A 144179-nucleotide genomic window follows, 5' to 3' on the forward strand; every position below is an offset into this window, starting at 1 on the left:
AAATTACCGGTGAAAGTTGAATTAGTAATCCGCTAGGAGCGCCACCAGCGAAGCTCAGAGCGTATATGGTGATATAAATTTACAGACTAACCTGGGATGTCTCGCCCTCAGATTCAGAAAAATGTCATTACCTAAGTGTCAGAATATTTTCTTGATTCATCTATTTCTTAACCAAAGATGGCCTTTAGTACGCAGTAGTTGTTAGCATAATATAAACTAATTCTGTCAGGTCAGAAGGAAAATTTTAAATTGTATTATTTGCGAAATAATTATAGAATTATTTTATTTAGCTTCATGCCACAACAACTTCACTAGTGGCCATTGGCATGGTACAGTTAATTTCACAATCAGCTCAGAGTAATAAGCCGAAATACGTATAAGCACATAGTAGAGGCCCTGTCCTGTAATAAAATCTAAAGCATTTTTACTTTCATTTTATTTGTGTTAAATTTTGTGAGTGTAAAAGGAACTAGTTCGCTAATAGAATATTATGCAACGAGCATTTAATGATGGTAATTATGAAGCGAGTATGAGGGTTACGAAACGAGCAGTATGCGGCGAGTTTCGTATAGAGTACGAGCTTCATAATGATAATTAAATTCAAGCTGTTGTTGTTGTTTGTTTGGGTTTATATTAGGGTGGGCCGAAAAAACTAAAATTATTTTTTTCAAGTCGTAATACCGCAAAAAGTTGCGAATGTATGAAACTAAAAAGGGGTAAGAATTTAAAAAATATCGGTTTATATCTTCCGTTCGCGCATGAGCCATAAAGTTTGCCGAAATTGCTAAAAAACTGATTTTTTGCGATAATTTTTAAGAGATTAAATTTAGCGTGGATACGTTTGTAATAGCTCATTTTCTCATTCTTAATAACCATACTAACTAAATTTAACCGAGTTATTAAAATCTCTTAACATTTTCCGTTCGCGCATAAGGCATCAAAATAGCCAAAATGTGATAAAATTGCATACACGTTTAATTTTTTGTAATTAAGAGTTTAGTTGAATGAAAATAATACTCACATATACATTTTGTTGAACTTCTGTTGAGAACACTTAAAATAAACATACTTTAATCACATCATTTTCAGAACTTTAGTAGGCTATTATTTAAAAATATTGTTTGTGAATATAGAAAAAACCAAATTTTTTTACGAGATGCAAGTTTTCAATTCGAGAATATGGTCCAATGTCCACCAGTCCATTGTCCGTCCAGTCCATCTTGTATTAATTTAACACCTTTTTGCTCTTACATAGTAGAAGGTCCTTTGAACTGTGATTTCTGTGTAAAGTCCGACATTGCAGACCTTGATAGCAATGTTGTTCTTATGAAGCAGTCGCGATTCTCAGCTCCGCAAACTTTTCCAGCGGCTTCTGTTACAAGTTTTACACATCGTTCTACTGCCTGTGTATGAACAGGAAATGACTTTAATATTACATCCCAGTTAGGGGCTGAATCACTCTGAATAATTAATGTTATTTCGGGTTGTTGTTAATGTTATTTCGTCAACAGGGTTGTTGACCCTGTCATTGAGCGCAATGCTTTTTTCGCCCATCCAGAACATTTGATGTTGGCTATGACACAAGATAACAGAAAACATATAAGAGAGCTTGGACTTCGCAGAATTCTGAAAGCTAGACAGCTAGTTAAAACAAGATCTAACATTAGAATATTCAAACTGCCAAAAATAAATTTTGAATGTCGAGACTATTCAGAAATAATTCATTGGTTAGACTGTGAGTTATCTTCTCCTCCATTATTAAAAGATATAAATGATGATGAAATAACATTAATTATTCAGAGTGATTCAGCCCCTAAATGGGATGTAATATTAAAGTCATTTCCTGTTCACACCCAGGCAGTAGAACGATGTGTAAAACTTGTAACAGATGCCGCTGGAAAAGTTTGCGGAGCTGAGAATCGCGACTGCTTCATAAGAACAACATTGTTATCAAGGTCTGCAATGCCGGACTTTACACAGTAATTACAGTTCAAAGTGCCTTCTACTATGTAATAGCAAAAAGGTGTTAAAATAATACAAGTTGGACTGGACGGACAATGGACTGGTGGACATTGGACCATATTGTCGAATTGAAAACTTGCATCTCGTAAAAAAATTTGGTGTTTTCTATATTCACAAAAAATATTTTTAAATAATAGCCTACTAATGTTCCGAAAATGATGTGTTTAAAGTGTATTTATTTTAACTGTTCTCAATACAAGTTCAACTAAATGTAAATGTGAGTATTATATTCATTCAACTAAACTCTTAATTACAAAAAATTAAACGTGTATGCAATATGCAATTTTTTCACATTTTGGCTATATTGATGCCTTATGCGCGAACGGAAAATGTTAAGAGATTTTAATAACACGGTTAAATTTAGTTAGTATGATTATTAAGAATGTGAAAATGAGCTATTACAAACGTATCCACGCTAAATTTAATCTGTTAAAAATTATCGCAAAAAATCAGTTTTTTACCAATTTCGGACAAACTTTATGGCTCATGCGCGAACGGAAGATATAAACCGATATTTTTTAAATTCTTATTCCTTTTTAGTCTCATACATTCGCAACTTTTCCGCAGTATTACGACTTAAAAAAAATAATTTTAATTTTTTCGGCCCACCCTAGTTTATATGACTGCGGACACTAAATCCATTCGCCAAATGCAAGTTGTATACGCTGTGAGCTCGTACGTAGAAGGGATATTTACAAATTCGCGAACGCCAGTAGTGACAAGTCTGTAAACGATTACTGGAAATTTGACATAAATGTCAAAGTGATTAATTTAAAATTAAAATTAAAAACATTAATTATAAAAAGTATTAGTTTGTCAAAGCTGTGTTATATATTTTTACCTTAAATATACAATACGTTTTCAATACTGAATTTAAGTTTTTTTAATGTTCCGTAATATCTAATTATAAATTAATATATTAATCTTACCGCCATCTACACGATAATTGTGAAAGTATCCGAAGTAAGAAATTCATATTTTATCAATAGAACGTTAAAATGATTAGCAAAATCTTAAAAAAATCGATTATAATTTAATTACTTTTTTGCGTTGTAAATATTAAGCGATAACAATTAAATAATAAATTTAAAAATTACCAGTGAAAGTTGATTAGTAATCCGCCAGGAGCGACACCAGCGAAGCTCACAGCGTATACACTATTTTTTCTATGATCATTCACAACAAAAAATATATTTAACTTTATTAATTTTGTAACACAAAAATAAATTCAGTAGTTTGTCAGTTTGACGGTTTGTTTACATATTGAGAACTATCAAAGCCATTTGACTCGCCATTGGTCACTGCGCGTGTACCACCTTTATCGCGAATGCCATATCGCGATTCTATTGGTTAAAAATATGTACTTATCTTAATGAAAATCTGTATCATAATGAAGTTCGATATGATACAGGTAGTGACATCATAATTGATATATTATAGTATGAGAATAGAAAAAACATTGGTATCACGCTGAACGACAAGTCGTGGGTGCAATTGAATCGGTGAGTGAAAGAATAGTACATCTTCAAAACTGTCATTTTAAGAAAATTAAAAAAACCATTTAAACAAAAAAAAATCTAGTGTTTTTTTGATATTTTCATACATTGTAAAATTGTAGCTTTTGTGCTTATTTATTAAATGGCTAAATAAAATTTATTAAAACAAACCCCAGAAAAAAGATATTTTCAAAAATTAATCGTGTACATGTACTGTTCTTTCACTCAATTAAAAAAAAACACAATTCTGAAACTACATTTATTGGATTTGTTGAGAAATACTTATTAACAATGCATGGGATTCAAGGTTGTTAACCTTTGACTGTCAATCACTAAATGAATCCTGATTACAAGTGTCGCGCGACGACGTAATGCCATTGAGTGAAAGAAAAGTATAAGCAGCGAAAGAACAATATAAGCGTAAAACGCCGTCCACACTCTCGCCGAAGTCGATCGAGGTTCATCAAGTACGAGAGTGTAGACGGCCACCTTGTCTAACTTTGCCTAACTTCGTTCTACTTCCGAAATCTATCGGTCTGCCGCGTCCGTGTCAAAGGGATCTTTGTCGGTATCGCACCGCTTGAATGTGTTCCTCGCCAAGTAGAACGAGTGTGTAGAGAGGCACTTTGGACTTCGGTCAACTTTGGCGAAGTAACTTCGCCGAGAGTGTTTACACGTAAATGTTTCTTTCATTCATCTACCAAATTGCCCTGTCGATATTGAATCGCAGAGAGTTGTGTTTATACTGTTCTTTTGCCCAGTGATGCGTTAACCTATTAAACGTATTTTGGCTATCTCAGTTCGAAATGTCGTTTTTAGCGTTTATATTGTTCTTTCACTCACCGATTCAATTATAGATCCCCTTATCGACTAATTCATCGCTCTGTATTGCTTTATATTTACATCTTAACAGACATCAGAGGATAAAAATTCGAATTTTAATTCCTGCCTCTTTGACTAACTATTATTATATAGTTTTGCTAATCTTTGCTTGTTGTTGTTATCTACTATCTTTAATGGGAATTAACCACAGTTTTAGTTGAAAATACGTTTATTTTGACGATTAAATTTCCACTTCGGGAATCGTTCTCAAAATACGAAGTAATTTAGGAACGATTTCTATAAATAAAGTAATACGGTGATATAAAATAATGTTTACGATAAATGCAATAAAATATGTAATCTAATATCTAATCAGTTTTTTTTGTAAGTAAAATTTAGTTTCGAACACTCACCTTATCTTCAAATCCTTTTACCTATTTAATTTTAATAGCAAAAATTCCTGTTATCATCTTTTAAGAAAAAATCTTGAAATCTATTTACGCAAATACTTAAAAATAATATTTCAGAAATATTAAATTTTTAAGATATAGAAACGAATTCTAATATTGACAATCTGCTTAAACAACAGCAACGATTTGATCTTTTTTCAAAAAATTTTGGTGAATATGTGGTCAACGGCTTTTATGTTTATTTTGGTTTTAACACTAACTTTTGGAGTAAGTATTTCTACATTTTTAATTATAAAAACACGGGGAAAGTAACAAAAAACAGATTGTATTCGGTAAAACAAGAAGGCAAATAAAATACCCTCCGCTCACGAAAATGTACTTGTCAACATATATCTGACCAGCAGCGCGACAAGTTAAGGTCAAAAAATACCGTATGAAATGTCCAATATCCGAAATAGTGCAGTTATTGAAGCGGAAAATAGGTTTTCACCTCCGAAATTTTTTACTATGAACCGATTTACATGAGATTTTGGAATTAGGCTTATCTTACCCTTAACTTCAAAAGTGATGTTGACCTGAAATCCGTTTTTTATTTTTTAAGGAGTGCAAACAACCACTTAATGGAAAAATTGACATTGAGCCATTTTATTGCCAGAAAACGTGTTTAATAATAAAGAGTGACACTGTGAAGTGTTTTCGAATACAATAACCTCATGTTAAACTTATTTTCATCCCCTTGAAAACCGTACAACCCTTGCAAACAACCTTAAGTCGAAACAGTTTACAAAAAATTAATTTAGTATGACATAAAAAGATTTAAATATAGAATAAATGATATTTTACGTTCTTTGTCTTAATTATCCTATTGTTAACCCCTTTCAATCCTTAAAAACAACCCCTAAATAGAAAAAATTTACAAAAAATAATTTGGTTTGACAAGAAGACTTAAACATAGAGTTAATAATATTTTAGGTTCTCTATCTTAATTATTTAATTGTTAACCCCTTTTAACCCTTGAAATTAACTCCTCGATTAAAAATGGTATAAAAATTTCTTTTGGTAAACTAAAAAGGATTTAAATATCGTTCCACGTTCTGGAAAAAGCTATGCTGGAAAGTCCATATGCTCCAGCCATTTAACCCTTAAAACTACCCCTAAATTAAAACATTGAATATGTATGATTATACATTTAAAAATAGTTCAATTCATCATCATTCCCTTTGTCTTATCCCTATGCGGGGTCGGCTTCCCTAATTGCATTTCTCCACACAATTCTACCTTGGGTCATATCAATGTTAATCTCCTTTACCAACATGTCCTGCCTTATCGTCTCCCCCCAGGTCTTCTTTGCATTCGTTGTTCCTTTCTTTTTCACTGCCCAACATTCAGTTCCTTACATCATAGCCGGTCTTATGGCTGTTTTATAGAATTTTCCCTTCAGCTTCATTGGAATTTTTCTGTCACACAACACACCACTTGCTTCTTTCCACTTCATCCATCCAGCCCTAATTCTACTGCATGCATTTCCATCTATTTCTCCATTACTCTGTAATACTGATCCTAGGTACTTAAAACTATTGCTTTTCACAATCAATTCACCATCCAAAGATACCATTTTATTTGTAGTAGCTCCATCTTTAAATGAACATTCCAAATACTCTGTTTTTGTCCTAGTAAGTTTTAAACCTTTTTCCTCCAGAGCTTGTCTCCACTGTTCCAGTTTTTGTTCCAAGTCTCTTTCACTATTTCCTACTAACACGACATCATCAGCATACATTAAGCACAATGGAATGTTACCCTGTAGTTTCGCTGTTATCTGGTCCAAAACTAATGAGAATAAATACGGACTAACCACAGAGCCTTGGTGCAATCCTACCTTCACATGAAATTTATCAGTCTCTCCCACACCTGTCCTTAAACTAGTCGTTACTCCTCATACATATCCCTCACAATCTTTACATATTCACCAGGGACTCCTTTCTTATTGAGTGCCCACCACAGAATCTCTCGAGGAACTCTATCATATGCTTTCTCAAGATCAATGAATACTATATGAGCGCTTGTTTCTTTACTCCTGTATTTTTCCATCAACTGCCTTATAATGAAAATTGCATCTGTTATTGATCTACCCTGCATAAAGCCAAATTCATTCTCGGATATTTCGGTCTCTTCACGTATCCGTCTATCAATTACTCTTTCCCATATTTTCATGGTGTGGCTAAGCAGTTTTAATGCCCTGTAGTTAAAAATATTTCAATTATAGAGTAAGAAGTCACCATTTATTGAATAAAATATAAACTTACAAGTTACGTGGAAGTGTACTAGATTAAATTATTACTAGTTCTTGGACCATAACTATTTTAATTGTAAAGCTATCACAACTTATAAAAACCATATTGAAGGGAATTAAAAGAGCTACAACTTTTTTCATTATAATATGTAGTGAAAAATCTTTGCTCTTGAAACGGTGAAGGGTCAAAGGGCTCGAGAGAGACTGGTTGCCTTATCGCGCGCTCTTTAATCAATTATATCTTTGTCAATTTTTGTGTGATAGGAAAAACAAACTAAAATTTTTGTCAAAAAAAACCTATTTTTTTAGTATTAACTTTTTTACATATCTTTCATTATTTTTCAGATATTATGAAAAGAAGGTGTTTTTTTTAAATTCGAAATTTTTTTTTCTTGAAATCGTGATTTAAAAAAATATATATGTTACAAAGCAGCGAAACTGCTAGAATCCATCAAACTCTTTATATTAAAGTTGATTCTCGACGGAATACGATTAATTTTAATTTTGGCGGAAATGGCACTTATGAAATCCATTGATTAAAAAAAACCATTAGATGTTCCTTTTTTTTATTACAGCTCATTCATTTTACTTACAAAATAGTACATTTTAACAGTGCTCATTTTAAATCTTATTTTAAGCACTATAAAATTCTTTCTCATTAGCATGCATAAAATTTATTCGCTCTCCGCTAGATGGCATTGAATACATTGATTAAATTTCACACAAAATAAAAAACGGCTTTGATCTTCAATATCTCGCTTAATATTGTACTCAGAACACTCTTTAAAAAACCAGTTTGTTTATTCTTTTAGCTGCTACAATTTTGTTCAGTATAATGTTATCGTTAGAATGCATATTTTGGAGATATTTACAAAAAACTGTTGAAAATCGTGAGAAAATTCCGAATTTTCAATTGCCAATAATGTAAAAAGTATTGGGTTTTTGAAAAACTCTATACAACATTTTTTGCTTAAGATTAGCTCTTCTATCGATATCTGAGGTTATTTTAAAAAACAAAATTTCCACCACCTAAAAGGGGTGGCAACTACCGCAAGGGTGAAAACAGAGTTCTGGTCAATATCACTTTTGAAGTTAAGGGTAGGATAAGCCTAATTCCAAAATTTCATGTAAATCGGTTCATAGCAAAAAATTTCTGAGCTAAAAAGCTTCAATGACTGTACTAAAACGAATTACCTCAGGCGAGTGTCTCGCGAGAGATAGAGTCTCAGAACTTCGCACTGATACTTCAGTCGCAGTGATTTTCGACGAGAAATAACAGAAACATATTTATTTTAACAAGGCCAAATATCTTTTTCTTCGTTAACTGGCCTAGTAAATTTAATGTGCGGCCTACATCAAAGAAACATGAAACGTAAATCACGTTTCATGGAAATAAAACACTGCTAAACAAATAGACGTCCGGCCATTTATGAAACTTTCCGAAAATAAAAATGTGTTATGAGCATGAATCACACTCGTTTCATTGGTAGGCGGACTTCAAGATTTGTTTACCCGTGTTTAATTTTCATGAAACGTGTTTTACGTTTCCTGTTTCATGTTTTTCGTTTCATGTTTCGTTGGTGTGCGGCTTGCCTAATAAAACAGCTTTAATGAAAGCTATTTTATACATTCTAAAATTATTTTAAGATATTTACATAAAAAAGTTTAAGATTAAAAATATTGTAACATGAGTACTGAGTTAGAGGGTTTTGTAGATGCTGATTTGACAAATACAACATACAACATACAACATACAACAAAATAAAATAAACATAGGAACTAATAAGTTTAAGCTGCTACATGTGACACCCAAATACAGAGTGAGTCTGTAATTTGGAAACAAGTAATCAAATAATAATTGAATTTAATTATTTTAATTAAGCAAATGCTCATAATATTGCCCATTGACTATTTGAAAGTAATTCAGGGCAACATATTATGAGCATTTGTTTAATTGAAATAAATAAATTCAATTATTATTTGATTACTTCTTTTTCACAACTTTGTTATTTTTTATTATCTTGTAAATGGTAGGGAATAAAATTTTAAAATTTTTCACTTATGTATACCTTTACACACCCTATGAAAATACCTATCAAAATAGCAGTGTTGCCATTTAAGAAAATTAACGATGGCGTCATATCTCTAAATTGGGAAACCCTGAATACATTATTATTGTATGTAAAAAATGACAATATGAAATACCAATGAATGGGTCTGAGCATTTTTCAAAAAAACAATTAGTATTTGAATTATTGAATTTATTCCAAATTACAGACATAACTTTGTTATTTTTTATTATCTTGTAAATGGTAGGGAATAAAAATTTAAAATTTTTCAGTTATGTATAACTTTACACACCCTATAAAAATACCTATCAAAATGACAGTGTTGCCATTTAAGAAAATTAACGATGGCGTCATATCTCCAAATTGGGGCACCCTAAAAACATTATTATTGTATGTCAAAAATGACAATTTGAAATACTAATCGACGGGTCTGAGAATTTTTCAAAAAAACATTTAGTATTTGAATTCTTGAATTTATTCCAAATTACAGACATAACTTTGTTATTTTTTATTATCTTGTAAATGGTAGAGAATAAAAATTAGATATTTTGCAGTTATATATAACTTTACACACCCTATCAAAGTAGCTATCAAAATGATGGTGTTGCCATTTAAGAAAATCAACGATGACGTCATATCTCTAATCTGGGACACCCTGTATACATGATTATTGTATGTCAAAAAGGACAGTTTGAAATACTAATCGACGGGTCTGGGCAATTTTCAAAAAAACAATTAGTATTTGAGATATTGAATTTATTCCAAATTACAGACTCACTCTATATAGGTAAATAATATGCTTTAGTTACTTATACATCACTGTAATTTCTTAGTCAGTCATTAAGAAACTCTTCTACTGAATAATATTATGGTCTTTTAGGTAAATGCGATTTTGTCATTTTACGGAATTTGGAGAAAGATGTTGCAGATTTAAGTTGTAGAGGGAGATGGTTGTATAGTTTTTTTTGCGGAGTATAATATAGATTTATTTACTAACTCAGAGTATATGGGAATAAATAAAGCTTCAAAGGAAGCTATCTAACTAAATGAACGGCTTTTTTTTATTAGGTTTGCATAAAATATTGGATAAAATCAACAAAAAATAAGTAACAACAATATAACTTAGATTAACCAATACAACTTAAGAAGTATGGTAAATACACTTTTACGGGGTTTTCCTTTCGATATTTCTTTAACTTTGTTTTTTATTAACTCTTTATTTTTTTAGAATGACGATTTGATCGTGAATTTATCTGCTGGAAATATACGGGGACATATATTAAAAACCTATGAAGGAAATATTTACTACGCTTTCCAAGAAATTCCATATGCTGCACCACCTGTTGGAGAAAATAGGTTTCAGGTAAAGTTATCATTGACGTAAAATATTTTTGTTTATCATATATTTGTTGTGGAATTTTGCGTTTTTATTAATATGTATTGGAAATTAACACCATTGGAAACAGTTTATTTATTTTTCCTTATACAGATCCGAAATCGTTTTCAAAATGAACAATCTTATTGTTAAAGAAGTTAATTTTAACTAATAATTTAAGAGGTTTTCAACTTTGTTACCAATTCAATACCAAGTGTAACTACCAGTGAAAATACCAACTCAATAAACTTAACGGCAAAAGTTTTGCATCACCAAAAGTTATCCTTATTTTGATATTTGATTTTCTGATGAACGGATTAACGGACTCAGCTAATTTTTTTTTTTTGTTATTTTACATTGTTTTCTTTGGTATTTACATAAAATTAAAACTTATATCGTCACAGAGTGACGCCATTTCTTAAATCGCAGCCAAAGTAGAAAAATCGCTCGATCGCTCTAGCTATCGTGGAAAATCATCTTTGAAAGGGAAGACCTATGCTCAGAATTTGATACTATACCATAAATTAGATACAAAGTAATAATACATATATGTATTTCTTTCAGCTTCCCAAACCTCCTGAACCCTGGAATGGAATCCTTAATACCACTAAGAATACTAAGGTGTGTCAACAGGCTAACAAGTATAAGTTAGAAAAGACTGAGGACTGTCTATATTTAAATGTATATTCACCTGTGGTAAGTAGTAACACGGTATATAACGCTAAATATTTAAGCGGATTTTTACTTTCTATAAATTAAAAAAAAAATCGATGAAAAAATATGATGTAATTTAATATGACGAATTTCATTCGATAAAATTACGTAAAAGTACATTTAACGCGTTTCTCTCGTAATCCCATTTTTCAAAACTTGGAGACATTTTTGTACTACACCAATCTCGGTAAACCAATTTTATTTGATATTTACTTATACAGTGCGCTGGAATAAATCCCCCCCCCCCCATATTACCTTATTTATTTTTAGAACCTAAGCAAAACGCTCGGCCAGGTCGATTTTTAAAATAATCATAGTATATTATAGCATCAATGTTTCAAACTTTACGCGTTCCCTCTTCAGGTGAAAGACATAACTTTGATTTTTTTAAATGGGAAAGTACATCATGTGATACCTCATTTAACAGCTTTTGAAATGCTGGTTACAGAAATGTAAATATAATAGTTTCATGCATTTAATGTATTCATTTTTATTTATATGTCAAAAATGAATTTTTTTAAATGTCACTTATAAGTGTTAAATTTGTAAAAATTATTGTAAAAATAGATAAAACACATTAAAAAAGTAATGATAATGCTCACAAAAAAACGAAGTCCCACCAGAGAAGTCCCATAGAAAACTTTTTGCAATCATTTCTTGAATTTCTTGAAGTTTATGAGAAATTTTCGTAGGTCCGAAAAACAACATGTAATATTAACTGAATTAGTGAGAAGAGGAGCCCAAATTTCGAGACAGATGAACGAAAAAAAACTTTACTTGATTCCTTTTCGTAAATTTTAAAATTAACTAGTGTTGTTTAAGACAATCAAAATTGAACCCTCACGCACAAGTTGTACGTGCAACTTCAGTGAGGAACTGAGTTTATTATATGTATAATTTATTTGCTACGAATAAACTCCATTATTATTATTATTATTATTATTATTGAACCCTGAGAAAATTAATAAGAATTTTTGAAAAATTTAACCGCAGAATGAAAGATTACATTATTATTCTACCGAGGGCGAAAAGTCCCTAAAAACTTTTATGTTTATTTTAATACATTGCAGGGGTAAAAACGAAGAGAAAATTTAGTATGATTTTTAATTTCAAATATATCATTCAAATAAACTTTTTGTGTATTCTAAGGGACTTTCTGCCCTCGGTAATAATTTAGTCTTTCATTCTGCATTTAAATTTTTCAGAAATACATATTAGTTTTCTCAGGATTCGAAAATGATGAATGGATTTAAAAAGCATGTGACCGAAATTTTGCTCAAGTATTATACATATTCTTAGTCAGTATTTCAAAAGCTTTTAAATGAGGTGTCACATGATGTACTTCCCCATTTCAAAAAATCAGTTATCACTTTCACCTGAAGAGGGATCGCGTAAAGTTCAAAACATTGATGCTATAATATACTACGATTATTTTAAAAATCAACCTGTACGAGAGTTTTGCTTATGTGCTAAAAATAAATGAGGTAATATGGGGGGGGGGTTAACACGTATTCCAGCGCACTGTATGTATATACGACTCATAAATAAACTTCTAACAAAAAACACCTGTTTAGTACAGGGGCAAATTGACTTTGGAAAAACATTTTATAAAATCGCCTATAGAGATCATAAAAATATAAAAAATACGTTTTGAAAGGTTCCTTTTATTAGTTTTAAGATCTACGAGGCATCCCGTTGGTTCTTTGAGCATTACTTCATTTTACGATAGGTAGGTTGCTAACCTTGCCTATTAACCCTCCACATTTATCCGGGCTTGGGACCGGTTGTTATAACTACCAAGCTACTCGATGCACCCGATAGTTATCCCAGGCAGATCCGTTGTTGATTATATATTGACAAACAGAAACATCCACCACTCTCAAGTACTAGACATACGATGTTTAAGTGCAGCTAATATTGGAAACGATCACAACCTAGTACTTGGAAAAATCAGAATAGAGCTACAAAGAAACAGAACAGAAGACCCTGTTGAATGTGAGACAAGAATAAAGGTACAAAAGCTATGAGACTTGTCAACACGAGATCTATACCAGAGAAGACTGCAAAAAGTACTGAATGAAAACTACATTACACCGGATGAAGACATGGAAGAAAGTTGGAGGAAGATCAGAGATAATATCAAAATGGCAGCAACGGAAGAACTTGGAGAACGTAAGATAAGTAAACATATACCAAAGAAAAGGAGAACTCCATGGTTCTGTGAAGAAAGAGAAATAAAATGCCCAGAAAAAAAGAAAATCTACCTAGAATACCTAGAAGTCCAAAAGAACGAGAAAAACATATGAAGAATATAAAAGAGTACGAAATGAATTAAACTCAATAGTAAGAAGGAAGAAAACAGAACATTGGGAAGCATTCTCACAAGAGATGGGGTACGACTTTTATGGGATGCAAAAAGAAATGTGGAAAATGATAAGAGGTCAAAGAGCAGAGATGAAGGAATTGATAGAAGTAAAACATATTGATACAAATACATGGACAACTCACCTAAAAAACCTCTATCAAACAGCTAATCACAGAGAACTAGAAACACCAGGATTAGAATCGCATTAGAAAACAGAAATTAAAGAGGAAGATATAAATAACGCCTTAAAAAAGATGAAAAATCGAAAAGCTCCTGGGAAAGATGGAATAGCTAATGAAGTTATAAATGCGGAGGAGATGGACTTCACAAAGGACTGAATATACTTATAAGTAAAATAATAAATACAGGAAGAATTCCAGAAGAATGGAGAACCACTCAAATGATAGCGTTATTTAAGAAAGGTGATAGGGCAGACCCCAGTAACTATAGAGGGATAAATTTACTGAGCACTATACTGAAACTCACAACAAAAATACTTATGGAGAAAATAATGGCGTGTATAAATATATCGGATGAACAACAAGGATTTAGAAGTGGAAGATCATGTAACGATGCAGTTTTTGTAATAAGGTAAATAGCGGAGAAATCATTAGAATATAACAAACCAGCCTTTTTCTGTTTCATAGACCTAGAGAAAGCGTTTGATAGAATCCAATTTAAATATGTGATATGCCTACAATATGAGAAAAATTTACCACTGGACATCACAAAACTGATAGAAAACATATATGTAAGAAATAAAATAGAAATGAAAGTCAATGGAATAATAACAGAACCCATAGAAACAAACAAAGGAATCAGGCAAGGAGATTCACTAAGCCCCTCTACTGCTTAACATAATATTGGATGCAATAATAAAACAAGTGAAGAAAAAAAGAGGGTACAAAATAGGCAATAGAGAGATAAAAATACTCTGTTACGCTGATGACACCGTGTTAGTAGCAGAGTGCGAAGACGACCTACAAAGATTATTGCAACATTAACGCAAAAGAAATGAATATGAAAATATCAGCCCAAAAAACGAAAAGCTTAGTAATTGCCAAAGAACCAATAAGATGCAAATTGGAGTTAGACAATCAAATTATACAAAAGTAATGACTTTCAAATATCTGGGAATGAATCTATCAGCCGACAACAATATCGAAGAAGAGGGAAAAGACCAAATAATTAAAGCCAGTAGAACGGCCGGATGCCTAAACAACACAATTTGGAAAAACAAACACCTAAGATTGGAAACAAAGGCCCGAATATATAAGTCAGTTATTAGGCCAGTTATGACTTACACGGCCGAAACAAGACCATATACAAGCAAAACACGAAGACATCTGGAAACCAACGAAATGAAGATCTTAAGAAGGATTGCTGGAAAAGGACTACAGGATAGGGTAAGAAGTGAGGACATCAGACGCATATGTGAGGTAGACAATATAAATACCTGGGTAAAGAACAAAAAAGAAGAGTGGAATGAGCACATAAGCAGGATGTCTGAATTAAGGATAGTAAGAATAGCCAGGGACAAGTCACCGTTAGGCAGGAGAAGTATAGGACCCCCAAGGAAAAGATGGAATGACAACTTAGGGGCAGAATGAAAGGCACCGTTGAAGAAAAACAGGCAGTACCGCCTATATAAAAGAAGAAGAAGAAGAAGAAGAAGAAGATCTACGAATTGAATTCCATTGGAATTTAAAAAAATATATAGGAGGGCAGAAAAGTGTCTCCCAAATTGAAATTCATCTTTTGGAAAACGCCTTCTGCAGGTGTGAAAAATAACTAAAAATGCCAAAAAATTTTTGTATACCTGGAAACCTTGTGAAATATAATAGTTATTTCTTTAAAAATGATTTTTTTTTTCTAATTTAGAAAGTAAAAGTCCCCTTAAAGGATATTTACCATTTACCTATATTATTACGACAAAACATTTCAAATGGTGTAGTGAACTGCAATATTCTTATTTTTCGCTTACAATACACACTCGAAATTAAAAACAATTTCTTAAGTTTTTGTATTTGTTTGATTTTGGATAATCTTAATTTAAGCAATATCTGTTTATAGTCCAGGAACTGAAGCTTTTCACCTCGCAATTTTTACAGAATGGATCGATTTGCTTGAAAATTTGAGAACAAGTAGTGGATAGTCCAAGGATTAAAATCTATATGATGCTGAAAGGCGCTTTTACCATGGGGGTGGTTGCCACCCCATTCCGGAGGTGGAAATTTTTGATTATATTTTGACCGCAAAAGTTGATAAAAACGTTCATTCTAAGCAAAAAATGTTTTATACATTTTGTTGATAAAATGAATAGTTTTCGATTTATTCGCTATCGAAAGTGTTAGTTTTATATCGAAAAAATAAGTGTTTTTAAATAATATACTAATTTACGATTCACTCAATTTTTGCCGTAGAAAAAATTTTCACAAACCAATTTCTTGAGAATTAAATAACCTACAATTTCATATTGAAACATTTTTTCGTATCTCTGATGCTAATCTTTCTATTCTGAAGAAATCGACATTTTTACCAAACTACAAAAATTCGTTATTCGCTTTTAACTCCAGTTTTTTAAAAACTAATCTTTCTAAGCCAGTGAAACTTCTAAAATCTATTATTATTACATAAATAAAGAAGAAAAAATAAGGCCAATGACTAAAAACACCGCTAACTTACGTTGTTATGCTTCCAATTGGATTTCTCCTTTTTTGTTAAAAAAAATATATTGATTTTTTATTCGTAACTTTTCTATTTTTTATCTTAGAAAGTTTGGCAAAAAAGAATTTCGTAGGTTTTTATAAGGTCTATAAGCCTATTAATACTAATTCTTTTTAAAATCCTCAGTCCCAAAAAGAGGTGACTTTGAAAGGGTTGGCAAAGGTGGTTTTTGCATGTTATTACAAGTTTTAATTATCAGTAGCTCACTCAATTTTTGCTATAGTAAAATTTTTTGCAAACCAGTTTCTTGAAAATTAAATAAGCTACAATTTCATATTTAAACATTTTTTCGTATCTCTGATGCTAATCTTTCTATTCTGAAGGAAAGCCTTCTATTCTGAAGGAAAGCTTTTTCAAACTACAAAAATTCGTTATTCGCTTCTAACTCCATTTTTTTTAAAACTAAGCATTCTAAGCAGGTCAAACTTCTAGAACCTATTAATAATATAAAAATAAAGAAGACCAAATAAAGTTAATGACTAATTTTAATTAGGGTGGTGATTAGAAGGTTGCTTCGGATCACTTTTTCGCTGAAAAAAGTAGGGACTAACATTCTTTTTAATATACGTCACTTAATTTTTGAGCTAAAGACTTTGTGTTTATTTCTGGAGATATATATTTTAAAATTCTTTAAATTAGTTTGAACAAGTTATCCTCGAAAAATGCATCGTTTTCCCGTCTTTTGACTTTGAAACTATAGTATTTAGCATTTGACGAAGAAGAGCTAACATTTAATAATGTATAGATCTATTACTATTGGTCTTAAAAAAATTAAAAGAAACGGTTTAGTTTATCGTTTCAAAAGGAACATTTTTGTTAAGTGAAGTTGTTTTGATAAAACAAAACCTTTTGGAGTTATTAGCCGAAAACTTATTAACAACATTGATTTTTTCGATATAAAACCAACACTTTCGATAGCGAATGAATCGAAAACTATTAATTTTATCAAAAAAATGTATGGAGCATTTTTTGCTTAGAATTAATGTTTTTACTAACTTTTGCGGTCAAAATATAATAAAGAATTTCCACCCCCGAGATGGGGTGACAACCACCCCCATGGTAAAAGCGCCTTTCAGCATAATATAGATTTTGATCCTTGGGCTCTTAACTACTTATTCTCAAATTTTCAAGCAAATCGATCCATTCTGTAAAAATTTCGAGGTTTTGTCCTATTTTAAGCTTCATTACTTGGACTATTATTTTAGATTGTAAATAAAAACTGTTTAGGTGACGAGCAATAGGTACACCACTGACTAAAAATATGCTTTTTGAAAATAAAATTTCCAACAATTGGAACTCAGCCATCATTTAATCAATGTATAAAACAAGGGCCAAGCTGAAATTCCAACACTCGTGACATAAACCTCTTGTAATCAGCTTACAAAATCATCTAAATAGGATTTAAACTCTGACTGAAAATATTTTCGGGAAATTTCAAACTGGCTTTCATCAGAATCGATCAGCTTTTCACCGTTAAACAATTTCTAAATTTATTTTAAAGAGATATAGGGCTCAATGAGCCAAAGTAATAGTATTTTAAAACAACAGTTTGACTGAAAAATAGCAAAGGTCCGCATGCAGAATTAACTTGCTGAAATTGACTATTTGAAAGCTTTTCAAGTTTTAAGTGAACTAAAACAGATTAAAGAGCTTATATCCTAACTAAAACATAGGTCTGGCTTGCCGTCTCTGCCGATTATATTAATATTCTGTCGTAGAGAACGGATGCGGTCTTAACGTTCTTAACGTCCCTTGCGTTCTTAACGTGTTGACGATTGATGCCTGATTTATTTTACGACGTGCCGTGGAACAATAGGCGGCGCACGTCCCCGTTGTCGTTCCGTTCGGTTTTAGGTATTATAAACTAGTCAATGCTTTTCATATCACACGATTCTTCAACGTGCCCCGTAAGGCCGATGTCACATTATGCGTTTTGACTGGATGCGGTGGAAACGCATGCGTTTCCAACGCAACCGGACTGACCTGTCACACTATGCGTTTATTCTCTTGCAGTTTGTAAGCGCGTAACGATATTTCGCAAACATTTTAAAAAATAAATTATTAGCAATTTCTGTATTGGAACCGGAGGAAATCCTACGGAGGGAATGAGGGAGTTGGTGGAAATCTTACAACCTCGCATATCGAAAGAAAATATGTAGTAAATTTAGAAACTCCATAAGTACAGAGTAAAGATTAACAGTAACACTCAAGTACGTAGAAATCAGTCGATATACATCGTGTCTACTTAAGTTAGACACATTATGGGAAACCTTTTTATTATTAATTTTACGAAAAAAAGTTTGAAAAAACTATTACATATTATGAAAAGTTGTTTGAAATTTCATTTCTTAGTATGTGACCACAGTAACTCATTTTTATTTCTTTCATAGTGTTGAATATTTCTTTTTCTTTTTTCATCTTTGTTAGTGCTTCCCTGTTTGTTACGTGTTGTGTCCATGATATTTTCCACATTCTTCGATAACACTACATCATAACCTCTCAATATTCTAGTTCTAATTTTGACACACAGTTTTCCATTACATAATATGCACTGAATTAATTTTATTGAAAGCGATTTTGGCTTCTGGTCATCTCAATGCATCGTTGTATTTCAAGGCTGCGGTGCCATTGTTCATTTAGTTCACATCCCAAATAATTGTATCTGGGTACTTTCTCCTATGGTTTTTTAATTAAGTTAGATTGTTTCGTCTTCAATTTTGTTCTTACTGACAATCATGATTTTTTTGTGTTCAAAGCCATTCCATACCTCAGATAAGTATGAGCAATTCTTTCGGAATTTTCCCGGTATCTACAGTAAATTTCGGTGAATAATTCTACTAGTATTTCTATGTATGTAGTTCTCTGTTAATAAATCTTTATTGGTAAAGTTCTGTAGGTATTTCATTTCATAAAGGATTTTTCAAAACAAAAGGACTATAATCAAAATATGCAAATCAGGCTACCTTGAATACCGTGATTCATAAAAGGGTTGGAATTTTGGAATTCACTATCTTAGTAATAGCTGGGAATTATGAGGGACAATATGATAAGACAAGGGCCCCGGATGGTTATGTAAAGATTTAATACAATTTGTGATTAATTTTCATTGAAAGTTCAATACTTATTATACCTGTTTTCATAGAAAGTTTTCTGAGGATAGATATTTTTGACCTCTCGGTATTATTAATACACAAGTTTTAAGATAACAGTTTCTTCCTATCATGAGAAAAGAATACTTTTTGGTTGTAAATTAGTCTTAATTTATGTGTTTTTAATCCAATCTAATAAATAAACTGTAAAATTTCCCCCTGTTTATTATCTCAGCCGTTAATGGGTTAAGCCAACTTCTATCCAAGCTTTGCATTCTTGTCACTATATTCTTTTGCACCTTTATCCCAAAGTGTTGGCTTCTCCTGAATGAAAGTAATAAATTTATCGGTGTCGAACATTTTCACTATATTATTACTACCGCTGCCTTTAAACCGCACAGTCTGACTGCTTTCATAAGGCCGCGATGCTTGTGTTGTCGTGTCGATGCATTTCGGTCTTCTGGTCTTTGGGTGTCGCCTTAGGTAGTTGCGGCGATGTCCGGTAGATGCGGCGAGAACGCATAGTGTAACAAGCCTCATTTAAAGACGTGAGTTGTCATCATCCCATCAAACCGGAGCGTTTCCACCGCATCCGTTTCCAATGCAACCGAACCGATCTGTCACACTATGCGTTTTGACCGGATGCGGCGGAAACGCATCCGGTCAAAACGAATAATCTGACATCGGCTTTAGGCCGATGCTACATTATGCGTTTTGACCGGATGCGGTGAAAACGCATCCGTTTCCAACGCAACCAGACCGACCTGTCACACTATGCGTTTAGTCTGGTGCAGTTTGTAAGCGCATACCGATGACTCAAAACGCATCCGTTTCCAACGCAACCGGACCGATCTGTCACACTATGCGTTTTCACCGGATGCGGCGGAAACGCATCCGGTCAAAACGCATAATGTGGCATCGGCCTTAGACAGCCATGCCGTCCACATCCCGTCCCAAGGTAAATTAGTCTTAACACGGTAATACTCTCTCTGTCTTGAGCTTGACTCTCCGTATCCCTGTCTATTCTCTGATATTCCTCAATCACGATCCTTGTTTGCTACCAATTCCCTTGCGTTCTTCGATCTTACGCATCATAATTAATAGAAAAATATTGTCTACTGTTTTCCCCGCATTAAAATATTAGTCTAAAAGCTGGGAGCGGATTTTGTGCGTGATGAGTAATATGGAAAAACTACACGGGGATATGTTGAATTAGTTGTGTGCATGACTTTCGCCAACGGCCTGAAACCAGAGTGGGGGAGGAGGGTAGTTAAAAGGGGTCAAATTCGCGGATTTTATTATTTTTTTTTGTGACGCTCGTGATCGAGATAGGGCACCAAAATTTGGTAATAAGTAGGTCATGACGTAACTAAGTAAAATCTCTAGGGTCGGAACGCTGTGTGGCCGACAAAGGGGTGGGGGTAGGGGTGAATATAAAGAATATAAGGGGTTTTTTTGCGACGTTCGTGATTGAGATAGTGCACCAAAATTTGGGAATAAGTAGACCATGACATAACTAAGTAAGGTCCCAGAGCCGGAAACCAGAGTGGGGGACGAGGGTAGTTATAAGGGGTAAAATTCGCGGTTTTTATTATTTTTTTTGTGACGCTCATGATGAAGATAGTGCACCAAAATTTTGGACTAAGTAGGACATGACGTAACTAAGTAAAATCTCCAGGGGCGGACCGCTGCATGGGGACAAAGGGGTGGTAGGCAGGGGTGAGTACAAAAATATAAGGGGTTTTTCTGTCGTTCGTGATCGAGATAGTGCCCCAAAATTTGGGAATAAGTAGATCACGACATTACTAAGTAAAATCTCCAGGGGCGGATCGTTGCGTGGGGGACGAATATTGCGCTGCGCCACAAAAAGAAATAATACAAACTGCGACTTTGACCCCTTAAAACTATCCTCATCCCCAACTCTGGTTTTCGCCCCTGGAGCTTTTGCTTGGTTACGTAATGATCTACTTACTAACAAATTTTGGTTCATTATCTTGATCACGAACGTCACAAAAATTCCCTTAAAATTTTTATATTTACCCCTGCCCTCACCCCTTTGTCGGCCACGCAGCGTTACGCCCCTAAAGATTTTACTTAGTTACGTCATGACCTACTTATTACCAAATTTTGGTGCACTATCTCGATCATGAGCGTCACAAAAAAAAGTAATAAAAACCGCGATTTTGACCCCTTATAACTACCCTCCTCCCCCACTCTGGTTTCCGGCTCTGGAGATTTTACTTAGTTACGCCATGACCTACTTATTCCCAAATTTTGGTGCACTATCTCAATCACGAACGTCACAAAATTTCCCTTATAATTTTTATATTTACCCCTGCCCTCACCCCTTTGTTGGCCACGCAGCGTGCCACCCCTGGAGATTTTACTTAGTAACGTCATGACCTACTTATTCCCAAATTTTGGTGCACTATCTCGATCATGAGCGCCACAAAAAAAAATAATAAAAACCGCGAATTTGACCCCTTATAACTACCCTCTTCCCCTACTCCGGTTTCCGGCTGTGGGGATTTTACTTATCTATGTCATGGTCTACTTATTCCCAAATTTTGGTGCACTATCTCAATCACGAACGTCACAAAATTTCCCTTATAATTTTTATATTTACCCCCGCCCTCACCCCTTTGTCGGCCACGCAGCGTGCCACCCCTGGAGATTTTACTTAGTAACGTTATTACCTACTTATTCCCAAATTTTGGTGCACTATCTCGATCATGAGCGCCACAAAAAAAAATAATAAAAACCGCGAATTTGACCCCTTATAACTACCCTCTTCCCCTACTCCGGTTTACGGCTGTGGGGATTTTACTTATCTATGCCATGGTCTACTTATTCCCAAATTTTGGTGCACTATCTCGATCATGAGCGCCACAAAAAAAATAACAAAAACCGCGAATTTGACCCCTTATAACTACCCTCTTCCCCTACTCCGGTTTCCGGCTGTGGGGATTTTACTTATCTATGTCATGGTCTACTTATTCCCAAATTTTGCTGCACTATCTCGATCATGAGCGCCACAAAAAAAAAATAACAAAAACCGCGAATTTGACCCCTTATAACTACCCTCTTCCCCTACTCCGGTTTCCGGCTGTGGGGATTTTACTTATCTATGTCATGGTCTACTTATTCCCAAATTTTGGTGCACTATCTCAATCACGAACGTCACAAAATTTCCCTTATAATTTTTATATTTACCCCTGCCCTCACCCCTTTGTCGGCCACGCAGCGTGCCACCCCTGGAGATTTTACTTAGTAACGTTATGACCTACTTATTCCCAAATTTTGGTGCACTATCTCTATTATGAGAGCCACAAAAAAAAATAATAAAAACCGCGAATTTGACCCCTTATAACTACCCTCTTCCCCTACTCCGGTTTCCGGCTGTGGGGATTTTACTTATCTATGTCATGGTCTATTTATTCCCAAATTTTGGTGCACTATCTCAATCACGAACGTCACAAAAATTCCCTTATAAATTTTATATTTACCCCTGCCCTCACCCCTTGGTCGGCCCCGCAGCGTGCAACCCCTGGATATTTTACTTAGTTACGCCATGACCTACTTATTCCCAAATTTTGGTGCACTATCTCAATCACGAACGTCACAAAATTTCCCTTATAATTTTTATATTTACCCCTGCCCTCACCCCTTTGTTGGCCACGCAGCGTGCCACCCCTGGAGATTTTACTTAGTAACGTCATGACCTACTTATTCCCAAATTTTGGTGCACTATCTCGATCATGAGCGCCACAAAAAAAAATAATAAAAACCGCGAATTTGACCCCTTATAACTACCCTCTTCCCCTACTCCGGTTTCCGGCTGTGGGGATTTTACTTATCTATGTCATGGTCTACTTATTCCCAAATTTTGGTGCACTATCTCGATCATGAGCGCCACAAAAAAAAATAATAAAAACCGCGAATTTGACCACTTATAACTACCCTCTTCCCCTACTCCGGTTTCCGGCTGTGGGGATTTAACTTATCTATGTCATGGTCTACTTATTCCCAAATTTTGGTGCACTATCTCAATCACGAACGTCACAAAAATTCCCTTATAAATTTTATATTTACCCCTGCCCTCACCCCTTGGTCGGCCCCGCAGCGTGCAACCCCTGGATATTTTACTTAGTTACGCCATGACCTACTTATTCCCAAATCTTGGTGCACTATCTCAATCACGAACGTCACAAAATTTCCCTTATAATTTTTATATTTACCCCTGCCCTCACCCCTTTGTTGGCCACGCAGCGTGCCACCCCTGGAGATTTTACTTAGTAACGTTATGACCTACTTATTCCCAAATTTTGGTGCACTATCTCTATTATGAGCGCCACAAAAAAAAATAATAAAAACCGCGAATTTGACCCCTTATAACTACCCTCTTCCCCTACTCCGGTTTCCGGCTGTGGGGATTTTACTTATCTATGTCATGGTCTACTTATTCCCAAATTTTGGTGCACTATCTCAATCACGAACGTCACAAAAATTCCCTTATAAATTTTATATTTACCCCTGCCCTCACCCCTTGGTCGGCCCCGCAGCGTGCAACCCCTGGATATTTTACTTAGTTACGCCATGACCTACTTATTCCCAAATTTTGGTGCACTATCTCAATCACGAACGTCACAAAATTTCCCTTATAATTTTTATATTTACCCCTGCCCTCACCCCTTTGTTGGCCACGCAGCGTGCCACCCCTGGAGATTTTACTTAGTAACGTCATGACCTACTTATTCCCAAATTTTGGTGCACTATCTCGATCATGAGCGCCACAAAAAAAAAATAATAAAAACCGCGAATTTGACCCCTTATAACTACCCTCTTCCCCTACTCCGGTTTCCGGCTGTGGGGATTTTACTTATCTATGTCATGGTCTACTTATTCCCAAATTTTGGTGCACTATCTCGATCATGAGCGCCACAAAAAAAAATAATATAAACCGCGAATTTGACCCCTTATAACTACCCTCTTCCCCTACTCCGGTTTCCGGCTGTGGGGATTTTACTTATCTATGTCATGGTCTACTTACTCCCAAATTTTGGTGCACTATCTCGATCATGAGCGCCACAAAAAAAATAACAAAAACCGCGAATTTGACCCCTTATAACTACCCTCTTCCCCTACTCCGGTTTCCGGCTGTGGGGATTTTACTTATCTATGTCATGGTCTACTTATTCCCAAATTTTGCTGCACTATCTCGATCATGAGCGCCACAAAAAAAAATAACAAAAACCGCGAATTTGACCCCTTATAACTACCCTCTTCCCCTACTCCGGTTTCCGGCTGTGGGGATTTTACTTATCTATGCCATGGTCTACTTATTCCCAAATTTTGGTGCACTATCTCAATCACGAACGTCACAAAATTTCCCTTATAATTTTTATATTTACCCCTGCCCTCACCCCTTTGTCGGCCACGCAGCGTGCCACCCCTGGAGATTTTACTTAGTAACGTTATGACCTACTTATTCCCAAATTTTGGTGCACTATCTCTATTATGAGAGCCACAAAAAAAATAATAAAAACCACGAATTTGACCCCTTATAACTACCCTCTTCCCCTACTCCGGTTTCCGGCTGTGGGGATTTTACTTATCTATGTCATGGTCTACTTATTCCCAAATTTTGGTGCACTATCTCAATCACGAACGTCACAAAAATTCCCTTATAAATTTTATATTTACCCCTGCCCTCACCCCTTGGTCGGCCCCGCAGCGTGCAACCCCTGGATATTTTACTTAGTTACGCCATGACCTACTTATTCCCAAATTTTGGTGCACTATCTCAATCACGAACGTCACAAAATTTCCCTTATAATTTTTATATTTACCCCTGCCCTCACCCCTTTGTTGGCCACGCAGCGTGCCACCCCTGGAGATTTTACTTAGTAACGTTATGACCTACTTATTCCCAAATTTTGGTGCACTATCTCTATTATGAGCGCCACAAAAAAAAATAATAAAAACCGCGAACTTGACCCCTTATAACTACCCTCTTCCCCTACTCCGGTTTCCGGCTGTGGGGATTTTACTTATCTATGTCATGGTCTACTTATTCCCAAATTTTGGTGCACTATCTCAATCACGAACGTCACAAAAATTCCCTTATAAATTTTATATTTACCCCTGCCCTCACCCCTTGGTCGGCCCCGCAGCGTGCAACCCCTGGATGTTTTACTTAGTTACGCCATGACCTACTTATTCCCAAATTTTGGTGCACTATCTCAATCACGAACGTCACAAAATTTCCCTTATAATTTTTATATTTACCCCTGCCCTCACCCCTTTGTTGGCCACGCAGCGTGCCACCCCTGGAGATTTTACTTAGTAACGTCATGACCTACTTATTCCCAAATTTTGGTGCACTATCTCGATCATGAGCGCCACAAAAAAAAATAATAAAAACCACGAATTTGACCCCTTATAACTACCCTCTTCCCCTACTCCGGTTTCCGGCTGTGGGGATTTTACTTATCTATGTCATGGTCTACTTATTCCCAAATTTTGGTGCACTATCTCGCTCATGAGCGCCACAAAAAAAAATAATAAAAACCGCGAATTTGACCCCTTATAACTACCCTCTTCCCCTACTCCGGTTTCCGGCTGTGGGGATTTTACTTATCTATGTCATGGTCTACTTATTCCCAAATTTTGGTGCACTATCTCGATCATGAGCGCCACAAAAAAAATAACAAAAACCGCGAATTTGACCCCTTATAACTACCCTCTTCCCCTACTCCGGTTTCCGGCTGTGGGGATTTTACTTATCTATGTCATGGTCTACTTATTCCCAAATTTTGCTGCACTATCTCGATCATGAGCGCCACAAAAAAAAATAACAAAAACCGCGAATTTGACCCCTTATAACTACCCTCTTCCCCTACTCCGGTTTCCGGCTGTGGGGATTTTACTTATCTATGTCATGGTCTACTTATTCCCAAATTTTGGTGCACTATCTCAATCACGAACGTCACAAAATTTCCCTTATAATTTTTATATTTACCCCTGCCCTCACCCCTTTGTCGGCCACGCAGCGTGCCACCCCTGGAGATTTTACTTAGTAACGTTATGACCTACTTATTCCCAAATTTTGGTGCACTATCTCTATTATGAGAGCCACAAAAAAAAATAATAAAAACCGCGAATTTGACCCCCTATAACTACCCTCTTCCCCTACTCCGGTTTCCGGCTGTGGGGATTTTACTTATCTATGTCATGGTCTACTTATTCCCAAATTTTGGTGCACTATCTCAATCACGAACGTCACAAAAATTCCCTTATAAATTTTATATTTACCCCTGCCCTCACCCCTTGGTCGGCCCCGCAGCGTGCAACCCCTGGATATTTTACTTAGTTACGCCATGACCTACTTATTCCCAAATTTTGGTGCACTATCTCAATCACGAACGTCACAAAATTTCCCTTATAATTTTTATATTTACCCCTGCCCTCACCCCTTTGTTGGCCACGCAGCGTGCCACCCCTGGATATTTTACTTAGATACGCCATGACCTACTTATTCCCAAATTTTGGTGCACTATCTCTATTATGAGCGCCACAAAAAAAAATAATAAAAACCGCGAATTTGACCCCCTATAACTACCCTCTTCCCCTACTCCGGTTTCCGGCTGTGGGGATTTTACTTATCTATGTCATGGTCTACTTTTTCCCAAATTTTGGTGCACTATCTCAATCACGAACGTCACAAAATTTCCCTTATAATTTTTATATTTACCCCTGCCCTCACCCCTTTGTCGGCCACGCAGCGTGCCACCCCTGGAGATTTTACTTAGTAACGTTATGACCTACTTATTCCCAAATTTTGGTGCACTATCTCTATTATGAGAGCCACAAAAAAAAATAATAAAAACCGCGAATTTGACCCCCTATAACTACCCTCTTCCCCTACTCCGGTTTCCGGCTGTGGGGATTTTACTTATCTATGTCATGGTCTACTTATTCCCAAATTTTGGTGCACTATCTCAATCACGAACGTCACAAAAATTCCCTTATAAATTTTATATTTACCCCTGCCCTCACCCCTTGGTCGGCCCCGCAGCGTGCAACCCCTGGATATTTTACTTAGTTACGCCATGACCTACTTATTCCCAAATTTTGGTGCACTATCTCAATCACGAACGTCACAAAATTTCCCTTATAATTTTTATATTTACCCCTGCCCTCACCCCTTTGTTGGCCACGCAGCGTGCCACCCCTGGAGATTTTACTTAGTAACGTCATGACCTACTTATTCCCAAATTTTGGTGCACTATCTCGATCATGAGCGCCACAAAAAAAAATAATAAAAACCGCGAATTTGACCCCTTATAACTACCCTCTTCCCCTACTCCGGTTTCCGGCTGTGGGGATTTTACTTATCTATGTCATGGTCTACTTATTCCCAAATTTTGGTGCACTGTCTCGATCATGAGCGCCACAAAAAAAAATAATAAAAACCGCGAATTTGACCCCTTATAACTACCCTCGTCCCCCACTCCGGTTTCCGGCTGTGGAGATTTTACTTATCTTTGTGATGGTCTATTTATTCCCAAATTTTGGTGCACTATCCCAATCACGAACGTCACAAAAATTCCCTTATAAATTTTATATTTACCCCTGCCCTCACCCTTTGTCGGCCACACAGCATTCCGCCCCTAGAGATTTAGCTTAGTTACGTCATCACCTACTTATTACCAAATTTTGGTGCACTATCTCGATCATGAGAAAAAAAAATCTCGATCATGAGCGTCACAAATAAAATAATAAAAACCGCGAATTTGACCCCTTATAACTACCCTCGTCCCCCACTCTGGTTTTCGGCCGTTGGGGAAAGTCATGTACACAACCAATTCAACATATCGCCGTATAGTTTTCCATATGACTTATCACGCACAAAATCGGCTTCTATCTCTCAGACTATATTATGTCAAGATATGCTATTTTTCTTGATTTGACGGTATCAGTTCTTCTTGAGAACTGCTTCATTGGTTTGCTTAGCGATTCACGGTCATTTTGTGATTATACTTTCAAGGTTCATGCTTCTACACCGTATAAGAGAATCGACAGCGTTTCAAAAGTTAAAATTTCAAGTTATCGTTATATAAGCATGATCAAATTTTTAAAAAAGTTAAACGAGCCATCTTAATTCACACAACGTATTCTTAAATTTATTTTCTTATTATTATGTTTTTAATCCTTTGACCCATAACGTATTCATTCATTAAGTTTTTGATTTGGAACCTGAGATCTGGATAATTTATTCACAGCCTGCGGCGGTCATTATTACTTGTGCGTTGGACGGTCACAGTTCAGCGGCTAGATATTGGCTTCATAGCCAGAGCGCACGGGTTCGATGCCCGGCACCGACAACGACATTTTCATTTCTAAAAGTAATACGAGCCATTCACCATGCTTCGGAGAGTACGTTAAGCCGTCGGTCCCCCTGGACTAGTGTGAGCATCGACATTAGCTACTTCAAACAGGGTTAAAGATGCAAGTGGCGCTGGGACCTGTCCGAAAGAATCTACCCGGTAAAGATGCAAGTGGCGCTACCTGTCCAAAAATGCCATAGGATCTTATTATACTTTGTGCGTTATACTGATTGTTATTGGTCATTGTAAGATTTCTTCTTCTATCAGCGAGGTTCCTACAGCCTCTGCCGCTTCTCGCATTTCGACCGCCATCGTTTTCTGTCCATCCATTCGTCTTCTTTGATGGCTCTATCTTTCATGATGTGCCGTACATTTTCTTCCCAGGCAACTGAAGGTCTTCCCCTTCTTCTTTGGTGTGGTATGTAATTTAAAGCTTTCTTTGGCCATCTATCTTCATTCATTCATTTCACGTGACCATACCACACTAGTTGTCTAGTTTCAATTTTATCTACACTGGAATATAGAGTATGTGTCCTTCTTCTAATATCTTCATTCCTGGATGTGATCTTTTTTAGATATACCACACGTTCTCCTTAGATAATCCATTTCTACTACTTCTATTCTTTTCCTATTACTCTGGACTAATTAGCAAAATTCATGGAAAAGTTACTTACCAGCAATTTTATTGCTGGAATCGAATTAGAAGATCCTATATATTAATAATATAGGTATGCAAAGTCCGCAGATAGTGTGCTACTTTTTTTTATAAACAAAATGGCGCCGACAAATCGTATTTTTTTCAATTATTGCTCTATAACTTCGAAGATTTTAACTTTACAACAAAAACACCCAAATAAAAATTCACCGCAATTAAATTCTGCATAGAGATATGTTTTTCACGATTTGTTCCGACGAAAATTTTCCTCGGAAAATGCGGGTTTTCCTAACAAAAATTTTCAAATAAAGTTTTAAGTAAGTAATTATTAATCAATAATTAAATATCTTAGTGACATCAAAGATTTCTTGGTATAGATTGTAATTCCAGAAGCCGGTGAAAATTAAACGAATATTTTAGCAACAATTCAATTGTTAATTAACAATTTACGATCGCAAATCGCAATAATAACCAAAATAATCATGATACATTGATCAAACTTATAAAGATTATAAAGATGAGATGCTTGTTTAATATTTTATCGACAAAATATAAATTTTTCTTTTTTTTTTGCATAATCTTTAAATTTTGAAAAAAAAAAATAGTTATAATACGTTGGTCTAATTAGTAAAGTACAAAGAAAGGTTATTTACCAGCAATTTTATTGCTTTAATCGAATTATAAGATCCTATATATTATTAATATGGGTATGCAAAGTGCACAGATAGTGTGCTACTTTTTTTATAAACAAAATGGCGCCGACAAATCGTATTTTTTTCAATTATTGCTCTATAACTCAGAAGATTTTAACTTTACACCAAAAATACTCAAATAAAAATTCACCCCAATTTAATTTTACATAGAGGCATGTTTTTCCCGATTTGCTCCGACCAAAATTTTCCTCGGAAAATGTTTCCCGATTTGCTCCGACGAAAATTTTCCTCGGAAAATGTGGGTTTTCCCAACAAAATCTCGAATTCTCAAACAAATTTTTTGGGCCAGTAATTATTTATCAATAATTTTATAGCTTGGTGAAATAAAAGCTTTCCGGGTATAGATTATAAATTCAGAAGCCGGTTAAAATGAAACGAATATTTTAGCAACAATTCAATTGTTAATTAACAATTTACAGTCGCAATAACAACCAAAATAATCATGAGACATTGATCAAACTTAGAAAGATTATAAAGGTGTGATGCCTATTTAATATTTTGTCAACAAAATATAAATTTTTCATTTTTTTGCATAATCTTTAAATGTTTAAAAAAATTGTTATAAACAAATTAACATTTCTTAGAAATTGTTTATTATATTCTAATTTTAAAAAATACTGAAAATGCGTATTTCATTAGTCTTGAAAATGAATGCTTTAAAAATTTTTTCTAACCATTTGCAAAAAAGTTAGGAAACAGCAAAATAAATATACGATATCTCCATTGTTTATAATTTGTTTTAATTGTTTCAAAGCTTAAAAGTGAGTCTATGGCACAATCTAATTACTATCAAGTATATTTAAATGGGAAATAAGCCACAATTTTACCTAAAAATGATTTTATTAACGTTTCGACGCCCAAGTCGGGTGTCGTTGTCAAAATACAAAATAATACTAAATAAATAAAAATGTTGTTGCTTAGTAAAAAATTCTTCTAATAATTTATTTAATCTGACTCATTTATATCGGCAATTCAGACACGTATTATACATTTTAAAGTAGACGACTTTAAAATGATATTGCCAATATCGATGAGTTGCGTTCCTGGGACGACTTTACTAAAAGATAGTTCATTCGATTACATGAAATCAATCCCAACTCAAGAATATCCGCCACAAAAAATCGTAGCATGTAATCTGTCTTTAAAAAGACAACCAAATGCAACGGTGGCACTGAAATTCTCGCGTTAGAGATTTCATAGTAAATCAATGATTTAAATATATTGAATAAAATGTATAATACGTGTCTGAATTGCCGATATAAATGAGTCAGATTAAATAAATTATTAGAAGAATTTTTTACTAAGCAACAACATTTTTATTTATTTAGTATTATTTTGTATTTTGACAACGACACCCGACTTGGGCGTCGAAACGTTAATAAAATCATTTTTAGGTAAAATTGTGGCTTATTTCCCATTTAAATATACTTGATTATAAAAATGCCACAAGAAAATAGCTTCAGAACAACAATCTAATTACTCACAAAGAATGTCAAAAATTAGTGCAATGGTTATATTTTAATCAAAGATTAAAAATACTTTTTTTTGTAATTTTTAGCGCGAAAGTAATCTTGATACAGAGTCGGAGATAAAATATTCACTCGAAGCGACTGACACGCTTAAACTCGCGCGAGTTGTGTATGTGGGCGGGTAGCTACGGTACTGTATTATTCTACTTTCGCGCGTGTAAATTACAAAAAAATACATTTATAATCTTTAATTAAAATATAACCATTAAGCTGATAATCGATATTGTTTTATAAATAATTAGCTTGTACTTTAAACTCACTTCTACGCTTTGAAAGAATTTAAAAAAAAATATTAACACCGTAGTAATCGTATGTTTACTTTGCTGTTTCATACCTTTTTTTTCAAATGGTTGCAAAAACGTTTTAAAGCATTCATTTTCAAGATATTTTAAATGCGCATTTTAGCTATTTTTTAAAAATTATAATATAATAAAAACTTTCTGAGAAACGTTAATTTGTTTATAACTATTTTTTTAAACATTTAAAGACTATGCAAAAAAAAAAATTATATTTTGTCGACAAAATGTTAAATAGGCATCTCATCTTTATAAGATTTCAAAGTTTGATCAGTGTATAATAATTATTTTGGTTATTATTGCGACCGTAAATTATTAATTAACAATTGAATTGTTGCTAAAATATTCGTTTAATTTTCACCACCTTCTGGAACTATAATCTAAACCAAGAAGGCTTTTAAGTCACCAAATTATTTAATTATTGGTAAATAATTACTTATCTAAAACTTTATTTGAAAATTAAAGATTTTGTTGGGAAAACCCGCATTTTCCGAGGAAAATTTTCGTCGGAGCAGATCGGGAAAAACTCGTCTCTATGCAGAATTTAATCACGGTGAATTTTTATTTGAGTGTTTTTGTTTTATAGTTAAAATCGTCGGAGTTCTATAGCAATAAATGAAAAAAACACGATTTTCGAGCGCCACTTTGGTTATAAAAAAAGTAGCACACTATCTGAGGACTTTGCATACCTATATTATTAATATATAGGATCTTATAATTCGATTTCATCAATAAAATTGCTGGTAAATAACTTTTCCCAAAAATGGCCTATTCTCCAATAATCAGCCCAGACTATATCTTTTTTTTTGTCATCTGCCAAACTTCTGCCCCATAAGTCATAATAGGCTCTACCAAGGTACGATAGATTGTCAATTTCGTTTCTTGCCTTATATCTTTAGACCTGTAAGATTTTACCTACCAATTTGTGTCTTTGTGCTGACCATATAATATTCCGTTGGGTAACTGTCTCTTCGCATAATCACCTTTGTAACTGAAGCGTTTATTTGAAAAACAACAGAAGTAGAGGTATTGAACAAGTCAAACTTGAGATGTGAACAAGTCAAATTCGAGCTCAATGGTACCTAGAGCATGAAACATTTAATATTTTAAACATCCATGCTTAAATTCACATCTTATTTCTATGTTCCTATGACGGATTAAATGTAAAGGGTTTTTACCCAAATACTTTTTACTTTGGTGGTTAGCATGTTAGATTCAAGCAAACACTGATGATGCTCGGTCAACCGATTGAAAACTAGTTATGTTATGATGTAGCCATGTATAGGGATTTTAACAAATATACCTTTTATAAAGGATTTTATGGTTATTTCGCATAAGGTTTCTGCGGGGTCCTTTATTAGTTCTGTTCATTTTTTGTTAGTCATAGTTGATGTTTATTTCTTTTGTATTGAAAATAGTTCAATAATGCAGTAACTGAACAACACAATACCTCTACATTTTTCCATATATTTAGCCTAGTTCGTACCTATTTTTTCTTAAAATATCAATAAAAATATGAAACCAACTTACACATACAATTATGTTGATATACACATTCCATCCAATGCATATCTTAGTAAGAGTAAAATTTGAAATACATTGAAGCTGGGCAGGTTTTCTTGATTTGTAATCATTTTAATTTTTGGACAAGTGTTGTTTTTCAAATAAACGCTTCAATTATATATCCTTAACTTTAAATAAATATTATTTATAGTAGGACCACGTCGCATATTTTAATTTTGTAGAACTTGATGAATTAGAATTAAATGTATATGCGGTATTTTCTCCTTTTATTTAACTTTAACTTGCTTATTTCTTTTATATTCCGTTATATACATGTTCGTCCGCTATAACTTTTCCCATGCGTCACGATTCATTTTCAAACAAATTAAGTCAAAACATAAAGTGAAACGTACGCCGATGTGTGTAGTATACAGTGATGAGCGCGCTAATAACCGGCAACGTAGCTCAAAAGATGGAAAACATAATACATTGCGAAACAAAACGAGATGAGACTACTGGAGGTGGAAATCGTTATAAACGTCTAAAATAATATTACATTACATAGTTTCCCACCTTTAGACGTATCAGAGGAGTATGACAACTGTCACTGTGACAGTAGAATTAAAATACTCCTGTCACAGACATCTAAAGGTGGGAAACTATGTAATGTAATGTTAATTAATACGTTTACAACGATTATTTTTTTCACCTGTCAAATTCTGACGTTTTTGCTTTTTCAGACAATCACCACGCGTCGTTCTAGCCAATAATTGAGTGTAATACTGATAAAACAGCCTCTTCCTTGATAAAACAGTCTCTTCCCTGATAAAACTTAAGGTACCCTAAATTTCACATAATAGGTACATACGAGCGACATTGGAAAATCTCATATTAGTTATAAAAATTGTGTTTTTAATAATTGTTCATTTTCGATTTAAACAGTTTTTTATGTATTAACAATATAATAAATAAATTGGTTCATTTTTAAATCATAAAATAATTTATCTATAACCTACTTAAGACATTGATCCTAGTTGTCTTAAAAATATTTCACAGATGCTTGTATTTACTAATAATACATATTGGTTCACAAAATAATCAAAGGTAATACCACGAGTCCTCTAAATTTTATCGATAAATTTTTTTGTTTTCACGAAAACTTCTTTATTTGGTAAAATTACGAAAACAAACCGAATGATAAAATCACGAGTCCGAAGGACGAGTGATTTTATCCATTTCGGTTTGTTTGAGTGATTTTACCCTAAATAAAGAAGTTTAAGTATAAAAACGAAAAAATTTATCAAGCAAAATTTAGAGGACGAGTGGTATTTGAAAAGATTATTTTGTGAACCAATATGTATTATTAGTAAATACGGGCATCTGTGAAATATTTTTAAGACAACTAGGATCAATGTCTTAAGTAGGTTATAGATAAATTATTTTATATTTTTAAATTTAGGGTACCTTAAGTTTTATCAGGGAAGAGACTGTTTTATCAAGGAAGAGGCTGTTTTATCAGTATTACACTCAATGATTGGCTAGAACGACGCGTAGTGATTGGCTGAAAAAGCAGAAACGTTAGAATTTGACAGGTGAAAAAAATAATCTTTTCAAATACCACTCGTCCTCTAAATTTTGCTTGATAATTTTTTCGTTTTCATACTTATAGCTTCTTTATTTAGGGTAAAATCACTCAAACAAACCGAAATGGATAAAATCACTCGTCCTTCGGACTCGTGATTTTATCATTCGGTTTGTTTTCGTAATTTTACCAAATAAAGAAGTTTTCGTGAAAACAAAAAAAATTTATCGATAAAATTTAGAGGACTCGTGGTATTACCTTTTATAATTTTCACCTCCACTAGTTTTGTTTCTTTTTGTTTCGCAATGTATTATGTTTTCCATCTTTTGAGCTATTTTGCCGGTTATTAGTGTGCTCATCACTGTATAGTATACAGTATACAAAATGTATTGTTATGATCCGCTTCTTATTAATTTTGTATTAATTATTATTTATTTGATTAATTATTTAATTACAAGTAAAATTTAATAAAAAATTTTGGTCTTGGTAAAAGGTATATTATTTTAAAAAGCCCTATAGGGCTACAAACATCGAACAGAACGTTTTCGCTCTAAAAAGAGCATCATCAGTGTTGCCTAAAATAAGTATAACCATATTAATTATCAAAATGTTGAATTTAAAGTGATGACCAAGGTAGAATCAAAGTTTGGTTATACTTACAAGAACATGGTGAGCCAACCAAAAAATACGAAGGTCAAAGCCTTTCAAAAATGGACTAAAAGTCACATCAAAATGCTAACATAGCAAATTCCAAAGGATGGATATAATCCCTAAGGATATGGCCCTAGGATAACATATGACTCCCACACGTTGTAAGTGGGTCAAAGGTAACAAATTAGGTCATTATGTTACAAGAGCTGACAGGCAACTAAGATATGAGATATCAAAAGCGAATCTGTCTGATGTCAAGACAACAATTGTCAATGGAACTTGAAGTATCATGAAAAATTGGTTACACAGCTACTAAATTTATAGTTGTTTATAGTACAAGCAATGATAACAGCTAACATCAGTGTGTTGGAATTATAAAAATAAAGAGTTAGTGAGAATAGATTATCTAGATGTAAAATAGAAGGGGGGAATTTGAGTACCCACAATCATCAATGAAGTGTACGTAAATTGATGAAGAAAGGTAGGCAAAACAACATACAGATAATGTAATGTATGGTTTATGTTTTGAAATTAGATAATTTATATTTGTGAACCAACACAAATGATGGCTGAGAGACTGGCTGAAAAACTAGAGACAAAATAGGGGTCGTGATATCAAATGCTGAAAAAGTTGTAAATGCAAAATCTTATTTATAAATTAATAAAATATAGATGGGGTCATCAACACAAATTTACAAGACTGAAAAGGTTGTATTACAAGCTTAGTCCAAATTTATTTATTATGTCCTTTTATGTTAAATAACATCTAGGGCAAAGAAAAATTAATAACTTGGATAAAAGTGTCTAAGCTACAACTAAAGTGGGGTCAGATGAAGATAAGTGTTGAGTAAGATTATTGAGTATATGAGAAAATTAAAAATTGTGTTTATTTGAGATAGATGAGTTTGTGGTATATAAAGTAAATGTGACATCACTATTGAGACTAATTAACATTATTGAGAGCCTGGGGACTCCAGAGACCAGGCAACCAAACAAACCAAATGATGAATGAAAGGTTGGCTGAATGGAATAACTACTAGATGTGTGAAACTTGAAAGATATATTGTACAGTATTATTGGTTGATTTAGTTTAGAATGAAATAGTTATGATTGGACACTAAACGAAAAACGGTTTGAAAAGATGATGTGGAGAGAATGGGATATATATTGAATAGATATAGTTGTGTACAAGTTGTGACAAATGGATGTTGCGGATATAGTTGAAATTGCTTTGTTTGGGAGAAGAAAAATTTTTTTTGAAGAAAGGATTAGATGATTATCGAAGATTGAGTGGACATGTGGATGTGTGTGAATAAGAAGAGAAAAGAAAGAAATAGAACAATATTGGTAGATGTGAATAATTAGGAGAAATAAAGTAATATAAGAAACAGATTTATATTATAAATCTGTTTCTTATATTACTTTATTTCTCCTAATTATTCACATCTACCAATATTGTTCTATTTCTTTCTTTTCTCTTCTTATTCACACACATCCACATCTCCACTCAATCTTCGATAATCATCTAATCCTTTCTTCAAAAAAAATTTTTCTTCTCCCAAACAAAGCAATTTCAACTATATCCGCAACATCCATTTGTCACAACTTGTACACAACTATATCTATTCAATATATATCCCATTCTCTCCACATCATCTTTTCAAACCGTTTTTCGTTTAGTGTCCAATCATAACTATTTCATTCTAAACTAAATCAACCAATAATACTGTACAATATATCTTTCAAGTTTCACACATCTAGTAGTTATTCCATTCAGCCAACCTTTCATTCATCATTTGGTTTGTTTGGTTGCCTGGTCTCTGGAGTCCCCAGGCTCTCAATAATGTTAATTAGTCTCAATAGTGATGTCACATTTACTTTATATACCACAAACTCATCTATCTCAAATAAACACAATTTTTAATTTTCTCATATACTCAATAATCTTACTCAACACTTATCTTCATCTGACCCCACTTTAGTTGTAGCTTAGACACTTTTATCCAAGTTATTAATTTTTCTTTGCCCTAGATGTTATTTAACATAAAAGGACATAATAAATAAATTTGGACTAAGCTTGTAATACAACCTTTTCAGTCTTGTAAATTTGTGTTGATGACCCCATCTATATTTTATTAATTTATAAATAAGATTTTGCATTTACAACTTTTTCAGCATTTGATATCACGACCCCTATTTTGTCTCTAGTTTTTCAGCCAGTCTCTCAGCCATCATTTGTGTTGGTTCACAAATATAAATTATCTAATTTCAAAACATAAACCATACATTACATTATCTGTATGTTGTTTTGCCTACCTTTCTTCATCAATTTACGTACACTTCATTGATGATTGTGGGTACTCAAATTCCCCCCTTCTATTTTACATCTAGATAATCTATTCTCACTAACTCTTTATTTTTATAATTCCAACACACTGATGTTAGCTGTTATCATTGCTTGTACTATAAACAACTATAAATTTAGTAGCTGTGTAACCAATTTTTCATGATACTTCAAGTTCCATTGACAATTGTTGTCTTGACATCAGACAGATTCGCTTTTGATATCTCATATCTTAGTTGCCTGTCAGCTCTTGTAACATAATGACCTAATTTGTTACCTTTGACCCACTTACAACGTGTGGGAGTCATATGTTATCCTAGGGCCATATCCTTAGGGATTATATCCATCCTTTGGAATTTGCTATGTTAGCATTTTGATGTGACTTTTAGTCCATTTTTGAAAGGCTTTGACCTTCGTATTTTTTGGTTGGCTCACCATGTTCTTGTAAGTATAACCAAACTTTGATTCTACCTTGGTCATCACTTTAAATTCAACATTTTGATAATTAATATGGTTATACTTATTTTAGGCAACACTGATGATGCTCTTTTTAGAGCGAAAACGTTCTGTTCGATGTTTGTAGCCCTATAGGGCTTTTTAAAATAATATACCTTTTACCAAGACCAAAATTTTTTATTAAATTTTACTTGTAATTAATGGTATACAGCCAGCTACAGGAAATTCTTCCTAGTGGATAATTATTTAATTGTCGCAAATCATATATAAAAAATGAATAAAAAATCTCAGGGTGCCTTTTTATAATATCAAGAAAATGTCTAAATTATCTTACGTTATACTTATCTTGTCTCGTGGGTTCAGTATCTCTTAGTTGATCCTAATCGGGATAAAATAGGGAAAAGAAATAAAGCAAAATATAAAATAAACATACAGAATTGTCTTTTATTTATCAAAATCGATACTCTAAAAATCTATCAAATCTGAAACCTTTGGACACAGATGTCCGAATGAAATTTCTACCATTTAAATTTATTCTAGTAAAAAAAAAAACAATTTATCGGTTTGTTCCCGATGACTTTGGTACAACAAAATAAACAAAACCAAATTATGTATTCGCAAGATTAGCTATACTCCCTATTTACTTTCTGAAATATTGGAATTTTAATTCCTACGCTTTTTACTCAAAATTTTAGTTTCCGAACATAAAAATATCTTTCACATAAGTTGACTGACCTTTTGCTTCACTCACTCTGATGTCTTCTCGTGACCCAAAACAGCTCTCCCTCGTTGACTATGTTAAAGGCTACTCATCAAAGCCCTCTCCGTTCTCCAGCTTCAAAACTATCAGCATACCAGCACCAATTCTCCAACAAGCCGGGCCTCTTTTGACACATACTCGATTCAAACAAAACTCCAAAAATTCTCTGCTCTCCTTCTCACAATAATACAGAATCAAAGAGGTATTTCTTCTCAATTTGATCTGTCTCTCGTTCCACTTTTCAACACTATTCTCCACTATCAAACAGCCACTGGTACTTGCTAACTATCTATCCACGAAAACGTCGAACTACTCCTCAGAGATGCCAATAACATAATGACTTCTTTTTCAAACTCACTCAAACATTCCAATCACTTTTCCCCTTCCAAATTGCCAAGAATCAGAACCATTTCTCTTTTCCATTCGATAAACAAACAGTCATTCTTTCAAAATTATTCCGACCATCCTAATTACTTTCGGGTTACAACATTTACTCGGGGTGAAACAAAGATATTAAAATTCCAAACTTTCTTTTAAACCAGTTTTCTAGAAAATGATAATTACCTCTACCTGTGGATTCTATAGTTCCCGTAATAAACAATCTTTTTCCATTTTAAACCTAAATACATCATTCTTTTCACTTTAATTATTCACAAAAGTCGTTAATGGTTCATCGGAAAGCTCATAAAAAAAGAAATCCACTTACATCCAAACTAAATTCTAATAAATATTTACAGATCAATATACAGTAGGGTGGGCCGAAAAAAATTTTTATTTTTTTTTCTTAATGCTATACCGAAAAAAACTTGTCTCTATTATGGGTTATCAAAATGCAAAAAAGAAAAAAAATATATACCTAACCCCCAGCTAGCGCAACGCATCTGAACTTTCGAAATTTCACTAAAATCATGAGTTTTTGTAATTTTTTTTTGAACATCCTAATAACTGCATATTGGGCTGCTATAGTGATATCCCTTTACATTAGAGTTTTAAAAATACAATAAATAATTGGATAAGTATAATTTTATTAATCTGAGGTAGCGCAACGGACACGAAAATGACGCATCTTACAGTCGAGTGCAGATGAGCTGTGCGTTCGGGGAATGGGTTGGCACTGAGCCGAGCTTCCCCCACTTATACTCTCTACACCCACAATGCACTGGAAGCAGCCTCAACGATCATGTTTTTTCATGTTCTCTGTTACTCGGCAGTTTACGTCAGCAGATTCGTTTAAACTTACGTGTATTAGCTGTGAGTTGATAGTGCAAACTGTTTTTATAATTTTTTGAGTGAAGTTTGAGTTTAAATTCACGTGCGTGATGGCTGCCAAGAAAATAACTTGCAGTGATTTTGATTGCCCATTGTTTGGCTACCCGAGGGAATTGCCTGTGAGTAAGCTTCCAACTTTCCAAGATGTCCTTCGGAGCTGTTTCCACGAACAGTACCTTCTAGCATTAGAAAGTAACAAGCCTGTAAGTTTCTCTCAGATATCTAATATTGTCGCTCCAAAAGTAAAAGCCATCTTTGACAAAGCATCAATACCAACAGTGACGCCCTACAGAATTGTTCAATTAATAAATTCATATCACGTTAGCTACCGTAATCTAATGAAGTCCTTTAAGCGTGACAAGGAAAAAGACAAGTACAAAGAGAAAATTGAGGAATTCAAACAAAAGGCTTTATCACTCTTTGATGTATCTGCATGTAAATGTAAAATAGCATACTCCTGCAACTGCAAAAAGGTCCCGGAGATCTGTGAGTGCCCTATATCAATTTCATGTAAATGTGAAAAAGATAAAAAAATTCCGGTGCTTGAACTTAAGTTTATGTATTTCCAAAGAAATCTTGGACAAGGAAAAATTGGAAATTTAGACAAGAAGGAGTCGAAAAAAATTACCAAAAGACTGCAACGTAAAGAAAAAAAAATCAGGTTATGTCGTCTAACATCCCACTAGTTTCACATTCGCAGCCTTCATGCTCTAAGGATGCAACAAAACCAAGAATAGCTTCAGATGGAAGCTCAATGGAAGAGGAAGAGTCTGATAGTTCCGGTGACAACTATATTCCTATTCCGAGCAAACAACCGTGGCAAATGCGGATACAATTAAAAAATACCGCGTTGGCCAGTGACCGATTTGGTGTTTCGGACAGGGCAACAGCTGCTATTGCCTCCAGTGTAATGCATGACGTTGGTCTTGCAACGAAAGAGGATGATTCCCTCATAATTGATAAGAATAAGGTTAGGAGGGAAAAAAATTTATGCAGATCAAATCTCCAAGATACGATAAAAAAAGAACCAAACTTGATACAAGGGCTATACTTTGATGGTCGAAAGGATAAAACTTTAAAAATTGATGAAGTTAATAACAAGTGTTTCAGAAGAAGTGCAAAAGAGGAACACTTTTCAATTATTAAAGAACCTGGCTCGATTTATGTTGGCCATGTGACGCCATCTACTGGAACTTCGAAGGACATTGCTAGTGCTATATTGGACTACTTGAATGAGTCAAATTTTTCGCTCGATGAGCTTGATGTAATTGGATGCGATGGTACCGTCACAAATACAGGCTGGAAAACCGGTGTAATTCGCACAATCGAGGAAAAAATAAAAAGACCGCTGCAGTGGGGAGTTTGCCTTTTGCATTTGAACGAATTGCCGTTCAGGCACTTGTTTCAAACTTTGGACGGTGAAACGACTGGCCCAAAATCTTTTAGTGGTCCTATTGACTCACAACTCAGAAATTGTGAAAAACTTCCAGTAGTAAAATTTCAAATCATTGATTGCGAGATTCCAGACATCGATAGCAAAATCTTAAGTAAAGACCAACAATATCTCCTGGATGTAAGTTTGGCTATCAAGTCAGGCACCTGCACAATAGACTTCGCAATTCGTGAACCAGGTCCTATTTCCCATTCCCGATGGCTGACAACAGCGAACAGAGTTCTTCGTCTTTATATGAGCGTTGAAAGTCCCTCTGAAGAACATCTTATTTTGGTACAATTTATACTTAAATCTTACATGCCTGTATGGTTTAAGATAAAAAAAAGTAAGTACCTTACAGATGGACCAAAACATGTTTTTAATTTAATAAAATCTTCACGATTCCTTCCAGGAAACTTGATAAAGGTGGTTGATCCAGTAATTGAAAGGAATGCGTTTTTCGCGCATCCAGAAAACTTGCTCCTCAGTATGATTGTTGATGAAAGGGCCCATATCAGAGAGTTGGGGCTTAGAAGAATCATAAAATCAAGGACCGTAGCTTCCAATAAAAAGCTAGTCCGAACTTTTAAACCCCCAAAACTCAACTTCCAGGCAAACGAATATTATGAAATTATTGATTGGACTACTACTGCTATTTCTCCACCACCGTTGTTACGAAGAGTATCTGACGAAGAAATGTGGGCCAAAATTTCAACTGCCAACACACCAGAAGGATGGAATTTCCATAAATTTCCGTGTCACACGCAAGCGGTGGAGCGCTGTGTGAAATTGGTAACTGAAGCCTCCTCAAAACTCGTTGGTGCCAAGAACAGAGATGGATTCATAAGAACAACGCTGCTATCAAGAGCTTCAATGCCAAGTTTTTCAAGCAAGCAAGATTTTAAAGTTCCAAACATTTAACGGACTATTCTGTGAGTCTGGGAATTGACAATTCGTAAATTTTGTAATTTTGTAATTAATAAACTCATTTGGATAAATGTAAATTGCCTATTTACCAACATTATATTTCTAAAAATAACACATGAGTAGTGGGTTTAAAAAAATTAGTTGCTGTACTACACTATAAAAGTGGTTAGCACTCGAAAAGTGATCAATTAACTATATTGAAGGCCTTGCGCTACCTAAAATTAAAAAAAAGTAATATTTCAATAACTCATTGTGTTTTTATAACTATAATATAAATGATTTTCACTATAGCAGTTCAATATCTAGCTGTTTGGATATTTAAAAAAATGGTAAAATCCTGTGATTTTAGTGAAATTTCGAAAGTTCAGATGCGTTGCGCTAGCTGGGGGTTAGGTATATATTTTTTTTCTTTTTTGCATTTTGATAACCCATAATAGAGACAAGTTTTTTTCGGTATAGCATTAAGAAAAAAAAATAAAAAATTTTTTCGGCCCACCCTAATATACAGGGTGTATCAAATTTATGTGCCCGCGTTATTAAAAAAAAAATTAATTTAATTTTTATTTTGCCTTTGATTGATAAAATTGAAAACACAATAGTATATACACATCGACGTTCGTTTCACTTTACGTTTTGACTTACTTTGTTTGAAAATGAATCGTGACGCATGGGAAAAGTTATAGCGGACGAACAATACCTACTCAATTCGAAGGAGAGAGACCAGCGTGTATTAATCTGAACGTATAAGTATAGGTAAAGAGACTCCATTTCTGACGTCTTTATAATTTATTTTGTTATATAGTCGTCCATCGTCTGTGCAGAAAGAACCAACTGGTACTGGAACTTACAATTATAAATTAACAAAAAAATAAAGAGTGTAAATAAAAAAAATGGCTAATGAAGTAAATTTGTGAAGTAAAGCAAAATTTGTTTCATTTTCAACTATATCACCGTACATTTTGGAAGCAAGTATTGATACCATTATACCATTTACCACTTACGTTACTTATAAATTACATTTACATATACAGAGAGAGTCTGTAAAGTGGAATAAATTCAATATCACAAATACTAATTGTTTTTTTGGAAAATGCTCAGACCCGTCGATTAGTATTTTAAATTGTCCTTTTTGACATTCAATAATAATGTATACAGGGTGTCCCAATTTAGAGATATGACGTCATCGTCGATTTTCTTAAATGGCAACACTGTCATTTTGATAGCTAATTTGATAGGGTTTGTAAAGTTATACATAACTGCAAAATATCAAATTTTTATTCTCTACCATTTACAAGATAATAGAAAATAACAAAGTTATATCTGTAATTTGGAATATATTCAATAATTAAAATACTAACTGTTTTTTTTGAAAAATGATCAGACCCGTCGATTAGTATATCAAATTGTCCTTTTTGACATATAATAATAATGTATACAGGGTGTCCCAATTTAGAGATATGACGTCATCGTTGATTTTCTTAAATGGCAACACTGTCATTTTGATAGCTATTTTGATAGGGTGTGTAAAGTTATACACAACTGCAAAATTTCAAATTTGTATTCTCTACCATTTAGATGATAATAAAAAATAACAAAGTTATGAAAAAGAAGTAATCAACTAATAATTGAATTTAATTATTTCAATAAATTAAGCAAAAACTCATAATGTTGCCCTCAATTATTGTCAAATTGTCAATGGGCAACGTTATGAGCATTTGCTTAATTGAAATAAATAAATTCAATTATTATTTGATTACTTCTTGTTCTTCATAACTTTGTTATTTTTTATTATCTTGTAAATGGTAGGGAATAAAATTTTGAAATTTTTCAGATGTGTATAACTTTACACACGCTATCAAAATAGCTATCAAAATGATAGTGTTGCCATTTAAGAAAATCAACGATGACGTCATATCTCTAAATTGGGACACCCTGTATACATTATTGTTATATGTCAAAAATGACAATTTGATATACTAATCGACGGGTCTGAGCATTTTTCAAAAAAACAGTTAGTATTTTAATTATTGAATATATTCCAAATTACAGATATAACTTTGTTATTTTCTATTATCTTGTAAATGGTAGAGAATAAAAGTTTGATATTTTGCAGTTATGTATAACTTTACAAACCCTATCAAATTAGCTGTCAAAATGACAGTGTTGCCATTTAAGAAAATCGACGATGACGTCATATCTCTAAATTGGGACACCCTGTATACATTTTTATTGAATGTCAAAAAGGACAATTTGAAATACTAATCGACGGGTCTGAGCATTTTCCAAAAAAACAATTAGTATTTGAGATATTGAATTTATTCCACTTTACAGACTCTCTCTGTATATTATACCGTTTTACTTAACCATTTTTTGTTGAAACATCTGATTTTGATGAACAGAATCTTCAATTATTTCATACTTCTTCTTTATGGTCTATAGTAATTTGTTATGGGAAAGGTATGCAGAGGATCTGTTAAATCACTTTGTTAAACCAAAATGTTATTTCATACCCTAATCTTAATGGGACACGCATATAGTAAACAATATTAATATTAATTTGTAGAAACCAGGAGGTAACGATAAGCTACCAGTACTCTTTTGGATACATGGTGGAGGACTCAATTGGGGATCTGGCACTTATGATGATTATGGTCCAAAATATATCATGGATTATGGAATTGTTGTTGTTGCTATTAACTACAGACTCAACGCATTTGGTAATACTTGTTTACTTAGTTTATGTCATAATAATCGTTCTAGAACGCAGTTCCGTTAGCCATGTGAAGCTATTGTTATGTCCATTTTGATTCAATAAAATTGTGTTTTGACTAGGAAAGTTTTGGGGTAGTTCTGATTTTTTGAAGTTATACTCCTTTACCGGCGATAGAGGGTGAATTTTTATATGTTAAAACCTATCAGCCCGGCGCATGCGCATTATAACTTTGTTCTGATTGGATGTTCAAATGACATGTCAAAAATTATCCGATATGGCAGCTGTAGGACAGCTGTGGTTTGGAGGTAAAGGTAAAGGTAAACAAATGTATAATATATTAGTTTTATTGTTGTGAGGACAGAAACAAAAAAGTTTATAATATTGTAGTGACTTTTAAATAGTTTTTAAAAGCAACAGGTACGTAATAATTGTTAATGTATCATGGGTATAAACCTACCTATTTGATCTGCCAAAATACATAGTATGTAATACTTTTATTTATATAATTTGATTACCATCAAAATTTCTATCAATATTCACCTAATATATTGTTTTCTTACTCTATGTTTTGTTGTATTTTTTCAATTCTAAATCATTTCAATTCAAAATTAAAATAATTTGATCAATTTTCAAAATATCAAAATATCACAAGTTTAATCCGTTTAGTTTGTCGATCTTCGTAAATAGTGACACATAGTGTCCGTGGCTAAGCGTTGAAGGCGAATGAATTCCAATACCAACCGCGCTTATCAGCGCTGGTTCGAGTCCCAATAGAAACTTTCTTTTTTGTTTTTTTAATACATTTTATGATTGTAAGTATATTTATTATATAATTTTATTTTCAGAAAATACGTATTTAGTTAAAAAAATTTTCGACAATTAATGTTCAGACATCATTTGTGGCTTGTTTAATGTGTTTGTGTGTGTTTTATTCTTTTATTATTTTAATTTTTGGCACTGTTCTAATAAAAATGTTTGAGAAGTAGTAAGTATAAATTAAATTAATATTTAAACAAAATATAAATAAAAAGTATATTAATTTCGTTTAAATCATATAATAGAAGTATAACTTCTTACGTGCGTACAAAGTACACACACATTCTTTTTTTCATTATATATGTATTTTGGGCTGCTGAATCCGAATATGAGGTTTGCGGACAAAATTTCTTGCCGGAACATTGAAAAAATCGCGAAAAAAACGAAAAATTTCAGCTTTTTTCCGCTTTTTTGCTCAAATCTCGAAAACTATTAACTTTTAGTAAATGGTCTGTTAACAGAAATTAAAGTACTTAAAATTATCTACAAACATCACTATTTACTTTTTTTTTAGACGAACCGTTCAGTCTGAAGTACAAGTTGAAAATTACCAAATTTTTAACGGTCTCAGCAAAACCAGCTTTTTACATTCCAAAATTTACTTTTTATTAGAATGCTGTCATTTGATAAATTTCTCCTGGTTTTCTCTACAAATAATAAATGTTAGTTCATAGGTATGGTATGTCTCTTGTGACAGCTTCCATGAGTCCATTCCGTCCTAAGAGGCCGGGAATGTCTCTGATTTTCCTTTAGAGCCACATAAGGCACAGATGGAGTCACAGTTTCAGTTGGTGTGAACATTTCTCTCGGATCTGTTATCTTGATTTCTGATAAACCTTGAGGTTTTGTCCTTTTAAAATGAATTAGTTGAACAGCTCCCTGACTTCCATAAACCTCAGGCGCGGGTTTCTTTTTTATCAGAAGAATGGATTGCTTAGGAGCTACTGCATGTTTTGGTGCAATACAAGAAATGCCACATATGACTTGAAAAGTGTAATATTTGTGGATTGTATTTACGTTAAAATCAGCGTCATCGTACAACTGCTGTGTAAAGTACGGCAGGTCAATTTTCTGCGGATCGGCTGCGAATGCTGACACTTCCAGGCGAACAGCTTCTGTATAGGATGAAAAAAACCCCAAAGAGGAAACTACATCAACCTATTTTCTTGAGCCGTACTTTTTGTAGAGAAAACGGCCAACCCTGCAAGGAATGGTGAGAGCAACTATCTGGACCATACTGGCGCTACAAGACTTTGAGCAAGCGCGTTGTTTATCTGGAAGTGTCAGCAATCGCAGGCGATCCGCAGAAAATTGACCAGCCGTGCTTTACACAACAGGTGTACGAAAACGCTGATTTTAGCCCTATGCCAGGCCTTAATTTGCATGTTGGGCCCTCAATCCCAAAGGTTTTTTCATGCTTAGAGTCCCATCGCCTTATATATACGTCGCATATAAATAAACAAATAAAATGAAAAAAATAATTTTATTAACGTTTCGACGCCCAAATCGGGTGCCGTTGTTAAAATACAAAATATTACTAAATAAACAAAAATGTTGTTGCTAGGCAAAAAAATTCTTCTAATAATTTATTTAATCTGACTCATTTATATTGGCAATTTAGACATATATTATACATTTTAAAGTAGAAGACTTTAAAATGATATTGCCAATATTTATGAGTTGCGTTCCTGGGACGACTTACTGAAAGATAGTTCATTCGATTACATGAAATCAACCCCAACTCAAGAATATCCGTCACAAAAAAATTATAGCATGTGATCTGTCTTTAAAAAGACAACCAAATGCAACGACATTAAAATTCTCGCGTCAGAGACTTCATAGTAAATCACAAGGGAAAACCAGGAAAAAACCTTGTGATACTATCCCGACATCGTAAGTATTTGGTCTTACATTTAATTTACTCTCAAAAAATAATACCAAATTCTGACTTGTAACATGTTTAAATTATAAATAATATTAATACTAGATATATAAGTAATACTAAATATAAAATATGTACCAGCTCGATGTTATTGACTTACTAATCTTGGTATTTTCTTTCTGTTGACTTCCTCTTTCAGTATGGGCAACCACATCCTACTGCATTCTACCGAGGAATTTGCGACACAATTGGTTTCATTTAGCAGAATTAGAGCCGCTTCTTTGATTTTTCTCTTTTTACTATCTGATTCTTTCAGGACTATACTTGAATCTCTCCACTTATAAAATTAAATGTGTCGCAAATTCCTCGGTAGAATGCAGTAGGATGTGGTTGCCCATACTGAAAGAGGAAGTCAACAGAAAGAAAATACCAAGATTAGTAAGTCAATAACATCGAGCTGGTACATATTTTATATTTTAGTATTACTTATATATCTAGTATTAATATTATTTATAATTTAAACATGTTACAAGTCAGAATTTGGTATTATTTTTTGAGAGTAAATTAAATGTAAGACCAAATACTTACGATGTCGGGATAGTATCACAAGGTTTTTTCCTGGTTTTCCCTTGTGATTTACTATGAAGTCTCTGACGCGAGAATTTTACTGTCGTTGCATTTGGTTGTCTTTTTAAAGACAGATCACATGCTATAATTTTTTTGTGACGGATATTCTTGAGTTGGGGTTGATTTCATGTAATCGAATGAACTATCTTTCAGTAAGTCGTCCCAGGAACGCAACTCATAAATATTGGCAATATCATTTTAAAGTCTTCTACTTTAAAATGTATAATATATGTCTAAATTGCCAATATAAATGAGTCAGATTAAATAAATTATTAGAAGAATTTTTTTGCCTAGCAACAACATTTTTGTTTATTTAGTAATATTTTGTATTTTGACAACGGCACCCGATTTGGGCGTCGAAACGTTAATAAAATTATTTTTTTCATTTTAATTGTGGCTTATTTCCCATATAAATAATTAATCATAAAAATGCCACAAGGAAATAGCTTCAGAACAACATTAACAAACAAATAAATGACAAAAACATGTTTTTAATGAGTTTTTTTTAATCAACTTAAACGTTTTCTTTTTAAAAGTACTCATCAGAGATCAAAACCAACTTGAAAAAATGTAACTAACTTAAAAAAAATAATGTAACGTAAATTAACATTATAAGTTTTCTTTTGTGTGGTACTCCTCAAAACATGACACTACGCAAAGGCCGACTCCGCATCTTGCACACATGTATCTCGATTCGCTCCTTTTTTTGTCTTTTCTGTGGCTACAAACGCTTCACCTTCTAGCAGCTACCTATAAGCGTTGCCATCAGTGCTACCATATAGCATATATCTAAAATATGTGAACAAATATATACGGTAATGGGTCCGCATGACCTGTCTTAGGTGCCAACATTTTGAGGCTTTAGGAACAATAACCTAACATTTTCTGACATATTTCTACGTCATTGGGACACCAATGAGTCTAAAATTTTACAAGCAACGCATATTTTTGGTTTGGGGTAAATTGAGACCATAACACCTTGAACGCATACATATATACGACGGCTGGGAATACAGACCCACTTTTTCAAAAACATATATATGCAGCGTTAGGACAGAAAGTGTTAACGTAGGTACATACAATCGACGGATACCACACTTTTTACGTCATGGGTGGCATTTTTTGTATTGCAGCAAAACATGCAATAGCTCCTAACTAATCCATTCCTCGGCTAAAAACTAAACCCGCACCTGAGGTTTATGGAAGTCAGAGAGCTGTTTAACTAATATATTTTGAAAGGACAAAACCTCAAGGTTTATCAAAAATCAAGATCCGAAGAGAATGTTCACACCAACTGAAACTGTGAGTCCACCTGTGCCTGATCTTCTGTGGCTCTAAGGGAAAAGCAGAGACATTCTCAGTATTTTAGGATGGAATGGATTCATGGAAGCTGTGAGAAGAGACATACCATATTCATATTATGAACTAACATTTATTATTTGTACAGAAAACTAGGAGAAATTTATCAAACGGTAGCATTTAAATAAAAACTAAAGTTTTGGAATGTAAAAAGTGGGTTTTGCCGAGACCGTTAAGAATTGTCAATTTTCAACTTGCACTTTAGCCCGAACGGTTCATCTGAAAAAAAAAAATAAATAGTGATATTTGTAGATAATTTTGAATACTTTAATTTCTCTTAACAGACCATTTACTAAAAGTTAATAGTTTTCCAGATATGAGCAAAAAAGCGGAAAAAAGCTGAAATTTTTCGATTTTCTCGCGATTTTTTCAATGTTCCGGTAAGAAATTTTGTCCGGAAACCTCATATTCGGATTCAGCAGCCCAAAATCCATATATTATATTGAAAGAAATCAGAACTATCCCAAAACTTTCCCACTATGGAGCTCGTAGAGTACAAATTGACTGAATCATTTGTAGAATATGCTTTACGCACCTTTGCTAAATTTATCTTTACCCTTTTTTATTATGTCTGTGCTTACATTGTTGTGTTTTCCGAAAAAGATACCCTAAAAACGGCAGTTTGTAGTGTTTTATTTATTGTTAATAGGATTTGCTTCTACTGATGACGATGTAATACCTGGCAACCTTGGACTTAAAGATCAACGCTTTGCTCTAGAATGGGTCAACCAACATATAAATCTTTTTGGTGGTGATCCAGATCATGTAACAATTTCTGGTGAAAGTTCTGGTTCAGCAGCAGTAGGTTTGTTGGTTATGGGGAATTGGAACGGAGAAAAAGGTAAGTCGTTTCTCTAACCAGAGAAAATACAGGGTTGAAATTAAATGATACACTAATTTGTGATAGCAGGTACAATAGTAATGCCGGAAGTAAATGCATTGATGTAAATATAATTTGAACACAACTTTCATTTATATACAAAAGTCAACACGATCGATCTTATCGCACTACAATGATAAATGAGCTAAATCAATAACCAATATTGTTCAATAATCAATATTATAATAATAATAACTAGGATACCGAAAAGAATGTCAAAAAGAGATGAAGAAAGTATTTTGACAGTTTATGAAGTGAAGAATTTGACAGACAGCCTGTGGAGTTAACGGAGACAGTAACAGCAATGGTTACCAGAATAACAAAAGTGGAAGTGGCTCAAGCGCTTCAAAAAATAAAGAAAGGAAAAACAGTCGGACCAGATGATATTCCTGGGGAAGTATGGTGAGCATTGGAAGAGACAGGAATAAGTTGGCTAGCTGGTCTATTTAATAGAATTATGGAAGTTGGACAAATGCCAGATGAACGGAGAAGCAGTATATTAGTACCTGTCTACAAAAACAAGGGAGACATATAACAATGTACAAACTACAGGGCTATAAAACTACTTAGCCACACCATGAAAATATGGGAGAGAGTAATTAATAGACGGACACGTGAAAAAACCGAAATATCCGATAATCAATTTGGACTTATGCAGGTCAGATCAACAACAGATGCAATTTTCATTGTAAGGCAACTGATGGAAAATACAGGAATAAAGAGACCAACGCTCATATGGTATTCATTGATCTTGAGAAAGCATAATATGATAGAGTTCCTCGAGAGATTCTGTGGTGGGCACTTAATAAGAAAGGAGTCCCTGGCGAATATGTAAAGATTGTGAGGGATATGTATGAGGGAGTAACGACTAGAGTTAGGATAGGTGTGGGAGAGACTGATAAATTTCAGGTGAAAGTAGGATTGCACCAAGGCTCGGTGCTTAGTCCTTATTTATTCTCATTAGTTTTGGACCAGATAACAGCGAAACTACAGATTCCATGGTGCCTAATGTATGCTGATGATGTCGTGTTAATAGGAAATAGTGAAAGAGACGTAGAACAAAAACTGGAACAGTGGAGACAAGCTCTGGAGGAAAAAGGTTTAAAACTTAGTAGGACAAAAACATAGTATTGGGAATGTTCATTTAAAGATGGAGTTACTACAAATAAAATGGTATCTTTGGATGGTGAAATGATTGTGAAAAGCAATAGTTTTAAGTACCTAGGATCGGTATTAGAGAGTAATGGAGAAATAGATGGAGATTCATGCAGTAGAATTAGGGCTAGATGGATGAAGTGGGAAGAAGCGAGTGGTGTGTTGTGTGACAGAAAAATTCCAATGAAGCTGAAGGGAAAATTCTATAAAATAGCCGTAAGACCGGCTATGATGTACAGAACTGAATGTTGGGCAGTGAAAAAGAAAGAGGAACAACGAATGCATGTGGCGGAAATGAGAATGCTTAGATGGATGAGTGGAGTGACAAAAAAGGATAAAATTAGAAATGAGTAGGGGAAGTCTAGGTGTGGCACCAATTGATGCCAAAATGAGAGAGCATAGGTTAAGATGGTTTGGTCATGTTCAACGTCGAGACGTTAATCACCCAATACGAATAATAGCTGAAGACAGATTTCTGGAAGGAGTAGGAGAGGAAGACCAAAGAAGACCTGGGGGGAGACGATAAGGCAGGACATGTTGGTAAAGGGGATTAACATTGATATGACCCAAGATAGAATTGTGTGGAGAAATGCAATTAGGGAAGCCGACCCCGCATAGGGATAAGGCAAAGAGAATGATGAATAACTATGATACCGAAAAAATATGTAGTATTTAAAAGGCGTTTTTCTACAACCGTGTTAAAAATGCAATTTTTAGCACTCCACACGAGCGTTAAAAATGCTTCTTTAAGGCACTAGTGCTTTAAAATTTTTAAGGCACTGCAGTTCGTATTGACCGTATAGGCAATTTTGATGTATACACCGTTCTTAGGCGTCAACGCCCTTCGGTAGGGATCTATGGAGGAGTATCACCAAGCCGGAAGCCCTTATCCCTTCCCGTACCGCTCCTCCATAGGCCGATCAGACGCCAGTTTATTCCAGACCAAGCCGTAGACTCTATTGAGTTTTATACTACGGCGTTGGCCTTTTATAAATTTCATGACCTAGCTGAGGCTCGAACCAGCGACCGCAAATCGCAAATCCACTAAACTTGTCGATCGACTGAGCCCCAGCAGCTAACTGGACCGTCAAGACCGACAATTTTGGCAATTTTGGCAATTTTGATGTAATGTCAAAAAAATATAAAAATGGAATGGCAGTCAAGTTCAAGTAAAACTTTTGTAGATATTGTCCTGTTAGTCCTGTCGCCAGTAGGGGTACAACGGCCTCCTTAATTCAGATGAACTTACCCAAGTTTTCTTTATGTATTTTGACCCATAGAACACGAATTTTTTGGGTAACAGTCGATCCGGATGTCGACAAGGTTGTTATAAACAAAGAACTTGATGAATCACATAACAGCGATTTTTCGCAAACCAAAACATTTTTTTGTATTTTTTGGGTCATTCTAAGCAAAAAATATTTTTACAAGTTTTTTCGCAGGATGCATAGTTTTCTACATAAACGCGGTTGAACTTTCAAAAAATCGAAAAATTGCAATTTTTGAACCCGAATAACTTTTGATTTAAAAATAAAATAGCAATTCTGCTTACCGCATTTGAAAGTTCAAGTCAAATTCTACCGGTTTTAATTATTTTCATTGCTAAAAATTAATTTTTTTATTGTCAAACAAAGCTATAAACACATAGTGATTTAATGATGTTTTCAATGCATTTCTAATTTGAAATCGAACTAGTAGGCACGCATACAGAGTTTCTACGTATATTACGTCCATTAAATCGCATGCATTGGGCACGGGAAACACTATGTGTTTATAGCTTTGTTTAACAAAGAAAATCTTAATTTTTAGCAATGCAAATAATCAAAACCGATAGAATTTTACTTGAACTTTCAAATGCAGTAAGCAGAATTGCTATTTTATTTTTTAATTAAAAGTTATTCCGGTTCAAAAATTTCACTTTTTCGATTTTTTGAAAGTTCAACCGTGTTTATCTCGAAAACTATGCATACTACGAAAAAACTTGTAAGACCATGTTTTGCTGACAATCACCAAAAAAATACGAAAATATGTTTTGTTTTGCGAAAAATCGCTGCTATGTAATTCCTCAAGTTCTTTGTTTACAACAATCTTATCGACATCCGGATCAACTGTTACCCAAAAAATTCGTGTTCTACGGGTCAAAATACATAAAAAATAGTTGGGTAAGTCCATCTGAATTAAGGAGGCCGTTGTACCCCCCCCCTGGCGACAGGACTATGTATATTACGTTTGTAGAAAAATATTGTATGATATGCATGTTAAAAAGTACATTTTTAAAACTTTCACATGCGTGCCAAACGTGTACAACACTTATATCATAAATAACTATTAATATGGTACATACTATACTATACATTTAATTGTTTACTTTTTTAAATACATTTAATTGGTTTTTAAAAGTTTTAGTTTAAAATATTGGCAGCGGTGGGATTCGAACCCACGCCTCCGAAGAGACTGGTGCCTTATACCAGCGCCTTAGACCGCTCGGCCACGCTACCTTGAATGAGGAAAATACGTCTATTATGAGGAAAATTCTACATAAAATTATGTAAGACATTCATAATACGTTATATTATGAATATTTTTCTAAAAGATTTTTAGACAATAAATTCAAATAATGATAAAAAAAGGAATACAATTAAAAATTTGTTATCAAAAATAAAAAAAGATTGTTTCCGCCCGGGATCGAACCGGGGACCTTCCGCGTGTTAGGCGGATGTGATAACCACTACACCACGGAAACTTAGGAATAGTCGAAGAAATTCTTGTAGATGCAAAAGTCGAAAGTAATACGTTTTTAATTTTTATATTTTTAGCTTTTATATTTTTATACTAATCAAATTAGTATGATAAGATTGATCCAAAAGATGGCATAACCCAGACATCCAAAGTGAAAGTTCTCCTCCAACACCAAATTGTTCTATATGGTACACATAATGTTCAGAAAAAAGTCACACCATTTTGAGCGTCGGGTTTGGGGGGGAGAGGGGGGAGAAATCGGTAAATTCGTAGTTTCTTGCGTTTTTCGTCAATATTTCTAAAACTCTGTGGTTTAGCATGAACAACCTTCTATACAAAAATGTTCTACATTAAATTTGAAATAAAAAAGGTCCAATGCATAATCCTTCTAAAATGAACGATTCCAAAGTTACAGAGGTAGTATAGTATAATTGGTCCAAAAAAGGCTTAACACAGACATCAAAAATAAAAGTTTTCCTTCAACACCAAATTGTTTTATATGGTCCACATATGGTTCAGTAAAAAGTTACACCATTTTGAGCGTCCGGTTTGGGGGGGGGGGGGGGGAGATGGGGGAGAAGTCGGTAAATTTGTAGGTAGTTTTTTTTTAAGTTTTTCGTCAATATTTCTAAAACTAAGCTTTAGCGTAAACAATATTCTATACAAAAATATTCTACATAAAATTCAAAACAAAAAAGGTCCTATGCATAATTGTTATAAAATCAACGGTTCCAGAGTTACGGAGGGTGAAAAGTGGAGGTTTTCGATACTTTTTATATTTTCTGGGCAATTGATAATGATTTTGGGTGGTGAGGTTAACGTTTCTTCAAGGGCTTATTACTAACGTACCATTGGCCATTGAAATAGCAAATGTGATTTATAAAACCCAATCCTGTTAAAGAAAATCAGTAGGAAATTGCCAAAAAAATATAAAAAGTATCGAAAACCTCCACTTTTCACCCTCCGTAACTCTGGAACCGTTGATTTTATAACAATTAGGTATAGGACCTTTCTTGTTTTAAATTTTATGTAGAACATTTTTGTATAGAAAATTGTTTACGCTAAAGCATAGTTTTAGGAATATTGACGAAAAACTTAAAAAAAATACTAACTTACCGACTTTTCCCCATCTCCCCCCCAAACCGGACGCTCAAAATGGTGTTACTTTTTGCTGAACCACATGTGGACCATACAGAACAATTTGGCGTTGGAGGAAAACTTTTACTTTGGAGGTTTAGGTTAGGCCTTTTTTTGGACCAATTATACTATACTACCTCCGTAACTTTGAAACCGTTCCTTTTAGAAGGATTATGCATAGGACCTTTTTTATTTCAAATTTAATGTAGAACATTTTTGTATAAAAGGTTGTTTATGCTAAATCGTATAGTTTTAGAAATATTTACGAAAAACATAAAAAACTACGAATTTACCGAATTCTCCCCCCTCTCCCCCCCAAACCCGACGCTCAAAATGGTGTGACTTTTTTCTGAACATTATGTGGACCATATAGATCAATTTGGTATTGGAGGATAACTTTCACTTTGGATGTCTGGGTTTGGGTCTAGTTATACCATACTAAATACAAATACGTACATATAATCAAAAATCCAACTGCCAAATACCATCAATTAAGGTTATATAAAATAAAATAGCACTTATTCAACAGATAACGCATCTCTTTGTCAACGAATATACAGGGTGTTAGTGTTAGCAAATAAGTTCGACAAACTTCAACTAAGAACTAAGTGAAGCTTCTTTGGAGGAATAGAGTCGTCCAATTATTCATCATGAATTTTTTCAAAATATTAAAGACGTTGCATCTGAGCGGAATGATTTAGATGTAGACCTAGACGAGACGACATAGATCGTTACTACGTACTTACCTAATACTAAAGTTCTCCTGATTTATTTTTTTTACATAGGCAAACTCTTTTTTTTGAGCTAAATGTAGGTAGACAATATAGGTACACAAATTTTAATAATTATGTCAGTTAAGTAATATGTATTACTGGTTAACTGATTATTGTTTATATTCACTGAGATAACAAGAATATTATTTTCTCTGACAATTTTCCTAGATTATGTGAGATGTAAGTAATGTTCTTATCAGTTTGGACATTCTGGTTCTCATGGCCTGAGATATTTATATCTGTATCGTCTGTGTACCTATGTACTTTTACTAGATCATATCTTCTTCAGAATTGTACGATCTGCTGACTAATTGATATTATCATCTAATATCTATTACTTGTTGTGGTATTTTCTTAACATCTTCAATTTTTTTTAAAACAGTAATGCGTTTGTAGAATTATTCCATGCTGCAATACAAGAAAGTGGATCAATGATTGGTGGAACTCTACAGAAAAATGCAAAAGAAAATATTATCGGTTTAGCGAAATATCTTGATCCTACATTTGACTCTGAAGAGTCAGAAGATATTCTAAAAGTTCTCAAAAAGGCTTCTGCAGAAGATATTATTAAGGTAAGATAATATAGAAAGATGAAGTAGTTTTCAATTCTAATAGCAATATTAATAATATTTAAAAAATTTAAAATATTACTAAAAGATTTTTAAATTAAAAACTTATTGGTCCATTTTCTTGGTAACATCTCCAAGGCTTCTAAAATTTGCAAGCCAGATGGATGCTGAAGCGAAGAAGACAAGAGGGAATTAAAAAAACTTACAATTTACGACCCCGTCTGTTGAGCTGGTAAGTTCCAACAGAAAATGGACCTAGTTACCCAAAGAAGTAACGATCAATATAAAATATAAAATGGAATTTTTATTTTAGTTTTAAGATAATATAGTTTATGGTATCAATGATAAAGACTCTTCTATGGTACCTAAGGTTTGAGTTTAAATAAATAAATGTATGTATATTTTTATGTGCCGGTCTAATTCTAATAGCCCGTAGGGGAGAGTTGGACAAAACGGGATACCATTCTTGTTTACTCTTACTACGGAAAATATGTTAAAGAAATTATCATAATAATATTTTTTATAGGTATAACATTTATTGCAGCACACAAAACACATATCTTTAGCTATTTTTAACAACTGGAAAATAATAAAAAAAATATTTATTAAAGTCCTACACATCCCGATTTATCCAACCACGGTTGGATAAAACGGGATAGGTTTATAATATTTACTTTTTTTGTATAAAATTATCTAAAACTTAATGTCTAAATTAAGTAGACATTAAACTGTATATTGAAATTTACTCGTGAAAGAATAATATCTTCAGTAGTCAGAAACTTAAAAATAGGCGTTTTTTTGTTATACGGCAAAAGACCTTTTATTTAGGACTATGAACGTATATCAAAACAAAAGTTACATAAAAATATGTTGTTCTTCTCTGCGGTATGAGCAAACGCTTCATATCTCTATTTAAAAAATTAATAGGCCAACAAATAAATAGGTAGATAAAACGGGACATAAGAAACTGTACCTATCCCATTTTATCCAACTTATAAGTGTCCTGTTTTATTCAACTCAGACATTTTTCAAAACAAAAATGGCTGCTGCCTAAATGTGAAAGTACAATTAGGTAGACTACACATGAGAATATTCGTTAATGACTGCTTAATTAAATGTAATAGTCACCGGACTTATATTTTTATATATGAGGACCTTGGAGCACAAGGGGTCTAAATAACATTTTTTTAAAAATGGGTTAGGTGGATGAATGAGTTGTGAAAATATTAATCTATTTGGTGGTAAAGAGATCCAAGTGATTGTTTTGATAGATGCTGCCATCTAGTGTGGTGCCCCTTAACCACTGAGTAGTGATAAGTTTAAAGTTGGAACGCTAGGGGTTCAAAGGCACTTAGATCCCTATACCACGAATCATCACAGTTTAGTTGTAGTTCACATAAGTGTTATTAAGAACGATTTTGATTAAATTTTCTTTGTAAATGGTTATAATAGTATAACAAATTTTTTAGAGAAGAAAAAAATGTGGAACCTGAAAAAGAAAGCTTCTACAGATTTATATTCAAAACAAAATTCAATCTAAGCTTCCACAGACCTCACACCGACACCTGTGTCACTTGTGACAAGTTCTTTTTCTTCTTCAGGTGCCATCTCCGCTAAGGAGGTTGGCAATCATCATAGCTATTTTAATTTTTGAGGCAGGAGCTCTAAATAGTGGTTTTGAGCTGCATCCAAACCATTCTCTCAGGTTCTTCAGTCATGAAATTCGTCTTCTTCCGATGCTTCTTCCGCTATCTATCTTCGTCTTCTTCCGATGCTTCTTCTGCCATATATCTTTCCACACAAAAAAAATGTGACAAGTTACAAATGAAAATTAGCCACGGCAAGCCTGATGAGAAGCAAGCAGCTGAAGTTGAAGAAGAACTTCATTTAAGGAAGACAGAGCCAGCTAAAGAAGCTAAAAGAAAATGCAAATTATTAAAGAATGACAGTCAAGTTTCGATATGCTTTGACTTGCAAAAGATGATGCCGACACCTTATGTGACAAATTCAAAAGCCCATTATTTGCGCCAACTCTGGACATACAATTTGAATATTCACAACCTAACAAGTGAAGTACAGGCAGGTGGGGGCTGTCAGGAGATAGCTTCTTGTTTGTTAAAATTTGTTCAGAGTCTTCCTCCGACTGTGAAACAGATCTCTGCGTTCAGTGACAACTGTGGAGGGCAAAACAAAAGTCACCTAATTGTCAAAATTTGGCTTTATATTGTTAAGAATACCTAAATTGAAAATGTTGATCACCACTTTCTAGTCACTGGACATTCTTACAATGAAATTGATCAAGATTTTGGAATCATAGAACTTAAAAAGAAGAAGAACCAACGTCCAAATTAAGTAGACATTAAACTGTATATTGAAATTTACTCGTGAAAGAATAATATCTTCAGTAGTCAGAAACTTAAAAAATAGGCGTTTTTTTGTTATACGGCAAAAGACCTTTTATTTAGGACTATGTACGTATATCAAAACAAAAGTTACATAAAAATATGTTGTTCTTCTCTGCGGTATGAGCAAACGCTTCATATCTCTATTTAAAAAAATTAATAGGCCAACAAATAAATAGGTAGATAAAACGGGACATAAGAAACTGTACCTATCCCATTTTATCCAACTTATAAGTGTCCTGTTTTATTCAACTCAGACATTTTTCAAAACAAAAATGGCTGCTGCCTAAATGTGAAAGTACAATTAGGTAGACTACACATGAGAATATTCGTTAATGACTGCTTAATTAAATGTAATAGTCACCGGACTTATATTTTTATATATGAGGACCTTGGAGCACAAGGGGTCTAAGTAACATTTTTTTAAAAATGGGTTAGGTGGATGAATGAGTTGTGAAAATATTAATCTATTTGGTGGTAAAGAGATCCAAGTGATTGTTTTGATAGATGCTGCCATCTAGTGTGGTGCCCCTTAACCACTGAGTAGTGATAAGTTTAAAATTGGAACGCTAGGGGTTCAAAGGCACTTAGATCCCTATACCACGAATCATCACAGTTTAGTTGTAGTTCACATAAGTGTTATTAAGAACGATTTTGATTAAATTTTCTTTGTAAATGGTTATAATAGTATAACAAATTTTTTAGAGAAGAAAAAAATGTGGAACCTGAAAAAGAAAGCTTCTACAGATTTATATTCAAAACAAAATTCAATCTAAGCTTCCACAGACCTCACACCGACACCTGTGTCACTTGTGATAAGTTCTTTTTCTTCTTCAGGTGCCATCTCCGCTAAGGAGGTTGGCAATCATCATAGCTATTTTAATTTTTGAGGCAGGAGCTCTAAATAGTGGTTTTGAGCTGCATCCAAACCATTCTCTCAGGTTCTTCAGTCATGAAATTCGTCTTCTTCCGATGCTTCTTCCGCTATCTATCTTCGTCTTCTTCCGATGCTTCTTCTGCCATATATCTTTCCACACAAAAAAAATGTGACAAGTTACAAATGAAAATTAGCCACGGCAAGCCTGATGAGAAGCAAGCAGCTGAAGTTGAAGAAGAACTTCATTTAAGGAAGACAGAGCCAGCTAAAGAAGCTAAAAGAAAATGCAAATTATTAAAGAATGACAGTCAAGTTTCGATATGCTTTGACTTGCAAAAGATGATGCCGACACCTTATGTGACAAATTCAAAAGCCCATTATTTGCGCCAACTCTGGACATACAATTTGAATATTCACAACCTAACAAGTGAAGTACAGGCAGGTGGGGGCTGTCAAGAGATAGCTTCTTGTTTGTTAAAATTTGTTCAGAGTCTTCCTCCGACTGTGAAACAGATCTCTGCGTTCAGTGACAACTGTGGAGGGCAAAACAAAAGTCACCTAATTGTCAAAATTTGGCTTTATATTGTTAAGAATACCTAAATTGAAAATGTTGATCACCACTTTCTAGTCACTGGACATTCTTACAATGAAATTGATCAAGATTTTGGAATCATAGAACTTAAAAAGAAGAAGAACCAATGTGATATCTATGTACCAGAAGACTGGATAAATTTGGCTGTCTCATCAAGTAGAAAATTTATTGTGACTAAGTTAATGGGTGAAGACTTTATTGATCTTCAGTTACTAAATGAGTACTTCCGGAAAAATATGCCAGGGATACGAGGAATGGAGACATTGCATTATGAAGAGGCAAACCCAGACTCTCTGTTTTATAAGACAACATCAGCTGAGGGTATTATGCCTTACGAAAAATTACCAATGAAGAAACAACGAGCAGGTACAATTCCTAATCAGTTTCCTATGTTTCATCCGGTAATTGAAAAGCCCAAGCTTAAATACAAAAAGTATAAAGATCTGATGGAACTCTTGCAATTCGTCCCACCGATATACCATGAGTTTTACCTAAGCCTATCTCACGAAGCAAAGACTGGAAAGCCTTTAGCTACAGGTACTGTTGTAGGCAATGAAAGTGATGATAATCACTTTGGTAACAACGTTTATGACACAGATGACAGCAATTAAATAGTTTTAGACTGCCAACATATTATAATATTTTCTGTTTTAATACTGTTATAAAAAAGAATTTACAAAAATAAAAATAAAACCACTTATATATTTTGTGCACATTGAGCATTTTCATTCGTACAAAATTAATGAGAGGTAAAGGGATCTATGTGCGCACCATAATTTTTTTTATACATAAAACAATAACCGAATGTTGTAATACTTTCTGCTATTGGCAATAAAAATAAAAAGACCTGATTATCCTTCTTACAGAGTCAAAATGATTCAATTTTAATATTCCCTCTTACAATAATTTTCCAACTTTGACTTGAGTTTTCTCAAAATTTTGATTTTGCTACTTAGACTCCTTGATCTCTAGGGGCCTCATATGTAGGCAGTATAATGTAGAAAACAACGCACTTAAAAGTACAAAGTATCAAAAAAATACAGTCAAACAATTCTAAACACAACAACTTTTCATCAAATATTGGCATCGAGGTAAAACGAACTGAGAATATTAAAATGACGACTGATAACAAGTTTCCGTCGTTGTCCGATTGATAGCACCACTAGTTGTGTCTCTAGGCTAGTTATCCCGTTTTATCCGACTATCCCGTTTTATCCAACTCCCCCCTGCCAAAAGAGGTTTTTACAGTATAAGGTTTTTTCTGTTTTTTACAATACTTCAAAAATATTCGTATGAAAATTACAGCAATATCCCGTATCGGGAATAGACTACGCCCTACGCCCTACACTCTACACCATGCAATATTCTGAGTACAAACTCAAATTATCATGACACGGGGAATTTCTTATCAATTTTAGAGATATTCAGTTACGGGGTATGGTATTAGATGACCTGTATTAGAGGTTCCTAATTAGAACTTTTTGTTTAGATCGGGGTTTTGTGTATAGATGGATAACTGTTTTGTTAATCGTTTGCCGTGAAAATCGGAAATTCAGATTTTTTGCAGATACGGGGTATTAGAATGAGACCGTCGGTATGTACCTATATACTTGATACTTATGATCAAAGGATGACAATTTTCTTTCTTCAAAAATATAAAATGTTAGCCATAAATTAAATATCAACAAAACACTGTGAAAATAAAATTCGCAATGACTAGTGGTAGAATGGATCATTGTTTTCCATTATATTGCTGTTTTTGATTACTATACTCGATTATACAAGAACAACTGCGGCTTAACTTGAGCTTCACTGATTTTAATTTTTAAATACGGTGAGAAGCAAACAGCACAATAAAAAAAAATGCTTAAAATGTTATATATTTAACAATCATATTCTTATTTAAGTGCCATCTCCGCGACGGAGGTCGGCAATCATCATAGCTATTCGGACTTTGGAGACGGCTGCTCTGAACAGTCCGTTTGATGTTGATGTACATCCGTACCATTCTCTCTGGTTGCGTAGCCACGATATTCTGCGTCTCCCTATGCTTCTTTTTCCTTGAATCCTTCCATTCATAATGAGTTGGAGCAAATTGTATCTCTCTCCACGCGTAATATGTCCGAGATACTCCAATTTTCGGGTTTTGATTGTATTTAAGACTTCCATTTCTTTATGCATCTTTCTCAGAACCTCTTTGTTTGTGACGTGTTCTGTCCATGATATTTTCAGAATTCTTCTATATACCCACATCTCGAATGATTCCAGTTTTTTCATTGATGCCGCATTCAAGGTCCAAGCTTCCATTCCGTAAAACAGAGTCGAGAAAACGTAGCGCCTAGCCAACCTTACTCTTAGCTCTAACCTTAGGTCTCTTGTACAAAGCACCTTTCTCATTTTGTTAAAATTTGCTCTAGCCTTTTCTATTCTAATTTTAATCTCCTGAAAGTAATTATTTGTGGAGTTGATCATTGTTCCAAGATATGCATATTGGTCTACTCGTTCGACATTGGTTCCGTTTATGAGGAGATTCTCGTTGTTTCTTCGAGTTTTAGAAATTCTCATAAATTTTGTCTTCTTAATGTTCATTGTTAGACCGTATTATTGGCTATATATTGCTACTCTGTTAACCAGTCTCTGAAGATCTTCAATATTTTCGGCTAAGACGACAGTGTCATCCGCATATCTAATGTTGCTAATGGGAACTCCGTTAACCATTATTCCAGCTGTTTCCCCCTTAAGAGCGAAAATCCTGTTTTTAGGATCTCTTCCGAGTAGGCATTATAGAGAACTGGCGACAATACGCATCCCTGTCTCACCCCACGTCTAATTTCAATTTCCGCTCACAACTGTTGGTTAACACCTACTTTTGCTCGCTGCTTATAATATAAATTAGATATGATCTTGAGGTCATTGTAGTCTATCTTTTTAATTTTAGGACATTTTAGGATAATTTTAAAACATTTTAGGACATAACAATCATATAGATACATACAGTTTACCTAATTATACGGGATTAAATATTCAAATCAAAAATACGGCAAATTCCATTTATTGTAGGAAAATCAATATTGAATTAATTTAAGCTATGTTGCAATATTCGAATAAATAGATATTCAAATAAATAGTGATATTTTAGGCTGGTCGTACTTATGGCAACATGATAGAAGAAACTGGTTACTATTCACTTCTTCCCTTACAAAGTTTTATGGATGGCAACTTTAAGAAAGTTCCCATGATGATTGGCTTTAATTCCGAAGAGTGGATAAAATACGGTACGTTTTTATAAACTAATCAGATTAACTTAAAACAGTCGACCTTTAATATATTTTTTATGTGTATAAGTCTCATTAGGCTATCTGAAAAAATGAATATGTTTTTATTAGTTTACCTACCTATGTGTACCTACACTTTAATTATATGTTTAAAGGTGGTTAGGTAAAAATGTTACATATAAGTAACTGAAATAAAAAAGTACCATGAATACTATTTTCTGAGCTATATCACTTTAATGCAAAAATCGTTAGACCAGGGCGCATCTGTAAAAATATTAGTACATTTGGACGTTGAGAGGTGACTCATATTTTTTTGCAGAAATTGCTTGAAAATAGCTCATATAATAATATTTGAGTTATCCTCCCACTCAAACAGGTCCGGAACATTGTTTAAATAATCAAAATATCAAAAAATTAAGGAAAAAGTCGATTCGACAACAAAATATCGAGTAGGAAAATAATATATTAGATAAAGATTGGAAGGAAAAATTCGATTTTTTTCTTGGTTTTTTTATTATAACGTTAAAAGTACACATTTTTGAGAAAAGTTGCACCAACGTAAAAGTTGCGTAATTAAATTTCCTACGATATAGGATTAACTGGAAATTTTAAAAATTGTCACCCTTGTTGCAAAATAGCAATAATTTCGAAAAAACACAACTGGTGCTACGCGCAGGACAACGAATACCTTCGCTCTGATTGGGCATTCCAATGACCTTTGATAATGATTGATACATTTTAGTTTTTAGTACATTTCGAAATAAATAAATAAATTTGTTTATTGCAAAATAAAAACACATACTCTGTCCTTTGAAATAACACTTTTTTTAGCAAAAATTTTAGTTTTTGATATATTTTAACTTAGAAAACAAAAGTGTATTATTTTTAAACATATGCAATTATTGTTTAAACAGTTTTTCCCAAACAATATTCAAATTAGTCTGATTTTTGTGGAATTAAAATATGAACATACAACAAAATATAGAGTAAGAAAATAATATATTAGATAAAGATTGGAAGTAATTTTGGTGGAAATCAACTTGTGTGAATCGAACACCGCTGTCCTGCGCGTAGCATCAAAAATTAATGTTTATTTAAAAAAAATTCTGACGCCGTGGTAGTTAACCGATTTTAATTTTGCTGATTGAAAATAAAATGTGCAGTATTCTTCTATTTGTAAAAAGAATTTTAACTTGCTATCTGCTTTATTTTCAGTCCTGCAACATTTTGAAAAATGAGTTTTTTTGCGAAAGCTGGATTGCAAAATTTATTTTGCAAAATCTGTTAAACCGATCCTAACTAAAATTACAGTATTGTTTTATCAAATCATTAAGTTTTTGTGGGTGAAATATGAAAGTCCTAAGTATTGCACAAATGGTTGAAAAACGTAAAATGCAAATACTTGCTTTTTTATGTTTTTTTTCCGCAAATATTGCTATTTTTCAACAAGGGTAACAATTTTAAAAAATTTCAATCAATCTTATACTGTAGGAAATTTAATTACATAACTTTTTTTTTGAAACAACTTTTTTCGGAAGTGAACACTTTTACAGTTATAATCAAAAAACGAAGAAGAAAATCGAATTTTTCGTTCATTTTTTAACATTTTCATTATTTAAACAATGTTCTCGACCTTTTTGAATGGGAGGATAACTCAATTATTATTATATGGGTTAATTCCAAGCAATTTCTGCAAAAAAATTAGAGTCACCTCTCAACGTCCATCTCAAAACAGATCGGCCTGGACTAGTAGATGATTGATTATTTTTTACCATTACTATTTACTATACCTTTAAATATTTTGGGTTTCTTCTAATTGGTTGATGGTAAACTTAAACCTAATTTATCAGAGTAGTATGTTTGTTTAAAAGTGGGCTAATACCTCTACTATCACTCCTGTCCTTGAGCGGGGAACCGTCTCTCGCCGTACTTACTACTCTATTATTTATTGTCATTCGGCATATGTGGTCGTTCCAATCTACTCTTCTGCGTTTCTTACCCAGTTATTAATGTCTTTCACCTTGCATCTCCGTCCTACATCTGCACTTCTAGCTCTGTCTCATAGCCTGTTTACCATGGATTTTTTGAAGAGTTTTCATTTCTGCTATTTCTATCATTAATTTTGTTCTCTCTGTATCAGGCCGTGTTTTAGCCGCGTATGTCAACATTGGTCGATGACCGTTTTGTAAATTCCGCCTTTCATTTCTTTCCTGATATTTTTTTTCTCCATATTTTTTCATTTGGGCATCCTAGGCCTCTGCTCTGTCCACTTGATCTTCTACCTCTGTTTCAAGCTTTTGACAGCTAGATAATGTGATGTCTGGATTTTCTTCTTCAAGTACCATCTCCGCGGCGGAGGTCGTCAATCATCATAACTATTCGGACTTTACAGAGGACTACTCTGAAAAATTCATTTGATGTACAGCTGGTTCCAAAAAAACTGATACGACTCTTAAAGCGTATTTTGTAGAAAATTGAGCAGTGTCTTTTGAAGAATAAATACTTATTATTTACATGCTGTCACTGTCACTGTCAAATTTTAAAATTTTTCAGATAACTTATTCTGATCAATATTAGAAAATGGCCCCACATGCTAGCAAAGAACTAAAAGCAAGAATTGTAACGAAATTAGAAGATGGTTGGTCACTATCTGCCGTAAAGAACCATTTTAACGTAAGAAAAATAACAGTTTTTAATATTAATAAAAGATGGAGAGAATAAGAAACTCTTGAAATAAAGCAAGGTTCTGGAAGACGAAAAGTATCTGCCGCTCATGAAGATCGTACGGTTTTGGAGAGATTAAAAGAGAATCCTTTTGAAGATGCGAAAACTGCAAGAATTCAAAATAATATCAAAATTTAGACCTTAATAATAGGATATTGATTATATTCAAAATAAGATAGCTAAAAGGAACTACAACGTTAACGGGGTTTACTTTACGGTATTATTTCATATGGTCAATGGACCTCAATATAATAATATGAAAAAACCGCGGAGTGCTACCATTTAAAGGGGTGCGTTTTTGAGAAATGGGTGAATTAGTCCCTGGCACAGGTTACATTAGGGTGAGTTCTATGCACTTTTGGTACAAACATATCTACATAAAAATTGTTCCTGGTTAAGTTGCCTATATAAATATCACTCTTTAAAGTCTAAAGTTTTAAAGAAATTTTGTTTTTTGTCCCATAACTTTTGTCCACGAGCATGTAGGTGGACACATCGTTGTCCACGATGTCCACATTGCTTCACAGAAAAAAAACCTACATATTTCTTCTCTAAAATGTTGTTTAGTAGAGGTAATTAGAATTTATAGTTTTCGAAATATGATTTTTCAAATTTCGCCACTCACAGCAATTTTGGGCAATTTTTCTTGTTATTTCGCAAATATTGTTTTGTAACTTTTTTCTACGTAATTTTAGGTATATACAATGGTACACGTAATAGGAACAGAAATCAATTACCTTTAAAATGGTCTACTGTATAACGTTGTATGGCTTTTTTTAAAGAGATTATGGTTTTTCAAAATTTTATACTTTTAACGATTTTTTATAATATAATATAAAAATAAAATAATATTATTATATTATATATGTTAGATCACTAATCACGTATTTGACTTTTTAAAAAAGAACTTTATTTGTTACACATTAAATATTCAAACAATAGTACAAAGTAAATTAATTTAAAATGACTACAATAACTGGACTGGTCGAAGTTGCAGCTAAGAGTGGTCCCGGCATCTGAAAATGGCAATTTATAGGTTTGGTATGAAGTGCTGAATCGCTGTTCCCATGAGAATTGACCAACGGTTCGTACAAAGTTCATCTACTGCGTGCTCAGCGGTTTCTATGGGAATGGGATGATGAAATATGAAGTCGGCGAACTTAAGCTAGTTCAAGGTTAATATTTTCTCATATAACAGCTCCCCTTATTAGTGAAAAGTCAATGCCATTGCTTTGACTTTTACAGAGTAATTGGTGTTTCTGCTTCTTCTTCGCTCTCTTGTTGGACATTGGGTCTTCTTCTGAAGGAGGTAAAGCTTTGAAATTTCTGTCTAATGGAATTTCTGCGTGGTGCTGAAGTTGGAGGCTGATCCTGGGACAAGGAGATTGCAATTTTTGGAAATATTTTGGTTCGATATTTACAACAAAGGTATAAGATAACTAGGATGATAATCAGGGATAAGGTTGATATAGTGAATAAGGGTAAATGTTCCTCGATGAATGATTGGCTCATGATATGGTCTAAAATGTTTGACTGCCCACACAATAGCTAGTAATTATCTCTCTATGGTTGAATATTTTGTTTCTGCACCGCATAACGTTCTGGAGGCATAAGCTATGGGTAAATCTTTTCCTATTGGGCCTTGTGATAGAACGGCTCCAACTGCGAATGCACTAGCGTCAGTTGTTAGTAAAAATGGTTCCTCAAAATTCGGATATGTGAGTATTCCGGCTAAGCCTAAAAATGATTTTATTTCTTTGGTGTTCTTTGGTTCCGGGAAGTTTTTGATGCAAGAAATTTTAGCTGGATTTGTTTTTACACCATTTTCTGTTACAAGGTGGCCCAAATATGCCACTTCTTTTCTTAAAAATTCGCATTTGTCTGGCTGTATTTTTAAATTTGCTTTTCGTAACCTTTTAAAAACTTCTGTTAGTCGTGACATGTGATCATGGATAGTGGGTGAGTAGATAATTATGTCATCCATGTATACTAGGCATCTTTCGTTTTGTATTCCCAAGAGGATGTTGTCCATTACTCTTTGGAAAGTAGATGGAGCATTCATTAGTCCGAATGGCATGCGGACAAATTCATAATGCCCATTTTCGACGGAAAAGGCCGTTTTCTGGATGTCTTGTGGCTCTATTTCAATCTGGTGAAATCCAGACGCTAAATCTAGTGTTGTGAAGTATTGGCATCTTCCTAATTGGTCTAATAGTTCTGATATTTGTGGTAGAGGATAACGGTCTTGTACTGTCAGTTCGTTAAGCTTGCGATAATCGATAACAACTCGCCATTTTTGTTTCCCTGAGGCATCCAATTTCTTCGGTACAACCCAGACTGGACTCGAATATGGCGACACGCTTTTCTGGATTATTCCTTCTTCTAACATTTTATTAATTTGCGTCTTTACCTCTTCCTTATGAATTTGAGGATATCTATAGGATTTAGTGAAGATAGGTTTAGCGTTGTTTGTATCGATTTTGTGCTTGATTTCGTTTGTGAAAGTCAATTTGTCGCCTTCGACATAAAATATATCTGCATATTCAGTACAGATATCTAAAATCAGTTCTTGTTCTTCGCAATTTAGGTGATCAATTCTTAGTTGTTCTTTAATTATTCTTGTTCTATCTACTACGGGTTCTCCAAAATCATTTCCGTTGTAGGCTAGGATTGTCTCCGAATTTTTGAAAGGTTCAATTGAAATGTCTGAAAATTCGATTGTCTTCGGCATAGCATTAGCATTTAGGACGGAAGTTAAGAATTCTCCATTTTCGTCTACATGGACTAATGCATGAGGTAATCTAACTTTTTCTATTTCTTGAGCTGATAATATGGCATCTGTATTTGATAAGTTGCATTTTAGTCTGCATATTTGTTCGGTCCGGCTGTCAATGGTAATTATGTTTTTTCCTTTTATTCGTTTTCTCTCCGGTCTTTCAAGATTTTTGTCTTGATCTCGGTTATTTACGATAGTGTATTTTTCATTCATAGGGTTTTGGTATTTTAAATTTGATTCCTGTTTAGAATCTGGTTTAATTTTTATTTTAGGTTCGTTTTGTCTTGTTTCCGTAGGGTGTGTCGGTGATATGTCTTTAGGAGGTGTGTTTGTATCGTGTCCTACCTTGTGAAGGGTGAGAGTTTTAAAATTTGTATGCAACTGTCGGGATTTGAGATCTATTACGCATTCATAATGATCTAGAAAGTCTAGGCCTATTGTGCCATCGAAGTCAATGTCTAAATTGAAAATAAAGACTTTGTGGGGATTATCGTCAGTGAAAGGAATAAGGACAGATTCTGTTATTAACAATTTTTGATCGGTTATACCTTGGATAGTAATGTTTTCAGGAAATCTATTATGATAATTACGTGCTGTGTTTTCTTTGAAAACAGTGATTCCAGCACCTGTGTCGATTAAAAGTTTAAAAGTGTTGGTAGCATCGTTAATGTAATATAAATTTTTTGAACTCATGGTATGAAATGGGGTTACAGGAACCTTTGTTCGGGAAAATTGAGATCCGGATGAAAATTGTCTAAGTTGAGTGCCTGGATGTGTTCTTGGATATTCGTAATATCCGTTGAATGGTTCGTATGGTTGGGAGGATGATTTTGATTCTGAAGTGAAAGAAAATCCTGATAATTTTCTGTGTCGAGTGTGTTATTGGTTTCGTAAAAGTTATCTGTTTGTGGATTATTTTCTGTATAATAATCTGTTTCATAGTTTTCGTAGTTATCGGTATTATAATAATTATTATCTGTATAGTAATCGTCTGTATAATAGTTAGTCGTCATTTCATCAGGGTATTCATTTAGAACATGTGCCCTTTGAAAATTTGGGTTTCTTTGAATAACGGATGGACGATTTTGATTTTGATTTTGAGATGAAAAGGAAGGTCTCTGTTGGTTGAAATTTGGATTGTTGGAGGAATATTGATTCCTATTAGGGTTTTGATTGTTTTGATAGTTGTTAGGTCCATTATTATATTGGTTTTAATAACCGTTAGGCCTAGAAAAAGATTGATTTGGTTGTACGAAACGGGAAGAACGGCATTTAAAATTTTTATGACCTATTCGGCCACAATTTGTGCATTTTGTAAATTGAGACGAGGGTCTTCTCATTGGCTGAGAGGGTTTAGGAATAGTTGTCTTAGAATTGGATTTTTGTTCTTCAAAATATGACAATTGAAGTTCGCGTCGGATACGATTGCTTGCTTCAATGAGATCTTTAGGGTTACTAGCCCTAATAATTTGTCCTAGACGAGGTTCTAAACCGGTTAAAAGTGTGTTTAGGGCCATGGTATCGATTAAGTCACATTGGGCGGTTTTTTGTTCTGCGGATAAATCTGCAATTTGGATCGAGGCGTACATTTTTGCATTCAAAACTTGTAAGCGATTAAAGAAAGTTAGAGGAGATTCGTTAGATAGTTGTCTTAGTCTTTGTAAGTCTTGTATTAAGGAGGTCAGGTCTCTACTGTCTCCGAAATGTAGATTTAGTAATTGTTTTATTTCTTTATAAGAAAGTGGTTTTCTAGAATTAATAAGCTGTGCAGCTTTACCTTTGAGTTTATTTTTTATGTGAATCGTTAAAAGAACGCGCTGATCGCCTGTAGCCATCTTAATAGCACAGTCGCACGCATCTAAAAATGTTGAAAGAGAAATCGGATCGCCTTCAAATTCTGGGATAATGGAAAAAATTTCCGAAAGCTTATATGGTTCGATTTCTTGTTGAGTTGGGGAACGTGTCTCGGGCATTTTGCGGGATATTTTTAAACGAATATGAAAAAAAAGAAGTCTGGACAAATATAAAATATCTGTATGTAAGGGAGAAAAAAAAAATATGTAGTGGTATATAAAGGGCAAAATGTATCAATAAAAATAAAAATGTTATATAGAGACAAAATGTATCAATAAAAATATCAAGTAATATATCAATAAAAATGTATCAAATATATCAATAAAAATATCAAGAGAAAATATACCAAAAATATAGCAAGTAAAAATATGTCAATAAAATATGGTAGAAATATACCAAGTAATAAAAATATGTCAATAAAATATCAGTATAAAATAGTATAAAGAAAAATGTCAATATTAATACTTTCAAATATTAGATAATCAAATTGTATTTTATTTTTTTTTATGTATCTTGATTAATAATTGACTTGCAGTATAGTCAATTTCGTAAATTATTAAAACAAAATTATTAACGAGATGATTCAAAATCCACTTACATAAAGAAGAACATCGGGACGCCTTGTTCTCTCTGCTCAGCTACCAGGGGCTTCACCAGGTGTTCCTTCCGTAGATCACAGGAGTGAGGTTGTTCGGAGATGCTTTCTTCTTTAAGGGTCGTCTTGTTCTCTCTTCTAGGCTACCAGGGGCTTCACTGGGTGTTCCTTCCGTAGTTCACAGGAGTGAGGACTTCCGTAGATTCTTTGATCCGTTAAGGGATGAGAATCCGCCGCTGCCAGTGAGTATACACGTGTTCTAGCAACGTTAAACTGATCCTACTGACTGCGCCAATTGTTAGATCACTAATCACGTATTTGACTTTTTAAAAAAGAACTTTATTTGTTACACATTAAATATTCAAACAATAGTACAAAGTAAATTAATTTAAAATGACTACAATAACTGGACTGGTCGAAGTTGCAGCTAAGAGTGGTCCCGGCATCTGAAAATGGCAATTTATAGGTTTGGTATGAAGTGCTGAATCGCTGTTCCCATGAGAATTGACCAACGGTTCGTACAAAGTTCATCTACTGCGTGCTCAGCGGTTTCTATGGGAATGGGATGATGAAATATGAAGTCGGCGAACTTAAGCTAGTTCAAGGTTAATATTTTCTCATATAACATATATTATATAATATTATATTATATATAGTATATATAATATAATATTATATTATATATTTTATATTATATAATACCTAATACAGAAAAATATAATTTTTTACATCTTTTACGATTTTTGATTTTAGGATTATTTTTTAAATTTCTCAATATAACTTTTTTTCTTGTACATGAATATACTATATATTGCTCAATAAAGAGGGCTTACTTTCTGTTCTTTAAAATGGCGTATCGTCTATATTTGAATAATGGAAACCGAGTGATTCTTTGATATTTTTTACCTGTATTATTTAAAATTATTTCTTTTACAAAAATGACATAAACATTAGTCTTAGAAAACACCACTTTAGTTAAAATTATTTAAACGCTGATATTTAAAAAAATTTCAAAATCAAAGTCCATCTCTTCGTTAGCATTAGCTTCAATATCTTCCTCTGACTCATCAGTTATTTTAGAGTTCCCACAATTAGTACCTATAGGCCTTGGGCCCACATATAAAATTATTATTTATGACCACACCGTTGAAACTTTTTGTACTTGTTATTTGGGTGGAGTCGGACAAATTTGGAGCTTGGCGCATTATGGTAGTGGGCGTTTTTCTGTCAAGCGGTGACGAAGTTGGCAATTTTATGCAAGAAAAAAATTTATAACCACATCGGTCATTTTATTTTAATCAATGGTTTTTATCATATAAACAGCGGAAATAATTTTGTCGGACAAAAATATTGGGGCATATGACGCGTCAGACACGCTAAATATGTCAAATTTATGAAAAAATAAATTTATTACCACATGGATAATTTTAACTGAATCTACCATAAAACCTTTTTCCAATAATGTGGTAACCTTGTCGGAAAATTTTCACGGGGCATATGCGCAGTTGGATGCGCCGAAGATGTCAATTTCCTGAAATTTTTTTAATTATTACCATTTTTCCGACAAAATTAGTAGGTTGTAAGTAATTATATTCTTAATCAAAAAATCAAAGTGTCGGACAAAAATATTGGGGCAAATCGACAGTCGGACAAAAAATTTAATTTTTATTGGTAAACTATACTTATAAACTATGCTGGGTTCGTACATCCCTTATCTTTACAACCATTTTTCCGACAAAAGTAGTAAGTTACAAGTAATTATATTCTTAAACAAAAAATGTAATTGTCTGACAAAAATGTTGGGGCAAACGAACAGAAAACTTAATTCTTTTAAACTATCGACGAGGAGGTATTATCAAAAAAAATTTAAAACAGTTTTTTTCGGTTATTTTTGAATCCATTTAGCTGAAAATAGGTACACACGCCAAGTAAAACATTTAAATAGGTATGACGAAGAGCTGTACCCAAAATTTTCTTAAAAAATTTTCCGACAATAGGGAAAATTTTAGAAAAATTGTGATCTGATAATTTATGTTCATACTCCTTAAACAACGACAAACGTCTCTATAGTTTTTTTTTTTCGAATTAAAAAAAACATTTGCGACAAAAGTACCAGGTTATAAGTAGTTATATTCTAAATAAAAAAATCTAAGTGTCCGACAAAAATATTGGGGCAAATCGACAGTCGGACAAAAAATTTAATTTTTATTGGTAAACTATACTTTTAAACTATGCTGGGTTCGTACATCCCTTATCTTTACAACCATTTTCGACAAAAGTATTAAGGTACAGATAATTATATTTTTAAACAAAATGTAATTGTCTGACAAAAATGTTGCCGCAAACGAACAGAAAACTTAATTCTTTTAGGCTATCGACGAGGAGCTATTGTCAAAAAAAATTTTAAAACAGTTTTTCTCGGTTATTTTTGAACCCATTTAGCTGAAAATAGGTACACACGCTAAGGAAAACATTTAAAAAGGTATGACGAAGAGCTGTACTCAAAATTTTTTTAAAAAATTTTCCGACAATTGGGAAAACTTTAGAAAAATTTTGATCTGATAATTTGTGTACATACTCCTTGAACAAACAACAATCGTCATTCTATAATTTTTTTTCTGGAATTTAAAAAAAATATGTCCGACACACGTTTCAGGTTATAAGTAGTTATATTCTAAATCAAAAAATCTAAGTGACCGACAAAAATATTGGGGCAAATCCAAAGTCGGACACAAAATTTAATTTTTATTAATAAACTATACTTTGAAACTATGCTGGGTTCGTGCATCCCTTACCTTTACAACCATTTTTCCGACAAAGTTAGTAAGTTACAAGTAATTATATTCTTAAACAAAAAATGTAATTGTCTGACAAAAATGTTGGGGCAAACGAACAGAAAACTTAATTCTTTTAGGCTATCGGCGAGGAGGTGTTATCAAAAAAAATTTTGAAACAGATTTTCTCGGTTATTTTTGAATCGATCTAGCTGAAAATTGGTACACACACTAAGTAAAACATTTAATAGGGTATGACGTAGATCTGTATACAAAATTTTCCCAAAAAATTTTCCGACAAGGGGGAAAATTTGAGAAAAATCTTGATCTGATAATTTATGTACATACTCCTTGAAAAAACGACAAACGTCATTCTATAGTTTTTTTCTCGAATTAAAAAAAAAACATTTCCGACACAAGCATTAGGTTATAAGTAGTTATATTTTAAATCAAAAAATATAAGTGTCCTACAAAAATATTGGGGCAAATCCAAAGTCGGACAAAAAATTTAATTTTTATTGGTAAACTATACTTTTAAATTATGCTGGGTTCGTACATCCCTTATTTTTGCAACCATTTTTCCGACAAAAGTAGTAAGTTACAAGTAATTATATTCTTAATCAAAAAATGTAATTGTCTGACAAAAATGTTGGGGCAAACCAACAGAAATCTTAATTCTTTAGGCTACCGACAAGGAGGTATTATCAAAAAAAAATTTAAAACAGTTTTCTCGGTTATTCTTGAATCCATGTAGCTGAAAATAGGTACACATGCTAAGTAAAACATTTAAAAAGGTATGACGAAGAGCTGTACCCAAAATTTTCTTAAAAATTTTTCCGACAATAGGGAAAATTTTAGAAAAATTTTGATCTGATAATTTGTGTACATACTCCTTGAACAACAACAAATGTCCTTCCGTAGTTTTTTTCTAGAATTAAAAAAAAATTCGACACAAGTATAAGTAGTTTTATGTTAAATCCAAAAATCTAAGAGTCCAACAAAAATATTGGGGCAAATCCAATGTCGGACAAAAGTTTAATTTTTATTAATAAACTATACTTTTAAACTATGCTGGGTTCGTTCATTCCTTATCTTTACAAATTTTTCCGACAAAGGTAGTAGATTACAAATAATTATATTTTCAAACAAAAAATGTAATTGTCTGACAAAAATTTTAAGGCGAACGGACAGAAAACTTAATTCTTTTATGCTATCGACGAGGAGGTATTTTAAAAAAAAAATTTCAACACAGGTTTTCTCGGTTATTTTTGAATCGATTTAGCTGAAAATTGGTACACACTCTAAGCACAACATTTAAAAGGGCGTGACGTAGAGTTGTACCGAAATTAAAAAAAAAATTCCGATAGGAGGGAAAATTTTGGAAACATTATGATCTGAAAATTTGTGTACATACTCTTTAAACAATGACAAACATCGTTTTTTATTTGTTTTTCTCGAATTTAAAAAAAATTCCAACACAAATATCAGGTTATAAGTAGTTATATACTATATCAAAATATCTAAGTGTCCTACAAAAATATTGGAGCAAATCGAAATTCGGAAAAAAAATTTAATTTTTATTAATAAACTATACTTTTAAAATATTCTGGGTTCATGCATCCCTTATCTTTAGAACCATTTTTCGGACAAAAGTAGTAAGTTACAAGTAATTATATTCTTAAGCAAAAAATTAAATTGTCTGACAAAAATGTTGGGGCAAACGAATAGAAAGCTTAATTCTTTTAGGTTATCGACGAAGAGGTATTGTCAAAAAAAAATTTTAAACAGTTTTTCTCGGTTATTTTAGAATCGATTAAGCTGAAAATTGGTACAGACACTAAGTACAACACTTAAAAGGGCATGACGTAGAGTTATACCCAAAATTTTCCAAAAAAAATTTCCGACAATAGAGAAAATTTAGGAAAAATTGTTATTTGAAAGTTTGTGCACATACTCTTCGAACAATGACAAACATCGTTCTGTAGTTTTTTTTTAAGTTAAAAAAAATCCGACAAAAGGGAAAATTTCGGAAAATTTTTCGAAAATTTTGGAAAGTGCTCTACGTTACGCCCTTATATTATAAGGAGTATTTCTACAATTTTTAGTTTGATCTATGTAGAGCTAACCCAGAAATATTGTTTATAGTTCGCTTTGGCCTCCTTGATGCTTATTATTTTTTTACATCCCAGAGAACGGCTGTTCCCGTACGTGTGACACTATATATATGTACAAGAAATTTTCTATTTTCTAAATGTGACTGAATTAAAAAAATTGGGCCAAATCCAATCTTAAAGTATAGGGAAAGACTCGCCCATCCAAATGTCAACCATCCATTTTGGTCCAAGGCTATGGATTTTACGGCCCTTCCCATTTAGGGTCTGTTTTTCGTTCTCGTCCCCAAAACTCCCAAAAATTTCGAAAATTTAATTCCAACCTTTACGGTTTCTTATAGTACTGATCATTACCTTTCCAACGCATGTTTAATTGTGAAAATTGGTTATACCATTCAAAAGTTACCGATCTCAGAAATTTTATTCAATTTCTATTTAAAAAGGGAAAAGGTTTTGTATGTGTGTATGTTTGTGGAAAAGTTACACCGATCTGAATTTTTTTCTATGTTTTAAGATGGGGTCAGGGCCGATTCAGAACCGGTAGCTTGTGACTTTCGACCACCCTTAAGCCAGCTATAGGACTTGGTAGGTACAAAACGGCATATTTTTTGGGGGTACATACATATCTTAGGTTCAAGGAGAGACAGGAAAACCGCAAACACACCAAATTAATAGCTTTGAGTTAAGCTTTCAAATAGTGCCTAATGGGTTAGGATCAGAGATACACACGGCTCAGTACAGCTGAAAAACTGAAAAACTAAACTTGGAAAATTTTGGTTTTTGGACAATTACTCAAAATTTCAACCTACGAATTGCGCCAATAACTGAGGAGGACTCTAGATGCGTCTAACGGTGTATACCTCATATCAGGTAAGATTCGAATTTTTAAGTTATAACCTTCATAAATGTGATCAAATTTATTTCCTATGGGAAAAACGGTTTTTCAAGCTTAATAGTTCCTATAATACCTTCAGTTATCATACTTGACCTTGGATGCATCCGACACTACTTCTCATATTTAGTGATCAAAATCGGTTATACCGATTAGAAGGTATCTAGTTCCAAAAGTATAATCCATTTGACCATTATCGCCGAAATGGTTTATGCAGTTGTAGTGCCTGCGACGCTAAATTTAATAGAGCAATCCGAGTTCATTTACCGGCCATTAAAATAATTTTTTATTCTATTTCGAATAGAAAAAAAACTCTAGTGTACATTCAATGGACACTAGATCATTTGAGAGATAATCATAGAAAGGCGACCATTTATCTTAACGTGGAATCGAGAAACAATACATTCAACTTCATACATTTAATTTATATAGAGGGTGTTTGGTAAAGAATGGGACATAGCTTAACCTCAGGTTCCTCAGGTTAAAATAGACCGATTTAAGCTAACTTACCTTGGTACAAAGTTTATAATAACCGAGATAAAATACAGGATGTCAAAGTTAAACTTTTTTTTTATTTATTATTGAATATTTCTTGACAGGTATGGGATAACAACATGAAATTTGGTATGTGGGGGTTTTTTGGGTCGAGAAAATTAAATTCCCTACCACAAATTATGTATTGCTCAGAGGGCGCCACATACGCCTTTCAGCACTCATTTATTACGTTCAATTTTTTTTATCCCTCACTCTGTATAATTTTGACATTAAAATTTTTATTCTCCTATTAGTTTGACTTAAAAAAAGGTATACTTGTTCATCTCCCTAAACTCAATCGTTTTCGAGATAAACGCATTTTAAATCTGCGATACACCATCATTTTTAGCATAATATCATTGTAGTTACACCCGAAAAATAACTTAATACCATAATAATTGTGCCAGTTCTCAAATTTATATCATTGCATCGCAAATTCCATTTGAAGAAATTTGCGATACATTTTTGGATAATTTTATGGTTTTAAGTTATTTTTCGGGTGTAACTACAATGATATTACGCTAAAAATGATGGTGTATCGCAGATTTAAAATGCGTTTATCTCGAAAACGGTTGAGTTTCGAGAGATAAAAGAAGTATACCTTTTTTAAGTAAAACTAATAGGAGAATAAAAATTTTAATGTCAAAATTATACAGAGTGAGGAATAAAAAAAATTGAACGTAATAAATGAGAGCTGAAAGGCGTATGTGGCGTCCTCTGAGCAATGCATAATTTTTGGTAGGGAATTTAGTTTTCTCGACCCAAAAAACCCCCACATACCAAATTTCATGTTGATATCTCATACCTGTCAGGAAATATTCAATAATAAATAAAAAAAAAGTTTAACGTTGACAGCCTGTATCTCGGTAAACGCCCCATTATTTTTGTCCGACAAGTGATCCAATATGCATTACACATGTAAAAGAACAGTACAAAATAAAAATGACATCTGTGGTAATAAATAAAAAAATTCCAGGAAATTGACATCTTCGGCGCATCCGACTGCGCATATGCCCCGTGAAAATTGTCCGACAAGGTTACCACATGATTGTAAAAGGTTTTATGATAGATACCGTTAAAATTATCCATGTGGTAATAAATTTGTTATTTTCATAAATTTGACATATTTAGCGTGTCCGACGCGTCATATGCCCCAATATTTTTGTCCGACAAAATTGTTTTCGCTGTTTATATGATAAAAATCATTGATTAAAATAAAATGAACAATGTGGTTATAAATTTTTTTCTTGCATAAAATTGACAACTTCGTGACCGCTTGACAGACAAACGCCCCACTGCCATGTTGCGCTAAGCTCCAAATTTGTCCGACTAAACCCAAATAACAACCACAAAAAGTTTCAACGGTGTGGTCATAAATAATAATTTTATATGGGGGCTAAGAACTACTATGCACATTTGCACATGCACCCTTTGCAGAATATTGAACAACTAATTCCTATCATCATACAACCACAGTTTTTTGTACATCCTTTGGTGTATATTTACATGCTATTTTTTTCAAGCAAAGCTTGTGGTGCAGGAGCTTTGACAGTAAATATTGGAATTAATCCGTATTTTGAAGTTTGCCCGGCCGAGTCAAGTGGATCCAAAGTATTACCTATAAAAAATAAGATTCAATCATAACACACAATCACATAAAAAAGTTATAATGAGAAATTTAAAAAATAATCCTAAAATTAAAAATCGTTGCAAGTACTTATTACATTTTGAAAAAGCATATCTCATTCAAAAATAATCCTAGATTTTTTTATAATACACCATTTTAAAGTAAACAGAATAAACTTTCTATTTTACTATATTATAATATAATATAGGAAAAAAAAGTTATGATTAAATTTAAAAAATAATCGTAAAAAATATAAAAATTCATTAAAATTAAAAAATCTTGAAAAAGATAACCTCTTTAAAAGAAGTCGTACAACATTATACAGTAGAACATTTGAAGGTAATTGATTTCTATTCCTCTTACCTGTACCATTGCATATGGTTAAAGTTACGTAGAAAAAAATTACAGAACAATATTTGCGAAATAACAAGGAAAATCGCCCAAAATTGCTGTGAGTGGCGAACTTTGAAAATTCATATTTCGAAAACTGTAAATCTTAATGGCCTCTACCAAACATCATTTTAAAGAGAAAATATGTAAGTTTTTTTTTCTGTGAAGCAATGTCTATACGTATATCCCCGTGGACAAAACATATGGGACAAAAACAAAATTTCTTTCTTTTGGGTTCCTTTGTGCTTTTTCTTTTAAATATATTTTTGTAAAAAAAGTATCTTTGACTTTAAAAAGTTATATTTAGATAGGAAATTTAACCAGAAACAATTCTTACGTAGACGTATTTATACCAAAAGTGCATACAACTCACCCTAATGTAACCTGTACCCAGGGACTAATTCACCCATTTCTCAAAAATGCACCCCTTCAAATGGTAGCACTCGCGGTCATATATAGAGATTTATTGACCATATGAAATAATAAAACCCCGTCAACGTTCTAGTTCCTTTGTATAGTACATAATCAATAGCCTCTAATTATTACAATAATTTATGAATTAACATATTATATAATCAGTTGTGTTTTGTTGGTTTGTTTATTTTATTATTTATTTGTCTGTCATAAAAAATATAATATAATGTCAAACCAATCAAATACACTGATCAAAATGATCAAATTTTACTAAGAGTCGTATCAGTTTTTTTAGGGACCAGCTGTACATCCGTGCAATTCTCTCAGATTGCGCAGCCACGATATTCTGCCTCTTACTATGTTTCTTTTGCCTCGAATCTTTCCCTGCATAATCAATTGGAGTAAGTTGTATCTCTCTTCATGTGTAATAATATGTCCGAGATATTCTGATTTTCCTGTTCTGATGGTATTTAAAATTTTCATTTCTTTATTCATCTTTCTCAGAACCTCTTTGTTTGTGGCGTGTTCTGTCCACGATATTTTCAGAATTCTTCTGTACACCTACCACTCGAATGATTCTTGCTTTTTATCGATGTCGCATTCTGGGTCCAAACTTCCATTCCTTAAAACAAAGTCGAAAAAACGTAGCACCTAGCCAACCCAACTCTTAGCTCCAACTTCAAATCTCTTGTGCAGAGCAATTTTCTCATTTTGTTAAAATTTGCTATAGCCTTTTCCATTCTGATTTTGATTTCCTGGAAGTAACCACCTGTGGAGTTGATCATTGTTCCGAGGTATGCATATTGGTCTACTCATTTGACATTGGTTCCATTTATGAAGAGATTCTTGTTATTTCTTTGCGTGTTCGATATTCTCATAAATTTTGTCTTCTTGGCGTTCATTGTTTTAGACTTATTCTTATCCCATCTCCGCTTTGTTGTTAATGGGACCTCCATTTACCTTTAGTTCAGCTATTCCAACCTCAAGAGCTCCTTTTAAGACATCTTCTGGATAGGCATTAAAAAAAGAATTAGCGACAACACGCACCCCAGTCTCACTCCACGTCTGATTTCCTCTGATGGCTATTCGTTAACACGTACTTTGTTCGTTGCTAATAGTATAAATTCGGTAGAATCCTGATCCTGAGATCATTGCCTAATACTCCAGGCTGTGGGTGAAAAATAGGTCGATTTCAGGATATCATTCAGGAATTGTTGATACCTGTCAGGTGTTGTAAAGGACGATGCCAGGAATAACTTCTACTAAAATGTGACCAAAAATATTGTGAGCTTTTTTTTATTGCGATTTTCATTTGTTAAATTTGCAATTTTTAAAGATTTTTAATTTTGCAGCTTAGGATATTGATTCTAGAGAAAAACTTTTTAAAATAAAGTTGTAGTAAATTAAAAAACCTACAATTTGAGCTATGGTAAGTTTAATTTCGTTTATTGGTTATTGCAAAACAGCCTGCGAAAAGTCCAAAATGGCCGTTTTTTTCAATTGCGATAATTATTGTACAAATATTTTTCTTTAATTTTTTTAAGCTTTAAAATAAAGATCCTTCAATTCCAAACATAAAAAAAATTGTAAGGCCGGATTAACGAATTTGTTGCTTAGATATTATAAATTGTTTATCTCAAGAGGTCAAATGTCGAAGGCTATAACTTTTGGAAAAAAAAAATCGTAGAGAGTTGGTGAAACATCCAGTCTCATTCTAAAGAGTTATATTTTCATATTCTGATGTAAATAAATGCGTAAAACATTTTTAAATCTCTAATTTTTAGGTTTGAAAATAAGGCGGCAAATTTCGTTATAAACATTTAGAGCTGAAGCGGTTCTGTACATCCTATAAGTTTTTAACTTACAGATTATTGTTGCTGAAGACGAAACGAAGATGTATAAAAAAATAAAAAATTTCTACGACCAACCGAAGCCGAGGTTGGGTTTGAAAATTAGGGGGCAAATTTCGTTTTAAACATTTAGAGCTGAAGCGGCCCTGTACATCCTATGAGTATGTAACTTACAGATTATTGTTGCTGAAGACGAAACGAAGATTTATAAAAAAATAAAAATTTTCTACAACCAACTTAAGCCGAGATAATTGTTTATTTTTTCTTAAATCTTAGTGCCTTTATTTATAACAATTAAGAAATTATTTTACAGTCATTGACTAAAGAAAGACTTATGTTATCTTAAAATAAAAATTATTATAAAATATAGTTACATTCAATTATTAAAAATTATTTTTAAAATCGGTGCTTTTGTGAGCGGCCGAATTTTGCAAATCGCCCGGCTCGCTTCAAATCCGCGCACTCGGAAAATTTTTACGTAACTTGTATTAAATTTTGACAGAAAACAATTAAATAATATTACCATTATAATATACAGTCTATTTACCACTGTATTTGTTTTTCTCGATAAACTTTTATATGTGAAATCTCATTTCTGAAGAAATAATATTACAAAAATGATACATATATCTATATGAAATATATAACTATATTTTTAATTTTTTTCATTGTTATATAAATATAATAATACTAATGTTACTTCTTATTATACAATATAAAACTTTTTCTTCTTATAGTGACTATCCGTTTTGGATGTTGGCGACCATCAGGGCAATCTGTACTTGCACACTAAATCGATACTGCTGCTCTAAAAAGATTTGTAGTTGTTGTGTTGAACGACGTAGGTAAATTATTTAGCAAGGTAATCCTTCGCCTTCCTGGTTCGCAGTTTCCAAATGGGGTTTGCCAAATTGCCATGATGGTCGCCAACATCCAAAACGGATAGTCACTACAAGAAGAAAAAGTTTTATATTGTATAATAAGAAGTAACATTATTATTATTATATTTATATATCAATGAAAAAATTAAAAATATAGTTATACATTTCATATAATATATGTATCATTTTTGTAATATTATTTCTTCAGAAATGAGATTTCACATATAAAAGTTTATCAAGAAAAACAAATACAGTGGTATATACACTGTATATTATAATGGTAATATTATTAAATTGTTTTCGGTCAAAATTTAATACAAGTTACGTAAAAATTTTCCGAGCGCGCGGATTTGAAGCGAGCCGGGCGATTGGCAAAATTCGGCCGCTCGCAAAGCACCGATTTTTAAAAATAATTTTTAATAATTAAATTTAACTATATTTTATAATAATTTTTATTTTAAGATAATATAAGTCTTTCTTTAGTCAATGACTGCAAAATATTTTCTTAATTGTTATAAATAAAGGCACTACGATATAAGAAAAAAGAAACAATTATCTCGGCTTCAGTTGGTTGTAAATTTTTTAAATTTTTTTATAAGTCTTCGTTTCGTCTTCAGCAACAATAATCGGTAAGTTAGAAACTGATATCATGTACAGGGCCGCTTCAGCTCTAAATGATTTTAACGAAATTTTCCCCCTTATTTTAAAACTCAAAAATGAGAGGTTTAAAAATTTTTAACGCATTTATTTACATCAGAATATGAGAATATACCTCTTTAGAAGAAGATTGGATGTTTCACCAACTCTCTACGATTTTTTTTTTTTTTTTAATGTTATAGCCTTCGACATTTGACCTCTTGGAATAAACAATTTATAATATCTAAGCAATAAATTCGTTAATCCGGCCTTACAATTTTTTTTTTTAAGTTTGGAATTGAAAAATATTTATTTTAAAGCTTTAAAAAATAAAAAAATTATTTGTACAATAAATAACGCAATTGTAAAAAAACGGCCATTTTGGGCATTTCGCAGGCTGTTATGCAATAACCAATAAACGAAATTGAACTTACCATAGCTCAAATTGTAGGTATTTTATTTTACTACAAGGGAGTCCGGCACTGATATCGAATAAGCACACATGCTTTTTGATCGATCCTGACAAATAGTAAATTTAACTTACAAAAACCAATCATAGTATTCTTACACTACGTTAACATCAAGTATAATAGTGTTAGTTAAGTGTGTATAGAAAAACATTTTCTGTGAGTACATATTTTTCTATTAATAAGTATTTCATAACCAAAGAATTTTATAAAACCGTCAATAAACAACGCCAGTCATTGATCGACACCAATTTTTTGTCTTTAAAGACAATTACCAAAATCCGAAGCGGAACAGGTCCGTACTTAGGAAAATCAAATGGTGTTGAGAAATGGAATTCGACGTCACTAATAATAGCGATGAATCATTATCGCAATCCACATCACAAAAACCTTTATCTTACTCTGCTGCAGCTAGTATACAAAAAGAAACAATCTATCCATCCAAGCTACAAGCAGTAGTTTTTAATTCTCTCAACGATGTTATATTAGAAGAATACTTGATAGCGGTAGGAGCTTTAGTTAGTCCAAAACACATTATTTTTTCATCAAGAATTACCAACAATCGTATCTGTATCTATTTCTCAACCAAACAAGTCGTAGATGAATTTTTTTCAAACAGTAGAGGTTTCATCACTGTAAACAATACACAAATTCAAGTCCGTAGACTAATTACTCCAAGTGAAAGACTCCTAATATCCAATGTTTCTCCCACTATCCCGCATAAGGTAATAGAAAACGACCTACTGCTCTTAGGGCTAAAACCAACTTCATCAATGTCATTTTTGCGAATAGGAACCAACAATCCTGAATACAAACATGTACTCAGTTTCCGTCGACATATTTACGTATCTCCACCCACAGGTCCAATTCCCGATACCATTTTAATAACTCATGAAGATACTACAAATCGAATTTTTTTGACATTAGACAACTTATGTTTCATTTGCAAACAACATGGCCATATTTCCAGTACTTGCTCAGTAAATGTAAATCACTCAGAAACAGCTGTCCCAACTGCTACACTTTCAAACAGAAACGAACCTAGTACAGTAACTTCAACAGAAACGACTGCTATTACACCTTCAACAACATGCACTTCTACAAACATATCAAATAATTCAACGCCACTAACAAAAATATTATCTACAACCAACCTAACACCTCTTGATACATCAACTACAGATAATACAATGCCAGTGATATCTAAACCAAATATATCCACCTCATCAGCCCCCTCACCTCACATAGTCATAACTAACCAGCCTTCATCTTTCAGTCTAAGCAATAATTCTTGCTCGGTTAATGAAAATAAAGAGAATCCAGCACCAAAAGAATTTAGCGTATCCAACGAAGAAAATACATCTAAATCATCCTCCAAAGGAACTGTATCTGAAGCAATATCACCCCCGATTGAGACATCAGCTAGTGACGATGTATTTTCAAAGCCAACTCAGAAACAAAAAAGAATAAAAACAAAAATATCAACAATACCATTAGAAAGGCTAATGCAACCAATTAAAGAATTATTCAATTCCGAAAAGCAAATATTAACTTTTGAGGAAACAGTTGATTTATTTGAAAACGCTCATGGAACAAAAGATGTTATCAGCGTTGTAAATAAATATACAGTAGACATTCTAGGATTTAAAAAACTCATAACCAAAATTCATTCATATACATCCGAACGCTCATTAAAATTGAAATGTACAAAGCTTAACAAAAAAATTACGAGACAGCTCACAAAAGACAACTACGAGGATGAAGAACCTGACACGGATACATCGACTGAATTATCCCAGGAGCTGAACATTCAATAATTATAACTATAACATTCAACAAACTAACAAAATTTTCTAAATCCTATCATATATATACAGACGCTTCTAAAACATCTACTGGAGTTGGGGCAGCTGTCATTACTCCAAATAGTACACTTGAGTATAAACTACCATCGTTAAGCTGTATACATACTGGCGAGCTATACGCCATCTATCAATCTCTCGTTCATATTAACTCCAGTAATATATCCAATGCTCTTATAATTACCGATTCCCTCAGTTCCATCCATACAATTAACCAACTGTACACGAAGCATCCAATTGCTCTCCTAATTAAAAAAGAAATAGCTACCATTCAAAACAACAACCATATTGTACAATTCCTATGGGTTCCTTCACACATTGGCCTCCAAGGAAATGAAGCGGCGGATCGGACAGCCCAACAAGCCAGGGACAGTGAAACCGCGAGTGAAGTGAGAGATGTAGTTCTTAATGATTTAAAATCATTTATTAAAGTGAAAGTCAAAAATCTGTGGCAAAACCAGTGGGACAGTTCAACTTCAAAACTTCGCGAAGTGAAAACGTTTGTAAAACCGTGGAAATCTCAAATTCACAACAGAACTCACCATGACATTGTTACTCGCCTTCGTCTAGGACATACCCGACTTACCCACGGACACATAATTGGTCACACTAATCCCACTTTATGTGAAAACTGTAATATCCCACTAAGTGTTAAGCATGTACTTGCAGAGTGTCCAAAATACCAGTTGCAGAGACAGAACAACCACATCATCGGATCAACAAGTGAAATCTTAGGAGAAAATTGTAAAATTGAACACTTGGTAAAATTCCTTAAAGATATCAATGTATTTAACAAAATCTAACATCTGTAAATAAATTACCTTATGTATATGTATATGTCGCTAATAACCTCCGAGGTTGATGCGACTATTTTGTAAAATAAAAAAAAAAAAAATTTTACTACAACTTTCTATTAAAAAGTTTTCTCTAAAATCAATATCCTAAGCTGCAAAATTAAAAATCTTTAAAATTTGCAAATTTAACAAATGAAAATCGCAATAAAAAAAAGCTCACAATATTTTTGGTCACATTTTAGTAGAAGTTATTCCTGGCATCGTCCTTTACAACACCTGATAGATTTCAAAAATTCCTGAATTATATCACGTTTTTTCACCCACAGCCTGGGGTATAAATACTAGAATATAGGCCTTGCATATTCTAATTTTACTATCTATTCTCACCTCTTTATTCATTCATTCATTAAGCATTACAATCCCTAGGGATTATAGCTAACGCCATGGCGTTTAAAATCCTATTCTTGGGTGAGGTGGATTACTCCTCTGCCATTTTATAGCTTGCTGCGTGTCTTTGCTTTTCTCGTGACTTTTTTCCATTTCTTCCTGTCCTTGCACTGAACTTTCCAGTTTTTCACATTCATTGCTCTTATGTCTTCTTCTACATCATCCAGCCATCTTCTTCTGGGTCTTCCTTTGCACCTGGGCCATAGTGGTGTCCAGTTAGTTATCCTTCTCAACATATCTGATTGTGGGCGTCTCTGTATATGTCCTATCCATTCTAAGCGAAGCGATTTTATGTATCTGGCTATATTTTCTCTCCTTAATTCTTCTTCAATTTCTGCATTTGTTTTCATTCGTATTTCTCCCTGTCTTGTTACATTGTGGCCTAGTATTGTTCTCATTATTTTTCTTTCAAATTCCAGAAGACTATCTTCTTCATTCTTGTTAATCGTTGTTGTTTCCATCCCATATGTAACAACAGGTCTTATTAAGGTCTTGTATAGGTTCATCTTGGTTCTCTTGCTCAGGGTATTGCTTCTCAGCAGATTTCTATTTATTCCATATGCTTTTTTGCCTTTCAGAATTCTTTCCTCTCTTCTCTCTTTTCCAGTTTTCCCTATTGTTGCACCCAGGTAGCTAAAGGTGGATACAGTTCCAAATTAATGGTTCTGTGTTATTAGATATTTCTGATTTGTTGTGTCGTCCTTCCCTAGCATCATGTATTTTGTTTTGTTCTGGTTTATCTGTAGCCCTATTTTCTTCGCTTCCTTATCTAATTTTTGAACGGCTTTTATAGGTGTCACCTTCGTCTTCGCTCTTATGACTAGATCGTCTGCATATGCTACTAGTTGAAGTTGATCTGTAATAATGTTTTTTTTGCAAAGTTTGTCCTCCTTATTATTACTTCCAACATCAGGTTAAATAGTGTCGGTGAGATAGAGTCGCCTTGTTTCACGCCTTTGTTCATATTTATTTCGTTAGAAGTTGTTCCGTTGAAGCTTATCTTTGCTGTGGTGTTCTTTAGGCTCACTGTTAGCATATTATGTCTTAATTTTTCTGGGATTCCAAGATTATCTAGCTCCTCCATCATTTTCGTTCGATTAATTGTGTCAAAAGCGCTTTTGAAATCTATGAATATTAGTTGTATTTCTCTGTTGTATTCTCTCGATTTTTACATTATTTGCTCCACTGTATGTATGGAGTTAATTGTCGATCTTCCCGGTCTGAACCCGTTTTGGTATTCTCCTAATATTCGTTCAGCGCATACTTTAAGTCTCATGTTTATGATGTTTGCTAGAACTTTATATGCGGTGTTCAATAAAGTTATTAATTGCTCTGTAATTCTCGCACTCCACCCGATCTCCTTTTTTATATATAGGTACTATTATACCTCTGTTCCAATCATCTGGTATTCTGTTTTGTGTCCATATTTGTTGTATTAGCTGGTTTATTTCTTTATGTAATTCTCCTCCTCCGTATTTTAATAATTCCACTGCTATTTGATCTTCTCCTGCTGCTTTTCCGTTTCAAAGGTTTTTAATTTCTTTTAGTACTTCTTCTTCTGTGGGAATTTCTACTTCGTCATTACCTTGTATTATTGGTCTTTCTTCTTCATCGGGGTGTGCTTCCTCCGCAGTGAATAGCATTTCTTCATAATATTTTTCCCATATTCTGGTAATCTGTTTGTCTTCAAACACGGTTTCTCCCTTTTTGGTTTTTTAGTCCTCTTGTTTTAATGCTGGAGTTATTTTTTGTTGCTCTGACTTTTTTGTAAAATTGTTTTATTTTATGATTTTTCCTGTCTTTTTCAATATCCTCCAGCTTTTCATTTAACCAGTCACCTCCTTATATTGTTGACAATTAAATATCTTAAGCAATGACTCCTAAAACAATGACTACTGCAGAGATACATTCCCAAATTCTGGTAAATGTTCTACAGTTTTTCAGATTTGCATCTTTATTAGCTCTGAACGTCTTAAGACTATCTTCAAGGTTCATTGGTATGTCATATTTGTAAGTTTTTTCGTTGATTTGCCTCAGTATGGCTTAATCTTAATATATTTGTAACATGTATAAAAATAAAAGCTTAAACTTAAGGCTAACGAACGCATAGAAGATACTATTTTCAATTCCTCTCTTCTCTTCACGCCTCAGTATTTAGCATCACTTCAATCTATTTCTTTTAATTTGATTTATTATTTAAGCTAAAAATCGAAGTAACGGAACTTTAAAAGGATTTGATGATAATCCAGAACTGCTCATTCACAAAAATTTAAATATGTCGCCAGAAAATCGACATATGGCAGGAAGGTTAATGAAGAAAGTTTATACATCAACGACTTTTGTCAACGATTTTGGAGCTTATATAAGAGTGAGTTTGTCTTATATATACTATTCTAGAAATTTGGTAGAAATAATTATGTTTAGTTCTTTTTTATTCAGCTGGTTTACTTAGATTCCTCTTTCCTTCTACCTTTTATTTTCTACCCTCATTTTCGACATTATTTTTGTTTTTTCCAGTGTTTCTTGGCTTAATTTATCCCATTCCTACAATTTGCAATAACAAATTCTTGTTGGTCTGTTTTTTGTTGTAAAATATTATTTTGTGTATTTTTTTTGCTATTTTACTGGGTTTAATTGATAACAAATATACAGATTGGGCCAAAGAATAGAGTCCACCTCGATATTTGGCAGTATTTATTAGATTTTAAGGAAATGAAGAAACAGGTCGATTTTTGATCTAAGGGTGACACATTTTTACGGTACATGCATTTGTCATTTGTCAACCCCCTTCCTTCCATTTCCCCCACCCCTTATTTTTAAATAGGGAGTAGGGGTCGTGTGCTACCTACCTCATTTAAAAGGTTATTCAATTCTCTATTTAGCAATATTAACATTGACATAATTATTTATACAGGGTGTCCAAGAAAAGTTATTTTGAATTGAATTAATTGATACACAAAGAAGAATGTATGCAATTTATTTAACTCAAAATACATTCTACTACTGACAGAAAACAGAGAAAAATGTTTATTTGACAAATAAATATTGTTTTCCGCTTAAATTCAATATTCAACCTACCAAGAGGCAGACGGGTGTTTATTTATGTTTATTTATTAAAAAACATTTTTTTCTGTTTTATGAGAGCAGTAGAATGTATTTTGAATTAAATAAATTACATACATTCTTGTTTTTGTGTCAATTAATTTAATTAAAATATTTTTTGCTTGGAGACCCTGTATAAATAATTATTGTTTACATTCGTGAATAGAGAATTGAAGAACCTTTTAAATGAGGTAGCACACGACCCCTATTCCCTATTGAAAAATAAAGGGGTGGGGGAAGTGGAAGGGAGGGGGTTGACAAATGACAAATATATGTACCGTAAAAATCGACCTGTTTCGTCATTTCCTTAAAATCTAATAAATGCTGCCAAATATCGAGGTGGAAAGTAATTCGATTTACTGTCTTTGTTATGACTAAAGCAACATGCGAGCTCTATACTTACAAACATGTTCGTTATCAATTTGGCAGATAATTATTATTTATTTCCAAATATGCCCACCACCGGTCCTTAAGTAATATTAGTAATAGTAATACAATATCCGCGCAAACAAATAGTACCAAATATAAAAAAATATATTTGTAAATTAATTTTTATAATACAAATGTTCAAAATGGTCACCATGGTGTTGCAAAAAAGCTTCATGATGTTTCTGAAGATCGTTAACCACATTTAAGGAAAGTGGCTGCTGCAAATGTTATTATTATTTGCCGTAGTTCACCAACAGATTCTGGTGGAAGCGAAATATGTGATCCTTTATCATACCCCAAACGTAGGCATCAGGTGGTTTTAAATCCGGCGAATGAGGTTGATACTCGAAATCTGTGTGACGACAAATTATTCTGTTACCAAAATGTTCACGTAGTAAATTTATGAAGCATTCGGCTGTATGGCTTGTTGCGCCATCCTGTTGATACCATTGCTTACGGAATCGTAAATTACGCGCACGACAAAAGGTTTTTAAATCTTAAACAAAAGATGTCACAATATTATGTCTGTACCGCTCTTGATTGCCAGTAACTAGCTGCTCATTCTCGTCTTCAAAAAAATAAGGACCAATGATTATCCCATGACCAGACCTCCTCCTCCTCAGTCGTTTCCTCATTGCTGAATATCGTGATTCCCTATAATAAGAGCAACTATCTCTTTCCATCGGCTTCTGTCCTGAGCTTCCCTCATGGACTCAGAGACAGTTTTTCCACTGGCTTTCTGTACTTGATCCGTCCATCGAGTAGGTGAGCGACCTCTACTTCTGCGCCTTTCAACGTTTCCCGAAATTATGTCTCTAAAGGTTATCATCACTTCCTCTTGCAATATGGCCAAAACATTTTAAGACGGTGAAGAGGCAAATAGAGGAAAGTCGAGTCTGAATATTAAGGCTCTTGGAGGATTGAGTGATTTGTTCTGTGTTCCGTCCATGAGATCCGAAACATTCTCCTCCAGCACCACATTTCAAAGGCGTCAATCCTTTTTCTGTCGTCCGATTTCATTGTCCATGTTTCGGATCCTTAATTAATTATGGGAAAAATTAAGGCACGTACTAATGTTATTTTGGTGTTCTTTGACAAGGAGCGATGACCAGACACAGCAACCGAAATAATTACTCGAGCACTGTGGAGAGGCTTTTCTGCAATGGCATCAGAACGTTCAAACCGAAGGAATCGATTTGTTTGTCGGTTGATCTAACCGTTGAGGTCAATGTGACTTTCGTCAGAAAACTACGTTTCTTAAAAAATCGGGATCTTCATACACTAAGCTTAGCACGTGTCCACAGTAAATTTCTCTCTCACGTTTATCCACAACGTTTAGTCGTTGTCCCATTTAAATTCGGTATGGAAAGCCGCCAATAGATTTGAACATTTTATGTATACATAGATGTTTTACTTATACAGGCTGAGTCATGAGCAACTGTACATACTCCTAACCTCGTATAGAGCCCCCTATGGGGAATAACAAATGACCATTAAAAAGTGTCTGCTCCCATTGTTTAATAATATACAGGGCGAGTTTCGCATTTTGACAGAAATTTGTATTCGTCATAATTTTTGAATGGTCAGATCGATGTGTCTCTTATTTTGGACAATCGTTACACTATTACCACCTAATCAACTGATTTATTCAAACTAGAAAAAAATCAGGTCCGGCTTTAAAAAAATTAGTTCGTTTTGGTTTTAGAAAAAATTTCACCCTGTATACGATTTTTGAAACCTCTAATATGAGTTTTACAAATTAGACAAATAGGCAATTAAAATGGTATATTTATTTTTTCCGCACACGATTACTTAATTTTTTATAAAAAAATCAAATTTGACTATGAATTAAAAGTTTGGTAAAGTGAACCATAGATTTAACAAAATTAACTTTTATTAACAAAATTATTTTTTTTTTCGAACAAATATTTAATTTATGTTACCACCCAATCAACTGATTTATTCAAACCAGAAAAAAATCAGGCCCGAATTTAAAAAATAAGTTCGTTTTGGTCTTAGAAAAAATGTCACACTGTATACGCTTTCTGAAAACTCTAATATGAATTTTATAAATTAGGCAAATAGGCAATTAAAACGGCGTATTTATTTTTTCCCCACACGATTACTTAATTTTTTATAAAAAAAAAAATCAAATTTGACTATGAATAATTTAAAGTTTGGTAAAGTGAACCATCGATTTAAAAAAATTAACTTTTATTACAAAAATGAATTTTTTTGAACAAATATTTAATTTATGTTACCACCCAATCTACTGATGTATTCAAATTAGAAAAAAATCAGTCCCGGACTTAAAAAATTAATTCGTTTGGGTCTTAGAAAAAATTTCACCCTGTATACGTTTTTTGAAAACTCTAATATGAATTTTACAAATAAGACAAATAGGTAATTAAAACGCCATATTTATTTTTTCCCCACACGATTACTTAATTTTTTATTAAAAAAATCAAATTTGACTATGCATAAAAAGTTTGGCAAAGTGTTTGCATAGATTTAAAATAATTAACTTTTTTTACAAAAAATAATTTACAAAAATAACGTTTTTCTTACAATTAAAAGTTTTACCATTTTTTTTTTCTATAACACGTCTAGATCTAAAACTCCCCATAACACTTCTTTTGGACTCTATAGTTTAACATAGACGTGATTAATTAGATGAATTTTAAATTTTTTCACTTAATTTTTGCGATTTAACTTTGCAATTCACGAATCTTCACCTTTTATTTTTAAAAATTCATAATTTTTACGAGAAGAAGACTGAAAGTCTACAACAATTTTTATAGTCTTTACAATGGTAAGTGATATGTGCTGTAAAAATTTCAGAAAAAAAAATATTAAAATGGAACAGAGTTGTAGCGAATTAAACCGTGATTTCATTTTTTTTTAATTTTTAGGTTAAAATTCCGATTTTGACAAATTTGATTTTTTAATAAAAAATTAAGTAATCCCGTGGGGAAAAAATAAATATGCTATTTTAATTGCCTGTTTGTCTAATTTGTAAAATTCATATTTTAGATTCAGAGTTTTCAAAAAGCGTATACACGGTGAACTTTTTTTAAGACCAAAACGAACTATTTTTTTTTTAAATCCAGGCCTGATTTTTCTCTGGTTTGAACAAATCAGTTGATTGGATGGTAACATAAATTAAATATTTGTTCAAAAAAAATTAATTTTTGTAATAAAAGTTGTTTCTTTTTAATCTATGGTTCACTTTACCAAACTTTTAATTCATAGTCAAATTTGATTTTTTTATAAAAAATTAAGTAATAGTCTTCGGAAAAAATAATATGCCACTTTAATTGCCTACTTGTCTAATTTGTAAAATTCATATTAGAGTTTTCAAAAAGCGTATACAGGGTGAAATTTTTTCTAAGACCCAAGCGAACTAATTTTTTAAAGCCGGACCTGATTTTTTTCATTATAGCTTTACTAGGGGACGCCTTGTTAAAATGTTGTTGATATCGTTTTGACACTTTTGTTTTAAACATGGGCCAGTATTCCGTCCAACTCCGTATGAGCGGAAATATTGTTCTAATAAAAAAACTTTTTCTTCGGTAGAAAGAACTATAATAGGGAGTTTTTGTGCACACAAATACGTAAACGTAACGCATCTTTTTGACATATACGCTTGCGCATTAATGGTTGAACTCCCGTATCGCGATACGTATTACCTAAGGTTACGGGCTGGTACGTTAGGTTCATACGCATCCCTATTGAGCCGAAAGTCACCGAATGCACACGAGGATCTTGCCCGATTACCTACCAAATGAACATTTCATCAGCGTACTATCCGTTTATAAACATTTTAAGGTTATATTGGTTATTGGTTTAGTCTATTTGAGTAAAATTATTCTGTTTGTAATTGGAAATTGGAACTTCATAGTAGATTTAAAATTTTATTGTTTTTAAGTTGCCTATTAATAAAGCAAAACAAACAAATCTTGTATTAATTTAAGAAATACAGTGATCATTACAATTAATAACTAGATAAACAAATGACCTAGTTTCAGTAAAATTTTCAAATAAATATTACCACACTATTTACATTATACCTACTGGAATTCTGATGTAGGTATACAATAATTTACAACTAAAAAGTAGGTATAAACAAAAATAAAAAAATTTTAACCTAAGGAAAAATAATATTTTTATATTTAAATAGAAGCAATTAAAACCATACAATTTTATTATTCATTTATCTTTTTTTACATTTGTATATTAATTGTATATTGTGTGAACATTGTTTTATTTTTTTGAATGTCAACGGAATTTAAAAGTGACTTTACGATTTGCTTTACGTTACGTTAAGGCAGTTACAAAAACTACCTATTTTAACATTCATCCTCTACGACACGTTAGTTGCTTTACGTATACGGAGATGCGTACGTTACGTAGCAACAAAAACTAGGGAGCTTTAAAAACTATTTAAAAGTCACTACAATATTATAAACTTTTTTGTTTCTGTCCTCACAACAATAAAACTAATATATTATACATTTATTTACCTTTACCTTTACCTCCAAACCACAGCTGTCCTACAGCTGCCATATCGGATAATTTTTGACATGTCATTTGAACATCCAATCAGAACAAAGTTATAATGCGCATGCGCCGGGCTGATAGGTTTTAACATATAAAAATTCACCCTCTATCGCCGGTAAAGAAGTATAACTTCAAAAAGCTAAATTTAAATATAAATATTGTGTTCACTTAGCTACCAACAGGAACAACGCAACTTTATTGCAAGGACTTGATAATGATCCCAGTCTCCTCATACATGCCAATCTCTATATGTCTCCGGAGAATCGAACTCGTGCCGGAGTTCTGATGAAACAAGTGTATACTAACAGAACTTTTATGGAAGATTTTGCTGCATATATTAAAGTAAGTAGCATTTAGTCTATCTTGGTTCACTACACTACACTATAAAATAAAAAGCAAATGGTAATTTTTAGACACTAATAACAATAGCTATAAGCACAATACGGGATAGTAAAATAAAAAGTACACAAACATGTCTAAGAATGTACGTATTTATAATGATATAACTAGTGGATATAGGAAAGGATAAAAGAAAGAGACTATACTCCCACTTTTTATAATTATACCGATTAGAATAATAATACCCTAGGCTGTGGGTGAAAAATCGTGATATAATTCAGGAATTTTTGAAACCTTTCAGGTGTTGTAAAGGACGATGCCAGGAATAACTTTTACAAGAATGTAACCAACAATTTTGTGCGGTTTTTTATTTATGACGATTTTCATTTGTTAAATTTACAATTTTTAAAGATTTTTAATTTTGCAGCTTAGGATATTCATTTTATAGAAAAAATTTTAAATAGAAAATTGTAGTAAATTAAAAAACTTACAATTTGAGCTATGGCAAGTTTAATTTCGTTAATACGTTATTGCAAAACAGCCTGCGAAAAGTCCAAAATGGCCGTTTTTTGCAATTGCCTTATTTATTGTAAAAATAACTTTTATGTATTTTTTTAAGGCTTTAAACTGAAGATCTTTCAATACTAAACATAAAAAAAATTTTGTAGTGCCCGTTTGGTGAACTTGTTGTTTAGATATTATAATTTGTTTATCCCAAGAAGGCAAATGTCCAAGTCTATAACTTTTTGAAAAAAAAATCGTACAGAGTTAATCCAAGATCCACTCTCCCTCTAAAGACTTATATTTTCATATTCTGATGTAAATAAATGCGTATAACATTTTTCAACCTATTATTTCAGGTTTGAAAATAAGGGGGCAAATTTCGTTATTAACATTTAGAACTGAAGCCGCCCCTGTACATCCTATGAGTTTTTAACTTGCAGGTTATTGTTGCTGAAGACAAAATAAAGATTTAAAACTAAATAAAAATTTTCTACGACCAACTGAAGCCGAGATAATTGTTTTTGTTTTCTTAAATCGTAGTGACTTTATTTATAACAATTGAGAAATTATTTCACAGTCGTTGACTAAAGAAAGACTTATATTATCTTAAAATAAAAATTATTTTAACCGAAAATTACATTTAGTTATTAAAAATGATTTTCAAAGTGTAATGGAGATTTATTTTTCGTTACGACTATGATTTATTGTGTCGGTTGCCTTAGTAACGGCTAGCAACTTATCAATACATTGTATCACGGTTTTTGCTTTAAATTTTAAAGCACCGCTTGGATTGACATGAAATTTGGCAAAAACATAGATAACATGTTAAAGAATAAAAATGATATTGGGCCTCTGTGTGCTTTTGTTCTGGGGGTGAGTTTCACCCCTTATGAGGGGTGAAAAAATATATGTTCAAAATAAGTTCGGAAATGGATAAAACGACTAATTCTGAGCACTTTTAGTTCTATAGCATTTTTTCACCAAGTTAATACCTTTCGAGTTATTTTCGAGTAAGTACCTTAATTTTCCAAGAACAAAAAAACACGTTTTTAGGCGGTTTTTGACAAATAACTCAAAAATAAGTGTTTTATTGAAAAAAATGGGTTTTAACAAAAATATAGCAAATTAAAAATTGAAAAGAATGATGTATCCATGAAATCTCTAGACCCAGTATAAACAAAGTTCTAGCTAATGAAAAATAGGTTCATATCCGTCAAATTTCAAAGTAAATTATTTCAACGTGAAATATTCAAAAAATCATGCACTTTTTGGAGAAAAATCATTTTTTAAAGTATTTAAAAAAGATGTATATCTATTTTTAAAAAATGTTTACAGCACCAAAAGTAAGCAAGTTACCCTGAAAATAAAGTTGTCTCTTTTTTTTGGGCAAAAAACTCGAAAGTCAACCTCCAATTAGCATCTTAAATCAAATTAATCATTACTGCTTCACAAGTTACTTTGCTCATGTATTATTTTTATGATCTGTAAGTATCATCAGTTCAAAGGGCTTATTTAAAAAAAATTTGGTTTTAAAATAAATCTGTTTTAATTTTTAATTAAAAAAAAAATGATTTTTTCTAAATAACTTAAAATTTATTAATGTGACCAAAAATCACAAAGAGTAAAAAAATTTAGTGTTTGCTTTTATGAATATTTTGGATTTTTTGCTTTTTTTTTTGGAAGGTAAAAATTTGTAAAATATGGCTGTTCTAAATTTGCACGCACTCGTGATTATTGACTAGTTCAAGTCCTTTTAACTACTGTCCCTTCAAAAATAAGCACCTTGAACCGATGAAACTTACAGACATAAACGACACATACGCGAGTAAAACAACATTGAAGTAAAATTGATTAATTTCATTTTTGATGCTAATTAGGGGGTGACTTTCCCGAGTTTTTTGACAAAAAAAAAGAGGTCAACTTTATTTTCAGCGTAACTTGCTTACTTTTGATGCTATAAACTTTTTTTAAAACAGATATACATATTTTTTTACACTTTAAAAACGTTGTAATGATTTTTCTCCAAAAAGTGCATGATTTTTCGGTTATTTCACGTTGAAATAATTCACTTTGAAATTTGACGAATATGATCCTCTTTTTCATTAGCTAGAACTTTGTTTCTACTAGATCTAGAGATTTCACGCGCACACCATTTTTTTCAATTTTTAATTTGCTATATTTCTGTTAAAACTCTTTTTTTCAATTGAATACTTACTTTTTGAGTTATTTGTCAAAAACCGCCTAAAAACGTGTTCTTTTTGTTGTTGAAAAATGAAGGTATATACTCGAAAATAACTCGGAAGGTATTAACTTGGTGAAAAAATGCTATAGAACAAAAGGTGCTTAGAATTAAACGTTTTATCCATTTCCGAACTTATTTTGAACATATATTTTTTCACCCATTATAAGGGGTGAAACTCACCCCTAGGACAAAAGCACACAGAGGCCCAATATTATTTTTATTCTTTAACATATTATCTATGCGTTTGCCAAATTTCACGTCAATCCAAGCGGTGCTTTAAAATTTAAAGCGAAAACCGTGATTCAATGTAATATAAGTTGCTAGCCGTTGCTAAGGGCAACCGACACAATAAATCACAGTCGAAACGAAAAATAAATCTCCACTACATTTTAAAAATAATTTTTAATAATTAAATGTAACTTTCGGTTAAAATAATTTTTATTTTAAGATAATATCAGTCTTTTTTTAGTCAATGACTGTGAAATAATTTCTTAATTGTTATAAATAAAGTCACTACGATTTAAGAAAAAAAAAACAATTATCTCGGCTTCAGTTGGTCGTAGAATATTTTTATTTCATTTTAAATCTTTATTTTGGCTTCAGCAACAATAATCTGCAAGCTAGAAATGCATAGGATGTACAGGGGCGGCTTCAGTTCTAAATGTTTATAACGAAATTTGCCCCCTTATTTTTAAATCCGAAATAAGAGGTTGAAAAATGTTATACGCATTTATTTACATCAGAATATGAAAATATAAGTCTTTAGAAGGAGAGTGGATCTTAGATTAACTCTGTACGATTTTTTTTCAAAAAGTTATAGCCTTAGACATTTGACATCTTGGGATAAACAAATTATAATATCTAAGCAACAAGTTCAGAAATCGGGCACTACAATTTTTTTTATGTTTAGTATTGAAAGATCTTCATTTTAAAGCCTTAAAAAAGACATAAAAGATTATTTTTAAAATAAATAACGCAATTGTAAAAAACGGCCATTTTGGACATTTCGCCATTTGATAGGTTTCAAAAATTCCTGAATTATATCCTGAAATCGACCTATTTTTCACCCACAGCTTGGACTATAAGGAATACAAAAAGCATTGCTTATAAATTGTGTAGTTTACTGTAAGCAAATGCTGTGCTACTCCATAAATCAAAATGCAGACACTAAAACACATATTTATTAATAAAATACAAGAAATGACACTACTAAATCATACAGTTACTACATACATACATACTAGAATACTAGGTCATATAGTTGATTAAATATCAGGTGCTACTACAGACACCATTCTGATACTCAGGGTCTAGATCAGGCTTAAGCAGGGCCCTGTAGATGCGGCTTTTATCAGAAATCACAATCAATTTTTGCAAATTCAGAAAACAAAAATTAGAGCAGGGACCTGTTTATACGTTTTGCTAAAGAGTAGACAAAAAGTGGACTGTGAATGTGCTACGGAGGGTCTACATGAAGAAGCAAACATGTTTATAATATACCCAAGCTGGCTATGTTTCTTTTTGTCCATGGAAGCCGTCTGCTGGAAACGTTACTGCAGCCAGTTGGTTTATTGTATATCTTCTATTTAGTCTTAATAGCCACTCCAGCATTCTGGACTTTCATATGCAGCTCAAGAGGATGGATAACATATGTTTGAAATCAGTTGGTATTCTACAATTCTTTTCGCGGCATAAAATCTAATGACTTGGAATTACGAAAGATAAAGTTGATTATTTCAGGACCTCTACCACAGAGTCTGCAGATTAAGCCTCCATGAAACAGTCTCATTGTATGCAAGTGTTCCTTGACTAGCGCATGTAGAAACAAAGCCTATTCTTACGCTAATCTGATCTGATCTCTAATAAACATTTTTTCATGTGTTAAGTCATGTCTGGTTTCCCAGTGAAAGTTATATTTCCTTAGAATTCAGACTTGTGTTTCGGTTGCACCAAGGTTTTTTGGTATTCCCAAGGTCCACTTTGAATCGAAGTATTTTGTAACTGATGATCTGCTATCGTCATCTCTTTTATTGGGGCTTTAATTGGCGACCTGTATATACATTGATCACTATAGTTCGAAAATATTTATGTTAGTTTCTTTTGTACAGTGCAGGCTTCCAAAAATCTCACGAAAAAACGCAAACGTTCAATTCAAATAGCACTTTAGGCCTGTATATGATACCATATGGTCAGAAATCATCTTCCGTTTGGTATTTCTAATAACCATTACGTTACTCATGCTTTCTTTCTTATAGTCAATAATATCTCATTTTCTTATATTATAAATATAGGGCCTAGTGGGGCCTCCCTATTTGCTGTTGGTGTGCAACTCGTAACCTCTTTGATTTCAATGTAAGCAAGAGTTTGCATCTTGCTTAGTTCGAGAATAATCACTGCTTAGTTAGAGAATGACCACCTTAAAATAGATGGGTCAGTCAAATGATCTCTTATTGAAACATATCTGACTATCGAAACATATCTGTTTAGAAATAACAGGTACTGAGCCTATCAAAAATACCCAGCAGACTTATAATTTTGCTTAACCCTTAAACGCCCAACCTTTTTTAGGTTCCATGTACGCCCAAGGGTGGGTAAAAAATGTCCACCTCGAAAATAGCTAATATATTTATTGAGAGTTGTTGAAAATGGATTAAACTTAAGAATCTTATGCTTAATAAACACAGCATCTTCTAAAATATTAATATAAACAATTTACAAACCTTACAACAAAATTACAATGTACATCAAAATTAACATATCAGTAAAAGCCAGTAATTCAGATTTGTCGATTTTCTCCATATTCTTTCTTTCAGCCTCCTCATTGGCGGATAATTATGTAGATTATGTAATTATACATCGATAATTATACGGATTACCTTCCTACCAACGAGAAATTATATAGAAACCTTTAGTAACAAGTTTTGCCAAGGGTGTACTTTTTAGGCCCATCCATATTTAACTCAAGATGCTGCTTTTATTTTCAAAAATATTGGTAGAACCAAATTAACATTCGATAATGGGCTGTGTTTTTAACAATAAATAATTTAAAAAAAAATTTAAACACGTAATAAATATGTTACAAGAGAATACGCATTAGGTGGACATTTTTTACCCACCCTTGGGCGTTTAAGGGTTAATAAAGGGAACGATAATTCATACACTGAATCTAGACATGCATGGCGAACAATTTTAAGAAATTTTCATATTGGCGTTTGAAGATTTTTGTTTAAAGATAGTAATCAATTTCAACAGGAAGGTGACCTAGTGGAATAACAACCTTCGAAATCAAAGAAAAGAAGTAAAACTGATTGATCAGGTGAGTAAGTCATTATCGCAAAGTTTGGACTGAATATAATAAGGGACTGAGAAGGGCAAAAAGAGAATCGCGGAAAAGACATTGAAAGAGAATAGAATAGACTAGAAATGGCAGGCTTAATAAAATTCTCGCCAAGATCACATTCTCTCGCTTCGAAAAAGTCAAGTGTGGTGAAAATATCTTGAATCAACTTTGAACTTTCCTTATAAAAAGCAATATTACTAGACACAGAGCAGAATATTAGACTGGACTGGAGACCATATGTGTAAATTGCTATAATCTATGGTTAACATATCAGTTGGAAAAAGACAGCATTTTCAGTGGCGAGGAAACATTGAATGATATTGGATTTCAAGAATGTATAACCGTGAGTAAAACCAGACTATAATGATAACTGATAATTTCAATGGAATCAATACTGTATAAATTGTCCGACAAGGTATACCCTTTTACATCCGAAAATCCTGACAGATTTTTGGCATATAAATTTAGATTTTTCAAGACACGATATTGTTACTATCTCTCGACTAAAATTTGGCCGTGCCTTTTATCCCGAACATATATACAAAATCAATGTAATACTGTCGGATTTGTGCGAAAATTGCAATACCATAAGTGACTTCTCCTTCTTCATGTACCATGTCCTTTCAGAACGTTGGTTACCATCATAGCTATCTTAATTTTATTCACTGCCACCCTAAATAGCATGCTTGTGTATCAACACCATACCAATCTCGCAAGTTCTTCAGCCATAAGGTTTTTCTTCGTCCTGGACTGCGTTTGCCTGCTATTTTCCCTTGCATGATATTTTGTAGCAACCTATATTTGGGACCTCTCATTATCTGTCCGAAATACTCCAGATTTCTCTGCTTGATGCTTTTTATGATCTCAGTAGTCTTGCTGAGACGTTCTAGTATTGTGAAGATTCGAATCTTCTCCACCCAGGAAACTTTTAAAATTCTTCTATAGCACCACATTTCGAAAGCCTCAAGGCGATTTAGATCGATTTTATTCACAGTCCAGGACTCGACACCATAAAGTAAGACCAAGAACACGTAGAAGCGAAGTAGGCGGATCTTCAATACCAATTTTAGGTCTCTGTTACATAACACCTTGGACATCCTTCTAAAAGCGACTCTAACCTGCTCTATCCTAGATCTAATTTTAGACTTAGACTTTCTGCGTTACAATTTAATTGCCGTCCAAAGTAAACGATTTTATCAACTTGCTCAAGTTTGGTATTATTTACATATATATATATATATGTAAAAAAAATTTTTTCCCTGCCAGAAATAGTGGATGTGTGAGTTATTCGTAAGGGGATTTTTCCACATTCTCTATTTCATTTGTTTGATTTCGTACGAGTGGTCGTTAAACCAGTACCTGTGGATCTTTTGATCACTGAGTGTGTTTCAAAGATCTACATCTTTTGTTTTTTCATAAACATTATCTTACTTACTCTAAAGTAATTAGGGAATTAAAACTTGAGACTGTCATTTTCAGGTTGGGCGTAGATTTACGCTCGTGTTATGTCTATGTCTCGGATGTTGTTTTTTGATGGAATGTGTCTAAAGATATTCAACCTCTCATCTTTACCGATGAGCCCACGGAGGTTGAAGAGGGCGAAACACATTTCTAAGAACTGGTGTTTGGATCTTTGATTCTATTCGAAAAATTTTTCCCTGCCAGAAATAGTGGATGTGTGAGTTATTCGTAAGGGGATTTTTCCACATTCTCTATTTCATTTGTTTGGTTTATATATATATATATATATATATATATATATATATATATATATATATATATATATATTTATATATATATATATAGACGGTTTTATATGCTGTTGTTTACTTATTAAGAGTATTTTGGGTTTCCGTATGTTCAGATCCAGACGTGCTTCCCTGCAGCTCTCAACGACACCATCAAGTAGTGTTTGCAGATCTTCCTGACCAGAAGCTAGGAGTTCTGTATAGTCCGCATATCGCAAATTATTGATGACTTCACCGTTCACAAGTATTCCTTCTTGTTTTTCAGACAGTGTTTTTCTGAAAAATCTTTCGGAGTAAACGTTGAAAAGCAGGGGTGACAAGAGGCATCCCTACCATACTCCTCTTTTAATATTAAGGGCCTGTGATTCCACACCATCTACTAAAACTGATATTGTTTGATTCCAATATAAAGCAATTGTTCGAACATCTCTGCCGTCCAAGCCAATGTATTTTAGATCTTCGATTACTATAGAGTGCTTAACACCATCAAATACCTTTTGGAAGTCAACAAAATAACAGTATATGTCTACAGATATATCTCGACATCTTTGAGCAAGTACGTTCATTCCAAACAGTGCATCTCTCGTTCCAAACCCGTTACGGAAACCAAGTTGTGTGTCATCCAGGTATTCCTCGCATTTATTGTAGATACGACCATGTATCACCTTCAGAAAATTTTTCAATAAGTGGTTTAACAAACTGATGGTTTAACAAACAATTTGAGAAAAATTTATTTTTTTTTATTAGAAGGATGTAATTGTATATTAAAACATAGTTTTTAATTCCAAATAACTTTTCATAATAACAATTCTTATTATTCTGGAATATAAAGGTACTTTAGTCTTTAACGAAATTCATATTTTTGACATACCTCGTACAAAAATTGATTGGATTGATATAAAATTTGATATCCGATGGTTAAGTTTTAGATTTTAGGCTATGCAGAGCACTTTATAGGGAATAAAATTTTTTGGTAAAATTAATAATAAAAATGTTTTCCATATGGTTCCTAGCTACGCAGACATGCTGTATAAGAGTTAGTGTATAAGAATTTGCAAATTGTAATGTCATATTCGGATTCAGTATAATCAAAAACAAAATAGAAACATATTTGATCAAAGTAAAATGATGAATTCAATGATATTTTTAAAATTATTTATACAAAAAAATTGATATTTTTTAAACAATTCATAAACAATTAGCGGCAAAATCTGTGAGTAGAACTTTTTACTTTAACATGTATATAAACTAACAAAAAAAGTTTTAGAAAAATATAAGCTTGTTTGAATTATTCCGAAACAATGCAGGTTTTCGTTTTTATTGCGCTCCCCTAAATAGAGAAACTACAAACATCATCCCAGTTTTCCTTAAAAATAGAGTTTCTGAGAGTTTAAAGAAACATTGTTTAATTAAAATGTATACCATTTTTATTCAGTTGCAATGCGAAAGCAAAACTGTCTTATTTTTCACTTAGTACAGAGAACGCAAACCAGCACTCTCAATCGACGATTTTCGACTCTAATTGGAGTCATCATCAGAGAGGCGTAGGTTTGCTGCTCTCTGCCCCAAGTAACGAAACTCCGAGAGTTTAACCCGCTTTGCAACTGACGTTATGGAGTAGGTGCCTAGCGACATCTGCTAAATGAAATTCAAAGTTTTCAACCTAATAAAAATATTCAAAATATTTAAAAATATCCAAAATATTCCTAACAGATATTTAATTGACTATTTCACTAGACTGTTTTTAACTGATAAAACGGCATAGCAGCGCTTCGTTTCCTACTGACAAAACTCCTTAACGACGTGAAATCTCAGCGACAAAATTATGACAGATAATAAATAAAGACAAATAAATAAATAAAGAAATAAAGATTATATTTCGTTGATATGGTGCATTAATTGTCTCGTGAAATAGTCTTGTCGAATATCATTCGAGAGAAAATTATTTCCGGCAAAATTTTCTCCTGGTTTTATTCAAGTTCGTTGCCTTTTGGTAACTTTCGCTTATGAAATTTTGACAAAATCACTCGACTGACGTCTCGTGATTTAAGTCCGTTAAGATAGGCAAATTGCCCTTACTCCCAGAATTCAATATATTTATTTTTTTTTACGTTCTATGCAATTAAAAAATGAGATAACGTGGATTTTTAGATCGCCACCCTTTTACCCCTCCCCCCCACAGCCAAAAAGGTAGATTTTTAGATTTAATCTTTTTAAGTTGGGTTGCAATTGATTTAAAAATTTCAAAAAATTCACACATGTATCTGATACTTTTACAAAACATGTCCATTTTTTATGGACCCCTAGGTCGAGTGTACATAACCTCAAAATTTTTTTTAACTATTTTAAAGCTTATATCTTTTTTTTGGAGGGGGCTGCAGGTCCAATTTCTATGCATTTTGTAAATTTTATCAAAAGCTATCTCTCTAATTTTTTTCAGATTTTTCCGTTACCTGTGCCATCTTGAAAAATCCGGAAAACTGGTTTTTTAGGGGGTTTTTGGGGATTTTCTCCATTTTATAGACTGCAACATAGATCAACTCAAGGTTTTGTTAATAGATTATGTAGAAATTGAAATAACTGAGTATTTTACGACTATCAAAAATTGGGCAAAATACCCCAAGCCCCCCAAAAACAATGTTTTTTTAAGTTATATAAGGGTTTTTGTTGGCTTAATGATATTTTTTGAGATCAATACAGCCTACAAACTTTGAATTTTTTTCAATTTTTTACTTTATGTGATTAAAAAATAAGACTCATCGCATTTTTAGCCCACCCACCCTCCGCCTGCCCCCACAAAAACGTCATTTCTTTTATTTTTTTATTTAGTTAAAGTTTTGTAAGGGTTTTGCGGGTCTAATCATATTTTTTGAGGTCGATACAGCCTGAATATATTTTTTTATTTTTTTACGTTCTGTGATTAAAAAATTATGACTCACGGCAATTTTAGCCCACTTCCCTATTACCCCTCCCCACAGCCAAAAACGTAAATTTTTCGATTTTATTTTTTTAAGTTGGCTTGCAATTAAATCGAAAATGTTGTTCTAAAGGTATTTCTTTGTGGGATTTTTGTAATTAACTATTCTAAATGGGAAATAAGCCACAATTTTACTAAAAAATGATTTTATTTTCCATCTGTAATGCGTTAGAGAGAATTCGATAATCTGTGACGCACTGAAAAAAGGGTTCGGGGCGATCTATATAAATAAGTCAGATTAAATTAAATTATTAGATATTTTTCAGGTAAGATTTTTTACCAAGTTACATTTTTGTTTAATTTATTAATATTTTGTGTTTTTACAACGTGGTGGACGTCCAAACCTTAATAAAATTATTTTTTAGTTAAATTGTGGCTTATTTCCCATTTAGAATAGTTAATAATTATTAAATTATAAATTACAAAAAGTACATTTTATATATCATAATTCTTGTAATTTTGTGAATCAAAACATTTTGTCCTTTGTTCATTAGTTTGTATTTAGTAGGTACCCTAATATTACCTCACATTATACATATTCTAATTATTCAAACATCTGCTTGTACCATCTACATAACCTATATGTATCTCTGCCTATAATGACAGTTTGCTTCACGTTTACTGCCACATAAAACACCATATAAAGAATGAAGAAAGTATTACCAAAGAATATATAGCTCCGTATAGGTATATTCAGAGTATTCGGAGAGTTATATTCGTTGGTATTACACTTAACAATTCTAAAGTCTTCATCGCTGTCTTCGTCTATTACAGGTATAACATCTGTATTGTCAAACAGTTTTGCAAGATATTCTGCTGGCATGATGATTTTTGTAGAATATCTTCCATGCCATAAATATTATACTATGGCAGCTACATGCGAACAACAGAACAGCCTATGGTTATGTTGCCGATTGCGCAACTCGCATCTACAAGGTATATACAAGACATAGATATCTATCGTTTACTGTTTTCCAAACCATCTACATTTGGCTCATAATGCAAATAATCAACGACGTATGCTTGTCCCCGTTAGGTAAATTATTCCGATTCGTTTTTTTTGCACAAACTTACTCAAAAACAGGTCCTTTAAACAAATTCACCTGTACCGCGGTCGGAAAATTGTTTAAACAATTTTTTAAGCGAATTCAAAAAATCAATTTTTTCACTTTGGACAAATCTGTTTTAGATTATCTGGATCAACCTGAACAAAAAAGGTCTCTTGTGATATTGCTCTAAAATTGACTGTTGTCGAGTTACACGCGATATAAAATTTGAAAAACGCGAAAATGGCCATTTTCAAGGCTTAATAACTCGATTAAAAATTATTACTAGGAAAGTCAGAAAGTGACCAAATCAAAGTTTAAAGCCCTCCCTATAAGAGCCTGAAGAAATTTTTGTCATTATTTTATTACTAACTATTAATTTTAATAATTAAAAATGAGCGCTAAGCACGTATTGAGGCGGTCGTCCGCGAGAAAGATGTACAATTCATTGGACGTTCTAAAAATATCGATAAAACAAGTATCGATCGAAGTCAAAAATACGTTTTAAAAAAATAAAAAAGGAATTTTGAGGTTATGTGTACACTTGACCTACGGGTCTATAAAAATAGATATGTTTTTTAGAAGCCTCATAAAATGTTTAAATTAATAGCAACTTATCTAAATAAAAAAAATAGAAGAATTGTCGTTTTTGTGGGGGCAGGGGGAGGGGGTGGTGGGCTAAAAATGCGATGAGTCTTATTTTTTAATCACATATAAAGTAAAAAAAAAGAAAAAAATTCAAAATTTTTAGGCTGTATCGACCTCAAAAAATATCATTAAGCCAACAAAAACCCTTATATAACTTAAAAAAACATGGTTTTTGGGGGGCTTGGGGTGTTTTGCCCAATTTTTGATAGTCCTAAAATACTCAGTTATTTCAAATTCTACATAATCTATTAACAAAACCTTGAGTTGATCTATGTTGCAGTCTATAAAATGGAGAAAATCCCCAAAAACCCCCTAAAAAAACAGTTTTCCGGATTTTTCAAGATGGCGCAGGTAACGGAAAAATCTGAAAAAAATCAGAGATAGCTTTTGATAAAATACACAAAATGCAAGAAAAATTGGACCTGCAGCCCCCTCCAAGAAAAAGTTATAAGCTTTAAAAAAGTTGAAAAAAATTTTGAAGTTATGTACACTGGACCCAGGGGTCCATGAAAAATAGATATGTTTTGCAAAAGTCTCAGATACATGTGTGAATTTTTTGAAATTTTTAAATCAATTGCAACCCAACTAAAAAAATTAAATCTAAAAATCTACCTTTTTGGCTGTGGGGGGAGGGGTAAGGGGGGTGGCGACCTAAAAATCCGCGTTATCTCATTTTTTAATTGCATAGAACGTAAAAAAAATAAATATTTTGAATTCTGGGGATGAGGGCATTTTGCCTATCTTAACGGGGGGTACCCTTTAATTCGCGAAAATTGCCAGGCAACAAACTTTCATACCAGTCGAAAATATTGCCGGCAAAATTTTCTCTCTTGTGATATTATATGCGAAAACTTATTGGACCATTTTCCTGGTAACACCTCCATGGCTTCTAAAAATTGCATGCCTGATGGAACATCTTCATCTGGCTTGCAATTTTTAGAAGCCGTGGAGGTTTTACCAGGAAAATGGTCGAATAAGTTTTCAATTAAATATATTTTAGAAATATTTTTAAATATCTTGAATATTTTTATTAGGTTGAAAACTTTGACTTTTTTTAATATGTTTCTTTAATAATAACATCAGTAAAACAAGCAACTTCTCAAAAGCAAGTTTATATTTCAAACGTCGCGTCGGAGTCGCGAACTCTTCTGTGGCAGTGTATGATACCTACCTATTTATAAAGTCACGACGTATCGTCAGAGCAAAGATATAAGCTGTGTAATACGATAGATACACATATGTACTTTTAATGAGAAATAAGATACCGAATTTTCTTTGGGTTAATTTATTTTTATCTCGTTTCAGTGGAGCAGCGATCAATCTTTTTCAACGCCTACTGGAAAACAGATAGAGCTCGGATGTGCTCATGCACCCTATTTTGTGTACCAGTTCGCCTATAAGGGAGATTTAGGTGGGATGATGGATGACATCTACATTGTTCCCGGTGAGATATATTTTAAATTGTTCATCTGAAAAAAAAAAAAATTAAGAATTAATAGTTTTTATAACAAAATTAGTAAAACTTTTAATGGTTTTATTTTCCGGTCAATATAGATCACTCTAGAAATGATTATTTATATTTTAAGTTATACAGGGACATTATTATAAGGCAGTGAAATAATTTTTAACTCCTTAATAGTTTATCAATTTTTAGACATATCTGCGAACCGCTCGGAAAACTGGAGTCAAATAGATATTTATGAAACAGTTCGTGAAGTATGCCTTTTGCGAACGCACGCGATGTTTAGAGCACGAGCGATAGCGGTAACGCACGCGATGTTTAGAGCACGAGCGATAGCGGACGAGTGCTATACTTTGCGTAAGTTCGCAAAAAGTACTTCACGCAGAGCTTCATACAATATTTTATCTATGATAAACAAATAAAAAAAACTAACTCTTCGTCACATGAATTCATTTCTATTCTACAATTTTTAGAATTTTGACATTTAAAAATTGTAACTTCTTTCAAACCATAAAACTGTCAAAACTTCTGTCGTAATTTATTGCTGACAATGTCATCACCATGACAACGCGAAAGTTAAGGGTATTTGATTATATGAAAGTGTGCCAAAAACAGAGCGAAAAAGTAAATCCCATTTAAAATACATTGTTACTTCACGCACACTTTAAACTCTTCACGCACTGCTATCTATAATGACAGTTTTCACAAAGTAAAAACTTATACATAATATGAGATAGAGTAGATAATAGTTATTTATGTACCAAGTCAGTAAAGTGACTCTTTATAGAACGAGTCTTGATATTAAGAGAAGAGCGAGCGTAGCGAGCGAGGCGTGTAACAGACGAGTTCGATAAAGAGTCTTTACTGACGTGGTGCATACAAAATTTTATCGCCAACATAATTTGATCGGAAATCAACTTGGAATTTGAATTCTAATGATTCGCACCTTAAAGTTGACTACGTAAGAGTTTGGGCTCTGTAATTATTTAAAAATAATATAAAATTTATAGAATAAATTGAACAAAAATCTGTCGTTTATTTAACTTCTTTAAAATCTCATTATAACACTACACATTTTTTTTTAATTTGATTACCTTCATTATTTCATAAAATTAATCATCTTTAAATTTAATAATCCCTGAATGAAAAACTGGAAAATGAAATACTGAAAGCTGGACGGCTTGGATAATGCCAAAATATATTTTATCTACAATTTCACTTTCTACAATAATTTGATATTGCTTTTAACACTTACTTGCAATTTACAAATTAAGAACTTTTTAAATTTTACACGTCATAATAATTTCATGACAGTGATGACAGATAACTTTTGCAAGATGGCCGCTTTCGATTTTTAATCGATAGTTATCAATATTGAATAATTACTAAATCGGTAAAGTTTTAATTTATTTTATATGAATATATTTACAAAATACTACAGAACTTCACTTCTTGACATAAATGTAATTGATATACCGCAAATTGTGTACAATATTTTTAATAATTAAAGTAGATAAATTTTAAGTTCACTCAAACTCTCGGTATTCGATTACTGCCATCGACCACTTACATTCAATATGGGTTAATTTGATTAATCGCGGCAGGTAAAGTAAAAAATTATTCTTTCAGTACAATAAAGTGTTACTTTACTGCCGCAAATGAGGACAAATGAGTACAATAATAAATGACTTTAGGGACGGTTGGCGATAAAATTAATTATAATATCTTCTTCTTTAAATCTCTCAATTGGAGGTTTTGTAACATCATCACTATCTTTACTTTATTCACTGCTGCGTAGAAGAGTTATATTATTAAACTGTATTTAAACCATTCCCTCAAATTTGTCAACCATGACATTCTCCTTCTTCCAACACTCCTTCCACCTACCTTTCTCTGTATTATCAATATAAGCATTTCATATGGCTGTCCCCTCATTAAGTGTCCCAGATATTAGTCTAAGAGCTAGTGAACCCTCCGACTAACGTTCGTCCTGTAAGGCTAAAAATTTTTCTAGTGGTAATTCATAGCACACCAAGGCTAAAAACCATGACCTGGCAGGCCTCAGCGGTGCACGTGTATCTACCAGGTGAATCGAAAAGTGCAAATTTAGGGGGTAAAATAAACTTTCTCCTGTAAGGTTTAAATTTAAGTATGTGTTTGACTAAGTCATTTAGAATAAATGTGTACAATGACAGGCGATTCTGAAGAGCATAAGACCTTGCCAGGCAAGGGGAACAATTAGGGGTTTTTCCTAAAATTATTCTTTTTACATCGAACTAATTTTTTTTAGGTTTTTTGATTCATTTAAAATAGAAAACGTCTTCGGTGATTTTTCTCTTAGGTTAATAGTTTTTGTTATATGAGCGATTGAAAATTTTGAAAATTGAGAAATCAGCCATTTTTAACCCTAATTCGGACATTTATCTAAAAATTTCAATGTTACCAAGGTACGTAGATATTCTTTAAACATTGATTGATGAAATCTAGAAGAGTTTTTTGCAATAAAATATCGAAAACCCCTTTGTTTTTTTATTGCTTATCAAGGGTGTGCGACACTGTAGTATAAGTGAGGACGTTTGAGTTTGCATAAATTCATTATCTCGAGGATGGGAAAATTTCAAGAGAAATTCTCAGACAGGTCGATTTTTATTTTTGAATTAGGACTTTTTGGCATATATATAATACTAGTGACGTCATCCATATGGGCGTGATGACGTAATCGATGATTTTTTTAAATAAGAGTAGGGTTTTTGTGATAGCTCATTTGAAAGTTTATTTAATTCTCTATTCAGTAATATAAACATTAACATAATTATTTATACAGGGTGTAAAAAAAATTTTTTTCTTTTATTTGTCAAATTTAATCAAAGTTAATTTAATAAAAAAAAAAATTTTGTACACCCTGTATAAATAATTATGTTAATGTTTATATTAGTGAATAGAAAATTCAATAATCTTTCAAATGAGCTATCACACAACCCCTACTCTCATTTAAAAAAATCATCGATTACGTCATCACGCTCAGGTGGATGACGTCACTAGTATTATATATATGCCAAAAAGTCCTAATTTAAAAATAAAAATCGACTTGTCTGAGGATTTCTCTTGAAATTTGCCCATTCTCGAGATAATGAATTTATGCAAACTCAAACGTCCTCACTTATACTACAATGTCGCACCTGCTTGATTAGCAATTAAAAAAACAAAGGGGTTTTCGATATTTTATTGCAAAAAACTCTTCGGGATTTCATCAATCAATGTTTAAAGGATATCTACGTATTTTGGCAACATTGAAATTTTTAGATAAATGTCCGATTTAGGGTTAAAAATGGCCGATTTCGCAATTTTCAAAATTTTCAATCGCTTATACATATAACAAAAACTATTAACTTACTAGAGACGTAAAGAAAAATCACTAAAGACGTTTTCTGTTTGAAATGATTCAGAAAACCTAAAAAAAAAATTGTTCGATGCAAAAAGAATAATTTTAGGAAGAACCCCTAATCTTTCCCCTCGCCTGGCAAGGTCTTATGCTCTTCAGAATCGCCTGTAATTGTACACATTTTTTCTGAATGACTTACTCAAACACATACTTAAATTTAAACCTTACAGGAGAAAGTTTATTTTACCCCCTAAATTTACACTTTTCGATTCACCTGGTAGATACACGTGCACCACTGAGGCCTGCCAGGTCATGGTTTTTAGCCTTGTTGTGCTATGAATTATCACTAGAAAAATTTCTAGCCTTACAGGACGACCGTTAGTCGGAGGGTTCACTAGCTCTTTGACTATATTATAACCTTCTTGTTTTTATTATATTTATTATCTCGTATTCTTTGCCCATTTCTCGAAATACGATCTGTCCAATACGTTCGTGTCTGTTTTTTGTTTGTCCACGCTATTCTAATCCTCCTTCAGATATAGGGTTACCATACGTCCGGATTTGGTCCGGACAGTCCGGATTTAAAAAACATGTCCGGATTGGCGTCCGGATATGAGAAATGTCCGGATTTTTTTCTTTACTAAAAAAAAATGGAAAAAACTTGGCCCGACGGTGGGAAATTTCATTCTGCGCTAAATCAAATGGTTAAGGCTACAAGGTGATCGTCGATCGTACCTGGAAAGAGATGGAAGAGAGCGCTTTAACTATAGTCAGCGTTGTACCGAATTCTGTCAATGTGGATGAATTATTTGATGACCGCTTGTCACTTCTCCAAGATATAAAAAAGCTGAAACATAAATGGACTTTACTACCTAAAGAAGAAACCCCAAACACTTATGACAAATGGCAAGAAATATTTGAAGCATTTTCTAAAAGCAACGTTTCCTTTACGAATATTTTTACAATAATACAGTTCATCTTTTGTCTGCTTGGTACTTCGGCTCCTACTGAATGTATCTTTTCGATGATGAATTTTATGTGGACGGCTGAAACAGGAAGATTTTATCTGCCTGTTGTAAAAGAGCTTCTCAATATTAAAGCAAATTCTGTAATGTCATGTTCCGAATTCCATGACAAAATAAAAAATAACAAGCCACTTTTGAGAAAAATTATGTCTTCTGAAAAGTATGAAAGAAGAACAGAAGAAGAACTTCCTATCCCTGGGCCCAGTACGGACTAAGCATTTCGCATATATGTACAATGTAGAGGTAGCAACACAGTCAAATTCACATTTTACATTTTCTACAACCCCTTGGACTACCCCTGTCCGGATTTGGCCTTAATAAATTATGGTAACCCTATTCAGATAACACTTCAACTTTCACTAAAGTATTTCTTGTTATTTCCATGACGGATAATTATTATGCTAGGCAGGGTTTTAAGATAAATAATGTACAAACAAAACTAATATCGATATTTAACTATAATAAATATAAGTAATATGTTGTTATCTAAAGCAAAATTATAAAATATGGAATTTGCAGGAGCTGAAAGAGTTGGACACATGGAAGATCTCCACTATTGGTGGGAATTTCTAAATAATAGTGATATTAATCAATTTCCCGAAGAAGATCGACTGATGATGCGCCGATTTTTAACACTTTGGACCAACTTTATCAAATACTAGTAAGTTGGGGAACATCCATAAACTACGTCGTAAAATTTTTGAACTTTTGAATACCCTTCCCCCTTTCCGCCGTAATGCATCATTTAGAGTTGACACCCCCCCCCCCATATTGACGTGTCGCAATTGCAACTCATTTAGTGATTTTTTTAAAATTAATATTATTTCTGGATTTTGTAAAGTTAATTCTCAAACTGTATTTATAAAATTCACTACACAACTAATAACCTTTATTTTGACAAAAGACACCACTTTTACCGGAGTTCGTATGCTTTCTTAACTGCATCATATCTTGATACTTCTTTTGTTTTGATTTCGATGTCATTTGTTTTATTAAGTATACATACATTGCGCTAACTAAATAAAACAATATTTTATATCTATTCGTTTTTTAGAATTATCTCAGATATAGTATTCAGTAAATAAATGAACCAACATTTCATTTATTGCTTCCAAATGTTGTTTTGTATAGAAGCGTTTGCTTAAACACTAACAACAATATTTTATTTTTTGTTATTCTGCACAAAAGTGCTAATAGTAATATTATTTAAGGTTGTGACCGATAAAAGCGAAATGAACAGTATGCGATAAAGTATCTTATACAGGGTGATTCATTAAAAATGTCCAATCTCTGAGTTGTAGATTTTAGACCTCAAAATATTAAGATTTAACCCAAATCACTTATATAAAATGTGCCTCATTACTGAGTTACAGGGTGTTCTATGTAAAAATTTATTAACCATTTTTACCCAGTACTTTAAAACTATTTGACATATTCTTGTCATACTTTGCAGAAAGTGTAGCTGCCCTACACCCTACTAAATTATGATAAACAAACGTTTCTTGCTACTACCAGATGCGTACGACAGGGGACAGTGCATGGTTTACCCTTCCCAAATTCTACGCCATTGACGAAATTGCTATTTTAGCACAATATTTCGATTTTCCAATACTTTCTATGTAAATAATATACTCTTCATTCGTAAAGTTAAGATCATCAGTTTTCGAGATATTTGAAGTTTAAAATGAAACTTTACAGTTATTTTGATTAATGTATTGTGCCCCTTCATTTTTAACTTCAAATATCTCGAAAGCTAATGATTTTATCGATACGAATGAAAAGTATATTTTCGTCGTCTCTACGTGATTATATATTGTAAAATCCGGAGATATGGGATGCAGCCAGAAAGCAGTTTATTAACGAAAAGTCTTAGATTTAAAATATTGTTTATTATATTTTTATTTCAATTATTCTAATTGTTTAAAAAGTAGTAAACGTTGTATCTGGGGCTTTTCGTTGTTTTCCTCGTAATACGAGAGATGTCGCTAGATTGCGTCTCAAAAGGTGGGTTCATTGCATCGCGATGGTTTGCCTTAAAAGTGGCAGAATGTTTATATTCCCTTCAGAGTTTTGACTGCATAAACTTCACTGATGATGCATAAGGATGCTGAAATAGTTGCTATATGGATATGGTAGTCCAACTCTGAATCGAATATAAATAAAACCTGCCTTGAACCCTTTTTTATCTTTTTCATTTTACTCAGTTTTTGAGTATTTAGAAACTGTCTTTCGGTCCTTTTCCTAGACGAAGAGAAGGTAGATGCGTGGCCTAAGTGTCCTCTATTTGCTTTCTCCTATTTTCGTCGTCTCTACGTGATTATATATTGTAAAATCCGGAGATATGGGATGCAGCCAGAAAGCAGTTAATTAACGAAAATCTTAGATTTAAAATATTGTTTATTATATTTTTATTTCAATTATTCTAATTTGTTTAAAAAGTAGTAAACTTTGTATCTGGGGCTTTTCGTTATTTTCCTCGTAATACGAGAGATGTCGATAGATTGCGTCTCAAAAGGTGGGTTCATTGCATCGCGATGGTTTGCCTTAAAAGAGGCAGAATGTTTATATTCCCTTCAGAGTTTTGACTGCATAAACTTCACTGATGATGCATAAGGATGCTGAAATAGTTGCTATATGGAGATGGTAGTCCAACTCTGAATCGAATATAAACAAAACCTGCCTTGAACCCCTTTTTTATCTGAAAAGTATATTATTTGCATAGAAAGTATTGGAGAATCTAAAAATTATGCTGTAATGGCAATTCCATCAGTGGTGTAGAATTTAGGAAAGTTCAACTATTCATTTTCCCCTGTATGCCCCTGGTAATAGCCAGAAACGTTTATTTAACATAAATTAATAAGGTGTGCATTACCTACACTTTTTGGCAAGTGTGATACGGCAATTTTAAATACTTTTAAAGTACTGGGTACAAATAATTTTTAAATTTTTAAATCAAACATCCCTATTACACAAATATTAACTATTTGTATCCAGTATTTTAAAAGTATTTGACATATTCTTATCATACTTAGCAGATAGTGTAAATACTGTACAATCTACTAAAATATGTTAAACAAAACTTTCTGGCTAGTACCAGAGGCGTACGACAGGGGAAAGTGAATGGTTGACCCTTCCCACATTCTACGCCACTGGCGGAATTACTATTTTATTGCAATTTTTTGATTCTCCAATACTTTCTATGCAAATAATATACTCTTCATCCATACCGATAAAATCATTAGTTTTCGAGATATTTAAAGTTAAAAATGAAGGAGCACAATACATTAATCAAAATGCTATGCCGTTTCATTTTCATCTTCAAATATCTCGAAAACTAATGACTTTAACATTACGAATGAAGAGTATATTACTTACATAGAAACTATTGGAAAATCAAAATATTGTGCTAAAATAGCAATTTCGCCAGTGGCGTAGAATTTGGGAAGGGTATTTTAAAGTATAATTCACTTTCCCCTGTCGTACGCCTCTGGTAGTAGACAGAAAAGTTTATTTATCATAATTTAGTAGGATGTACAGTACCTATATTTTCTGCCAAGTATGACAAGGATATGTCAAATAGTTTTAAAGCCCTGGGTAAAAATATTTATTAAATTTTTAAATAAAACACCCTGTAAGTCAGTAACGAGCCACATTTTATTTAAATGATTTGGGTTAAATCTTAATATTTTGAGTCTAGGATCTACATCTCAAAGATTGGACAATCTTAATGAATCACTCTGTATAATTCTTTTTAATTCTAAAATAGGCTATATAGGGTACGGTAATTTATATTGGCATATTTTATAATACTTATAATATTATATATACCCTATTCCACGAACATTCGCCTGTTTTGGATTACTTCGACAACGAATATTTTACTGTGCAAAATAAGAAGAACGAAAGTAAATTGCAAATTACATTGTTGTTTATTGGAATAATTATTAGCGCCATTTACTTTCGTACTTCTTATGTTGCACAGTAAAATATTCGTTGTTGAAGTAATCCAAATGGATTAAACGTATGTTCAAGGAATGGCCCATAGGTAAGTAGTATTGAAGGTTTACCTTTTTGTATCATTACCTATCTGATACTTTTAATAATGCTGCCCTCTGGTAGAAGCTAATAAAAAAATTATATTTAGACAGCTACTTTAAATATATCAAAGGACGTCGGATGTGAACTCATACCCCCTCCCCCATGTCGGATACCGTCGTAATAAGCAAAGTACCCCTTACCCCTTTTCTGCGACGTAGTTTATGGATGTTTCCTTGCATATTATTTTTTTCTATTCATTTCCACTTAATGAGACACATCTTAATTTATATTTTAGCAACCCAACCCCTAAAGCGGATCCACTTCTCCTCAACGTAACGTGGCCAATGTCGAATCCAGATTCATTGACCTATTTAAATATAAATTCTACCTTTGAGGTGAGAGAAAATCCGAGAGTCTACAGATACGTTAAGCCGATTATCGAGAAATATATGGAACCACCTTACGTTTCTTTTGGTTAACATAATGTCTAATATATTGTTAACAATTAATACATGTTTGTTTAATTAATACTTTTATTGTTTAGCGTGTGGTTGAAGTGTGGCCATTGGATAATTTTACGGAAGGGTAATTTCTTAAGCCACAATGCAAAGAACTAGGCACAGAATAAATGTGACACAGTACAAAAGAAGCGATAGCTATGACAAATGATAGTATCAACTAAATATGATATCCTAAACCAACGAACAGGGAGTACAGAGTAAACAAGCTGAAAATGCGAGCATTATCATAACGAAAACTTTGTTCATTTACGTATTTAAATTCATAATATGGAAAATTGCTATTATGAAAAGGTATTTAGAATTAATAATTATGTTTTAATGTGCAATTATATCATTCTAATTTAAATGTTATGAACTATAAAGGCACTTTACCCTTGATCGAAATTCATATTTTTTGTATACCTCGTATAAAATTAATAAAATTTTATATATGATGGTTACATCATAAATCTTAGATCACGAAGAGCTTTTTATGAAGAATAACTTTTCTTCGTCAAATTTAAAATAAAAGAGTTATAAATATAAATGTTATTGGTATCCATAATTTGAGAAAAATCTTCAAATATTTTTTTCCATTAGAAGGATGTAATTGCACATATCAGACCATAATTTTTTATTCCAAACAATATTATTTCATGTAGTCGGTTCGCTAAACTCAGACACAACTGGCTAGTGATTTTAGTCAATAATTTTGCCAATTTGGCAAAAAAAAATAATTACTAAATAGTTAATAAGTACTAAATAATTAGTAATTTTGCCAATTTTGGCAAAATTCGCAAACAACAAAAAAATTACCTACTAAAATCACTAGCCAATTTTGTCGAGTTTAGCGAACCGACTATAATAACAATTTTCATTTCATAACGAATGGAACAGTCCATTTATCATCAAAGGGAAGGGCGTACACTCGTATAAACCTTTTTAAAGCGGTTAATAAATTATTGCTTTTAAAATATTCACAAATTGTATTTTTGTACATCTTATTTATTTTATATAATACCTAATTAAATTCACTATCAAATGTCATTGATATTTTATTAATATTTAATTTAAAATCTAGTTTGACATTCACGAAGTGTCAAACTCAAATAATGTAAATAACCTGTGCTTTGCTTAACAAATCAAGATTTAAAAACTAGCCTACTTACTATCAACGATTTCAGCTGAGGTGTAGGGTGTCGGAAGAAAATAAATGGATTGTGACGTCACATTTTAGACTTTGAGGGCGATTATCTCGAAGACGGTTAGATATATCAAAATGTCGTTTTCAGATTTGGATTCAGGAGAAAAAACTACATAAGAATCCATCGATACATCTGATCTGAGTATTGCAGGAGCGGCAACGCAATAACACACACACTTTTGCGAATTTATTAACGAAAAGTTTTTGTTGAAAATGGAAGAATATGTAGACCAAAAAAAAATAAAACAAAAAAAATCGAAAAGGAAGTACAGCAAAGAGATGAAATAAATCCCGAAAAGTTACTACTTCCTGCTAAAAACTTACAAACTAAAAACGGATATCATAATTTGTATACAGAGTGGGCCAAAGAAAACAGTCCACCTCGATATTTGGCAGTATTTATTAGATTTTAAGGAAATGAAGCATTTTTTTTTCTATTTTGTGACAGTAGTAGAATGTATTTTGAATTAAATAAATTACATACATTCTTCTTTTTGTGTCAATTAATTTAATTAAAATATTTTTTTCTCGGATACTCTGTACCCTAACAACACAAAACATTCCAGGAATGTACTATCAAAATTCTATTAATGTTTGAATGTACTGGACATTCAAGGAACATTCGGTGAATATCTGATTAAGTTATTCGTGGAATGTTACCACAAGACATTCTATGAACATACTACCAATGTCCTATATTTTAAGAGAGGCCATTTACTATTCAATTTGCATTCATTTTAAAATTTGCTGCGCGTGTATATGTATTTAGGCAATCCAAACCACGTGACTTCTGGTTCTGTTCTGGTTGGCATGGCATACAGGTTACAGAGGTTATGTTTGTAATATAATTTCATTTCATCATTTCACTGTTTATCGTCATATTTTGGATTCATTTGGATTTCGTTTGCTGTATTTTGTGAACTTTATAAACTTTACCACACTGCAAATTATTTACCGAAATTATTATTGGAGACACCAGATGTTTGGAGAAAGGTAGGGCAAACAATTTTTATCAATGTTCATTTTTCTCTGACATTTATCAATATTGATGAATTTTGCAAGCAATAACATTATTCCTTTTATTGTTTTAGATATTTATTGAAGCTGAAAATAATTGGGGATTTAGATCCATTCAGTCAGAATTGGATTTTACCATAAAGTGCATTCCACCAAATTACTATTATAGATATTATAGATGAAAGCATACAAAAGCCTTCAGGCACATAAATATTTTACAGCTGGATTTGTTTTTAAAGTTGGAGTAAAGTTGGAAGTCACAAGCAACAACTTCGTAAGTACCTACAAGAATATTGAGGAAATCCAGCTCCTGGATACTACTGGGCAAACTAGAAGATTGAAGAGGACAAAGCCTTTTGAACTAGTTTGAGTGATAGTGAAAAGCAGAGCATAATGCTTGTGTGCATGTGTATGTTAGAATAGTGCGGTTAGAAAAGCAAAGCATAGTGCTTGTGTGCCTGTTAAATTAGATAAGAGACGCTATGGGTAAGTTCTTCATTTTAAGGAACAGTAGTAATTTAGGTTAAATTAAAATTGCTCATTGGTCAGAGTTATGACCAGATTGTAATTCTAATGAACAATTCAATACAATGAATTGTCATCATAGTGATAATTATGGAAAAAATATATGACAAGCTTTTGTGCAATAAAAATGTTTATATTTATCAAGGATGTATTATTTGGTATGGCTACATATACAGTCAGAAAATGAAAGAATACCCATGAATGAACATATAAAACACGCTGTGTTTTCCTGTCACCGTGTCACAAAAAAAATTGTCCAGTGCAAGTAACAATAATTATTACATGTACTTGTGCTGACCAGTTTTTTGTGTGACACGGTGACAGGAAAATACAGCGTGTTTTATATGTTCGTTCATGGGTATTCTTTCATTTTTCCTACTGTACTTCTGGTATATCGTCGGTGATGTGACAATATCTCCTATCTGCTTTTTCATGAATTTTGTAGGAGATAAAAAACTTGTTTGGGCCACCTCGTGTTTTCATATATTTTTTGATTTTTTTTGTAGTAAATTCAACTATATATTTACTACAAAACAAGTCAAAACTTACGTATGAAAATAGGAGGTGACCGTAAAAAATGTTTTTCGTCTCCTGCAAAACTCATGAAAAAACATATAGGAGATATTGTCACATCACTGACGATATATTTCAGAGAATGTCTAAAAAATATATTTTGAATGTCCTAAGAACATTCATGGAATGTTTCAACAAGACATTCAGTCTAAACAATATACTGTGAATGTTCAAAGAACATTCGTAGACATTCATGGAATGTTCCAACAATACATTCAAGGAATGTTTAAAATGCTGACACAGCACTTTCCTGGGACTTTCCAGGGACGTTCGTGTGCTTTTGGGGACATTCCAGGAATGTTTTCAATGTCCTGTGTGTACCTTCTAGGAACATTCCTGGAATGTTTTGTGTTATTAGGGTAAAAATAATTATATTAATATGTTTATATTACTGAATTGCAAGGGAGGGGGTTGACAAATGACAAATGTATGTACCGTAAAAATGTGTCCCCCTCAGATCAAAATCGACCTGTTTCGTCATTTTCTTAAAATCTAATAAATACTGCCAAATATCGAGGTGGACTGTGTTCTTTGGCCCACTCTGTATATACATATTATACAAAACGATTAGACGAACCGATTACTATAAAAAAGAAGCAGTTTTGGATATATGGAAAATGCATTTTATGACCATTAGACCCGTAAAATAGAGAGAACACTGACAATTATCTTACAGGAAATGATATAATAATAGCAGAAGTGCTAAAAATGGGAGTGAAGTGTTTCAAAAAGAGGTGTACAGTTTTATTAACAATAAAAATGGTAAGAGAATCATTTGTCCAAAAATTGGAACAATGCTTTATTAATAATATATTGTCATGAGTATCTACTACAGAATTATTGGTCCGTTGGAAACCTGTAATAAGATACTGCTCATATTGCTACGGGAGATAAGCTAGGCGAATATCAAACCGGTTTTAGAGATATGATTCAGTGAATTTGTACTCTAGGAGCTCCCTAGTGGGAAGGTTTTGGAGTAGTTCTGATTTCTTTTATTATATATGGATTTTGGGCTGCTGAATCCGAATATGAGGTTTGCGGACAAAATTTCGTGACGGAACATTGAGTAAATCGCGAAAAAAGCGAGAAATTTCAGCTTTTTTCCGCTTTTTTGCTCAAATCTCGAAAACTATTAACTTTTAGTAAATAGTCTCTCAACAGAAATTATAGTACTTAAAATTATCTACAAATATCACTATTTACTTTTTTTTCAGACGAACGGTTCGGTCTAAAGTGGAAGTTGAAAATAGCCAATTTTTAACGGTCTCGGCAAAACCAACTTTGACTTTCCAAAACTTTAGTTTTTATTAGAATTTAGAATACTGTCATTTGATAAATTTCTCCTAGTTTTCTGTACAAATAATAAATGTTAGTTCATAATATGAATATGGTGTATCTCTTCTCACAGCTTCCTTGAATCCATTCCATCCTAAAATACCGAGAATTTCTCTGCTTTTCTCTTAGAGCCACAGAAGATCAGGCACAGACGGAGTAACCGGTTTCAGTTGGTGTGAACATTCCCTTCGGATCTTGATTTCTGATAAACCTTGAGGTTTTGTCCTTTCAAAATGTATTAGTTGAACAGCTATCTGACTTCCATAAACCTCAGGTGTGGCTTTAGTTTTTAGCCGAGGAATGGATTGGTTAAGAGCTATTGCATGTTTTGGTGCAATACAAGAAATGCCACCTATGACGTGAAAAGTGTGGTATCCGTCGATTTTATGTACGTTAACCCTTTCTGTCCCAACGCTGCATATACATGTTTTTGAAAAAGTGGGTCTGTATTCCCTGCCGCCATATATATACGTTCAAGCCTTTATGGTCTCAATTTACCAAAACCGAAAATATGCGTTGCTTATACAATTTTAGACTCATTGATGTACCAATGCCGTAAAAATATGTGCGAAAATGTTTGATTATTATTCCCAAAGCCTCCAAATGTTGGCACCTAAGACAGGTCATGCGGACCCATTGCCGTATATATTTGTTCACATATTTTAGATATATGCTATATTGTAGCACTGGTGGCAACGCTTATAGGTAGCTGCTAGAAGGTGAAGCGTTTGTAGCCACAGAAAAGACCAGAAAAAAAAGAAGCGAATCGAGATACATGTGTGCAAGATGCGGAGTCGGCCTTTGCGTAGTGTCATGTTTTGAGGAGTACCACACAAAAGAAAACTTTTAATGTTAATTTACATTACATTATTTTTTTAAGTTAGTTACATTTTTTCAAGCTGGTTTTGCTCTCTGATGAGTACTTTTGAAAAAAAAACCTTTAAGTTGGTTAAAAAACTCATTAAAAACATGTTTTGGTCATTTATTTGTTTATTTATATGCGACGTATATATAAGACAATGGGACACTAAGCATGAAAAAACCTTTGGAATTGAGGGACCAACATGTAAATTAAGAAAGGGTTAAAATCACCGTTTTCGTACACCTGTTGTGTAAAGCAGGGCTGGTCAATTTTCTGCGGATCACCTGCGATTGCTAAACTTCCAGATAAGCAACGCGCTTGCTCAAAGTCTTGTAGCGGCAGTAAGGCCCAGATAGTTGGTCTCACCATTCCTTGCATGGCCGTTTTCTCTACAAAAAGTACGGCTTAAGAAAATAGGTTGATGTAGTTTCCTCTTTGGGGTTTGGTTCATCTTATACAGAAGCTGTTCGCCTGGAAGTGTCAGTATTCGCAGGCGATCACCAGAAAATTGACCTACCGTGTTTTGCACAGCAGGTGTACGATAACGCTGATTTTAACGTACATACAATCGACGAATACCACACTTTTCACGTCATATGTGGCATTTCTTGTATTGCACCAAAACATGCAGTAGCTCCTAAGCAATCCATTCCTCGGATAAAAAAGAAACCAGCGCCTGAAGTTTATGGAAGTCAGGGAGCTGTTCAACTAATTCATTTTAAAAGGACAAAACCTTAAGATTTATCAGAAATCAAGATAACAGATCCGAAGGAAATGTTCACACCAACTGAAACTGTGACTCCATCTGTGCCTGATCTTCTGTGGCTCTAAGGGAAAGCAGCGACATTCCCGGCCTCTTAGGACGGAATGGACTCATGGAAGCTGTCACAAGAGACATACCATACCTATGAACTAAAATTTGTTATTTGTACAGAAAACTAGAAGAAATTTATCAAATGACAGCATTCTAATAAAAAATAAAGTAGTTTTGGAATGTAAAAAGTGGGTTTTGCCGAGACTGTTAAAAATTGGCAATTTTCAACTTGCACTTTAGACTCAACGGTTCGTCTGAAAAAAAAATAAATAGTGATATTTGTAGATAATTTTAAGTACTTTAATTTCTGTTAACAGACCATTTACTAAAAGTTAATAGTTTTCGATATTTGAGCAAAAAAGCGGAAAAAAGCTGAAATTTTTCGCTTTTTCGCGATTTTTTCAATGTTCCGGCAAGAAATTTTGTCCGCAAACCTCATATTCGGATTCAGCAGCCCAAAATCCATATACAATGAAAGAAATCAGAACTACCCCAAAACTTTCCTAGTCAAAACACAATTTTATTGAATCAATAATAGATCATTTAAGGATTTGATTTTAAAAAAGTAGGTACATGATACTGGGAAACTGAGCAAAATAGACCGGCCTGTATCGTCGCCCCGCTAGCGAAATTATTCCGATTCGATTTTTTTGCACAAACTTACTCAAAAAAGGTCCTTATAACATATCCACAGGGTGCCGAGCGGTGCCGTATTAGAAAAATTGTTTAAACAATTTTGTACTACAGAATAATTAGTCCGTTGGAAACCTGTTATAAGGTACTGCTCATATTGCTACGGGAGATAAGCTAGGCGAATATCAAACCGGCTTTAGAGATAATAGATCATTTAAGGATTTGATTTTAAAAAAGTAGGTACATGATAGTGGGAAACTGAGCGAAATAGACCGGCCTGTATCGTCGCCCCGCTAGCGAAATTATTAAGATTCGATTTTTTTGCACAAACTTACTCAAAAAGAGGTCCTTATAACATATCCACAGGGTGCCGGGCGGTACCGTATTCGAAAAATTGTTTAAACATTTTTTTTTTAAAAACTCACAAAAATAATTTTTTTTTATTTCGGACAATTTTTTTAGATAATAATAATAATAAACACTTTTTATTCATTTGATATATAAAATAAACCAGCATACAGTTACAGCATATTGAAAAACATAAAACGAAAGCAAACAAGTTAAGCCCTATTGGGATAACAACTGGCGAAGTCTAAGCTACTCCAAATGTTAATCCCCGACGCTTCTACTATTAATTTAAAAATAAACCTAAACTAACTAATTAAAAAGAAATGTACATTAAAAAAAGATGGAAAAAAGCAAATAATAAGTATTAAATGTTAACCAAGTACTCAAAAAATTTTTTTTCAAAACTCATCATTGGGAAAAAATTCCTTCATAACAGCCCAACCAAAAACATGTACGTGCAGCTTAATGCACAACTTTAAAGTAAAGCAATGTTATTTCTTATCAAAATGATATGAACGAAATTTATAGTTGAATTGATTAATTAAATATAGTTTAATATTATGAGGAATTTAATTATACAGCTTTACTGCGTTGTAGGTAAAACTCCTTTCAAACAAACCCGATCTATGTTGTGGCATTGTGAAAGTGTCTTTCAATATAACGTCTCGCATATGAATTTCCTTTCTTTGGATGAGCTTTTGTTTAAGGATAGTGGAGGTGTTTGGCATCAGAAGTAACTTGTTAATAAAGATGATATAATGTGCTTCTATTTTTCATATTAAGCCAACCGCATTCTTCTATTTAATGTGAAATATGGTCATATTTTTTAATCCCGTAAATAAATCTGCAACAGGAGTTTTGCATTTTCTGTATCCTATTCTTCTCCGCCTCCAATAGACATGGCATAAAGATAAAATCACCATAAAAGTAATGAGACAGGACAAGGCTCTCACAAAGAAGCTTTTAAGTCCTTACTTAAAATGTGACGATTCATAAAAATGAGTTTCAATAATGAAAAAGATTTTTTGTTAATGTTTTGACATGTTCCTGAAATCTTAGATTTTCGTCAAATATAATTCCAAGGTTTCTAGCTGAGGCTGTGAAAGGTAGACTAACATGATCAATTTTTATGTTTGAATTGTTTTTACAAGTTGACAATTGACTTCATTTGCAATACATAATAGTTTTGATTTGGTGGAATTCATTTTTAAGTTGTGTTCGTCAGAGAGCTCTTTTATTATTTCAAGATCAAAATTAATGTTATCCAAAGCATTAAACAAATCTTCTTTATCAAAACTAAGGTACAATTGAGTGTCGTCAGTATAAGCAACTATGTTGCAGTATTGTAAAGAGTTAATAATGTCAGTAGTGTAAATTAAAAACAGTAACGTAGAAAGGATTGACCCTTAAGGTACACCTGAAAGAATATTAATTGGTGTAGATTGTTTGTTATCTACATATACTTTTTGTGTTCTATTTAATGAAAAAGATTGTATTAGGTTTACAGACTCTGCATCAAATCCATAGTATCACAATTTTGAACCTAACAACTCATGATCTACGGTATCAAACGCTTTTGAAAAATCTAAAAGAACGAGCAGACTTATTTGACCTTTATCAGAAGAACTTAGCATCTCATCCATAACCGTTATCAAAGCAGTAGCTGTGCTATAGTTTTTCCGGAATCCACATTGTTTGTCAGACAGTATTTTATTGTTTGTAAAGTAAAGATATATTTGATCATATAGAATCCTTTACAACACCTTAGAAAGGGCTGGACGTATATTTATAATTCTTAAATCAGAGAAAGTCTGAGGATTGTTGTTTTTTGCTAATGGTTTACCAATAGCTATTTTCCATAAATAGGGAAACTATGTTTTTTTTTCAAGAATTTGCTATATGGAGAATATAAATATTTATGAAGGGGCTACAAAGTTGAAGCATTTTAGCTGATAGGTTATCTACTCCGCAAGAGTTTGTTTTAATGGAATGCAATGTCAAGTTGATGCTATTCAGTGAGGTGAGCGAAAAAGCGAAATTTAGATTATTATTAAATTTGTTACTGTTGTAAAACTGTGCTTTCCTTTTACCCTTATTAGAAACATTGGACAAATGTTGTTCAAAATACTTATTGATAGCTTTGGGTTCAGATAATTAAGGGGAAGATCGTAGTTTATGTTAGTTCGAATATTTAAATTTTTTATTGCTTTCCAGGTATTGTTTGAATTTTTTCACAACATATATTTTCTAAGTAGTTCTTTTTGGCAATTCTGGTTTACAACTCTATCTCTTAGTAGTTTATAATTATTTCTGTTTTCCTAATCCTTCCCTTAGATAATTTAGGTCATTCTGGGCAAAAAGGTCTCCTGTCAATTTTTTTACCAAAATTTATTGTTGTTGAGTTATATGTGATTAAAGATTTGAAAAATGCGAAAACGGCCATTTTCAAGACTTAATAACTCGATTAAAAATTATTATTATGTAATTCAAAAAGTGACCAAATCAAGTTTCAAACCCTTTCATCAAAATCCTGAAGAGATTTTTGTCATTATTTTGTTACAAAGCTGTTATTTTTAATTATTAAAAATTAGCGCTATAATCCAGGATGTACCGTCGACCCCGTTAGTGAAATTATTCCGGTTCAATTTTTTTTGCACAAACTTACTCAAAAAGAGGTTATTATAAAAAATCCACAGGGTACCAGGCGGTGCCGTTGTCGAAAAATTGTTTAAATATTTTTTTTAACTAATTCACAACAATAATTTTTTCACTTCGAACAATTTTTTTTAGATAATTTGGGGCATTCTGAACAAAAAAGGTCTCTTGTGATTTTTCTTTAAAATTGATTGTTGTCGAGTTATATGCGATTTAAAATTTGAAAAATTCGAAAAGGGCCATATAACTCGACAACAATCAATTTTAGAGAAACATCACAGAATACCTTTTTTGCTCAGGATAACTCAAATTATCTAAAAAGTATCGTTCGCAATAAAAAAAATATTTTTTTGAATTTGTTTAAAAAAAAATTGTTTCCACAATTTTTTGACCACGGCACCTCCTGGCACCCTGTGGATGTGTTAGAAGGACCTCCTTTTGAGTAAGTTTGTGAAAAAAAAAATCTAATCGAGATAGTTTTGCTAACGGGGGCGACGATACAGTTGGACTATAGCGCTAGTTGTTAATAATTAAAAATAGCAGATTTGTGATAAAATAATCTCTTCAGGACCTTGAAGACGGCGTTTGAAACTTGATTAGGTTACTTTTTGGATTTCATAATAATAATATTTAATCGAGTTATTATTAAGCCTTGAAAAATGGCCATTTTCGCATTTTTCAAATTTTTAATCGCATATAATTCGACAACAATCAATTTTAGAGAAAAATGACAAGAGACCTTTTTTGCTCAGAATGATCCAAATTATCTTAAAGAATATTGTTCGAAATAAAAAAATTATTTTTGTGAATTTGTTTAAAAAAATTGTTTTTCTACAACCGTGTTAAAAATCCAATTTTTAGCACTCCATACGATCGTTAAAAATGCTACTTTAAATCACTAGTACTTTAAAATTTTTATGGCACTGCAATTCGTATTGACCGTATAGACAATTTTGATATAATGTCAAAAAAATATAAAAATGGAATGTCAGTCAAGTTCAAGTAAAAGTTTTTGTAGATATTGTTCTGTAATTACTTTTGTAGAAAAAATATTGTATGATCTGCGTGTTAAAAAGTACATTATTAAGGCACTCATGTGAATTGCAGAACACGCTATCGCTCATTCTGCAAACTTTCACATGCGGGCCTTAAACGTGTCCTTTTAACACTTATATCATAAAAAACTATTAAACAATTTTTCGACCACGGCACCACCCGGCACCCTGTGGATATGTTATAAGGACCTCTTTTTGAGTAAGTTTGTGCAAAAAAGTCGAATCGGAATAATTTCGCTAGCTGGGGCGACGATACAGCCCCGTCTAAAAAGAAAGAAAGAGGGTAGGTAGATAAATATTTTTTTTTTAAATAGGTAATCATTTATTTGTATGTTAGTCTAAGGAATACACGGCAAATAGACTTGGATCCCGCGTACAAAAAAAAGTTGATTAACAGCAAGCTGAAAATTTGTTAATAGCTTAACGGTGTCTAGTCGGACAAACTTCGATGTATGGAAACACTGGAATAGGGGAAGTTTTAATTGTAGAACAGGTTAAAACTTTGGAACGTCAGACTACGAAAACGTTCCATGTATTTTGTCGGACAGAACTTTCAATTGATTTGTTACCATTTTGTAGCAAAAATACTACTTTGCAGTAGTATTTGTAGAACGAAAATGATAAGAATGAAATGAGTGAAGGAAGGGTGATGAACTGATAATAGAAGTATGAAAAGACAGAGGCAAACTAAATAGAATTGGCTCGCAAGAGAACAACTTGACACTCAAGTATGGGTACGGCTCGTTTTCATGCCTGTCGAAGAACAGTAGCTCAAACTAAAGAGGGATGATGACTAGAAAAAGAAATATGAATATGAAAAGAGATGCTTATAACATAGATCGAATAAATATAATAATATAATAAAAATAGAAGAATATAGGAGATAAATACAATAGACTGAATTATGGGCGCCAGAAGTTGGGATGGACCAACTTCCAGGTATCTTACACTGCTGTTAAATATTAAATATATTAAATTCAAAAATGGGAAAAAATAATTGATATACAAAAACAAATAAATATTTATTAAATATAACTACTTAGATTTTTGACAACCTCTGAGTTAGAAAAATACAAACTATGTAACTCTAAAATGACAATGGGAAATAATTACCTATAGTAATATAAATATAATCTATAGTTACATTAGTAATGGAGTAGCTCTTATATGGAGCATACCCCCAACTTACATATACTAGGTTAAATAACAACCTTCACCAAATAATTGTACGATTGCAATACGTACAGCAACGTTAAACCCTATAGAACTAATGAACCAGAATATAATTAAGGGAGGATTTTTCACAATGAATAATTTCCGTAACTCTCAAAGAGTTAAATAGGCACTAGCCTCATTAAGGTGAACCTACGGTCTACATGATATATAAAAATCAGTTGCTTCGACACGTAGTCACTAAAAAATATAACAAGTAAAATGGATAGCTATTCAAAGCGAATAGCGTCCAAAGATATAATTAAAAATTGATTAAATGAATTTAAGTAAAGTGAAGCAAATAAGTTAAATAATTATGATTGACTAAAGAAAGATAAAAGTTATATGAATAAGTTAATAAATTAAGCAAATTAAGAGGAAAAAGTATATAAATTTAAATTGATAAGTGGAGACAAGCAAGGTTAGTACTATAAATATAAAGTTAATTAAGTAAATAAATGGTACAAATAAATTTCAGGTAATATATAAAGGTAAAGAGAATCTCATATGGGGAAAAGATGATCTGAGCTCAAACCTCTTTGACCAGAGAGTTTACTGGTTTGGGGAACACTATCAACTATTATAGATATATAAAAACAATATGCAACTTAAATATTGAAACAAAATATGTGCGATAAACTATAAAACTTAATCATCAAAATAAATGTCCCGAGTCTTATACAAAAAATGAATGTGGTGTAATAGTGGAAGTGACAATCACTAGCAGATACCAAGTGTCCCAAAACAAACCCTATATGGTCCCCGAGAGTGTCCTTGCTACGGATTCCAAAATCCCTGGTAGGCGAATTAGCACAGGGATGGTGCTAGCTTGTACCAATTAATATACCGATGCCCTTCTGGGGTGCAGAGGGCAGGATACAAAGTAGGTATGTGGGAGGTTCTCCAGGCTGGTCTCCAAATGACCTGGCTTGGCGTAGAACGGTTGCTCCCAGTTGTGAGGGGAGCTGACGGATTGGTTACAGTTTAAGATTTCCCCCTAGTGGCTAAAAACAAACATGTCCCAGTCCCGTTTTAGTTTCAATGTCAGAATCTAAGGAAAGGTCAAAGAGCCAAAGGAAAAGAAATGAGATATCTTTTTTTTTCAGAATGAACAACAAAAAGAAGATCATTCGCAAAAACAATGATGGATTTGACCTTGATTCACATTACACACATTAATTTGGGATTTAACTTTAAATTCAATATTTAATACAGAATATGATTTTTATCTGAAAAATATGTCTATAAAGGGTATTTTTTTTAAAGATAAAAAAGGTTTCAAGGCAGGTTTTGTTTATATTCGATTCAGAGTTGGACCACCATCTCCATATAGTAACTATTTCAGCATCCTTATGCATCATCAGTGAAGATTATGCAGTCACAACTCTGAAGGGAATACAAACATTCTGCCTCTTTTAAAGCAAACCATCGCGATGCGATGAACCCGCCTTTTGAGACGCAAAACAGCGACATCTCTCGTATTACGAGGAAAACGAAAAGCCCTAGATACAAAGTTTACTACTTTATAAACAATTAGAATAATTGAAATGAAAATATAATAAACAATATTTTAAATCCAAGACTTTTCGTTAATAAACTGCTTTCTGGCTGCATCACATATCTCCGGATTTTACAATATATAATCACATAGAGACGACGAAATAGGAGAAAGCAAATAGAGGACACTTAGGCCACGCATTTACCTTCTCTTCGTCTAGGAAAAGGACCGAAAGACAGTTTCTAAATACTCACAAATTGAGTAAAAATGAAAAAGATAAAAAAGGGTTCAAGGCAGGTTTTGTTTATATTCGATTCAGAGTTGGACCACCATCTCCATATAGTAACTATTTCAGCATCCTTATGCATCATCAGTGAAGATTATGCAGTCACAACTCTGAAGGGAATACACCCGCCTTTTGAGACGCAAAACAGCGACATCTCTCGTATTACGAGGAAAACGAAAAGCCCTAGATACAAAGTTTACTACTTTTTAAACAATTAGAATAATTGAAATAAAAATATAATAAACAATATTTTAAATATTTATTTTATTTTTTTATTATTAAAAATAGTATGGGATAATGTAATGTGTTGTAAATTTTAAGAAAAATACTGGCTTTTGGAACGAATTTAAGGTGGCTAGAATACACACAATCTAATAGAATAGAGAATAATTAATGTAATCTGTAAAATTTGAATTCAATATTATGAGGTTGACATAATGTAACAAAAATACTACTTTGCAGTAGTATTTGTTGAACTAAAATGATAAGATGAAATGAATGAAGGAAGGGTGATGAACTGATAATGGAAGTATGGAGAGACAGAGGCAAACTGAATAGAGTTGGCTAGCTATAGATGCAAGAGAGCAACTTGACACTCAAGGATGGATACGGATCGTTTGCATGCCTGTCGAAGAACAGTAGCTCAACCTAAAGAGAGATGATGACTAGAAAAAGGGAAATCTTTTAAGATCAAAATATATGTTCAGAAAATAAATTAGATAAATATAATAATATAATAAAAATAGAAGAATATAGGAGATAAATAAAATAGACTGAATTATGGGCGCCGGAAGTTGGAATGGACCACACTTCCAGGTATCTTACACTGCTGTTAAATAGTAAATATATTAAATTCAAAAATGGGAAAAAAATAATCTATATACAAAACAAATAAATATTTATTAAATATAACTACTTAGATTTTTGACAACCTCTGAGTTAGAAAAATACAAACTATGTAACTCTAAAATGACAATGGGAAATAATTACCTATAGTAATATAAATATAATCTATAGTTACATTAGTAATGGAGTAGCTCTTATATGGAGCATACCCCCAACTTACATATACTAGGTTAAATAACAACCTTCACCAAATAATTGTACGATTGCAATACGTACAGCAACGTTAAACCCTATAGAACTAATGAACCAGAATATAATTAAGGGAGGATTATTCACAATGAATAATTTCCGTAACTCTCAAAGAGTTAAATAGGCACTAGCCTCATTAAGGTGAACCTACGGTCTACTTGATATATAAAAATCAGTTGCTTCGACACGTAGTCACTAAAAAATATAACAAGTAAAATGGATAGCTATTCAAAGGGAATAGCGTCCAAAGATATAATTAAAAATTGATTAAATGAATTTAAGTAAAGTTAAGCAAATAAGTTAAATAATTATGATTGACTAAAGAAAGATAAAAGTTATATGAATAAGTTAATAAATTAAGCAAATTAAGAGGAAAAAGTATATAAATTTAAATTGATAAGTGGAGACAAGCAAGGTTAGTACTAAAAATATAAAGTTAATTAAGTAAATAAATGGTACAAGTAAATTTCAGGTAATATATAAAGGTAAAGAGAATCTCATATGAGGAAAAGATGATCTGAGCTCAAACCTCTTTGACCAGAGAGTTTACTGGTTTGGGGAACACTATCAACTATTATAGATATATAAAAACAATATGCAACTTAAATATTGAAACAAAATATGTGCGATAAACTATAAAACTTAATCATCAAAATAAATGTCCCGAGTCTTATACAAAAAATGAATGTGGTGTAATAGTGGAAGTGACAATCACTAGCAGATACCAAGTGTCCCAAAACAAACCCTATATGGTCCCCGAGAGTGTCCTTGCTACGGATTCCAAAATCCCTGGTAGGCGAATTAGCACAGGGATGGTACCAATTAATATACCGATGCCCTTCTGGGGTGCAGAGGGCAGGATACAAAGTAGGTATGTGGGAGGTTCTCCAGGCTGGTCTCCAAATGACCTGGCTTGGCGTAGAACGGTTGCTCCCAGTTGTGAGGGGAGCTGACGGACTGGTTACAGTTTAAGATTTCCCCCAAGTGGCTAAAAATAAACATGTCCCGTTTTAGTTTCAATGTCAGAATCTAAGGAAAGGTCAAAGAGCCAAAGGAAAAGAAATGAGATATCTTTTTTCAGAATGAACAACAAAAAGATCATTAGCAAAAACAATGATGGATTTGACCTTGATTCACATTACACACATTAATTTGGGATTTAACTTTAAATTCAATATTTAATACAGAATATGATTTTTATCTGAAAAATATGTCTATAAAGGGTATTTTTTTTATTATTAAAAATGGTATGGGATAATGTAATGTGTTGTAAATTTTAAGAAAAATACTGGCTTTTGGAACGAATTTAAGGTGGCTAGAATACACACAATCTAATAGAATAGAGAATAATGAATGCAGTCTGTAAAATTTGAATTCAATATTATGAGGTTGACATAACCCCACAAATCAAATGATATAATTTACAGGATATGTGACAAGATAATCTTCATCTGAGTGTATATTTTCGAACTATGGATATAATTAAAGATACTAAATTCAAAGAACAACTTCGATTCATACATTTACAGAAATAAATTCAATAGGAATTTAATATGACATGATAGCGGCCATATTCGTTCCTTTTTCTCAACTTTTTTAAGAGTCAAAAAAAAATTTACCGGATGACATGACTTCCAATTCCTCCGGGATCTCCCAAAACTTAGTCTCCTAGCTTCTCCAAAACAACACCAATAATTTGCCACTAAATATCACTTATAAAAGCTTGAAACTATTGTATTAAAATTTCCGTCCTTTTCAATCAGTCATCCGCCACTTTTCCGTTCTAGCGTACCAAGCGAAGTGTCAATTATTTCCCGTCGTTAGACGAGGAGCCTCACAGAACAAACTTACATGACAGCGAATGGTGTCTAATACCAACTGAAGAACTCGTGCCAACTACTAGTTAAGTATGACGTCAGTCAAAGATTTATTTTAATTGGATCTTATTGATTTTGAGTATAACTTAATGACAAACCGTTAATAATTACAAATTAACGGAATGTTATATTCCCCTTCTACTCGGAGAAAAAAAATTTTAAGCAAACATTTTTTTTTTTTTTTAATTCAAAATAATAATAACCAAGTGGTAATAATCTATCATTCTACGTTGATCCGCAAGATTACAAGTAACCACAAATTAAGGATCAGGGAAAGAAGGATGATCACTACACCAAAACTATGAATCGCCAACGATGTCTCGAAGTCATATTAAAATGTCATCGACATTTTGTCTGCAAACCAAAACATAAGCTAAATAATATACTAAAGTTCGTAATGATAAATAAATGTCGAACTGGCACTAAATCCAAAATTGAACTATCCATGGACATCAAATTTAAAAAGGGTATATCCAAGGACGAACAACCAGGCAAAGGTATGAGCCAATTCGCACCATAAACCAAATAAATATACTAAAGTAAGACAAAAGAAATCAAAACTAAAATCAGTGACGAATCGAACACTTAATCCAAAATTGAACTACCAATGGACACCAGATTCATAATAGCATGTCCAGAGAAGAACAATCAGGAATATTTATGGAACAATTCTCACCAGTGCCAAATAATACAAATAGTAAGCATATCAAAGTTATCCAAAAACTCATTAATCAAAATAAATGTGGAATCGGACTCTTAATCCAAAATCGGACTATCAATGGACATCAGATTTATAGGAGCATATCCAAAGAAGAACGATCAGGAAGATTTGTGTACCAATTCTCACTAATACTAAATAAACTAAATTAGGTCTATCGACTAAAGTAAGTCGTTGACTTACTAAAATTGGTCCGTACTGTTGTTCACTAGCTATAGCATGTAGCTACAATAGATGCATGGGAATAAGAAATACAGATAACGTACCAATTGTAATAATAAAATCTAAATGGTGAACTTACAAGTTCTATGACACCATAATAAATGATAGAAAAAAATATGACGAGAACGAGCAACCAATTTTGAATAAAACTGTAGATTCATACGTTCTCGCATACATAGAATTATCCAGGAAATATTCCTGAATCTCAACAACAAAACTAATGCCTCAGGAAAGAAGAGGGAATCTACTAAAATAAGCAATTCATTTGTCCAAACACCTCAAATACTAAAAGGAACCTACTACCTATGAAGTACGGGACATAATGTAAACTAAATATTACCTATCAAATGCTAAAAAATGTAACTGGAATGATTGGAATAATTACACAAGGATGGTCAGGACATGTGGCCAACATTTCCTGACCAGAAATATTTTGATGAATAAACATCTGCGTACTCTGCTATGAAAACATAGGTTACGAAATCGGATAGCAGTGATCAGTTGCTGAATTTCGAACCCACGCATTCACTAGGTTACCTAGGAACCCAAATTACAGAGCATTGGCAGACTAGTTCTTAAGAAGAAATCCATACATACATCAGAATTCCAAACTAATTCCAGAATCATACTGTGTAGGGCATAAGGATATAAATTATTATAAAGTATTTAGGATATCTGTGACAAATGTTGATAAAGTAAACCAATATAAAATTAAGAACCACCCCATCTTTCCAATATGGCAAATCTAATAACAAGATAATAAAAGATACATATAAAAAAAATAGTATGTAGTCAAATATCAAAAATACAACACACAACCTGAGATAAGTAGTGTATAATATTCTTAGTTCCATAGTTCCATACCAAATATCAATATTAAACCAACGTACTTGCATGAGCTTACATATTCAAATATATAAATATACAATAATCAACAACCCTTCTATGCTAAGGGGGTAGGTGCACAATCTAAAAATTACAAGTTGGTTCTTATTAACTGGGTAATCCTACTAACAGTATTAATAATTAATAATGTTGATGCATAATAATTAAAGTGCAACATTAATAATGAAAAAAAAAATGATAAGCTCATACATAAGCGTACTAAAAAAATAATTATCCTAATGATTCATAAATTGGAAGTCATCTAACAACCATGCCAAAAGATAAAAATGGAGATATGTACCTGCTATATCATTATATATAATAAAACTAAGTTGATAAAATGTGTGTGCCGATAAAACTTAAAAAGGATTCCCGATACGATAAAGGGACTTATATAGTGCAATAGCCCTTTATCCCCCCTCGAACAAGTAAGTTCCCGTTTTAACTTAAAGGGCGTATTTTTAAAGATATAAGGGCTTTTCCTAGCAAGCTTGGCTAGCCCTAGACCTGGCTCCTCCACCAAATTTTTAAATATTCCCAATTTCGCCCCTTCGCCAAACTTTTAAATATTCCGGTATTAACATCATTATCATTATTATATATAATAAAACTAAGTTGATAAAATGTGTGTGCCGATAAAACTTAAAAAGGATTCCCGATACGATAAAGAGACTTTATCGTAGCCCTTTATCCCCCCTCGAACAAGTAAGTTCCCGTTTTAACTTAAAGGGCGTATTTTTAAAGATATAAGGGCTTCTCCAATTCCTCAACTTGAAAATTAAGTGAAGTAGTGGCGCCATCTGTTGTCGAGTAGTTGAACTCCATTCAGAACAACGATTATTTGAGTTGCGTTTCGAATGGCGCTGCGGGCAATTACAGCATGTGTAGCAATGACGCGAAATTTGAAATTCCAATTCGACAAAATTTATCCAAATTTTGTTCAGAACTATACCAACGTAGAGTGGTTATTTCAAAGTGTAATTTTGGCTACTAAAAATAATGTTGTTGACGATATCAATTTTAATATTCTAAAGAAAATACCTGGTGAAGAGAGAATATATAAATCGATGGACACGATGGTATCCAGCGAGGAAAGTGTCAACTTCCCCACAGAATTTCTGAACTTTTTACAAGTACCAGGAATGCCATTACACTGCCTTCGTCTGAAAATTGGATCTCCAATCATACTACTGAGAAATCTCAGCTCTCCAAAACTATGTAATGGAACGAGGATGATCGTAAAACAGCTATCGAATAATATTATTGAAGCTGAACTTATTTCTGGAAAGAACAAAGGACAAACAGTATTTATACCTAGAATACCACTGATCTCTTCTGAATTGCCATTTCAATTTAAAAGATTGCAATTTCCAATTAAATTAGCTTTTAGTTTTACAATTAACAAAGCGCAAGGACAAACTTTAAAATATTGTGGCATTAACCTCAAAGAACCCTGCTTCTCTCACGGTCAGCTATATGTAGCTTGCTCAAGGGTAGGAAATCCGAAAAATCTATATATATATATATATATATATATATATATATATATATATATATATATATATATATATATATATATATATATATATATGTATATATATATATATATATATATATATATTATATATATATATATACTCCAGACAATAAAATGAAAAACGTTGTTTATAAGCAAATAGTGTAAAAAATGAGCGAATGTTTTCAATAAATTTTTTTACTATTACGTCATAGTTTATTTTTTTATTGCAACTACCGGGCGAAGCCGGGTATTATAGCTAGTGTGGTGAATAAAATATTAAACTAAAATACTGAATCTTAATAAGGATCGAGCTAAAGACAAATAGAGGAAGAAGTTAGCTCAAACAACCCTATAAAGTTAATCTTCTTCCGAAGATGATGAATCAACCTCATCCATGGTGTTATCAGGCAGTAAATCCTTTATGTGAAATTGTCCAATTCGTTTGTTAGTCGAATTGTCCTTCAATTCATACACTAAAGGAGATATTACCTTCACAACCGTACAGGGAATATATTTCTGGCAAAATTTTGCCGAAATAGCATCACCCTTATTAGACTTTACAAAGTTTCGCTTCAACACTCTATCTCCAACGAAGAATCGCAGATCTCTTTTCCTCAAGTTATACTGCTGCTGGTTCCTTAGCTAGGAAGTTTTTAACTTCTTCCGAATGTCAGAAAAAATTTGAGGTAGAGTCTGGAGATCTTCTAAGCGATGAAGGTTATCGGATATCTGAGGGAGATTTGTGGAAGTGTCGGAAATTGTACCAAAATGGTAACCAGATAAAGCAACATTTCTACCAAAATTGAGATATGCAAGAGAACATTGGGTAACCTCATGGACAGAGGTCCTTACGGCTTGAGCTATGGAATGGATATATTGATCCCAAGCTCTGTGATCTGGGAATGTATAGGACCTTAGGGCGGTGACGATACTGCGATTCACTCTCTCAGTATGATTGGCTTGAGGATGGTAGGCAGCATTTTAAAAGGTCTTCTGGACCTTATATTTAGCTAAAAGGTCTTTAAAAGCCTTCGACACAAACTGAGGACCATTGTCACATGACACAATTTGGGGAACACCAAACAACAAAAAGACTTGTTCCTCTAAATATTTCAAAATTGCTGGAGTTGTGGCCTGACGAAGAGGACAAACTAAAGGAAATTTGGTGAAATAATCTACAACTACCAAGCAATAAGTATTACCCTTATAGCTACGAGGATAAGGTCCAATGAGATCCAATGAGATCATCTGCCAAGGAAAATTAATGTTCCTAAAGGAACCCATGAGTCCAGCTTGTGGTAAATTACTGGGTTTACAAGTGGCACAAACTATACATTTAGAGATATACCTTTTTATAGATTGGCGCATGCCAGGCCAATAATATATTTCGGCGATACGATGATAAGTTTTATAAAAACCAAAATGTCCAGCGGTAACTTCATCATGAAACATACGTAATATGTTCTCCCTATTTGGCGTAGGTACAACTATTTCCCAATCTGACATATTGGATAAGGCCTCTATAGGACTTAAGATATGTTTGTACAGTATATTGTTCTCTACCTTAAAATCAGGATAATTTTGTGGGTCTTGAGTAACCCTATCAATCATATTCTGATACCACTCGTCAGGAGTTAAGGTGGACAAATCTAAGACATTAAGATCATGGACACGGGAAAGAGCATCAGCAACCACTACACCGTTGGCCTTTCGATGAACAATCTTATATGAATAGGCAGCCAGTTTGCATATCCATCGGGAAAGTCTCTGAGATGGGTTTTTCATACATTGAAGCCATACCAAGGAACTGTGGTCCGTAATTATGGTGAAATTACGGCCCTCTAAATAATAACGAAATGCTTCCAACCCATGTATGATAGCTAAGAGTTCTTTCTCAGTGGTGGAATAGTTTTTCTGGGCCTTATTCAATTTCTTACTCGTGTAAGCTATGGGATGTTCCGAGCCATCTTTCAACTGGAACAATACGCCACCAGAAGCAGTATTAGAGCAATCAGTCATCAAATAAAAATGCTCATTAAAATTAGGTGACATCATGACTGGTGCGCTAGTTAAAGCCTCTTTAACGCGCCTAAAAGCTTCATCGGCCTCAGGAGTCCAAGTAATGGTCTGCCCCTTTTTCCTGTTCTTCAAAAGATCAGTAAGAGGTGACAACAAGGTAGAGTACGAAGGTACAAACCGGCGGTAATATCCACACATTCCCAATATCCTACGGACTTGGGTGGTGGTCTTAGGTATAGGAAAATTCTTAATAGCAACTATTTTCTCAGGATCAGTCCTTAGACCCTGATTATCAACGACATAACCCAAAAACTTAAGACTAGGGCGACAAAACTGACACTTATCCAGATTAATTGTTAGATTAGCTTCCTTAAGACGTAAAAACAATTTATCTAAAATTTCCATATGAAGGGAAAAATCAGGAGTGACTACTAAAGTATCGTCCAAATAATAGAAAACATAGGGCTCTAACTGTGGACCAATGACTAAATCCATCAGACGACACATTGTCTGAGGAGCAGAAACAAGACCGAAAGGCATGGTGACAAACTGGAATAATCCTTTACCACTGAGAGCAAAAGCAGTATATTTCTTGCTCTCTTCACTCAGTGGGATCTGTAAAAAGGCCTTAGACAAATCAATCGAGGAGATGTATTTGGCATTCTGAAGTTTGCTCAAAATCACGTCGATTCGGGGAATTGGATAAGCATCCCTGTTAGTGGTGATACTGTTTAGTTTTCGACCATCAAAGCAGATCCTGAAGGATCCATCCTTCTTCTTTGTTAACCAGAGTGGGGAACAATAGGACGACGTTGAATGTTCTATGATATTTAAAGCAAGCATCGAATCTACTTCTTTTTCTAAATCTGCCTGCCAGGCTTGAGGTATGGGATACTGATATAATCTGAAAGGAGTAGGATTTCCCACCTCAATAGTGTGAGATATTAAGGAAGTACGACCTAGTTTGTCATTTGAAGAAATAGTAGTAAACTGAGAGATCATATTCTCCAATTGCCTTTGTTCAGAACTAGATAAACTGGAAAAATCATGAATAGCACTAAGGGTAGACAGATTAAATTCAGATATGGAAAAAGAAAAATCAGAACAACTTAAGGTGCTATTAAAAGCATTGAAGAAGTCCATACCTAAAATTATAGAATTCTGTACAGAAGGAATAACATAAAATGTAATTTGCCTACATAAATTGGACACTGTGATTTCAATTTGTAGTTTGCCTGTAATAGACTGAACTGTACCATCTGCTGTAGATACTTGCAAGGATGAAATGGGCATAATGGGAATATTAGCATTTTTCAATAAATTTAATGAATGTGCTCCTATCAACGAAATATTAGAGCCACTATCTAATAACGCTAAACACGATTGTCCTAAAATTTGGATAGGTAAATATGGCCTATTATCATTTTGTTTCCTAACCAATAAAGAATTAATATCTAAATCTAAAATATTTGGTTGGCTACAACCGTTATATGGAACTACTTCACCATCAAAATTATTATTATACTTAACACTACTAATTAAGGAAGAATTTGTGGGTTTGTAATCATGTGAATCCCGCGAATTCAACGTATCCTGACTCAAAGTTAATTTCTGGACTGATTTTGATTTGTGGTGTGTGCTTGTTTCTTGAATGATACTCTCTTCCCTTTCCGACTGGAAGATGGGTTTGAGTTGCTGGGTGTGCTTGGGCCAGCAGTCTCGTTTTCTGATGGGGTTTGATTCCCTGATTGGGTGTTGGACGGAGAAACGCTCAGGGGACGGACCTCCGACATTTCGTTTCCCGAACACTTAAAACAATTTCTTTTGAGAGTATTTTCCCTACCGCAACCGTGGCAGAAAATACGAGTTTGTGGGATACCACCATCATTGAACTTATGATTAGACTGGTGACAATTCCAGCAAACAACAGAACTAAAAACAGAAACATTATGTTCATGGCCCTTATTTTGCCAAGAACGTTGTCTATAGGAAGTTGGCTGAGAAGAGGAATTAGAAGAGGGTCGAGATGAAGATGAAGGCTGAGAAGACCAGGATAACGTTTCCTCCAAACGTTTGCACTTTACAGTGAGATCATCAATACTCTGGATGTCCATAAGAGCTAACTGTTGATGGTAAAAGGGCAATAAACATTTTAAGATGATTTTTATTTTGGACA

General features: G+C 33.0%; 1 protein-coding gene and 2 non-coding genes across 3 annotated transcripts; 1 reads left to right on the forward strand and 2 right to left on the reverse strand.

The window, feature by feature from the left end:
- The first annotated feature begins 4829 nt into the window (after nt 1–4829).
- On the forward strand, nt 4830–119681 carry LOC114328167 (juvenile hormone esterase). The gene is made up of 11 exons (XM_050648177.1): nt 4830–5017; nt 10338–10472; nt 11049–11180; nt 45449–45602; nt 50932–51123; nt 57363–57538; nt 64546–64681; nt 96573–96742; nt 110550–110688; nt 115633–115774; nt 119447–119681. The coding sequence occupies exons 1-11, from the start codon at nt 4967–4969 to the stop codon at nt 119628–119630; spliced, it is 1611 nt and encodes a 536-aa protein (XP_050504134.1). The 5' UTR covers nt 4830–4966; the 3' UTR covers nt 119631–119681.
- Trnal-aag (transfer RNA leucine (anticodon AAG)) lies at nt 54734–54815 on the reverse strand. The gene has a single exon. It is a non-coding gene; the product is annotated as a tRNA-Leu (tRNA).
- On the reverse strand, nt 54988–55060 carry Trnav-aac (transfer RNA valine (anticodon AAC)). The gene has a single exon. It is a non-coding gene; the product is annotated as a tRNA-Val (tRNA).
- Nucleotides 119682–144179: the final 24498 nt, after the last annotated feature.

Source organism: Diabrotica virgifera, chromosome 1 (genome assembly GCF_917563875.1).
Source record: "Diabrotica virgifera virgifera chromosome 1, PGI_DIABVI_V3a".
NCBI lineage: Eukaryota > Metazoa > Arthropoda > Insecta > Coleoptera > Chrysomelidae > Diabrotica > Diabrotica virgifera.

Excerpts from the sequence above, each read along its gene's own strand:
- LOC114328167 (XM_050648177.1), top strand. The coding sequence starts at position 4,967 with ATGTGGTCAACGGCTTTTATGTTTATTTTGGTTTTAACACTAACTTTT. Across the intron at positions 5,018-10,337 it reads TTTTAACACTAACTTTTGGA|AATGACGATTTGATCGTGAA; the intron begins GTAAGTATTTCT and ends TTATTTTTTTAG. Across the intron at positions 64,682-96,572 it reads CGAAGAGTGGATAAAATACG|CTACCAACAGGAACAACGCA; the intron begins GTACGTTTTTAT and ends GTGTTCACTTAG.